At 50.6% G+C, this 142,084-nt stretch overlaps 1 protein-coding gene across 13 annotated transcripts; it reads left to right on the forward strand.

Moving 5' to 3' along the window:
• The first annotated feature begins 2,677 nt into the window (after positions 1-2,677).
• Wnk2 (WNK lysine deficient protein kinase 2) lies at positions 2,678-116,156 on the forward strand. Of its 13 annotated transcripts, none has more exons than XM_028867657.1 (29): positions 2,678-2,827; positions 3,358-4,040; positions 47,250-47,422; positions 48,471-48,691; positions 53,715-53,872; positions 57,111-57,199; positions 58,490-58,709; positions 64,370-64,661; positions 67,734-67,933; positions 70,796-70,951; positions 71,453-71,644; positions 72,779-73,342; positions 76,573-76,866; positions 77,288-77,337; positions 78,198-78,366; positions 78,434-78,550; positions 82,623-82,793; positions 82,904-82,949; positions 83,549-83,668; positions 92,722-93,542; positions 93,969-94,044; positions 95,797-95,885; positions 95,974-96,656; positions 99,126-99,340; positions 100,325-100,495; positions 101,274-101,372; positions 107,432-107,476; positions 108,921-109,159; positions 113,244-113,561. In XM_028867657.1, the coding sequence occupies exons 2-29, from the start codon at positions 3,360-3,362 to the stop codon at positions 113,559-113,561; spliced, it is 6,669 nt and encodes a 2,222-aa protein (XP_028723490.1). In that variant the 5' UTR covers positions 2,678-2,827; positions 3,358-3,359. The 13 variants fall into 13 exon arrangements, with proteins under 13 accessions (XP_028723490.1, XP_028723492.1, XP_028723491.1 ...); XM_028867659.1 differs by lacking the exon at positions 2,678-2,827 and adding an exon at positions 115,957-116,156 and having other exon boundaries at positions 3,360-4,040; positions 113,244-113,355; XM_028867658.2 differs by lacking the exon at positions 2,678-2,827 and adding an exon at positions 114,112-114,824 and having other exon boundaries at positions 3,360-4,040; positions 113,244-113,355.
• Positions 116,157-142,084: the final 25,928 nt, after the last annotated feature.

Consider the following 142,084-nt stretch of genomic DNA (forward strand, 5'->3'; position numbering starts at 1 on the left):
GGATCAGCCTCTGCATCCTCATCTCCAAGTAGAGGGAACCTTGGATACAGTTTTATTGAACACTGAAAGCAGAGGCTATATCTAGGGCCCTGGGTTGATGGTTTTTGCAGGGTGTCCTCATGGCCTTGGCTTGTGAGTCTTAGGAAATCTGGCAATACAGTGGGAAGTGCTTAGGATCAGGGAGACAGAAACTCGGAAATGTCCAGTGACCTTATTAAGAGCACAAAGAGAGTCTCTGGCTTCTAAATGCTATACAAGGGACTCCCTGGTTCTGTATGCTGGCATTCCAGGACTTTTTAGTCACACTAGTCTGAGATTCCTTGCAAAGAGGTCAATGGCTTTATCCAGTAGTTTCATAGCTATGGACTCTGAAGACCGAGGGCTGGCATAGGGAGTGAGTTCTTCATCATAGGAGGTATATAAACAGGGCTGTGTGAAAATACCTTCAGGAGTTAGAAAGCACATGGTGCCCAGTCAGACACAGGTACTCCTTGATCAGTCTCAGCCTGGATTGTGCCCCAGGTTTGTGGGTAGGGTTATAATTCTTCACATACACCTGTAGGTATGGCCAAGGTCTCTCTCCGTAGTCCAGGCTGGCTTCAAACTTGCAGCGATCTTCCTGTCTCTGCCTTCTGAGTGCTAGGGTTATAGACATATACCACCATGCTTTTACTGTGTGCTGTAAATGGCTGGTTGCATTCATTGCTAGTCACTCAGCAGGTACATGCCACAGGCTTTCCCTATGTTGTTTTGGAAGCAGGAGACAGGCAGACAAGTGAGCATTGACCCTGGCATGTGCTGAGCTCTTCTACAATGATTTCCCTTGCATAGTCCTTGCATATACCTTCTATGCACAGGCCAGGACCCAGAGGGCCTTTGCTGGATAAACCCAGTCCAGGAGGAATTGGCCAGTCCATTCTGCAGGCTCAGGTTAGGGGAGGCAATGCTGGGGTCTTTAGCCTCCTTAGGGAAGATGCAAAGGCCCTCACCCACCCTCTGCACCAGCCTGGCAGGTGAAGCTTGGATCTCCATCTCCAGGGACACAGACCTGCAGAGCTTGCACCTGCCGCTCTGCTTCTACTTGGGCTGAGTGGGCTTTGTGTTCATGCCTGACTCCCAAGGTAGATGAGAAAGGAGATAATATAAATTAACAGGCATCTGCCAAATGCCTAGCCTAGTGCCAAGCACACGATTTAACCAGTGGGTCTCTGGGGTATACGTGTGGAGTCCTGACTTTAGATGGCTCTCAGTTTTCATAGTGTAAGTAGTCCCAGTATTCCCCGTTTCAGGAGACAGTGCGCCACCACCCAACTCAGCTAAGAGGAGATTGAACATAAGCCTTTCTAAGTTACTGGATTCAGCACCCACTGCCAGCCCCCAGCAGGGCCCAGGACATCCTGCCTCGGGGGAACAGTACGGTCAGCATTTGCTTCCTTCTAATGGCGAAGGCTGGCGTGGCCTCTGTTGACTTTTATGTCACATGAGTGGTTGGTGTCAAAGGTTCCAGGGCCAGAGCTTTGGGGCATCCCTTCATAGTTGTAACATGCATCTCTGGCAGGGTACCACACCAGCGGGGTGAGGACTTTCTGCTGTCTTCCTTTGTCCTGGCTTCCTCAGGTGAAGTGGGCCCAATGCCTGCGCATCACAGAGAGTGGGCACAGGTGAGCCATGGGTTCAAGCAGGTGGCTGGCATGAGCTCAGAAATCAGATTATTTCTGAGTATAGGGCCCCTATCGTCGTGTTTAGAAGTGCCCAGGAGAGAGGCTTATCCCTGGGAATTGAGTTAGCTCAGGTGGTTGAGAAAGAAGCAGCCCACTCCTCGGGAGAGGTGGCAACCAGCAAGGTAAGTCAAAGGGTTTCTGGAAACCTCTTCACATCTCCATCTGAGGTATCTCAGGACGGTCTCTGAATCTCTGAGATTTAGGACAGAGAAGTTCTTTCTATTTTTATCTATCTATCTATCTACCTATCTATCTTTGAGACAGGTCCTTTGTTGCTCAAGGTGGTACAACTCCCTGATCAAGTATCCTCCTGCCTCCTTTTCCTGGTGTTGAGATTATAGGCTTGGGTCACCATGCTTCTGGTCAGGGCAGAGGACTTCTGTCTTTGGGATCTGGGTTTGCTTAATCGAAAAAAATGGACACAGTGCTTACTGGCACCAACCTCCGTGGGTGATACTTGAGGTTCTCCCATATTCTGGCAGTACAGAAAAGCCGGGAACACACTCCAGTTTTGTGACCGTACTTAGCCGAGGCTTGGCACCTGAGAGTAGGGTACTCTGGAGCCTGGCCGTTCAGTCCTGGTTCTGTTCCAGGGTTCGGAGCTCTAAGTCACGGTGCCTGTGGCCTGACACCTTCGGAGAGAATAGGGATCCTCAAGGCCCACAGTCCTGCGGACCATTTCCAAAGATCTCCAGGGCCAGGCGCCTGCCTGGGGCGGGAGCCGCAGGTGGAGGCCATGGGGAGCATCCCGCAGGTGGCGGCGCACAGCCGCAGCCAGGTGGGCGTGTCAGGCCCCGCCCCGCGCGCTGGTCTTGGGGAGGGTGGGACGGACGGAAGCCCCGCCCTCCCCGCGCTCTTGGTCGGAGCCGGTGCGGGAGCGGAGGCGCGCGGAGCCGGCAGGAGCACGCGGGAGCGCGGCCCCGCAGCGGCCCGGCCCGAGGGAGCAGCACGCAGGAGCAGAGCGGCCTGGCGACCCCCGCCCTAGCGAGGACCCCGCCCCAGCGCAACGCGGCCTCGAGAGCGGACTCCGGCCCCGGAGCGCGGCCTCGCCCGCCTCGCTCGCCCGGATCCCCGGGCTGCGGGCATGGACAGCGCCCGCTCGCCCTGTGAGTATCGAGCCCTCCCGCCCGCCGCCTTTGTGTGCGCGCTGCGCCACCGCAGCCCCCTCCCCGCGCGCCCCGGGCCCGCGTCCTTTGTGGAGTCGGCTCTTATCCGGTGCTTTCCCCCGCCCCGGGCCTCCCGGTCCCCTCCGCAGCGGCCCGCGGGACAGCTCTGCAGGGTCGCTCCCAGGCTGGCCTTGACCCCTTTCTCCAGCCTCGATAGCCCTTCTGTAGCTCCTGTGGGCCCTCAGGGACACCTAGCAGGTCGTCCCCCCTGGAGTCCCCGGGATAGCTCGAAACAGGCCATGTTCGCGGCTCGAGGCTGAGAAGAGCAGGGCATCCCCTTTGCCATCCTCGCCTCGGGGTCCCGTCTGCAGCCCCTCTCCTCGGAGCCCACGGGGGACCGCCCGGCAGGCCACTTCTGCGGCGGGGCTGGGCAGGGCGCAAGCCCAGGGGCGGCGCTGTCTCATCCCGGGGCCCAGGCAGGTGCGGCGGGGCTGGCGCTCACGCGGGGCCCGTGTGTCCTTGGCCCGCAGAGATGGACGGCGATGGCGGCCGCCGAGACGCCCCCGGCGCGCTGATGGAGGCCGGGCGCGGCACGGGGTCGGCCGGCATGGCGGAGCCGCGGGCGAGGGCGGCGCGGCTGGGGCCCCAGCGCTTCCTGCGGCGCAGCGTGGTGGAGTCGGACCAGGAGGAGCCGCCGGGCCTGGAGGCGGCCGAGACGCCGAGCGCGCAGCCCCCACAGCCCCTGCAGCGCCGGGTGCTTCTACTCTGCAAGACGCGCCGCCTCATCGCGGAGCGCGCCCGGGGCCGCCCCGCCGCGGCCGCGCCCGCCGCACCCGCAGCGCCTCCCGGCTCTCCGGGTGCCCCCTCGGACCCCGGTCCGGAGCGAGCTGGCACGCAGGAGCCCAGCCCAGATCCCACCGCCGCCGCAGCCGCAGCCGAGCCGCTCCCCGACGGCGGCCCGCGGCCGGAGGAGGCGCCAGCTCCGACACCGGAGGACGCTGGAGCCACCGAGGCGAAGCCCGAGCCCGGGCGCGCACGCAAGGATGAGCCTGAGGTGGAGGAGGACGATGAGGACGACCTCAAGGCCGTGGCCACCTCCCTGGACGGCCGCTTTCTCAAGTTCGACATCGAGCTGGGCCGAGGCTCCTTCAAGACGGTCTACAAGGGGCTGGACACGGAGACCTGGGTGGAGGTGGCGTGGTGTGAACTGCAGGTGAGGGTCGGTGCCCACAGGTGGGCTGTCGGCAAGTGCGTCCTTGGGTGTGTCCTTGCTCTTGCGCAGGGCTTTAGGCAGCCCTGGGGATGGTGGTGGCTGGGATGTGTCACCCTCTGTGTGGGTGTCCCGCAGGACGCATGCCGTGTGTAGGGATACCCTGTTGGTGCTGTTCCTGGATCTATGCACGGGTTGAGTGAGGCTCGTCATCTTGGAGGTCAAGGCTGGGTATATGCTGTGCCCAGTTGTGCCCACGGTGACAAAGGCACCGGAGTGGGCAGTGTCTGTCAGCCCCTGCTCCTTGTCGGTCCTCAGAACCCACTTTTATCGACTCAGCAGGGACTGGAGGTAGTGAGAGAGAAGGCTGTGTCTGGGCCCTTTTCTGGGTGGCTTGGAAGCTCCGAGCTGTCCTCAAATTAGCATCTTCCTGTGCCCTGTGAGAGGTAGGTGTGATGGCTGCAGATGCCTGCAGGAGCTTCCTCTGACTCAGGAGCGGTGCTTCGTGGGCCCTTGGGGCCCTGCTTGCCAAGGCCTGGAAGCCCTGTCGGCGGCCTCCTTGTGTTCTAAGAGCCCGGTTTGTTCACGAATTAGGTGTGTGAGTGAAAAACCACGGAAAATGCCTGTCTTTTCTCTCTCTCCCCCTCCCCTCCACCCCCCTTTATTCCTTCCGTCTCTATCTCTTTTTCTGCTTCTTTTTTTTCCCCTTTCATTTTGGAGCACAGGCTCAGCATGCATTTTTCATAACCTTGCCCTCACGTTAGCTGTGTCAGCCCTGGCCCTGAAGATTATATAAACCGCAACCCTAGCCGTCCTGGGGCCAGCCTTGGAAGAGGAGGCAGCTCCTGTCACCGGGGTGTTTACAGGCCCTCCCTTGCTGGGAGGGAGGGCAGCTGTCAGGCAGGGCCCAACTGGGAGAGTGCTGGCTGGAGGTGTAAGCCTACCCCGCCGCCGCCCGCCCGCCTGTAAAGTTAGCTGGCCTTCCAGAGCTGATGCATCCTGGGCTGGGTGAACTGGGTGCCAGGGCTCCCATCTACTGCGGGATGCCTGCACTTTTGGGCTCAGAAATGGGATTCAGATGCTGTGTTCTCAGCACCTCCGGGGTGCTCTGCAGTGTGTACCAGCTGGGCTCGTTTCTGAGGTGTTGACCTGTCATCAGCCTTGAGACAAAGAGCTTCAAAGGTCTTGTCTCCTCACTGCCCTTTGGTTCTGTCATGAAAACGTGGCTTTGCAGGAGAGGGACAGTGGTGTCTTTTGGGGACTTTCAACAGGAGTTGAGTTTCTTTCTCCCTCATGGTTCCTATGAGAATTACCCCTGTCTTTTGCCTGGCATGTCCTAGACCTCTCAGAGAGGCAGCCTTGATGGTGCAGAATGGGTGTGGATGGCGAGGAGCAAGGTTTCTGGCCCTGGATCCTGGAGTGTGCCCAGTGCCCCAGCTACCTGAAGAGGCACAGAGGAGAGAGGATCCAGGAAGGGGGGATGATTCTCCATTCTGGAGAACGGCACGATTCTTGGCTCCCCACTTTCCTACGCTTGCCAGATGACCAGTGTGGCTCTCTGAGCACCTGCTGGTACTGCTACTATGGAATGTCACTAAGGGTAGAGGACAGAGCAGGGGTGCTCCAGCAGGCTGGATGGGAGATAGACTTCTGTAGTTTTCAAACCTGTCTATCTGGCTGAGGCATTGCAGAGGCCTGGGACTCTGTTAATTCCCCTTCCCTTTAAGGCAAGACGACAAGTCAGTCTGACCTTGTGGGCGGGGCAGCAGAGGGTGGGACCTGGCACGTGGCCAGGGGTCTTTGGATACTTGGCTCTAGGTAAAAATGGGGTAGCTTCTGGACTTGAGTGCTGTTTCTTGCTTGAGGAGACCTACTTGGGGAACCCCCCAGTAGGCAGAGAAAGTCCTCACACCTCCTTCATTGAAAGATGCCTGTTCATGTTTGGCTCAGGCTGCAATGCATTATATGGGGTTACCTTCCTCTGTCTGGCCCACCCTGGGAAGGTTCACGTGACAGGGGCCTGGACCAGCTTAGAGCCCTCTGGGTGAGCGCCTCCTCCTCATAAGTCATATTGACGATGGGATCATTGAGTGACTGCTTGATACCAACCAGGAGGTGGCTGGATGTCACAGGATCTGGGAGGATGGCAGGAGCCTGACTGGGCCCTGGGAGAAGCCCACCCAGAGGCCCCTGTGTGGTCTCCTGAGCTGAGGAGATAGCGGGTCAGCAGGGATTCTATGGATACCCAGATCAGGGCACAGGCTAGGAGAGGGGAACCAGAGTTCTTGTCCTGGGTAGGGGTGTGACCCCCATCCATTGTATGCCGGGGGCCCCAGCAGGGTATGGGCTGTAGATTTCCTGGCTTTGAACCCAAGAGGGAGCCTTGTTTATCCACCATGACTGGGTTCCCTCGAACCTCTGCAGTCTCCAGTGTTTCCAACTGTTGGGGAGAGCTCCTGGATTCTGGGTGTCATGGTGAAGGGAGGGTCTGTCAGGACTTGGTTTTCCTCTGGGGGAGGTTAGCCTCCACTGCCCTCTCTGGACACCCAGAGAGCTTTGGTCTGTTTACTCAGGTGCCTGTTGAGTGGCTGCTTCCTTTTCTCACCCTCGGTGGTGGGCCTGGTGTGGCCTCCACAGTGGTAAACGGCTTGAAGTCTCTTTCCAGGGTTCTGTGCCAAGGGGCAGAATCAACACAGTCACAGGCCTTGTGAGCAGCGTAGAGGACACTGGGTTCCCTTTAGTGACTCGTGTTGAAAGGGTGTGACAGGGAGAGCGGAATGTGCTGGTTCCACATCAAGGGCAGGAAGATGGCCCACCTTCTCAACTGTAGCCATGCCCAGCCGGAGCTTGGATTATTATTATTTTTTTTAACTGGGGGTGAGGGGGTATTTAAAAATACTTCATCCTGTCCTCTGTCCTTTGAATGACTGTTACTCCTGCTAGCAGAGCTCCGTACAGTGGCAACAGAGGAAGCAAAAGCGTGCCCAGAATCCTCCGTCCTCATCCTTTCTCCCTGCTTTCAGGGGGCTCACTGTCCCCTGCTCTGTGCCTGTCCGCCACAGAAGTTCTGCTGGACGCTGCTATTGCGGGGAGGGAACTGTCTTCAAGGCGGGGCCCTCAGCCAGGCATGGGTCCATCCGAGAGGTGGAGGGGCTTGGTCCTTGATCCTCCGCAAGCCCAGCTTCCCCTAGCAGAATGGTAAGAGGCCTAAGGAGGAAGTGTGGGGGCGGAGGCTTCGTGTCTCAGCCCTGCCCGAGCCTTGCTTGCTAAGCACAGAGGAGACAGCCTCAGGGTCCTCCAGTCACTAAGTGGGTCCTGCTGCTGTGTTGTGGGCAGCAGTGATCTTCTAGAAGAGCTGTGTGTTCCCACCTCATGCTCTAGCCAGATGTACAGTGCCCTGCCAGTGCTGGAAGCAGGTGTCACCCAAGGGGTCATCCTGTGTGACTTGTGCCTTGGAAGACAGCTCAAGTGCCCCTGAGACTTTTCAGAGGGTCCTCTCTGCCTTCATGGCATCTGGGTGAGGTGGAAGTCCCAGGCCCAGGACTGGGAGAGCCCCCGGAGTCATGCTGTGATCACCTTGTGCAGGAAGCCTGGCTGCTACCTTACCTGCTCTCATCCCTGGCTCTGTGGTGTGGGGACAGGAGGCAGTGAGCCACTGTCCCAGCTGGCAATGGTGCTTGTAGGGAGAGGACACTCTGAGACAGCGTGGCCTGATTTGGCTGGCGGTCACCTGGCCTTCTTCCTCTCTTTTTGTTTTTTAATCCCCCGAGTGCCTCATTTCGCTCAAAGAGCTATAATTGACAACTGGTCCGTGTTAGCGCTGAGCTCTCCTCCTCCATGCATGCTGACCACAGTCTTGGTTTGGTTGGTGGGAAAGGTTGGCTCCGGCTGCCTGAATGGCCTGTGGGTATGGCTTTCCCATCAGGTGTAGGAATGTGGGCACCCGCACTTGGGCCCCTCTCCCCATCCTCCCTCCTGAGTGGTGTCATGAGGTGTGTGTGGTGAGCCATGTGGTCGGCTATGGTGAGTAGCAGTCCAGGCTGCGGCTATCACTCCTGGAGTGTGGGGAGGCCAGGCACCTGTAAAGGCAGGTGCTTCTGCAGATGAATGTAAGCCTGAGGGGTGTTCTCACAGGCCCAGGGCTTGGAGGTGCCCAACTAATTCTGATTGAAGGCCAGATCTCCATGTGACTCAGGCACGACGGCCGTTCCTCTTCCCAGTCCCCATTGAGGACCTGTCTCACACATGAGGGTAAAATGCAGTTTGTTTGACCTGCTGTCCTTGAGCTGGTGTTTCTACAGCTCTGGTTCCCCGGATGCCTGTGAGGCAGCTAGATCCACTTCCCATGGCGTTGGCCTGGAACTTTCTGTGAAGATAGCCACATCTCTCTCCATGTTCTATCTGCATGTGCCCTGCAGGGCATTTGCTGAGCACTCGCACCCCGGATTTTCCTCACATTAAACATGGGCAGGGTGTCCAGAGCGTAAGACTGAGGCCCAGGTAACTTAAGGGTAGTGACTGGGGTAGCAGACAGGCCAGATGGGGACTTGGGGAGGGGGCACCGAGGGCTGGAGGAGTTCAATGTGTGTGTGATTGGCTGCGCCCTGGACTGGAGACAGCCAGAGCCAGGGTGGGGGTGTGCTGGTGGTGAGGATCAGGCTGGTGGCTTCAGGGTCAAGAGACATCTTAGGCAAGGATGACTCCTGAGTACTTGGCCGTGTGAGGACTGGGCAGGCTTTGAAGCTCCATGTTTCTAGGGTGCCAGGTAGGGCAGAGCTCTGAGGATGAGTTGCGACCCAGAAGGTAATATCAAGAAAAGGGAAGGTGATGATCAAGAACAGTGGTTCTCAACCTGTGGGTTGTGACCCCCGTCGCATATCAGATATTTATGTTATGATTCATAACAGTAGCAAAATTGCAGTTATGAAATAGCAGTGAAATAATTTTATGGTTGGGGCTCACCATAACTTGAACCTTTAATTGCATTAAAGGGTTGCAGCATTAGGAAGGTTGAGAGCTACTATTCTAAAAGATCTGGATGACCCTGGTCAGCAGTGCAAGTAACCATACGCATTGGTCAGATGGGCTATTGTTCAACGTGGCCCCTGGTTCCAGGCCTGGGAGCACTCCAGCGAACGGATCAGGTTATGAGCCTAGGAGACACAGAGAAATGTCTGCAGATCTGAGAATGCTGTGGTGGGGACTTAGGAGACTTGTGGGAGGGAGTTGAATCATCTGGACTGGACACCTGTGGACAGGCCCTGAGGTTGGAGCCAGAACAGCCTGGAGGAGTCTTCGTATCAATGGTGTGGCGGTTAACTGGGCCTCAAGGGCAGCCTGGAGGTGTGGTCAGGACTTTTATCTGGGGTATTCTGAGCAGACGAGAGGGCAAGAGTACATGGCAGGGAGCCAGCTGGGAGAGAAGGGCGGGAAGGAGGGTCAACTCTGGTGTACTTGATTGTGTTAGAGCGTGCACGATCTGAGGGTGATGAAGAGCATGACAGGAACTTGGGCCCGCGGGACACAGGACAGAGTTTTGCTGGCAGAACTTGCCTTTGGGAAGTTCAGGTGTGGATGCACCCACGGAGTGTGAGGTCGGGGGTCTGAGTTCTAGTGGAGGCCAGGCCAGAGGGGAGGTTCCTAGAGCCCCAGCCTTGCCAGGTGGCTCCCCCGGGTCAGGTGGGGAAACGTTTCCTCTCTTCATGTGCTAAGTCACAATAAGGAAGTAGACTGTGACCTCGCTTGTCATTCTCGTATCTTCTGTTTCGCCAGCCAGCTATCCAAGACGAGTTCACAGTCTGAGCAGTGTTGGGCTGTTTGGCGTGTTCAGAGCTGATTGCTCACCTTCCAGAAGTCTTACTTGTGGTTCCTCTGTGCCCTGTGGGTGTCTCTCAGGACTTGTGGCTGGGACCTGGCTTTGGGCCGAGGCTGCAATGTGTCCAATGTGAGTGCACAGAGCCCAGGTTACTGCAGTAATGGAGGAGAACTTGACCTGGTCCAGTGGAGGTTTCGGCCGTGTGTCTGGTCTCCTTTGTGGTCTGCGCTGGGCCAGCAGCTGTGGTGAAACCCTTGTGTCTGTTTTGCAGAGCTGAGGTGGATTCTAGGGCCTCAGCAAGGGCTGCACTGAACAGTGGTACAAAGGGGTCTTTGGGAAGGTATAGCCAGGTAAGATATGCTGCCAAAGATTCTGGCCCTGTACACATAGATAATGCGTGTGTATGTGGGGGGACCCTGCCATCTGGTGGGTATCTGCTACTGAGAGCCTTAGTGTTTTTACCTTGGGGTAGGGGGATGCCAGCTCTCAGAATTGCATCCCATAGAGCATACGGATAGACCTGAAGTGGCCCTCTTTCCGCCTGCATAGTAAACAATAGTTTGTAGTTGTGGAGAGCGAGTTGATGCTGGTAGGGCTGAGCCCCAGTTCCCACCTTGGAGTAAGGGAGCAGCAGAGCCTGGGGCGCTGGGCTGTACCAGCCTTATCATCCAAGTTGCAGATAAGGGCCAGGGCACGAAGCGCAGCAGCTGGAGTTTGAAAAGGCAAGTCAGGACCTGGATATGGCCACTGATAGCCCAGGGCTGAAGGCTTCTGCCTGAGAGGCGGGGTGGTAGGATTTGATGAGTAGAGGATGGTTGCAAACTCCTGCTTCCCAGTGTTTTGAAGCCCAGTTTTGTTCCTGGTTCCCAGACTATTGGATTACTACTTCCAAGCTAGCATCCATTAAACATATGTAGCAAGTCTTTCTCTGTCCTGCCAGCCAGCTCCCAAATCATGACACAGAGACTTATTATTAATTTTGAAAGCCCGGCCTTAGCTTAGGCTTGTCCCACTAGCTCTTCTAACTTAAATTAACCTGCTTCTATTAATCTATGTTTTACCATGTGGCTTTTTACCTGTCTTTCATTCTGTACGTCCGACTCCCATGTCTCATTGGCGTCTTGCTTGTATAATTCACATGCTTAGATGATTCTTCCCCATTTCTCTCTCTGCCTGGAAGTCCTGCCTATACCTCCTGCCTAGCTATTGACTGTTCAGCTTTTTATTACACCAATCACAGCCATACACCTTCACCCAGTGTGCAAGTATCCCACAACAAATATACATTAGAACCATGGAAAAGAATAAAAGAGAAGTGGTCAAGATAGTGTGGTATTGGGAGAAGGGCAGACAGATTAAAAGAATAGAGGCGAGAGCCCAGAAGACCCCCACAAAGAAAACAAAGAAAGGCGTGGCTCTGGAGAGAGCTCTTTTAGTGGAGGAGTGAGAGGCCTTTCAACAGATGGTGTGGGACAGGTGGACCTTCAGACCCAGGGCCGTGGCTCGGCACAGCGAGTGCTAGGATCCCTCTCCACTGTGCAGAAAGACACAAACCAACAAACAAACAATCAAAAGGTAAAGAACACCCACCTTTCAGACCGACGGCAGACCACGCAGGATGCAGAACACATGCCCTTCAGAAGAATAACCTACAAAGGATCACATCTAAGTCTAAAATGCTCAGAAGCTAGGCAGAACCCCAGGCGACCTTGGTTTTGACGATGACCTTTTAGATGCAGCACCTAAGGCACAGCCCAGGCCAAATAATTGACAAGCCGAGCTTCATTAACATTAAAATCCTGTCTGTGAAAGACAGTCAAGAGGATGAAGAGAGCAGTCAGACTGGAAGAGGACAGTATTGACCAATCTCTCTGATAAAGGAATCCCAAACACACAAAGATGGTTTCAGAACTCCGCAGTAAGAAAATAAACAGATTTTAAAAAGTAATAGCCGGGTGTTGGTGGTGCACTCAGGCGGCAGAGGCAGGCTGGTCTCTGAGTTCAAGGTCAGCTTGGTCTACAGAGTGAGTTCCAGGACAGCCAGGGCTACACAGAGAAACTCTATCTCAAAAAACCAAAATAAATAAATAAATTTAAATAATAAAACTAAGAAAAAGTAGGCTAAAGGCCTAAATAGACTGACACCTTACCTGAGAGGATGTTCATGTAGCCAGTAAGCATGAGATTATGCTTAGCATCATGTGTGGCCAGGGAGATGTAAACTTAAGCCCCAGTGAGAACACACCGAACCCCTATTAGAGCAGCCAAAGCCAGAACAGCTGACGCCACCACATGCTAATGAGGACATGGAGCAGCTGGAGGGCTCCCTCGTCACGACTGGTAATGGAAAGTGGTGGTCAGCAGTCTTTCTCTTAGCATTGACTCTTATCTGGAAGCGTTGACAGTTACATACCCACGTTAAAAACCTGCCCGTGAGTGTTGGTTAAAACATAGAAGCACCCGAGATACCCTCCAGTGGACGAGTGGATTTTATGGTACGTCCAGAAAATGGAGTAACTCCGCACTAAACAGAACAGAGCCATCAAGCCGTGAAAGACAGGGAAGAATCTTGAATGCACATGAGTAATGAAGAAACTGACCTCTGAGGACTACACCACACCAGTGTAGGTGTGGCTGTGCTCAATGAATCAACCGCATGCATGCTCTAAACGGCGAAACCAAGGCTGGCAGGATGGCTCGGCAGGTGAAGGCATCCAAATGTAGGAAGAAAACGGAAACGGACCCCTGAAAGTTCTGACCTCTGAACTCTTCCTGTGTGCCCTCCCACCCCTGCCTACTATATAATTAAAAATATAAACTTAACAAAAAAGGGCAAAGTCATGGAGGATGGAGGTAAAATAAAAATATAAAGCAGGGCTGGGGAGGGACAGCCAGAACACAGGCCATTCCGTGTGAACCTGATGGCTGTGGGTGGCTTTCACTTGGCCGAGCGTCGAGGGTGTGCGGTACCAAGGGAACTGGCAGCCTTGACCATTGTCTCCAGGGAATAATGACATGTCTGTTTTGGCTTGTTGCTTGTAGTAAGTGTACCACACCTGTGAAATTTTCCAGCACAGGGATCTCCATCCTTCTAGAACCCAGAACTTCTCCACAAAACAGGGCTTATGAAGAGAGAGGAGCCTCATTCCACCAAAAAAAGTCCCAGAAATAAAAAGCCATCGACTGTCCAGCCAGCACAGCTGCCTTGATTGTGTGTTTTACCTTCCAGTGCCCTGCGCGCATACAGGGTGTGACAGCTGTGAAGTACCTCTTGATTTGCTGCTGTCGAGGGCTTCTGAGGGTCCATGGTTCCACCTGGCTCAGGGGTGCTGTCCTAGTCCTGAGGAGATGTCTCCAGAGAGGGTAGCTCAGCTCTTCTCTCGGGAGGTAGGGAAGGACAGGATCGGGCCCCTTGGACCAGCAGGGCAGCCCTGGGTCAGGGGTGCTCTCAAGCAGCCGTGGCCCTCACCCCGATATTTGAGGGCCAACTGTGTCCTAGAGGCTCTGGACATCATGTTATGGCCAGGAGCACGGTCCCTAATGGAGGGTGAGAGAAGGTGTGAGAGGCTCAGGGCCCGCAGTCCTGGAAGCTTTGCTCAGGGTAGCTCCAGGGGTTTCTTTAGCAGGGAGCCCTTGGCCCTACAGGACCTGGACATACCATAGTCAGGAAGGAAAGGCTTGGGTTTGGTGGGAACTTCCTCGGGTGCTGAGACCCACCCATGAGCCCATGGATCATGAAAACTCTCTTTTCAGAGATGAGGAAGGCTCAGCTGGAAGGATCCTGTGAAAGGTCATTTGGCAAAGCAGTGTCGGATGGCAAGGCCCGCGGTATCTTTGTTGCCTGAATGTCTTGCGTGTGTTCAAAGTGTGGCTGCAGAGAGAGGCCTGGGAAGTGTTGGGTCGGCCAGGCATGGCTAATGTGGAACTTCTCAGAGCCTTTAAGATGCCTGCTGGGCTCTGAAGTGCTGGGCTGGGTGGGAGAGTGTGGCTTACCTTACCTTTATGGAGAAAGCTTTCCTTTCCCTGTAGGGTGTCTCGTGGCCAGGGTGGGGAGGTCTGCACTGGTGGAGGGGGCTGGTGTTGGAGGTATTCTTGTGATATTTCCCTGCATCTCTGCAAGGGTGGGTCGTCCTGCACAAGCCAGTGGTGCTGTTGACAGCGTGTGAAGCTGGATGTGGAAAGCTGGGTGTCTCAGGCCAGATGTCCTGGAAGGACCACCTCCCTCCACTGTCCCTTCATGCCTGGCTCTCAGTGTGTATGCTTGTGAATGGCTTGGGAAGACTTTCAACTGTGAGCCACCTGTGGTGAGCCGTGCCAATCCGTGGTCATGCTCAGATTCTGAAATCTAGAGACATTAAGAGTCCCGGGGCAGCTCACCAGTGTTGGAAGGGGGATAAGACTTTTTTTTTTTCTCTTTAGCTCTCCTCATCCACTTTGAAAGTTGACCCTATTCTTTTTTTTTGTTTGTTTGTTTGTTTTGTTTTTTGAGACAGGGGTTTTCTGCATAACAGCCCTGGCTGTCCTGGAACTTGATTTGTAGACCAGGCTGGCCTTGAACTTACAGAGCTCCACCTGCCTCTGCTTCCAGAGTGCTGGGGTTTAAGGCGTGCACCACCACACATGCCACTACGCCTGGCTTGTGTTTTAATTCTTAAAAGAAAATATTTATAGGTACTTTCTTTGAGCTTTCTGGCTGCAAGAGGATCTGTAGCCTTCACTGCTACAGGGGTGTCTGGGAAAGGCTTGATTTGCATAACTGCTTTTGATCTCTTACCTGAGACTGAGTACCCTGGATGCTCAGGATGGGGCGGCAGGCTGTGGAGTAATTTCTCCCTCTAGGGGAGTGTTGGTGCTGTGTGCAAAGGAGCCTTCATCTGCCTGGGTAGGTCCCAAACAGAGCAGCCCACCTGCTAGCTTGCCTGTCCGTCCTGATCCACCTCTGGTCTGGGTGGGTATCTGCAGGCTCTGAGGCTGCTGCTCCCTCCCGAATGTCCTGCTCCTTGCTCTTCACCCCCATCTGGGCCCCATTCCAGCTTTTTCCTCCTCCCAGCAGTCCAGGTTCCACTGCCCTCAAACTTTTAGTTTTTGAAAATCCCTTGCTGGTAGCAGGGTGGAGCTAGGAGCTGAGTGCTCGGTCTCCATCACTGCATTTGTGTGCGTTTTAGCTGACCCACTTGGGTTCCTCCCTGAGTACTTCAGCAAGCATCTCCTGACAGGAACAGGGACAGGTCCCCACAGAGCCTCTGCAGGGTCACGCCCAGGGCCCCGGTGGGTGGATCTGTTGGATGTGTCTGGTGTGTGGCTTTGTGATTCCCTTGATTGTTCTCTCTGGGTTCCCTGTTTGCGCCTGGAACCTTGTCAGTGAAGAAACTGTTGCCTTGTTGCTTCTATTTTAATCTAGAGCAGGGGTCCTCAACCTTCCTAATGCTGCGACCCTTCAATACAGTTCCTCGTGGTGTGGCAACCCCAACCATAAAATTATTTTGTTGCTACTTGATAACTGTAATTTTGTCACTGATATGAATTGTAATGTAAATGTTTGATATGCATGATAGCTGATATGTGGCCCCTGTGAAAAGGTGTTTGACCCCCTAAAGGGTCGCGACTCACAGATTGAGAACCACTGGTATAGAACAGCCCTTTGCTCCTTTATTACCAGCAGTTAGCCTTTCAGTGTCGTCTTCCGCACGGTCTGTAGAGAGACTGCGCACGGTGGTCTGTAGAGAGACTGCGCACGGTGGTCTGTAGAGAGACTCCGCACGGTGGTCTGTAGAGAGACTCCGCACGGTTGTCTGTAGAGAGACTCCGCACGGTTGTCTGTAGAGAGACTCCGCACGGTGGTCTGTAGAGAGACTCCGCACGGTGGTCTGGAGAGACTCCGCACAGTCTGTAGAGACTCCGCACGGTGGTCTGTAGAGAGACTCCGCACGGTGGTCTGTAGAGAGACTGCGCACGGTGGTCTGTAGAGAGACTGCGCACGGTGGTCCGGAGAGAGACTCCGCATGGTGGTCTGGAGAGACTCCGCACGGTGGTCTGTAGGTTCTGTCTGGTGTTTCTGCCCTGTGGGATTGGACTGTCGCCTCTGGAGCAGCTGCCACGGGGTGCCACACGTGCAGGTCACAGGGCTGGCCAAGCTGCTGTCCCTGCGGAGACATGAGTACTTCTAGCCCAGAAATAGACTGACACCCCTGGACGCCCTGTTCTCTGGAGACTGAGCAGCTCCCATCAGGGAGGGCTTCCATTTCCCCTTCCGAGGAGGAAGCAGAGGGATATCAGGATGGTTGCTCAGGCTGACTTCAGGCACCTGCCTTGAGCCCAGGACTGTGATGAAGCCTGAAGATACCGGGCAGTAGGCTGCTGCTGTCCCAGGGCCGTTCTGTTCTCAGTTGACTTGGAGCTGCTAGGGACTCCCTGGCCCCCTGCCACTCTGAGCTCCTGGCTGGGAGGCCTGGGTAAGAGATCCACCTGTCCCCGTCCACTGTGACTTCACAGGATGCCTGGCCCGCCTGAGTCAGGGCAGAGTACATCTGAGCTGTTCCTCTTCTGTCATCCCTGGACCTGCTTCGTTGGGATGACGCCCTAACGGAGCGACAACCAAGAGGGGCTCTCTCTAGGGAGGGATATGGTATGGAGCCTACGCCCTCCGCCCCTGCTCTGAGGCGACCGTTTGTCTGATGTCATCCTCCTGGGACGTCTGTCAGGTTCATGCTTACTGCATCGTTGCTGATGTACACGGAGGTCTCACCAACTACCCAGGGCCATCTCCACCCACCCTAGCCCCACCTCCCACCTGAGGTTGGCTGAGCGATGTGAGCACGGGTCCACGGCGTTGTAAATTGTGCCTGCCCCCCCCCCACCTGTCGTCACTTTGCTGGGGGCCAGGGTTGGGCAGAGACTCTGCTTAGCCCTACCTCTGTCCTCCCAGTTGACCCAGACTTCTGTCCTCTTCCAGGCTGGGCCTGGAGCTGCTGCCTTTGTCTGAGTCTGAGACTCTAGGAGGATTTCCTCATGTCCTGGCCTACGGTCTCCACCTGGCTATGCCTCCAAGAAGATGGCTAATGTCTCGAGTTTGGGGTGGGGTGTCTCCCAACTGTTCTCATGCCTTCAGGGTCTCAATGTGCCCCCTGTTCTCCTGTCTGAGCCTAACCCTTGGGCCCCATCACCCCCTTTTGGCAGCAGGGTTTGTGCTTCTAGCAGTGAGGGTATTTGGGGTGACATTCCATCTTGACATTAGGAGACCATCTTGCTGGGCCGGTCAGCAGCGAGCTGCCAGCACCGTTTCAGACAGGCCTGGGTGTTTCTTCTCTTCAGTAGTTCGTTTCAGCAGAGGAGAGAGTTTGGCCTTTTTGGAAGAAGTGTGGAAAACACAAGGCTGTGCAGGGGGTGGGGAGGGGCATATGTCACTGCCCTCCTCACTCTTGGGGTAGGGTTTCAGAAGCCCTGTGATCCCCAAACCTCTGGCACAGTGTCAGGGGCTGGCCAAGTGCCCGAGGGGACAGGTCATTGCTGAGTGAGGTTGCTGCAGCTGCCGAGAGGCTGTTGGGCTAAGAAAGCGTTCTGAGAACTGCTGCCTGCTGGGCCTGTGTGGGCACCTTTGTCTCCAGAAAGCCAGGGTCCACTAACACTGCTTGGAGGTGGGAAGAGGGTCCTCTTTCCGCTTGGTGGCCTGCTGTACTGGCCCAGTGGGTGTGGTAGGTGCTGTGTAGGGGTCTCCACCCAGGAGTGGAGGTGAATACTGCATTTTGTAGGTAGTCTCATGTGGACAAGTTAAGGTAGTAGGGGTAGGTATTGGGAGGTATTATTCACTGTGACACCATCAAGGATTTAAAGTTTGTCCTGGGGTTTCTATACCATTTGCCCATCTTTGTAGAGTTGGGGAGACAGGTGTGGTGGCGGCCCATAACCTATCCCATCTGGAAGTGAAAGTTCATCTTTTTAGAAGTTCAAGGTGAAGCCGGGCGGTGGTAGTGCATGCCTTTAATCCCAGCTCTCGGGAGGCAGAGACAGTTGGATCTCTGTGCGTTCGAGGCCAGCCTGGGCTACCAAGTGAGTTCCAGGAAAGGCGCAAAGCTACACAGAGAAACCCTGTCTCAAAAAACAAAAAACAAAAAACAAAAAACAAAAGAAGTTCAAGGTGAAAGTGAATGGTAGGTGCCGGGGCTATAATTCAGATGATAAAGTGGCTAGCATGTGAGAAGTCCTGGGCTCATTTCCTAGCATGGAATAAACCAGGTGTGGTGTGTATACCTGTAATCCTAGCACCTAAGAGGTGGACAGAAGTTCAAGGTCATTCTTGGCTACATGATGAGTATGAGGCTAACTTGGGATACACAAGACCCTCTCTTCTCTCCTCCCCCCCAAAAAAAAGTGTCCCTAGGGTGGTCCTCCCTAGAAGAGAAAGGGCATCTGTAACAGATTGGAAACAAGCACTGCAGGAACCTTTGGGGGAGGTGCTCCCTCTGAGTGCTCTCTGCAGGTGGCTCATGCCCTTGTCACTTCCGTTCTGTGGCAGAACTCATGTGGGGAGCAGGGCCAGAATACCTGCCCAGCTGGCTGGTAGCCCTGGGTACCTTCTCCTGATAGCTAGGACCTAAGCCCCAGGTGAGATGTTGGCTGAGGCCCGGAGACAGCACCTGCCGGAGTGCCCCCTTCTCCTCCCAGTGGCTGCCCGCATCTCTGTGTTTACTGCGCCCCCTCTCCCCCAGCTCGGTCTCCCCTTGCCCTAGGAAGAGCCCGCGAGGCTCACTTCTGGCCTGTCTGAAATGGCCTGTCAGCCTCTGTAAATATTTGATGACCGCAGTGATAGAAGACAAAGGCCTGCTCTGTTCCCCGCAGGAGAGGGAGATGGTGACATTGGAGCGTTCCAGCTCCACTGGCTGCTGCCCCGATGGCTTGCGGATGGTTTTCAGGCAGGTTCTTTGTGTCTGTTCACCCCAGGCCGCAGGAGAGCCCCTCTGCCTGCCAGGGTGAACGGTGGTGGCTGCCAGCTTCCCACCTGGAGCGCCGACTGGGTGGTGAGGGACTGGGTCTGGCTCGGGGTCTCCTCCCTCTGACTCTCTCTGACCTTGGCCACCAGGCCAGGCCTAGGAGAAGAAGTGGTGACCTGAGCAAGGCCCTTGGCGATAGACAGGGGCCTTGGCGCCTTGCTCTGTGGCCTGGCCTGGCCGCCGGTGCGGCTGTGGGTGTAGACAACCCTGCTTGGGCGCGTGTGCACACATGTACGAATACATCCTCTGCTTAGCTTCCTTGGGAACAGTCCTGCCTTGGGGTGCTTCCGTGGTAATGAGGAGGCTTTATGGAGGGGCTGGCCACCTGTCCCATGGGCCCAGGGGACACTGTGTTTGGGAGGAGCAGGAACTACTTGGGGGCCCTGAGGCTGTATGATGGGAGGGTGAACATTTGCACGGCTGACAGCCTTTAGACAAAAGCCTCTGCGTATTTTCTCTCATCTGGGGGTGGGGCTTTGGCAGGCTTCCTGGTGGAGGCTGAATCACAAGGGTCAAAGCTGTGATTGTGAATGGTCACTGCAGCCGGCCGGCAGGAAGATTTCCTGGGGTTTGGGGAACATCAAGGTGCTTGCAGGCTATTCTTGGCAGACACTCACAGTTGGAGGGGGTGCTGCAGCTCTGTAGGCTGGGCGGTGTTCGGACCTAGGGTAGGGACAGTTCTTGGCCGGTCTGCCCTTGTGGGGTTCCTATGGGGACTATGCCCTTGTCTCCAAGGACCGTTTCTGGTGGTATTTGCCAGGTGTCCAAGCTGGTGTTCAAACGGCGGCTGCCAGGGCCGTGTCCTGGTGCACGGTGCTTGAGTGGGGGCCGAGGCGTGAGTCTTCCCAGCCTGGTCATGGGCAGCAGTATCCCTGGTGGGTAGGTTGGGCACAGGGCTTCCATCTGACTGGGAGTGGGAGCCTAGAGGGGCCTTTGCTGACTTCGCTCCCTGAGGATTCAGGGCTCTACGTAAATGCACACCAAGTCCTGTGTTGCCCATCAAGTATGTGGGAAGCACCAGAGGCCTGGCATGGGAAGCCGCAAGAGCAAGGTAACCTCCCGGAAGGCAGGCAGGCAGGCAGGCACCTTCTCTGAGCCTGAGGCCCGAGTGTAGCCGAGATGATGATGGGTGATGGACGGCATGTGCTCTGTGACATGGGCTGGGAGTGGCAGCATGTCAGGGCCCAGAGAGTGCCGCCAGGAGGGCATGGCATGTGTCCGGTCTGTCTGTCTGGCCAGTGTAGCAGGCCTGCAGGGCTGAGGAGCGGGCTGGCTTAGCCCACCTTCCTTGCAGCTCTCCCGGGGCTGCAGAGCTGTGATCCTGCCTCAGGCTGAGGTCAAATCGGAGCAGGTCAGGACAGGTTAGGCCAGGCTTGGTGGGTAAGGGAGCAGGGCTGTCTGAGAGAAGCCTGACCTGCTGGGCTACAGCCTCAAGTGTGCTGACAGATGAGCATTGTGCTGCTCCCCCAGATCCTTTCTCCCTCCTGCTACTTGGCCGTCGGACTGAGCCAATTCCCCACGGCTTCATTGGCAGATCGTTTATACCAGTGTTTAGGGGGCAGCTACGAGCCATGGCTGAGAGCGCACTGTGAGGACTGCCCTCTCCAGGGTCAGAGGCTCTCAGCATGTTGTGCAGGCTGACCACTGCACCCACTGGCCTTGCCGGGGCTGGGGGTGGGGCAGCTGTGATGAAGATGGGGTGGGCAAAGCCCTCTGTAGGAAGAGAGGACGACTGTGATGGACCCAGGCTGGCAGTCAGGATCTACCTAGAACCCTTGTCACTTGGGGAGACTGCCTGAGGGCCAGCTTCCTGTGCCCTTCAGCTCCCTTTCCATATTGTGCTCCATTGACATCCTCTCTGACCCCCTTCAGCTATGGAGTCCAGGCCTCTCCCACCCCTGTGAGGCCTGCTGACTCCCCCTCCCCCTCTATTCCCTAACTGCTCTGACCAGCCCTTCTCTGTCCCTCCCTAGCCTCTTCTCTGTCCCTCTGGCCCTCCCTTCGGCCTGTCTGGAGCCTGGTCTCCATAGCAACAGTTGCTGCTGTGGAAGCTGGCGCCCGCTGAGTCTCATCCCGTGGGGAGGTATTTTTGGCACTGCTGAGGGATTTTATTTTATCTTTGGTGTTGACTTTTACTCTGAGTGGCACAGAGCTGGGGCAGCGCTGGAGGCATCTTGATTTTGAGGCACCTGGTCTTAGAGTCCTTTTTTGTGGCACCTGTGAAGACCTGGCCTCCAGGGTTGATATGGGTATATTTTAGAGAGCAGGTCTTGGGCCCCAGATATGTCAGAGGACCTGGGTGACACCAGAAATGGGTGCATATTGGTGAAAAGAGGCACCAGGGTGGGGTCTGATCCCTGGAGTAACCAGAGTCTTGGGCCATGGCCCATTTCACAGATAAGGACACAGGTGCTGTGAAGAATGGCATCCTGCAGGGAAGGCAGGTCTCAGAGCTGCTCTGATGCCTCCCTGCTCTTTTGCAGGGCTCCTGTAGGCATGCTCTGTGTGGTGCTGTGTTTGCCTCCTACCAGGAGGTCATTTCTGCAGGGCTGCTCCTTTGAGAGCCTGGTATTGGCAGAAGTTTTGACAGATGGACCAAGAAGAGAAGGGTTGTCATGTGGTGCCTTTGAGCCACCAGCAAGTGACTGAGTGTATGTGGGCCAGTTGACCTGGGGGCCTCCATTCTCCACCAGCAAGTGACTGAGTGTATGTGGGCCAGTGGACCTGGGGACCCTCCATTCTCCACCAGCAAGTGACTGAGTGTATGTGGGCCAGTGGACCTGGGGGCCCTCCAATCTCTATGTGTCCTGGCCTGGGGGACTCAGGGCAAGGTGAGACAACCTTGGTTCTCTCCTCATCCAAGGTGCTAGTGACCACCCAGCTCTGGTTTCTGGTTCATCGTGAGGATGATAGCCTTATGGCTGGTGGGGAGTAGGTGACATGTCTTATAAGGTCCTAAGTGGATGCATGCCTGCCCACCCCGAGAAGCTGGCCCCAATCAGTCCACTATGCTACTATGCCCTGTGGTGAGCCCCTGGATGGAAGGTGTACAAAAGGGCTCTACCTCCTAGAGAGACATGAAGAGACCTCCCTTTGCCCCTTTCTTCCTCATCTCCCTGGGAGATGGATGTGGCAGCAGCTGGCTGTTGTAAAAGCCTGGGAGGAAAGAACTGTGCATCCTAGGGTAGGGTCGGGAGCAGCAGTGAGCTGTGCTATGGCTGTGTCGGACTTAGGAAGGATGAGGTACCTCCTAGGCCTCTCTATCTCTTATTCTGCTGGAATGGAGGCCACAGAGATGTTCACAGTGCCAACTCAACCTTTTCCAGATCCTCATTAGACCTGAGAGGCTGTCCCTATGTGGATTGTCCAAAGCAGGAAGACTAGGCAAATGAGGAGCTGACTGAGGGCCTGGGCAACAAGTTACTGAGGGCTGCCTCAAACAGATCAGAAAATACAAGTATCTAGCAGAGCTCACATTCACCCCTTGTTGGCAACCAGGGCCTGTAGACCTTTATCTGATCCTAAGACCCTTAGCTCAGATAACATCCTGTGGTTGCAGAGTGATGGGTCAGCCTGTCTTTGCCTGCAATTCCTCCGTAGAGAGGGGATTCCAAGCACAGCACCCTCAAGGGGCATGTCCCTTGCCTTTCACAACCCATTCGGTATGAAGCAGGTGCTCAGTCTATGCTCACGGCAAATGAGGCCAGCCCCTCCTTTTCAGCTCCTCCAGGAGTAGCCTGACAGGTGGCGGAAACTTTGGGAGAGGCAGTCACGCTTCACAGAAATGGCAATTCTCTCTCCAGTGAGTATATTGGTACAAACCCGAAGCCATTTATAGAGCAGATGCCAAAGGGAGCACTTGAGGAATTAAACTCCATGGTAACCTTGCCGTGGAAATGAAAATAGTCTCACTGTAAACAGTCCTCTGCTGCCTGGGTCATGGCCCGGGTCCTCACACTCTTGAGGCACTGGAGGACGCCTGCTCCCCCGCTCACCAGGTGCTGTCTTAGATTTCACCAAACTTTGCAGATGGTAGAGGATTGGTGAAACGTGGGAGAGAAACCCCATGCATTCAGGGAAGCTCGGCTGTGACTCTGCTTCTATGTGTGAAGCTGGCATTGCACCTTCATGCTGCCTCCCCATCCAGGGGCATCCTGAGGGTCCCATGATCCTCTTTTAGTTCTCTGCTGGGCCCTCTGGGTGTCTGGTTCAGCCTGCTATTGTAAGTAACACTACAGAGACAATTCCCAGGCAAGACACAGAACAGCAGGGTGCCTAAAGCCCCCCCCCCCTCCATGACCCTGGAGCTGACAGTCCCAGTTGAGTGTATGCTTTGGAGATGTCTTATGTCTTTGCCCAAGCGCCCCCCCCCCCCATGCTAGGATGGGAAGTTTTCTCCTGCAAGTGGCATTTTTGTGTTAATATTAACCCGATAATTTTTAATTTTCTGAGAAATGCTTTTGAAAACAGTAGAGGAAATACATTGTCCTCATGGTCAAAAGCGAGGACTTCTGCCCGTGTCTGGCCACTGAGCCGGTTCCTCTCCCCATGGTGTGTGCTCCGTGTTCTTGTTCACACATGTTTGGTGAGCTGCCCCCACTCACTGAGTCTGCAGTGGTTGTGTTCTGGAGGAGCCTGCTGATGATGGGATGACAGCCTGCTTCTGGAGCGTTCCCAGCTTCACCTACCCCGGGCTGCAGCAGCCTGGCTGCACAATGTGTCCCTTGGAAAGAGCTTTTATTTCTTCCCAGGGGTCTCCAGGGAACAGCTCTAGAGAGCTGACAGGTACGTGGAGGCCTCTGATCTGGGGAGACTGGCCATGAGGCCAGGTCTGCCCCAGGTGGACGGGGCTGAGCAGCTGCAGGACTTGAATTTGTTATCACACTTGTGTTTGCCCAAAGTGGAGGGTGAACCCGAGCCTGGGTCAGGACGTGCTGGTTCTCATGCCCATTGCCCACTTGGAATGTGGACAGAACCTGACTGGGCCCTACTGTACTCTGCTGCCAGTGGCCTGGGCAGTGTGGTGGGTCATGGTGGCCTCAGGGCCACCCTCGGGCTTCTCTCCCTAGAGAAGCCTCTTGGTCTTGGTTTGTTCCTACCAATAGGTTGTGCTTAGGTCAAGGATGACTTGCATTGTGACAGAAGTGGGGGGCTCTGCAGCTAGCCTGGGCAGTGTGTTCTGCCCCTGGACCCCCAGGGGAGGGCGGAGTGGAGTGAGTGCCTATTGTACCAAGTCTTTAAAATGACATTTATACATTTACTTACTTGTGAGTGTGTGTGCACATGCCATAGCATGTGTGAAGAGGTCAGAGGACAATTTACAGGAGTTGATTGTAGAGCTAGGGGATTGAACTCTGGCCACCAGACTTGGCAACAAGTGACTTTACCTCTCCAGCTCTTATTTTTACCAAATCTTACCAAAGATTTGAATTTACCATAAAGGGGAAGCTAACTGTGGTTGAGGAGGTGGTGTTGTAACCTGATGTGTAGTCTGTAACCCAGGACTGCAGCCAGACATGTGCTGTTGTATGCTGGGTGACATGAAATGTGTTGTGATGTTGCCGGGCGGTGGTGGTGCACGCCTTTAAGCCCAGCACTCGGGAGGCAGAGGCAGGCGGATCTCTGTGAGTTCGAGGCCAGCCTGGTCTCCAAAGCGAGTTCCAGGAAAGGCGCAAAGCTACACAAAGAAACCCTGTCTCGGGGAAAAAAAAAAAAAAAAAAGAAAGAAATGTGTTGTGATGTGACACAGAGTGGAAGCATGTGACGTGTGGTATTTGATCGAGCTTCTCAAACTGGGTAGTGGCCTCCTGTAGATGTGACTGACTAGGTTGGGAAAAATTTGGCAACAGTTAAAAGTTTTTGAACACGAAGTGACAAAAAATTTAATTCAAAATCAAACACAGGAGTCCCAGGCGTTTCTGGCGGCCCTCGCCCATGGATCAAGCCGCTTTGCACTGTCCATGCTTTCGTGCTGGGAAACCTGAACAAACCCTGCCTGAAATCCTTTGGTCTTGAGCAGCAGAGCTTCCTGTGGTACAGTCTTCTGTTCTCATAGGGACACAGTGTAGTGCAGGCTACAGGCTACCTTGTCACACGCAAAAACAAAACAAAACAAAACAAAAAAGGGAAAAAAAGCTCTTTGTGTTGCTGATATGAGTTTCATTAAAAAACTGTTCAGTGAATTTTGGCTTCAGACTGGGGTAGAGTTTCTAATAGTTTTCTGAAAGGACTTTATTTTTTTTATTTTATTTTATTTTTTTTTTAGGTTTTTTCGAGACAGGGTTTCTCTGTGTAGCTTTGCGCCTTTCCTGAATCTCACTCTGTAGACCAGGCTGGCCTCGAACTCACAGAGATCCGCCTTCCTCTGCCTCCCGAGTGCTGGGATTAAAGGCGTGCGCCACCATCGCCCGGCTCTGAAAGGACTTTAAACACATTTCTGCCTGTGTTGCACTGTGGAGTTATATGAGCTGGCATTCTCAGCACTGACAGTTATAAAATCGAAATATCTGCTATGAAAGATGCTGAAGATGTTCTGTCCCCTGTAACATCGAATTTTCAGCCAAGATTTAATTATGTATGCAAAAATAAACAAGCACCCATCTCATTAGTATGAAGATTTGCTTTTTTGAATAAATGGTATATGTATATATACACATACATACATACATACACACACACAATATGTATATAGATATACCAACCGAAAAATTTTGGATCTGCATGTTATATATACATGTTCATGTGGGTGTGTGTGCAAGCAATCATGTATGTGTCTGCATGTATATGGGCCAGAGGTCCACATCAGGAGTCTCTCTAGTCATTCTTTACCTTTTTTTTTTTTTTTTTTTTTTTTTTTTTTTTTTTTTTTTTTGGTTTTTCGAGACAGGGTTTCTCTGTGTAGTTTTGCTACCTGTCCTGGGTCTCGCTCTGTAGACCAGGCTGGCCTCAAATTCACAGAGCTCCACCTGGCTCTGCCTCCCGAGGGCTGGGATTAAAGGTGTGTGCCGCCGCCGCCTGGCTCTCCACTTTATTTTTTGAGACAAGGTCACTCACTGAACCTGGAGCTCACTGATTTGGGTAGGCTGGCCCGTGAGCCCCGGGGATTTGCCAGCACTGGGATTGCAGAGATTCACTGCCATGCCTGGCTTTTGCTTGGGTTCTGGGATTTCAAACTCAAGTCCTCTGGACTGTGCAGCAGATACTTTACCAACTGGACCTTCTCTCTGGCATCCAAAGAATTGTTTTAAAATACAGTTTTTATGACTTATTTTCAGTAAATGTAAAAGATTCTTAGATATATTTTATATACCTACATTTCTGGAGTCACATGACAATTTCTCGGGTGGGAGGGGGTTAAGAAGCCCTGGTATATGACACATGCCATGAGGTGTGAGTTGTGATGTGTGTGTAGAATGGAACTCGGAATGCAGGACAGGTAGGAAGCTGTGGAGGCCCCAGACTGTACAGCTGCCTAGTGTTCTAGAACCTTCGTTTGCAGGTCTGGGGTCTAGGTGCTCATTCTGTGCTTGCCCGAGGGTGCTTAGGGAGGGGGCTAGGCTCCATGGCTTCTCTCAGTCACCGCCCACTCTGTTTCTTGTTCTCTGTCACCCACTTACACATTCACTACTCAGTTACTCATTGTCTACTGTTCATTCACTCACTACATTCACTTATTTATCTTTCCATTCATTCATTCACTCACTACATTCATTTATTCATCTCTTCATTCATTCATTCACTACATTCACTTATTCGTCTACCCATTCTTCATTCACTTGCTCACCTGCTTGTTCATGTAGTGAGCATTTGTTCATTCACTCATTTTGTCCGCCATTCCTCAGTTTCATCTGTTCTTCCGTCATCCATCTCCTCATTCTCCATCCACTTACCCAGCCACCTCTTTGGCATTCAGCTACCCATCTCCCTTAAAATCCCTTCTTTCTTCCACCGTGCCTCGGTCTTCACTGGCTCATTCACTCACTGTTTCTCCATTCACTGATTCATGTTTATTCTCATGCCTCAGTTGTGAGAGGCACCCTGAGACCGTGCTGGGAATGAGGAAATGGAACGATCTTGGACTCTTCCTGGGTTCATGGATGCGTCAGCGAGCTGAACAACTAGGATAAGGAAAGGTTCTCTTCATTCATTCATTCTTCATTCATTCATCGGGCTTGGTGTGGCATTGCTGTCCGATGGGTCTTAATGATTGAGGATGGCCCCAGAGGGACTGCACTGTGCTGATAGTGTGCCCTGCATGTAAGGCTGCTGTACTCTTGTTTTTTATACTTGCTGATGATGGCCCCTGGCTGTGACATTCCAGCCAGGAATACCCCTTCAAGCCCCCAAAATGTGGTGCACACAGGGCTCTGGACTGTCTGTGCGGGCAGGTGGGGTGAATTTGCAGGGGCTTAGGTTCTGACCTGACACCTGCTGTTGAGTCTGTCTAAATCTTGTTTCTCAAAGTGGGATCAGCATCAGCTTGCACACACAGCAAACTCCTGAGGGCAGAATTCCTGTCTCCAGGTCACGTAGTGGGCCCAGGACACGCATGTCGGTCCCATCATGCATGACCTTAAGTAACTGACTAAAGTAAGAGAGAAATAAGGCACAGGGGAAGGACATTGAGAAAGAGAGTCCCCAAACCCGGATTTTCCCAACAAGCAGTCATGGCATGTTTAGACAGAGAGTTTGCTCCTGGATATCAGAATGTGAAATGTCCTAGCTGAAGGAGGGGCAGCACTTTGCAGAGTCTCAGATCCGGTTGGAGGTAGAAGTGGGAGGTTTGTCGTCATCACTCAGATACCAACCTCCTTCCAAGAAGGGGGCCTCGGGAGAGCCCGGCTCTACATCATGTGTGCAGTTACTCTGCATCTCAAGGAGGGGATCATGCACCAGCTTTCCAGAGATGTCTGTGTTTCTGCTGTGGGCATGCCCTGGGGAAGGTGAGTGCTAAAGCCGGGCAGTTTAGTACAGCAGGGTAATTGCTGATTTTCATCTGCCGACTCATCTCCTGCACTGTGTCTGTGTGGTTTGGGGGTCATTATTTCATCACATGCTTGCACACGCTCACAGCGGCAGTCTTCACAGCCACTTTGTCTTCACAGGCCTGGACGCCCTGTAATTAAACAAGCAGCTCTTGGGGCCCTGGGCTCCAGGAAGTTCGAGTTTGTTCACACTCAGTTTGTTATGCCTCTGTCTTACATTTTCTTTTTTTCCAGTTACACTGGAGATTACACTGCATTTCCGGAACCTCCTAAGGCTTAGTATAAACTCACACTTTCTAGGCACTCCCAGGCTTTTGGGGATAGTGTTAGGTAATTTAATCCATCATTTTTTTTTAATGTGTGCATTTGTACACACATACAAGTGTGTTCACATGTGTGTGCATATGTGTGGAAGCCAGAAGTCAACCTCAGGTCTCATTCCTGGGTTCCTCAGGAGCCATCTTGGTATGTGTGTTGTATGTGCATGTGTGTGTCATGTGCTGTGTCTGCATGCAGAGGCCCGAGGAGAGAATGTCTGGTGTTCCGCCGTTACTCTTTCTTATTCCCTGTAGATGGGGTCTCTCACTCAGTTTAGAGCTAGGCTGGCAGCCAATGAGCCCCAGTGATCCTCCCGTCTCTGTTCTACATAGCACTAGGTCCAGGCATGTGCATGACCACACATGGCTTTTTACACGGGTACTGGGGAGCCAAGCTCACCTCACAGGCTTGAGTAGCACCTGTTCTTACCTGCTGAGCCCATCTCTACCTTCTCTCTCTCTCTCTCTCTCTCTCTCTCTCTCTCTCCCTCTCTCTCTCTCTCTCTCTCTCTCTCTCTCTCTCTCTCTCTCTCCCTCCCTCCCTCCCTCCCTTCCTTCCTTTCTCTCTCTCTTTCTTTCCCTCCCTCCCTCCCTCCCTCCCTCCCTCCCTCCCTCCCTTCCATCCTCCCTCCCTTTCTTTTCTTTCTTTCTTTTTTTTGGTTTTTTGAGACAGGGTTTCTCTGTGTAGCTTTGGTCCCTGTCCTGGATCTCACTCTGTAGACCAGGCTGGCCTCGAACTCACAGAGATCTGCCTGCCTCTGCCTCCTGAGTGCTGGGATTAAAGGCGTGCACCACCACCGCCCAGCTATCTTATTTTTCCACAGTAGGGTCTCACTAGCTTAGAGCTTGCCATACAGCTGGTGGCTGTAGAGCCTCAGAGAGCCCCCATCTCCACCTGCCCACTGTTGGGGAGGTGCCGTCCATCCGCTCACCTGGCTTTTAAGTTGTGTTTATTATGTTTGTTCTTTGGTAGTTACATACACATATGTAATGCATTCTTATTACTTTCTCCCCACCTTCTCATCTCCTTCCTGTCAAGCCTTCCTTCTCCCATCCTCAGTCCCTTTCCCAGATTTATGACTTTTTCCACTTCAGTTTTTCTTTTTCCTTTTTTAAAATTTATTTTTTACTTTTATTGATTCTTTGTTAATTTCACACAAATGATCCCATTTCTCCCTCTGACTCCTCAAACCTCCCCTCTGCCCTTGCAACCTCCCCACCGAATCAAAGCCAAATTTAAAAGAAAAACCAAAAACCAAACTAAAACAAAAAAGAAGAATCTTGTCATGGAATCTGGAGTGTGGCCTGTTGAGTCACAGTTTACATTTTAGTCCATTCATCTTTACTTGCAAATGTTCATTGCCATGAGTCACTGGTCTGGCTCGTGGCCTCTGTTTCTGCTGTACCACCCATAATGGGCTCTCACTGGGACTCCTCTTAGATACTCTGTTGTCATGGGGATCCTGATGTTTTGGATCTGTAGTTTCATCCCCTTCACCTGCTCCAACAGTTCATAGATTTGGTGGATGTTGGGGCGGGCCAACTCATAGCCCTGGTTCTGCACCTGGGTGGTAGCTGGGTTGGTCAGCTCTTTTTAGCTTTTCCTCATAGGCACTACCTGGCGGGCGAGCTCTCCAGCACTGCCTCTGCTAGCTCTCCCAATGTTGCCTACAGCAAGGAGTTGGGCAGTTCTCCTGCTCTTGGGCCCTCCGATCCCCTTGCTCACATCGCCAGGGCCAGCTCTATTCACCTTGATTTTTCATGTGGGTTCTGGAGATAGAACTCAGACTTTACCAAGTAAGTCACCCCTCCCCCTGCATCTGTCCACACCTGTCTTGTATCTCATGTGACATTATTGTTCTCTTATGTATTCAGTATTAATTGCAAATGACTAATGCGTTTATCCTTCCTATTGCTTTCTAATCTTTTCTACAGTTCCAGCTGAGACTATTTGTTCTTTACCTGAGATCTCTCCTTTGTATTCCACTTAGTATCCGTTTGTCAACGATGTCTGTGTCTAAAAGCATCTTTATTCTTTTTTGTTCACTTTTTGAGACAGTTTCTCTGTGAAGCCCTGGCTGTTCTGGAACTCACTTTGTGGACCAGGCTCGCCTTGAAATCAGAGTTCTGCCTGCTTTTGCCTCCCCAGTGTTGGGATTAAAAGTATGCACCACCACTGCCCAGCCCAAGATTATCTTTTTGGGTCAGAATTTTTTTGAAATTTTAAATGCATTGTACTTGAGTGTGATGTTCTTTTTATTTAATTTGCTTGGGTATATATATATATATATATATATATATATATATATATATATATATATATATATATATATATTCTTTTTTAAAAGTTTATTTATTATGTATACAGTATATAGCATGTTATGTATACAGTATATAGCATGTCTGCATGCCAGAAGACGGCACCAGGTCTCATTGATGGTTGTGAGCCACCATGTGGTTGCTGGGAATTGAACTCAGGTCCTCTGGAAGAGCAGCCATTCCTCTAACCTCTGAGCCATCTCTCTAGGCCCCCCCCCTTTTTTTTAAATCGGAGACCATTGATTCTTACATATTTCTTTGGTTCCATTCTTTATGCTTCCTACTTCCAGAAACCCATTTACAAATAGGCTAGACATTTCCACTGTCTTCTGAGTCACTCATTTTTTTTCTGTATATTTCTGTTCAGATTTTAATCTATGTACTTTTTTTCTCTTTTGCATAGTATATGTGGTCTGTGTATATGTGTATGCAGGTTCATGTGTGTGGATGCGTGTATGGCATGTGTGTGTGAAGGCCTGAGTTGATGTTGGGTGTCTTCCTTGGCTACTCTCCACCTTATGTAGTGAGTCTGGGTTTCTCATTAAACAGAGAATCTCTGTTTCTGGTCTGGTGTCTTAGGGTTTCTATTGCTGTGAAGAGACACCATGACCATGGCAACTCTTAGAATGGAAAACATTTAATTAGGTGGTGGCTTACAGATTTAGAGGTTTAGTCCATTATTGTCATGGTGGGAAGCATGGCAGCAGCAGTCAGACCTGGTGCTGGAAAAGGAGCTGAAAGTTCTACATCTTGGATCTACAGGCAGCAGGCAAAGAGAGACCCTGAAACCTCAAATCCCACTCCCAGTGACACACTTCCTCTAACAAGGCCACACCCACTCCAACAAGGCCACACCCACTCCAACAAGGCCACACCTCCTAACAGTGCCGCTCCCTGTGAGCCCATGGGGGCCATTTGCATTCAAACCACCACATTTGGAAAGCCCGCTTGTTCTGGGGGTTCTCAGTCTCTGCTTCCTGCACTCTGACATTGCAGGCAGATCACCATGCCCACCAGCTCCTACATGGGTTCTGGCAATCCACACTCTGGTCTCCATGCTTGTGGATTGAGCACTTTACCTGCTGAACCGTCGCCTCGGTCCCGGTCTGTGTTTTCTATGGCTCATCTTCCAGTTTGCTGGTTCTGTCCTCACCCATATCTATGTAAAACCCATGTATTGATTTCAGTTTTTATTCTAGATTTTTAGATTTTTTTCTACACGTCTTAGTTCTGATGAAATGATTCATCTTCTATATTTTCTTAACTATACTAATTCTATATATGCAGGCAAAACATATACACACAGAGACACAGACACAGACACAGACACACTCAGTCTCTCTCTCTCTCTCTCTCTCTCTCTCTCTCTCTCTCTTTCTCTCTCTCTCTCTCTCTCTCTCTCTCTCTCTCTCTCTCTCTCTCTCTCTCTCTCTCTCTCTCACTGTGGTATACAGTGCCTGGGGAAGCCAGAAGAGGGTATTGACAGCCTGAAACTGTAGTTAGAGATGGTTGTGAGGCACCATGTGGGTGCTGGGAATCAAACCCCAGTTATTTAGAAGAGCAGCCAGTGCTCTTAACCACTGAGCTATCTGTCCAGCCCCTACTCCTGGTCCTTTTTAAAGTCTGTGTCCATTATTTGGGATTATTATTACTACTTTTTTCTTTTATTTTTGTCAGTTGGTTGTTATTCAAAACCCACAAGAGTCTGTTTAAGGTGTATCAAGGATTTATTAAGATATGAAATGGGGAAAAATACACTCACGGATACAGAACCAAGTGAACAGCCGTTGTCCTTCATTTTGCCCAGGAGTGAATGGATCCAGCTGTCTGGCCTCCGATCACCCCAAGAGAGTGACCATACGCCCCCTCCTCAGATTTTAAGCAGTCATGTAACCCACCAAGAGGTCATGCCCTAAGGCTGGTACCCCAAAGCTGTTGGCAGAATGAATACCTACACAGTTGGTCTTGTTCCTCTGTATGGTCACTTATTATTGATATGTTTAAAAATTGTCGACAAACTAAAGCTCTGGGCGATCGACCCCCAAGCCATCTCTTTGAGATAGGGTCCCATGTGCCCCAGGCTGGCCATGTACTTTTTTGGTAGCCGAGGATGATCTTGAGCTCCTCCTGATGCGTCTCTACTGTTCTGGGATTGCAGGCCTGTCCCACAGGACTGGCTGACTTCATCTTTTTTAGAAATTTCCTTTTGCTTCTAGTGGAGGTTAGACTAAGAAACTGTCTTCTCAATCCAACCTGGAATTGAGCTGTTAAAGACTGCAGCTCAGCCTCTGTGAGGGCTGCTGCATACACTTTCCCGACTGTAGCCCTTTAGGAGGGCAGCTCTGAAAGCCTGCATGTTTACCAAGGCCTCTGTTCTCTGAGAGGTCCTGGGTTCTGGCTTTGTCTTCTCAGCCCCAGCAGGCTGTTCTAAACCCAGCGCCTCAGCTTTCACCTGCTGCCTGTGTTAAAGCTCTGATGTGGCACCATCCTGTGGAACAGGAATATGAGCTGTAAGTGTGATTTTCAGTGTAACGACCACATTAAAGGCATAAAAAGAACATGTAGAATGCTTTTAGTTATGTATACCCCAAATAATCTCTTCTAAACATGTAATCAACATGAAATTATTAAGTGGAGCTAAGAAATTATCCCCTCCCTGCTTTTGTGATGCCGGGCATTGATCATAGGACCCTGTATACTTATGGCAAGTGCTCTACCAGGGAACCATATCTCCAGTCCAAGAAACTCTTTCTGAAACCAGACTATTTCTGTCTACTGCACAGTTCCAATGCCTCTTGGTTTGACTAGCCTCCTTCCAAGTGTTCATGATCCACGTGTATAGGTCTTGTTTTTGGCTCTCCAGCATGTAGAGGATGAGCAGTGCTAAGTGTGGACCATCCTTCATCCAGGAGTCACAGCTATGACATCAGGATGCCTGGACCTGATGGCTTATGTGCACGTGTGCTGTACATGTGCTGGTTGGTTTCTGGACCTCACAGCTCTTACTCACAGAGGCCAACAAGACTGGGGAGCAGGTGTGGGTAGCGGGTCCTTCCCCAGCCCACAAGGGCTCCCTTTGGCCTCTGTTATCCTGATTAATGTTGCTGGAGCCATCTGCCCACATCTCTACCACTCTGCCATCTTAGGGCAATGTCTGGTCTAGAGGGACACCTGGATGTTCATGCCCAAAGCATGGCTACTCAGACATCCAGCTTGAAGCCATTTTCTGGTCTTGAGTCCCTATAGCCTGATCACCAAAGGCCATCTTAAATATTGGTGGGATCACTTAGGAACTTTGGAGAGGGGGGATAGAACACAGTTAACTTCATTCTGGGGGTATTTTTGAGCAGGGTTTATCAACCTTTGTAAATTTGTTACCATGGATGCATAGATATATAAAATGGGTCTATATCAAAATATAATAATTTATAAAGAAATTTCTAGCTGCTGCTGCTGCTGCTGGTGGTGGTGGTGGTGGTGGTGGTGGTGGTGGTGGTGGTGGTGGTGGTGCACACCTTTAATCCCAGCGCTCAGGAGGCAGAGGCAGATGGATCTCTGGGAGCTTGAAGGCCAGCCTGGTCTACAGAGTGAGTTCCAAGACAGCCAGAGCTGTTACACAGAGAAACCCTGTTTCAAAAAACTAAAAAGAAAAAAAAAATCATTCTAAAACAAATCTTTGATATACCTATAATTTTGCCATTTATCAAAGACAAAAATCAAACTTACACACTGAGATGAATGTACTTATTTGTTTTTACATAAATAATTAAATCTTGGTGAATATTTGGTATTGCAAGACACAGAGCACCTTCAACACTTCTCAGACTTGACTGATACTATAATTTTATAATTGTTGATACTGAGAACACCATTTTACAAAAAAAAATGTAGTAAAAAAATTATATGTCTATGGCCTTTTCAGAAATGGTTAGAAATTCTATCTTAAGCCCAAGCCAGAATTCATTGAATGATAGTCCCAATTTTAAGTTTATCATTTCTTTTATTTTTGAGATTATAACATAATAATATCATTTCCCCCTCCTCTTTCCTTCCTCCAAATTCTCCCCTGTACCCATCCTTGCTCTCTTTCAAATTCATAGCCTCTTTTTTCATTGTTACAAGCATATATGTATATATACACATATTCCTAACCACAACCTGCTCAGTCTGTGTCATGTGACTTGTATGTATGTTTTCAGGGCTGACCATTGGGTGTAGGATAACTAATTGGTGGCTCTCTCCGGGGAGACCATTTTCCCCTGTCTCAGCATTCTTTGTTTGCTTGTAGACCTTTGTGTAGGGGTGAGGCCCTGCGGTCTTTCCCCATCAGCTTCGGCGTGTCTCTTGTCCTTGTTCAGCTCATGCTTGGGTGGCCGTGTTGTGAGGCTTTATGGGTGTAGCTTCTGACGTTGCTAGGAGACACACTCTCAGCGCAAACCCCTTTATCCTTGGCTCTTGCAGTCTTGATTTTAAAAAAAGAAAGAAATACAAGTCAGCAACTCAAGCAAAAAATTTAAAGTCAAACATTCAAATACAATGTGATCCAAAGAGATGCTACTTTGATCCTACTTATGCTGAGGAATGGCAGAAAAAAAAACTTAAGTCTCTATTTTCCATAATTAAACCATTGTGTTTTTGTAAGAGCAGAAAATTTTGTATGTACAGTAAAAACATTGCAGTTCAAACGTGCTGTAGTTTATAATCTCTGCACAGAATTCGCTGATGTGACAGAGGCATACCGCATAGTACTTACGTAGTGTGTTCAGGATCAAGGCTGCAGCAAAGTCTTGTGATTTAGCACCAGCAAGTGCTGTCAGAAACACTACAGATTTATTGGGCATTTGGTTTTGAATCAATATATGGCCAGTGCATTTTCACAAGCTCATAAAAATTATTTTCCTATTTTTAAATTGTATTTATTTTTGTTGAGTGTGTGTTAAATGCAGGCACACACGTGCCAGGGCGTGGCTGTGCAGGTCAGAAGACAACTTTGAGGAGTTGTTCATCTTCTTTCACTGCGGGTTCCAGGGATCAAATTTGCTGAGCCATCTCACCAGCCTCATAAACCTCTTATTGTTGCCAGATTTCTGCCTCCTCAGTCTGTCTTCAGCTACCCCATTTGGAGTCATAACGTACAGTTTAAGAAGTGGGGTCTTAGAGGAGTGAGCCAGAGCTGGGCTTGATACAGCAGTGGAATACCACATTTCCCAGCTTTTTAATGCCCAGAGCCTCCCACCTGGGCACCGGCTAGTACAGAATGGTGAGTGTGGTGCTCTGCATTCTAGGGGGGCTCCACAGCTTCCCGTAGAATGTTAAGACCCATTCCACTCACCCTGAGATGCCCTGAAGTTTGGGACCTGCTATAAGGATAGGGCAGCTGCCTGGTAAGGTAGGCTGCCAGATTCCAACCCCAAGGGAGTGGGCAGTCCTGCCAGCCTGGCATCTGAAACTGGCTGAGCAGAATTCCACAGCCTCACCCTGAGGGAGCTGTCCCTGCTGACTGAGCTGTGCTAATCCTGCTGACCCGTGGCCATGATGCTGTCCAAATCTATCTTTAGGTGACCCTGCAGGGAAGAGGCTGTGAGATGGGGCCTACCCTTTCTAGAAATCAGATATGTGGTATGGTCAGCTTGAGGGGGACTGAGCCCCTCAGGTATTCATCAGTGAGGTGCAGTATGGGTCTCAGGAGGGGTTTCCAGGGCAGGAGGCTTCTGTGAGATTTTCCTCTATGGCTTGCGTGTACTCTGAAGTCCCCATCTTTATGACCTTCTGGTCTAGGCAGTGCCCAAGGGTCCCAGGCCGCTTCCTTACACGAAAGTAATATTGATATTCCCTTTCCTCTTCTGTGAGTGACCCTCCTCCATGGTGGCCCTCCTTTACTGTGACTCCCTTTAGAGTGGCCCACATGTATAGTGTCTCTCTGTTGAGCTGCCTGTCCTCAGTGCAGAGGGTCCAGTCAGGGCCAGGGCAATGTATGGCCGACATTGAGGATGGGACAGGCATGCTGGCTTTCAGTCTAGCTTTGGAGACCACTGAGTGTAGCTAGAGTTTTCCTGCCTTGCCCACAGTCAGGACAAATCTCTGTCACCCGCCAGTCCCACAGCCGCTCAGACCCAACCAAGTAAACACAGAGACTTATATTGCTTACAAACTGTATGGCCGTGGCAGGCTTCATGCTAACTGTTCTTATCACTTAAATTATAGATTCCATAAATCTATACCTTGCCACATGGCTTGTGGCTTACCGGTGTCTTCACATGTGGCTTGTCATGGTGGCAGCTGGCAGTTTCTCTCCTCCTTCTTCCTGTTTCCCCAATTCTCCTCTCTCTTTGTCCCGCCTATACTTCCTGCCTGGTCACTGGCCATCAGTGTTTTATTTATATAGAGCAATATCCACAGCACTTCCCCTTTTTTTCTTTTTTTAAAAAGGAAGGTTTTAACTTTAACATAGTAAAATTACATATAACAAAACAATTACCGAGCAAGAATTATAGTTACAATATTAAAGAAGATGTCCTATCTATCTTCTATTTGTGAGTTTAAGGTTTTATATCTAACTTATCTTTTATCATAACTGAGGAAATTACAACTATCTAGTTTTCAACCACATCAAAGACCTGAGAAGGAACATAATGGTACCTGCAAAATGGTAGATGGATGCAAGCAACTTTCGGGCATCTTGCAAAAGTAGACCAAGACAGCTGGCAGCCTGGACAGTCACCTAATGTTTCTCAGCATTGTTGGTGCATTTAAATTGGCTACAGGCCTAGAGTATCTGACAGACCATTTTTAGAAGCAGGAATTCTGAGAGACCATCTTACCCTGTCTTGGCAGAGTACAGTGGTCGCTTTCCTTGTGTCCCGCTTGTCCAGAAAGGACAGCATTGTATTTGTACTGTCAGCCGTCAAGGCAAGGGCAGTTCTTTGCCCAGTAGGCCATTTTGTGCCAAGAAGACAAACTTCCAAATGGAAATGTCTTAGAAGCCCAACATTCTCTCGGATCAAATTGGTGCAGCCAGGAGCAATTGTGTCTCATGTCAACAGAATTTTAAGTTATTTAAATGCCATATTCTCTAGGTCTATGAAGTGTTTGAAGATTACCTATCTATCTGAAATATATCTATGTATACCTAGTAGACTTGACTAACATGGCTACAAATATGATTATCATAGATGACTAATTATTAATCTATTTTTAATTATCCATTACAATTTAAAATGAGTTACATAAACATAATACCTCAAACAAGAATATATATACTGTATAACAAAATTAACTTCAAGTTTGTATCAATAAACTAAAATTTATACCAATGTAAATCATTTTAAACAAGTTGTTCTTTAAAAGTAGATTCATTAATCTACCCTTTTATCTTATCATCTCTATATCCTCCTATATATCTATATCAACTGAGCCTCATATTGGGATCAGGGTGGTGCCAGAGATCAGTGCCCTCCATCCCTCTCTCACAAGATCCTGGACAGGAAGGGTCCCTAGATGTCCCTGAGGGGCTGGGGTATAAGTGTGTGTCCCTTTTATCTGCAGCCAAGAACTCTGGGATAGGTGGTTTCCAGAGAGGTGGTTTCTGCCTCTTAGCTGACCCCTCCAAACATGTCTAGGTTATCTGTTCCCACCAAACATAAATTGCTTATGTCCACCTACACCCTGGTCCCCACTAGTGAGCACACTGCACGTGGGGCTGGCTACCGTCCTGGAGGGCCTGAGGTAGCTCTCTGCAATAGCAGGGCTTAGGTTCTCCTAATCCTCTGTCTCCACAGTAGCACAGGGCACAGTGACCGCTCGGCAACTCTTTGCAAGTACAGCAGTGACGTTTCCTTCTAGAGAGAGGGGCTGTGGATGTTAGAGTCCCCTTCATTTTCCCGAAGTGTTCGCCACTCCTAGGCTTGCTCTGGGCTTTCCGTTTGTGTTCGTCACTGATGAGGCCAGTCCCTGGGAAGGTGGCCAGGTGGCATTGCTCAGGGGCGAAGCGTGGGCTGTGGCTTAAATGCTGTAGGGCCGCCACAGGGTGGAGAGGAGGCCCTTGGGTGCTGTCCTAAGGGGTGGGAGAGGCTGCATGTGAATGCGCTCTACTTTCCCCCCGGAATTGTAGGTTGACTCTGTAAACTGGAACACCTTTACCTGGAAGTGAAACGCCCACGGGCCCCGTCCCCAGCCCCACCTGTTGTTCCTGGCGTGTTCACCTGTTTCTTTGCTCAGCTGCTCTGTTATTTCTGAAGCGCAGGTGCACAGGCTCCCCGCTGGCAGCTGCCTTCCCTCCCCCAAGAGTGGCCCCATCCCAGCCAGCACTGTGCTCTTCCCATGGGTGTCACTGCCCATCTCTTGGCATTGAGGGGACCGGGCTAAAGGGTCATTGTTGCCCCATCTCCCTCCGGACTGCAGGACTGAGGGTCTCCATTGTTTAATGGAGTCGTCAGTAGGGTCAGGTCTCTTGGGTTTCTTTGTTGAGGGAGAAACCTGGTCCAGAGCCCACGGGTTATACCGAGGTGTGTTCTATTGGATGGCGGCTTTGATCTGACCGAGAGGACCCCATGTTGATGTAGGCACACTTGTTTCTAGAGAAGGCTGCGAGTCTCTGGAAGTCCGCTTCACTCTGACTGCTGGGTGCATCGCAGGCTAGCCCCCTTCCCCTTCGCCCCCTTCCCCTCCTTTCACCAGGGCTCTTGTAGCATTTAGGTGTGGGCTTGTAGGCTAGCGTCCGCCGTCTGGTACTCAGAGGACGGAGGATGGCTAGCCTCTCGACCTGCTGTGTCCAGTGTGGACTCAACCACTCACAGGTACCATTTGAGAAGGTCACAGTGAAACGGAAGACAGGCTGTCTCCAGGCATTGTGGCTACCTCTCAGACTCACTGGGAAGCCCAAGTGGGCAGCCTGTATTGGACGTACAGCTAGGTGGTGTCACCCGAGGGCCCTCTGTCCTCCCTCTGTTTTCTCTCCCACAGTCAGTTAGGTAACACCTGACTGTTGCTTCTCCCTTCAGGGGCTGCTTAGGGATCTCTGAAAATGTCCCTCCCTCTCCTGTCCTCCCAAGCACTGGCACTGCAGCCAGCTCTGCCCTGACTCCATAGTGCCTTGAACTGCTTATGAGATGGAGATTGCATGGAGCGGTATAGAGAGGGACTCCCTGTGTAGGTCGGGGTTCCTCCACAGGTGGCATCTGTGGGAAGAAAGGCCTGGTGTCCACAGTGGTCTCTGTGAGGCTCGAGGCCACTAGAGAAGTTTATGGTGTCAGCCATGCCTATGTGTCTCCCATCCACTCCCGCTGTGGTCTGGCGATTGGTCCAGACAGCCCACATCTTCATCACCTGTGCCACATATATGGGCCAGGCCTCAGAGGAGCTGCTGTGTCTAGATCACCGTCTGTGTCACACACCATCCCCTACTGACTTCTGTTCTCCTGGTCTTTATGTGTCCTTCCCTGGACCTTTCGTTCATGTTAGACGGTGACAGGCCTGCTGGTCCCCACAATGGTCCTCTTCAATGTGACATCTTTATTCCAGGAGATGGTCACCTCCTGAAACTCGAGCCCCAGAGTAGGGACAGTAGGGTGCACAGAACCTGCCCTCCAACTGCCCCACTGTGCTCTGGCAAGGATGCGGGCTTCCTGTTTGGTGAGGTGGCTGCTGGTCCTGATGTAGCATGTGGGAATACAGGTTCCAGGTCTCCTAAGTGTTTGTTGGGAAGGAGGGTGAAATGTCCCCTCCATGGCTCACAGACCTCTTCTGTCTTCTTCTGACTGAGTGGAGACGTTCTCAGCGTCCCTGGACATAGGTCAGAAGATGGGCAGACTCATGCCAGACCCTGATTCTCTCCTGAGATAATAAAAATTCCCCAGTAGGTGCCTGGTACTGCTGGGAAGAGCTCTCTGTGGTGCAGAAAAGACACATTTTCAATGAAGTTTGTTTTCTGTTTGGTCACACCTGTGCATTATTAATTCATAATGGCCTGCCATCCAGTTCTGAAGAAGCACCTGGGCCCCAGAATCTTAGGTAGCAAGAGTTTTATTTAAAGAGCTATATCTCAGAATCTACAGTTTTATGCTGGAGAGGGCTAGAAGAGTGATAGAAGAGATTCAGAAACACTGCATTATCAGGTTTTGCAGAAGCGAAACTGGATTCAACCGGAGTGGGAGGCAACCTTGCGAATGGCTAACTTGTGGCTGATGGGGAGCTGACACTCGGATCCCATGGGAGACATTTCAGATTGAGACAGAGTTGATGTTTCCAGAGTGTTGGAAATGGGAGAGGGACCTTGATGAAGCCACTCCTGATACCCAAACTTCTGGATTTATTGCTTGCATGAACCAATAAGTCATTTAAAATAGCAAGCCCTGAGGAGTTGGCATTTCGATGTTTATATTAATTAACATAATAAATTAGATAAATTAATTAGATAAAATTAATCTAAATAACTTGCTCTACAGTGTGGCTTGCTTCCTCTTGGTGAGGGGACCTATCTTTCCGTCAGTGACTGGCTGGAGTCCTAGGATCAGGAGTTTGGCCTAGAGCAAGGCCTTGAGTCACCCGACACCTGTCATCCTCTCTCTGCCCCAGCCCTTCCCTCTGAAGAAAAAAGCATTATTTTCAAAGGCAGCAAGGCACCAGACATTCAAGTACAAGTTTCTGCCTCAGATAACTGAACTTCTTGGTGCTCTTGACAAAGAAGGCTAAGTATGAGGAGGCTTGCTGGTGCCTTTCCTGAATCTTGAGCCCTCGATCTGAGCACATGCTGGACTCACAGGGTGGACAGTGGGACACGGGTCGATGGCTGGAGTCTCTTTCAAAGACCGACTCTAGGTACATATCACCCACTCTCTTGATTTCTGGTCATATCCTGTATCCACTGTTTTTATTGATAGCTGCGAGGAGCTCTTTGACTGTGATGGCGGTGTCCACCCTGGCTCCTCGGTGATACACTTGACTGTTGCCAGGACGAGGCTAAGAGGGCTTGGGCTTCACCCTTGCAGCTGGTATAGGAGGGAACAGAACCAGAAGTTTTCTCCCCTGGCTGTAGGGTACCAGATGTAGACTGAGCCATCCACAGACTGTCACCCACTGCTGTCCAGGGCCAGTCCCCAGCCTCATTTCATTATGTCCTCCCAGAGGTCTCTTTCTGCAGAGATGCTGGCCCTGTCTGTGCCTTGCACAGAGTGGGGATCACAGTTCTCCCAGGCCGCCCGCAGATAGGGTTCTGTCTGGGGGCTGGGTGCCCTGGCTGGCATTGCCCGCTTGTCCTTTCAGCCTTATTTTTGTCTCAGTGGGTAATTGAGTGTTGATTTTCTCGTCTGTGGGCGGCTTTCCCCTAAGGTTTCTTGCTTGCTTAGCTCCTGGCCTGGAGCAGAGCTTGGAGATAGAGTGGCGCACCCTCTCAGACCCTGTGCCCGCTGCACCCATCCAGCCCACAGACTTCGAACTGTGAGAGTGATGTAAGCATGCACTGGCCCCAGCAAGGGGAGTAGACATGGTTCAAACCCTGGGAACCTGAGAGTGGAGGGAGGACCTGTATTCCAGGATGATGTGGAGTGTGCAGGGACACTGAGCCTTCTGGAGTACTGGGGTACCTCAGGAGGTGAGGGGACAGAAGAGACACAGGTGTACAGTTGGAGCTTTGTGCTACCTGACCAGATAGATGCCTGCTGGCCCCAGGATGGTGGCACCACTGGGTGTCACACTTGGTGTGACACATGAGGGAGATGAATCTTTGAGTAGGTCTGAAGCTCTTCCGGGGACCTCCAACCCCATTCTGTCAGACTAGTTGGAGTCCAAACTGGGCCTAGTCTCCTCCCTACATAGGACAGACAGCTCTAGACCCAGACTCCAGAGCCTTTATTTGCTTAAAAAAAGGTTATTGGGAGCTGGAGAGTTGGCAGAGCAGTTAAGAGCACTTGTTCTTACAAAGGACCGGGTCAATTCCTAGTACCCATATGATGGCTCACAACCATTTGTAACTCCAGTTGCAGGGGGTCCAACACCCTCCTTTGACCTCAGCAGGTACCAGGCATGCACATGGTACACAGACAGACATGCAGAGCAAAATACCCATATATGTAAATTTTTAAAATGACTGTACTGGATTAGGTGAGGTCGTTTTCATGGAAGCATGTGATATACTCTGAGCGTATTTCCCCATCCTCCCCTCCCCTTTGGGGCCCCTCCTCTTCCTAGTGGATCCCTTTGTTCTCCTGGACAGTCTCACTTCTCCTCTGTGTCACCTGGATCATATGATTTATGCGTCTGCATGGATTTGAGCACCCACAGACGAGAGCAGACCTGTAATACTGTCCTCTGTGAAGACAGTTCTCTTCTGTGACTGTTCCAGTTACATCAGGGTTCTACAGAGAGCATATCTTCATTCTTCTTTATGACTTAAAAAAATCCTCTCATGTTCCTTTGGTTTGACTCAGACCACAAGCACATCTTCTGGAAAGAGGCTTGCCACCAGTTATACTGTGCCAGTGCTAGCCAGCGCTAGCCAGCCCTACCGCCGAAGCCTGAGCATGGCTCTCCACTTCTCTCAGTCCTCAGAAGCTGTGGTTCTCTTGCCTTGCTACAGAAAGACACTGCACTCTTCCAGGAACAGCAGACATGTCCCTCGTGGGCCTGACTCCCTCTGTCATCACCCACTGGGGCTGTAGTGATGGCGCTGTGGCCCTGGGCTGCTGCTACTGGAGCGGCCCTGCCAACACTGCACTTTCTAGGCAGCAACCTCCGAAACAGGGTTTCTCTGTGTAGCCCTGGCTGTCCTGGAACTTGCTCTGTAGACCAGGCTGGCCTCAAACTCACTTGCAAGTGCTGGGATATTAGTATGCACCACCACTGTCCGGCAACCTCTGACTTTCTTAATACCAAAAGCCCCCTCTGATGTGTGTCTCCAGGTTGACCTGAACCATGGGTTAAGCCAATCAGAAACAGGCCATCTGATCACCTGGGTTGTCAGACCTGAGCACCCCTGAATGGCCCTCTCCCCACCTTGGAGGCTGCCGCTTTGATACTCCTTTGCATGGCCAACCAGTGGTGGAGTTATGGGTGAGGATGACTTGCATAACCCAGTGAGAGTGGGCCGTGCTCAGAAGAGCTCGTGAGATCCAATCTTAAATGACCAAGGGGCATGGCACCTTGGTAAAACATCCTGGTGGCATGGAACCTATAATAAGGTCTCTGCCCCACTTCCTGTCCCTCTCCTAGAGGCAGCATGCATGGCTAACGACCTTTGACTCGGATGTCTTTATCACTTCTAGCTATCTGGCATCAGTAATGGTGTGCCAGGCCCTGGGTTCTGTAAATGCATGCACACCCATACATTGCACACCCATACATGCGTGGACGCACACTCACATGGGGAGGACAGCGATGGACTGTAGCCTATGCAAGGCGCCGTCTCCCGCTTCCTATTTGTGTTAGTTTTGTTACTTACAACTTGGGCATTGCACTTTGAGCCATATGCTGCTGCTGGTCGATGATGGGTACCGTAAAATAACGTAGACTTTAATGGTGCTCTGAGGCTTCTCTCAAGTCACTAACTAGACCCATGGGAAGGGAACCGGAGACAGACTGTTGCTGCCTTGAGAAGGCTTTGTGGGGATGCCGAGCCTGCCCAGGATTCATCGTCTTCTCAGCTGCCTCATCAGTGACACCAAAGGTCAATTCAGCTAGATTCCTTTGTGTGTGTGTGCATAGGTGTGAGTGGGTGTGCTTTCTGCGCATGTGTCTGCGTGAAGGGGCTGGAGGAGGATGTTGGGGGTCCTGCTCTGTCACTCTCCTTGTTCGCTTGAGATAGGTTTCCTCACTGAACCTGGAGCTGGGCTGGTGGACAAACAAGCTTTCCAATCCTCCCATAGCTCCCATAGCACTGTGTGTAGGGGGCCTGGATGCACACAGTATATGGTTATACCTGGGGATTTGGACTCACGCTTGCACAACAAGCTCCTTTGTCTGATGAGCTGTTTCCCCAACTCGGACACATCCACTTCTGTGGGCACGGGAAGTCACCTTTGAGTTCTCACATGTGGGAAAAAGAGTCTGGTCAGCCTAGATAGGTGTGCATTTGGCTGGGTATAGAATTCCTAGTCGGCACTTTGAAGAGGCTGCTGCCCTCCCCACAACCAGTATCACTGATTCCACTCACTGTTGCCTGGGCCATTTCTTCACAGATAGGAAATTTTTTCGGGCCTTGGGATTCTGAAGTTTCACTGGGACAGAGCTGGAGGGCGGGTCAGTTTTCATTTACTGACCTGACCTCAGTAGGCCCTTTCGTCCTAAATCATCCTCCTTTTAATTCGGGGAAATGCTATTCTGCTGTGCATATTTCAGGATGGATGTCTCTCCTCAGAGCCAAAGTTCCATAGTTGTCTTCCAGGTATTTCTTTCATGTCTCTTAATATTTCTTCTTCTTTCTTTTTTTCCTTTTAAACTTACTTTCTCATTTGGTCTTTGGATAGTTTTAACTTTTTATTTATTTTTTGTTACATTTTAAGAATTGAGGTGTAATTTATAATCAGTGAAATATGCATATTTAAAAAATTTCCTTCCAGTTGCTGAGGTGTACTGCTTTTGTGGGAGTGCCACCGAAGTGTGTCTATTTACCTGGTGGGAGGCTTCAGCCGAGTCTAGGTGGGGCTGTGGTGGGGCTGCCCACCTGCCCGTCTTTCAAGGACTTGTGTTTCCTTTCTCTCCTGTGGGTCTTCTCCAGGAGGGGAGTGATGGAACCCAGAGCTGGTAGGAAGCTGCTGAGGGATCTTGGCCATTTTTGTAGGTTATTTGGTGAGGCATCTGTCTGTCTACATCAGTTACAGAAGCTCTTTCTCCATTCAGGATTGAGGCCTTTGTCGGATGTGTGTATTGGGAATGGTTTCTCCCCATGTGTAGCTTTTCTCTCATTATCTTAGATAAATAGTAATTTTAATGAGCGGAACGTGTTACCATTTTATTGTCTAGATTAGAGATTAACTTTCTTTGTACTTACTATTTCATTGGATTATGGAATATTTTATATATTAAAAAAGGCCAGCCCAGCTTTCAAAATTTGTAAGAACTCTCTTCTGGGTGGTTCCTTTTAAAATACAAGTTTGCTCTTGTATAAGCAGGTCCAAATTCTGGGTGTTCATGAGAAGAACATTAATTAGCTATTTTTGAAGTCTGTGAATGACTGTCTTTCTGGTGCTGGCTGCACTGATCATTTCTCTTGGCTGTTTGGCTTTGTTGATGATGGCTGCTGTCTAGTCCCACTGATGAGGGTCTGTGCTATGGGGCAGTGGTCTGGCCTGATGGGTACAGCTACCATGTGGGGAGTAATTTCTTAACACAGTGACCTTTGTCATGACCCTATGGGCCCACTGCTTCTATTGGACTCTGGCTTGACATTATATGAGGCTTCCCAAAGGATCCTGGGGATCTTTGCTTATATTTCCTTTCAGCTCTGATCTTCCCTGGTCTATCTTAAACCACCTGCTTCCTGTCTCCTGGAATTCCTCCAAGTTTCTGTGCTCTGTGTTTGGTTGTGTTAACAGTTTCCTTTGGAAATATAGACGCCTCTCTTCTCACACACTTGTGGCCCTGGGGTGTGTGGCCAGGGAGACGGGACTAGAAGGTGACTTTGGGCACCACTTAGGTGGAGTTGAGAAGGTCTCACTGTGCTTATAGAGTGCAGAGAGGTCACCCTAAGGCCCATGACTGGTGGCATCTTATGAGATGAGCTTGGAAGCACAGAGCAGCACTTGGGGACATGTGAGCTCTTTGGGTTTGTTTTGAGTGCTCCAGGGTGAGAATCCATTTGGATTTGGGGAAGGGAAGGGCCAGGGTCTAGGTAGGCTACAGGGGTTAATGAGGCAGGAGCTAAGGCAGAGGGCAGAGGGTGGAGCTCACATACCTGATGAAAAGTTCCAAGATAGCAATGAAGTTTGTTTTTGGCGTTTGTTTTTTTTTTCCATTTGAGACAGGCTTTCATGTAGCCCAGGCTAACCTCTAATTCGATATATAGCTGAAGATAACCTTGAACTTCTGATCCTCCTGTCTCTACCTCCCAAGTACTGTGTGGGCCACCAGGCCTTGTTCATTGAGTGCTGAGGGTTGAACAACAGGGCTTTGTGCGTGGTAGGTAAGCATTGTGTGCACTGAACTATGTGCCTAGACCTACAATGATAGGTGTTTACTGCTCTGTTGTAAACTTTGGGACAGCAGATTAGTTCTGCTGCCTTGGCCAGGCATCGTGGCACAAGGCCAGGTGAAGCATGTTTCTTCCTGCTCCAAGGGCCGGGCTGCCTGCTCTCAGGACTGGCTTTGCCAAGTCAGTCCTTCATCATCTCGGTGCTGGTCTCTGGCATGTGTCATCTCCCCTCCGCTGAGGTCTCCTGGGTCTTGAGCACCTCCCCGCTCTGTGTATACTTAGAAGCAAACGGACATTTCATCCCTGTAACAAGTACTCTGAGAGTGAGTGATCACTGGAGAGAGCAGAGGCCTCTGAGGTGTTTGAAATGAAAAAGTGCAAAAGCTTGGCAGCATAGCTCGTGAGCTGCTTCTGGCTTCCTGGAGCAGTTTCTAACAGAGGGGCCCCAGGCAGGGGCTGTATCTGGGGTTGTGGGGCCCAGGGGGCTGGCTGTGGTGTGCCACTTGTCACTGTGAAAGGGTAGATCCTGCTACATGTCACTGCTGGGGAATGGCATGCCTCTGAGGCTTCTCCTGCCGCCCCTACACCGGCTGCACTCTCCTGGAGGAAGGGAGCGTGGCAGACAAGGCCCAGAGCACAGCCCACCCAGTGCACCTGTCTTTGGCTCTAGGACCGGAAGCTCACCAAGCTTGAACGGCAGCGGTTCAAAGAGGAGGCGGAGATGCTGAAAGGCCTGCAGCACCCCAACATCGTGCGCTTCTACGACTTCTGGGAGTCCAGCGCCAAGGGCAAGCGATGTATCGTGCTGGTAACGGAGCTGATGACCTCGGGGACACTGAAGACGTAAGTGCTGCACACGAGTGGGCTGGGGTAGCCTTGGGCGCAGGGCTGTGATAGCTACCGTAACAGAGGTGTTGGAATGCTTGGGCCAATCTGACAGGTGTCTGTGATTCAGAATCTCTTTTGAGTGATATTCTTTCTCTAGGCCATGGGAAGCCCATTCCCCGAGTGAGAAGAATCAAACCTAGTCCTGGCATTTGGCTCCCTCTGGCTTCTTGTGACAAATGAGACTGGTTCTCATGACCATATGACTGTTCCCACTCTCCCTTCCTGTGTGGGACACTGGAAGGCTGTTTTACTTCCCAGTGATATGGTTCCTTATTTCTGGCCAATGTCTGTTTGCCTAGAGGCCGGCCTGGCATGTTCTAGTGTCCTGGAGGCACAATGCAGATGTTAAGGGCCAAACATAACACAGTAGGGGGTTGAGAGCTAGGTGACCATGGCGGTTTGTCCCTGTTCCCCGAGGTCTGTACTATGGGGGGAGGGGATGTCCCCTCTGAGTGGCCATAGCTTGGGTTCCTCTGAACCATTTTAACCCTGAGGACCTAAGGAGGACTTTGATGTCCTCTGCCTCTGGGCAGCTTCGCTCTCATGTGAAGATTTGGTGAGAAAAATCCTAATTCTCATCCTCACCTCTCGCTTCCTCCTGGGTGAAGCCAGGGCTCATCACGTGGGTGGCTTGTTGCATGGATGGCCTGGCCTTCTTGACCTTTGACTGGAGGTGTTCCTCTGTCACTCATACTGTAGTCTGGGACCCTGCCCCATTTGGTGCCTCCTTATTACATCTAGGAGATTAAGGCTGTGCTTGCCATGGTTTGGTAGTAAGGTCTCCAGGGCAAAGAGCCGTGAAGGCTGTGGTCCTGGGTCAACGTCTGCTCCAGGCCTGGATCCAGCTGAGCTGCCCTGGGTAGGGGAAGAGCTGTTGGCATTTCCCCTTCCCTTCACTGCCTGCCACGTAGCTGCCAAATGCATGTGGCTAGGCTTTGCCAGATGGGGGCTTCCCAGGGACAGCAGCAGGTGAGCTGCTTGGTGAGCTCTGCCCTTCCTCCAGGTACCTGAAGCGGTTCAAGGTGATGAAGCCCAAGGTACTGAGAAGCTGGTGCCGGCAGATCCTGAAAGGCCTGCTGTTCCTGCATACAAGGACACCCCCCATCATTCACCGAGACCTCAAGTGCGACAACATCTTCATCACGGGACCCACCGGCTCTGTGAAGATTGGTGACTTGGGCCTGGCCACCCTTAAAAGAGCATCATTTGCCAAAAGTGTGATAGGTGAGCCTGTTTCTTCCCCCTAAGCCCATCGGGGAACCACATGGCATTCAAGGAGCCACCGTCACCTGGTTTTGCTCAGACCTGGTACAGAGCATCCAAACAGTCCCAGGATTCTGGTGACTCGGCCAGAGGACCTGCCTAGTAGGTTGCCTGGAGATACTGGCTTTGTTTCTCACTGAGACCCCTTCTGTCAGACTCAGGGATGTGGTGGTCTCTGCATCAGATCCCTAGCTGTGTTAGGTACCACCTGTGATTGTCTGCCGAGGGTGGTGGGCTAGATGCCAGCTTCAGAGCCTTGGTGGACACTGCGGCTGCTCAGGAGGAGGAATTAGTATTGCCAGAGAGGAATTACGCTGCTTGTAGTAGGTGGCATTGGAGCTGTTCCCAGCAGTCAGGGACACAAAGAAATGACAACTTGGAGTGTCTGAGCAGGAAGATGGATCAGAGGTCCAGCATGGTATTTACATGATGTTGGGAGGTGGTGCTGGGGGGTTGGGTCCTTTCTTGTCCTCAGGCCTTGGCTCCAGGCCTCTCCTCCTCTGAGATAGGTCCATGGCCAACTTTTGGGAGATGATGCTCTGGGTCCTGAGGACAATAGCCTGCAGCTGTGTGTAAGGATAAGGGGGGTCTGGATCGTGTGTGCCCAACCTCGAAGGGACTAGCCTGTCTCTACGTGTCCACCAGATACTGGGAAGGATTTTGTGGGCTTTGGAAAAAACCTGTAGAGGGCTGCAGTGACAATTGCTTGGGGGCTCATAGCTGTCTTGAAGTCAGGTGTGCCCCTCCATCGAGGCTGATTACCCCCATGAACAGGACAAGGGGTGGTTGGCCTCAGGTCCCCATGAATTGCTTGGGGAACAAAGATGGCCTGTTGGGTAATCTTGGGGACTGCTTTATTTGCAATAGTATTAAGGATAGCTGTCTGGCCTTTTGGAGTCTAGATCCCTGGTCTCCTTATCCTGGTAGAATAGGGTGGTGGGGAGCTGGGACCAACCTAAGCCTCGGTTTCCTGTCTGTGAAAGTAGGTGGGACTAGGCTGGGAAGATAGCTAGTAAGAGCACTTGCAGGATAACCACAAGGGCCCGAGTTCAAATCCACAGAACCTAGATTTAAAAAGCGAGGCACTGGGGCTGGAGAGATGGCTCAGCAGTTTAACAGTGTGTATTGCTCTTTTAGAGGACCCAAGTTTAATTTCCAGCACCCATGTTAGGTGGCTCCAGAGGATTTGGCTTCTGTTAGCACCCCCACATACGTGGTGCATGTGTGCATGTGTGTGCACAGAGAGACACAGACACAGACACACATACCTTTTAAAAATAATATATATTTTAAACAAGACATGGTTACATGTACGTTTATAACTCCAGCACTGCAGGGATGTGAGAGGATTGCTGGGACTTTCTGGCCACCAGCCTAGTTCCAGGTTCAGAGAGAGATCCTGTCTCAAGGGAGTAGGTGGAGACGGATAGGGCAGGACACCAGACATCATCTGACTTTTGTGTGTGTACATGTATGCATACACCACACACACACACACACACACACACACACACACACACACACACACACGATACCTCTTTACATAAAATGAAGAGAAATGGGTGGGGTTCAGGGCTGTGGAGGTGTTGTACCCTGGCTCTGAGCTCTGGGAAGTTTCTAGTCAGGTTTTGTTTTTCAGACCTTGGACTCCGACAGGTGACAGGAAGGCCCCTCAGGGTCACACACCTCAGAAATAAGTGTTCAGAGCAAGGTTCCTTCCACTTAAGGAACCCGTGTTCCACAGCTGTGAGCTGTGGAAATAAGGCTTCACGTTTCTGGCTTGGGTGATAAGAGTGAGTGGAGATGAAGGCTGGGTGTTTCTGGCAGGCCCAGGAAGGCGCTGTAAACCCAACACTGCAGGCTACACGGCCTCACATCCTCCTAGTGCGTTTCTTGCTGCTTTAGTGGGGCTGGAGATCCCTGTGGCCCCTTCGCATGAAGCAGATACAGTAGTGCCTGTTGTGGCCAAGGCAGAGCCCTGGGGCTGTGGACGGGCCTGACCCACGGGGGCCTCCTTGGAAGCATAGGGAGCAGGCACTAACCGAGACCTGGCTTTACTGATCTCTGAAGCCAGGTGAAGGCCTGTGTGTTCCATCCTGGCGACCAAGGCTCTGGCCTCTGTGGGGAGCACACCCTGGTCCTGAGCTCTGGGCAGTTTCCAAGCAAGTTTTATAAATTTGCCCTTGAAGAGTGAAATGGGAAAAAGGCCAAGGTGAACTGAGGATAGCTATTCTAGCAAGAGCTATAGGTCAGCCCTGGATGGGCTTGGCATGCCAGGTAGAGTAGGAGGAGGCCGGGGCTGTTGGGTCTCCTGTGGATGTAACAGGTGAGCACTTAGCAGTTCTAGGCAGGATATGGTCCGTCTAGGAGATGAGAGATGGATTCTGCCTCCCCAGTGAGGAAATGAGCAAGGGCCAATTGTTAATTTGTTCTTGTTTTAACAAAAATCAGGGAGATCAGGGAAATCTAGGAAATAGAGCTTTCAAGTCCCATGAAGTAAATAATTTGTCTTTCATTACAGACTCGGTGCAATTCTCATGGGCTGTAGGGTTGTTATAGTGTTAGCCTACTCCACTCCTGCCAGGCTTCAGCACACGTTCTCCTGTTCATCAGGGGGCGGAGATGCCTTGTAGCCACAGCTGAAGTGACTTCTCCATTAGAAAGCCAAAGGTGGCCAGGGCTGTACCCACAGAGGTCTGCCTGACTCTGGCATGAGGAGCTTGGAGAGCAGCGGTGTGAGGAACGTTCCCTAGCACCCGGCAAAACATCTGGGCCTAGGGTGGGGGTGGGCCACTGCCACTTTTACTGTCATGCAGACTCATGTGCAGGGACCTGGGGATGCCTGGCAGATGTACAAGGCAGCCTTGGGCTCAGGGACCCCGTGGCTGATGGCAGAACATGAAATGGGTCAATGGGTAGACAGACACCTAGACAGTTACGTGTGTGTGCGCGCGCATGCGCGCGCGCGAGCACATGTACGTGTGATTTCTAAAATTCAGATTTAATTAGTAAGATGAAAAGGAAAAATGAGTCAAGTGCATCCATGCTCAGGAATTATTAGGGCCTCCACTCCTGGAGCAAAGCTAGTTCCAGCTCAACCCGTTTCCCAGAGCTGGGCTGTCTGGGATACTTTTTGCAGAGCAGCATCCTTTCTTCTTGCTGATACCAACAGAGTCCAAAACCAGGGATAATACTGTCTGTTCACTCTAATGCCATGTGGCCAGCTAGTGAGTAGAGTTTCTGCCAGAAGAGTTGGGGTCCCTGTATGTGCTAAGGAGTGACTGGCCCAGCTCCAAGTCCTGGGAGTCCGCTTTTGTCACAGTCCTCTCTAGGGCCCAGGACTCACCCTGGAGTCTCTTTGTTGGCTCCTCTAGCAGGAAAGGGCTTTGTGGTTTCTCCTTGTTATCACAGGACAACTTGTCCCACACAGTCCCTGGCAGAGGCATCATGGGATGGCATTATGGGCAATAGAGGTGGCCCTGGGGAGGGAGCCCTTCCATCCTGCAACTTGGGGTTTCCAGCCAAGTCAGCTGCCCTGTTCACTGTGTTCCAGCTGCCACCGTGGTGGGCCCACCTGAGTGGCCGCTGTGCTCTAGGCCCGTGTAACCCCTCCAGATATGCTGGGGTCCCTAGGATATATGACGGGGTGGGAAGGGCCTGGGCTCTGATCCACTTGTAGGCTACCCCTGCCTGGGACCTCTCTCTCATGCATTCTGTGGCCTAAGAAGTATATTCATACTCTCTGACAGGGGATGGGATGGCACTTAAAAATATTAAAAATCAGCAGTGCCAAAGAATTTCAAGAGCACAAAAGGATGAAAGTTCTCAGAATGAGCACTCTTCTTGGTCTCTGTCCTTTCTGATAGACTTTTTCTACAGTTCTGTGTTCTTTATATTACATAAACCCAAACGTGCATTTTTATATTTCTTCAGTTTTTGTTAGACTCACAATGCATATTAAAATGAATAATGGGCAAGAGACCCCAACACAGGGGCAAGAGACCCTAACACGGGGCTGCTTAGAGGTTAAAGTGTTTGCTACCTAAGCCTGAGGACTGGAATTTAGGTCCCCAGCACTAACTTGAAAGTGACAGCCAGGTAGAGTGGCAGCCGGCCTGCAATCCTGTTAGTTATCGGGCAGAGACTGGGTCCTCAGAGCAAGCAGACTAGCTGAATTTTAATACAAAGATGGTTTTTATTGTTGTTGTTTTGTTTTTCTTCTTGTTGTTGTTTGTTTTTTTGGCTTTTGAAACCGAAGCTTGGTTACTACCCATCCCTGGGTCTACTGGCTAGCTAGCCTAGCGTACTCAGCTCCAGGGGAGGGACAGACCCTGACTCAGAGGAAAAGGAGAAAAACAGATGCAGGGACAGCACCTGAGGAACGGTGCCTTGAGATTATCCTCTGGGCTCCACACGCAAGAGGGAGCATACATGTTCATGCACATAGTGGCCACGTGGAGCAAGCATCATTTCACTTTTTTTTGTATTTGATGTATCTTAACATCTCTGTAGGATGTGTCAGGTGGATGCCATTTTCTCAGCCCCTCCCCCCAAAGTGATAATTGCATGTCATATTCATCATGAGTTATACCCAGAAAATCTAGTCATTCCCCTCTCTGGGGACACTCAGGGCTTTCCTGGGTTTTTGCAGTTAGAGGCAGCTTTGGGGTAACCAAAGGTACAGTATCCACACACAACCAGGGTGTACTCAGAGAATAGGTATGCCCCTCCCCCAGCCCCCTGGACACTGTGTTTTCCAACCTTGTGGCTTGAAATGGCACTGAAAACTGGTGGCTAGCCCTGGAGCCATAAGGTGAGGTTTTAGATACTTCAGTGTGTAGAGAACGTCTGCTTGAATCCTGGGATCTGTTGACCTTACTGGTGTCCTGAATGTGCCACGGGACAGATATGGAGGCAGTTGGGGGCATCTATGGGGCCGAGGGGCCATGATCAGTAACAGCTGTGTCTGCTGCTCCTGGTGCAGGTACCCCTGAGTTCATGGCGCCTGAAATGTATGAGGAGCACTACGATGAGTCAGTCGATGTCTACGCCTTCGGGATGTGTATGCTGGAGATGGCCACCTCAGAGTACCCCTATTCGGAGTGCCAGAACGCCGCCCAGATCTATCGCAAGGTCACCTGTGTGAGTCCACTCAGCCACCTTGTTAGTAAGGACACAGCCTTGGTTAGTCCCTTGGGCAGTTGGGTAAGAAAAAGAGTGAGCATGGGCACCCTACCGTGGGGACCCCGAGGCTTGCCTGGGTGAGAAGTCTAGCAAAAGTAATGGTGCCGTGGGTGGTGGTTAGCCCTGGGGGCTGTTCCCTGCCTGGAACCAGGAGACCCTGGAAGAAGGAACCTGAAGCTGGAGAGGCTGAAGCTCTGCTGAGGCCTCCTTTCAGGAAGTGAGCCCCATCTTCTTTATCTTAGAATCCCAGTTTGTTTTCCCTTTTGCCAAACCATCGCCTCAGCCGAGCGTGTCTCTGGGCAGCGGTCGGCACCGGGCAGCCTGGGAACCTCTACCCTGTTTTGCTGTCACTGTGATTTTTGAGTTGACTCTAAGGCTTCAGCTGTGCAAACAGATTGGGCTGTCCTTTCTCTCTCTGTGGTGGCCCTTCTGCTATCAGAACAAACACAGCCTCTGAGGTGGAGCCGCTGGGCCAGGGCTCTTCTCTGTGGTCCTCACGGTGTGTTGTCTTTGCTCTCGTGGAGAGGCCGGCAGCCCCTTGGGGTGTTCTCTGACCTGGGTTGTCGTGATCCCCAGAGTCCTTCCTGCATCCTCCTCGGGCAGCCACTGGGACCCTGTGCTTTGTCTGTCCGTCTCTGCTCCAGGTGCCTGTGCGGCAGAGGTTCTCTCTGCAGGTGTGTGTGGAGCCGTGCATGGCCTGGGCACCCATGTAGCTCCACCCTGGGCCCAGCCACCCTAATGAGCCCTCTTGCAGATGGTATGCAACTCTTTCCTTTTGCTGTTAGATCCAAATTATGTCACTTGGTTAGTTGCCTTGGGCCTTTCCTGTGCGCACTGAGGCTAGGTGGTGACAGGCAAGAGTTCTTGACTGGTGCCCTGGCCCGGAAGCCCACACAGGTGTAAAGTTACTCCAGGGAGTCAGGGGCTGCCTGCCAAGCAGGTTGTTGAAGGCCTGAGAGATCTTGGTGGTATCGGTGTGGCATATGGGAAAGGAACCGTGGGCTTCAGGCTTGTCCTATACAAGATAGGTGGTGGTTTGTAATCTGGGCTGGGGGCAGGAGGGGGTGATTTTAGGCAGAAGACTGGGCATGCCCCTCATTCTGGATAGCAGACAGCATAAGGATGGGGACCTTCTGAGGTTCTTTACTCTTGTCTGCCCCACGTGGGGCTTCAACAGCCAGGCTCAGCAGGTATATTTCTCTCCTTCCCTCCTCATCCCCTTCTTCCTCCCCCTTCCTTCCATTCCTCCCTTCCTTCTTTATATTCTTCAGAAAGGAAAAGGGCAGGGGTTTTAAAGGCTGAATCTTGCTGAAGGATGATGCTTGGGAGGGCTGATGTCTTCAGGGTATTTTATTTTATTTTTTGTAATTAGTTGCTTCCTCCCCCCTGTAACTGAGCAGATTGTAAATGAACCCTGGCAGCTCCTGCTTCTGATAGGGGAGATTAACTGTGCTCTCAGAGTGGCCAGTGGTTCCCTCTCCCTCGCAAGTCTCTTCCTGGCCTGTGGCCAGAAGCAGTGACCACAGACAGTGCTCTTGACTTCCTGGGGAAGGAGCCCAGGCGTGGGCTGAAAGGCCTGACTCTGGGAGGTGTGGAACCCACTGTGGCTGAAGCTCTTCACCAGGATGAGGGCAGCTTGTATGGGAAGTCCTGGGGCCTCTGCTCTGGAGGCTCTGCAGCCAAGCGCAGGGACAGCTTTGTAGATGCTCACTGCTGGATCTGAAGCATCAGCCGCAGCATCAGCGTCTACTGCATAGGTGGAGGCCATGCTGCATGTTTTTGTCACATGGTGATCCTTGTGACAACATGCATGAGGACCTTGGCCTGAGTTTGAGCTGGGGATGCTTTACACAGCCAGGATGTCCTCTATTCAGACCTGAGTGGGGAGGAACGTTGGCAACTGGCCTTATGCTGAAAGGAAGAGCTTAGAGGGTCATAAGGCTTCCTGTCACCCGTCTGCTTCTTCCCCATTCTGCTTTCAAGCCTGGGGCTTGCATGTGATGCATCCATAGGCCTGGAGTTTTCATTCAAGTTGGAAACATCTTGACCATCAGTTCTCTAGTATGTGTGTTCTCTCTCTTCTCTCTCTCTCTCTCTCTCTCTCTCTCTCTCTCTCTCTCTCTCTCTCTCTCTGTGTGTGTGTGTGTGTGTGTGTGTGTGTGTGTGTGTGTGTGTGTGTGTGTGTGTGTATTCACCCATGCAGGCATGTGTGGGACCCAGAAATTATCAAGGTGTCTTCTTCAGTTGACTCTCCACATTACTTTTGAGACAGGGTCTTTTACTGAACCTAGCGCTGTAGATTGGTTGGCCCATGAGTCCCCAAGATCTGCCTGTCTCTACCTCTCCCAGTGCCAACAAGCCTGACTTTACTTGAGTGCTGGGCATCTGAACTCAGGTCCATGTGCTTACATAGAAATCATTTCCTGCCTAAACCGTCATCTGTCTTCAAGTATGACTCCTTTTTCTTCACTGCTCCCCATCCTGTCCCTCTGGGGGTCTGCTTTTATGTGTATTATGTGCCAAGCTGCACCTCGTTAGTGTCACAGATTCTGAAGTAAAGGGCACAGAGCCGTGTGTCCGTTTGTGTCTCAGCTCCATGCCCAACAGCTCCTGTTACCCTGTCTTCTGTCAAGTTCCCATCTCTAGTCAGTTTTTTGTATCTATAATTTCTGCTCGTCACCAGAAGTATTTTTTTTCAACTCCTGAACAGCTGCTGTGAGTTTTACCCCTGCCCCTTGCCTCCGACTTGCAGCACGTTCTCATTTCTGTAGACTGGTTTTTCTTTTGGGTGAGTTGTGTCTTCTTGCCTCCTAGCATTTCTCGTAGTTTTTATTTGATCATCACACACTGTACCATTACCGCATCCCTTCAGGCTCAGCCTGAAGGTCCTTGATGTTTCTTTGCTAAGATCTGTGGTGCTGACTAGGTACTTACCTTGGTTTTAAGCAAAGGCTTGAGGGGATGTAGACATAGGGGCTCTTTATCACTCTTTCTTTTCCAGAGCTCTGCCTCATAGCCACTTCAGCTTCCTTGCCCACAGCTCCACCCTCAACTCAATGAGGCCCCAGGCTCTGCTGGGTCCCAGGACTCAGGCTGGGAAGTGCCCTGGGTAGCAAGCTGAGCCATGGGAAACACTGGGGGTATCGCTGGTGCTTCCAGCTCTGGGTAGTGCTGGATAACTCTACTCTGTTCTCAGGGCATCAAGCCGGCCAGCTTTGAGAAGGTGCATGATCCTGAGATCAAGGAGATCATCGGAGAGTGCATCTGCAAGAACAAAGAAGAAAGGTGAGCTCCAGCGCTGCGGGCTGTGGTGTGGTCCAGCTGATGTTGGTCCAGCTGGCATCCCGGGCTACATTCTCCATGCAGACTTCCCAGGTCAGGCAGACTGGCTCAAGCTATGCAACACCAGGCTAGTGAGCTGCTGTGAGCAGTGTAGCACACACATCCTCTCCTGCCGCCTGATAGGCTCCCAACCCAGCCTGAAGTGCTGGGCACCCAAACCTTTAATCTGTCCTTTGCTATCTAGTCGTCCCCATTTCCATGACCTTAAGGAACATCATGCCCAGGCTCCTCATGTGCCTCAGCCCTGTCAGCTCTTCTGAACAGCAGCCTGTACATAGGAGTACTTGTTCCAGCCATCTCTCAGGCCGCAGAGTTCACCTCTGGACCTCCCAGTTGTTCTACAAAGCCAGTTCCTCTTCAAAACAGGACTAGCCTTCCCAGCTGGACAGCCAGAAAACTAGGGGTGCCTTTGAGGCCTCCTAGCCCTGAAACTGGAGTATACTCACCCATCCACGTGACATTCTCAGGAGTAGAGAGGGATAGGTAGCTGGTGTTCATTGCCATCAGCATGATGCCCAGAGGATGCTGCATGGTTAATGGATTTGTACTAGAGAACAGACTGGACATAGTGGTTAGGGCTGTGTGTTTGGGAGGCATGACTTCTTGGAACTGGGAGTGATCATATAGCAACAGCTAGCTGCCGGATGACCTGGGCCCCTGGTGGAGCCTCCTGTCCATGGCTGGGTTCTGGCTCCAAACCCCTAGGCCTAACAAGTCCTTAATTGCCTCTGACTGTCTGCTTCTATCTGTTCTTCCATACCCCTGCCTCCTGAGAAAGGCTCCCTACTAACCTCGCTGCTGCAGTGAGGCCCAGGGACCCTGGGTTCCTTGTGTATTTAGGATTCTAATTCCTCTCATTCACCCTGAGCCAGGAGTCTCTGATGAGGATTGAACACTCACCTGAACCTCAGCAGGGTCTGTTTCTATCTGCCTAGCAGGTGGCCTGGTACAGGGTGTGATTTCTTTTTATAATGGGGTGGGGGTGGTCTTGAAACATTGCAACAAGAAACAAGAGCATATCAGATCATAAATTCTCAGCATCTCCTGGGGATTAAGGAATGCTCACGTGCACACCTGTGTCCTACCCCTGGGGCAGAGCCTGCTCACCAGGAATGAAGTGGGAGAACTTTGTAGAAGAGCCTCGGTGTGCTGGGTGGTGACCTCATAGTACGTGTAGATGGGTATGGAGGCCCCTTGTCCCTGAGCCCTGCCTGGGAGCCACTCACCCTCCAGGTATGAGATCAAGGACCTGCTGAGTCATGCCTTCTTCGCGGAAGACACGGGCGTCCGGGTGGAACTTGCAGAGGAGGACCATGGCAGGAAGTCTACCATAGCCCTGCGGCTTTGGGTGGAAGACCCCAAGAAGCTGAAGGGCAAGCCCAAAGACAATGGAGCCATAGAATTTACCTTTGACTTGGAGAAGGAGACCCCCGACGAGGTGGCCCAGGAAATGGTAATGTGCATGTAAAGGGGCTCAGACTACCCATGGGTGAGTTTGGGTTAAAAAAAATCATAAATCAATTGCTTTTCCAGAAGGGCATGTGCCCCTAGGGAAATGACCAGCATGCATGCGAGGGTTGGGGGAAGTGCTGAGGAAGGGTTTGGGGTCCCTGCTGTGTGGTCAGGGGTGTTCAGTGACAGCAGAACTAAGGATCTCCACTGCGTGGGACCTGGGAGACAAGATGAGCACCTGGGATATAGTTCAGGGAAGGAGGCTGATAGAAGGGGGAGAGTCTGAAGGGCCCTGCTTGCCTTAACCAAACTCTGGCCACTTTGCCACAGGGCTGTGGCTTTGAACATGGGATCTGTCCCTCCTGCTTTGGAGACACTCTTGTGGTGTTTTGGGTTCTGGTACTTTAACCCCTTGAGGGGTGATGGAAGAGCTCAGGTGGATCCCACTGCCTGTCTGTGGGTGAGGAGAGGAGCCCCCTCTCTGCTTGGGATGTCAGACTGAGCCACAGGAGGGGACACTGAATCTGGTGGGGTACCAGGGTAGGAGGAGCAGAGCAGCCCTTACAGGACAAGGAGTGGCCCAGGCCCAGGCTCTGCAGCGCCACTGTGGTGTCCTAACACCTACAAGAGGTGAATGGCCAGGGCATAGGAGTTTCTAGAGCCTGGGTGCCAGACTAGACTATTCTACTCAGTTCTCTATGCCAACACCATCCAAAATGGTGACTCTTGAACCACATGGAACATTTCATTATAAACTTGTTGTACTGACATGCTCCTCTGGGACCAAGGGAAGTCAGGGGGGGGGGGCGGCAGAGGGAGAGAGAATGAATCTGTCTGTGTGCACCCTGCTGTGCCGCTGGTTACGAAGGATGAGTCAACTTAGATGAGAGTAGAAGGATGCAGCCATGCAGATCTCCATGGGGACCGTGTAAGCAGCAGAACCACAGGGGACAAGAGTCCGGCAAGGCCTCTGTGTTAAAGGGAAGGAGGTGGCAGGTAGGACTCAGGATGCCACTGGCCAGTAGTAACTATATATGGTCCGCTGTGTATTTTCAATTCAGTCATCAAGAGTGACTGTATACATTCAGCTGGTTGCCAGCACACATTTCCATTCACTGATGTTCACAGCCGTCTCCCCATGATTTTTATTGAGAACAGTGTGAGGTGGCATGCCTGCTGCAGACAGTGTGGCAGCTGGAGTTTGGTGTCCACCACTTCCTGAGAGCATACTGTGGTCACTGTGCTGGTCATTGGTACTGGCCTGGGGAATGATAGATGTGGGAAGCGGGATTGGAGGGAGAGTCTCCTATGTGTATCAGATGAAGGAATCATGGGGAAACCACACTGCTCTGACCTTGCAAGGGGTAAGAATGGGGATCGTGATTGGTCATTGTGGTTTCAACATGGCGGTCTCTTCAGATAACGTAACATTCTTGCCTTCATGAACGAAGGCCAGGGCTGCATTACAAATGTGATTCTGCCTGGCTCTGCACTGGGCCAGGCAGGGCATGGGGTTCTGGGTGCTAAGCCTTGGGAGCAGGGGCCACATGACGGCTACCATGTGATAAGGGGGTTCAGTTGGGGCTCAGTGTGAGCGATTACAGCGAGGGTAGTGACTCCAGGATGATGCCCGGGATCCCTGACAGGTAGATTCTGAGTGTCTGCGCTCCACCCAGACATCAGCTTCCCAGTTTGTCTTCAGTTCCCTGAAAGACACAGTGTCCTAAACCCAAGTGTACCCTGTGCACTGTTCCTGGATGCTGCTTAACTGCTTCTGAAGCAGTTGACACCCAAGGCTTTACCCTATCTCTGCTTGTCATACGGTAGAGGACAGGGCTTCCCACAGGGTAGGGCCATTGTGGGTGAGTTACCTCAGCTGGTCTCTGCCATCTGGCTGCACTCCCAGCCTGTGTCCCTGCATCAGTTCCAGGGAAGGCCCTGGGCCCAGCACCCTCTCCTGAGTGACACACACACACACACACACACACACACACACACACCCCTTATCTTTGCCTCCCCTCTTCTGCCTCAGACTGCATTTTCTTTCCATTATAAGTAAGCATGCCATCTATCAAAAGGGCATCCATGTAGAAAGGACATGTATCAGCTTAAAGAATAATGATAAATGCCAAGTGGTGGTGGCACATACCTTTAATCTTAGTGCTCGGGAGGCTGAGTCCAATGGATCTCTGAGTTTGAGGCCAGCCTGGTCTACAGAGTGGGTTCCAGAAGAGCTGGGGCTACATAGAGAAGCCCTGTCTCAAAGAACCAAAATGATAATAATTTAAAAAACAATAAAAACAATGTAATCCCCACTCTGCCAAGCCTGGTTGCCACACGTGACAATTGAAAGCCCTACATTCTCCCAGTAAGGGCTCTGTTTTGTGAACAGCCACACATGGGCCCATCTCACAGCTCTGCCATGTTCTTGCTGGGCCTCAGGGTGGTTTCTGGACCCCAGGAAGCTTGTTAGGGTTCTAGCTTTGCCCTTCTTCATCCTGTACATTTGAGACTCCAGGGTCATTACTGTCCAGGCCACCAGCCCCTCCCTGGGCCTAGGCTGCAGAGGGAGTCACCATCTAGGAACACGTGAATCTGGCAAAGATCCTGGGCTCCTGAGGCTTCACAGGTGTGAGGTGCCACAGGCACCCTAGAATCCAGATGAGACCTCCTGGAGCCACCTGGAGGGGGATGAAGATGGGGTATAGGGTGAGGATGTAGATCAGCATGGCAGAAATGAGGTTAAGTGTGGCAGGTTCTGTCGGGTACTGAGCTACAGGCAGTTAGGCCCATCCTGGGGACGGCTGAAGTATTGCAGAAAATGGAAGTGACTGGCAGCTCTGGCCAGGTGGCCTTGCGCAACAGGGGCGTAGAGCCTCAGAGCAAGAATCCCACAGAAGGGCAGACAGCGCCCGCCAACTGTCTTCAATGTGAACTGGGGTTACCTGGGACTTTACGGATGGCATGCATCATGCTCTGGCCACCTTTGAGACCTGTTCCATGGATCAGTGACACTACCTGCCTTGGGCCACTCACTCTAGGTCACAACTGACTTGGGTTATTCTGGCCTGTTCAGTCTCAGCTGCCTCACAAAGGTCCCTGTGGCTAGACGTGGATGTCCCCAAAAAGAGGCTGCTGCTGGTTCTAAGGACAGAAAAAGACCCCTCACTTTGTCTTGTTTCCTCTGGGGGTGTAGACTGGCCTGTTGTCCGGAAGTTCCCCACAAGATGGTTGCTGAACCACAGGCCCTCAGTGTAGGTGGATCCCACAGAGGATTCTGTGTCCTCCGGCTTCTCTTCTTTTGACCCTTTCCTTGGCCACATACCCAGCCTGCTTATGCCTCTGCTGGGATCAGTGAGGCCTTCATCTGGGGCATTTTCATGGGGGATCTCTGTGACAAGCAGAATTGTCTTTCAAAATAAACTGCTTTGAAGTGACCTGGACAAACTCCCTGGGAGGTTGACGAGCGTTAAACAGAGGACGACTCCCAACTCCACCATGTATTATTTGAAAGTGAGCAGCTGCCTAGCGCCCACCACCCTGAGTACATTCCTGTCTATTATCTTCTGTGAAGCAGGGGGTTTCCTGAATTCAGAATCAAACTGCCATCAGCATGCCACCATCATCCCTTCCCTGGGCTGCTGGGATCCTTGATGTCCAAGCATTGGGCCACTATCACGGGGATCTTCCATCCTCTGCATTCTGTGCCCTGACACTTGGGAAGAGCTCAGATGCCCCTCTAGGCTAGGTGATACATCCTAGGAGTCTCAGAGAAGGAGCCACTTTGTCACTGTGGCCTGCCTGGGGCAAATGCTTCTGATCACCCCATTGTATGGGATACTTGCTCTGAGGGGACACAGTACAGTTCTGTTTAGATGTTGGTAGCTTCACAGCAGATTACCCCAACCACAGCGCTCTGGCCTGTTCAGTGCTCAGGCTGGGGAAAAGGGTGGCTTAGGGCCTCTCATGAGGCACAGGCAGGTGTCAGGCAGGGTTGGTGGCCCATGTAGTGGGGGCCCCGAGTTCCCTGCTGGTGGGCCTCTTCAGATAGCTCCTGATGTGGCTTCATCCAGAGCAGTAATGCCTGAGGAAAAAAGGGGTGTGGGGGGATAGGGACATGCACAGAGACAGTCATGGGAAGAAAGAAATAGAAAGGGCAGGTGAGACCCTCCACACCGCCCTATCTTAGTCCAGTAGGATCACTGTCTCTTTCCCCGACAGGTGATCTGCAAAATGTGTGCTAGGATTTGTGGGAATGCCCTTTAAAGCATCGCTGTGTTGCTGCTCATTCTGATGTTCAGATGTCCTGGATTTGCCCCAGTACCAGCTCCCATGTCGGTTTGCACGTCCCTGTCCTTCCCTGAGCGTGTCCAGGCAGTTGGCTCATTCTCCTTGTTCTCCTGTCCAGCCCCGAGCTACTGAGCCAGCGGCAGCTCTGGTTTCCTGTGGCCTCTCAGGACTGTGGTCGTTGTTTCTGAGCCCTCAGGGTAGACACAGTTCATGAGGACATGCCATCTACACATTCATACACAAGTGCCATCCATGTGCCTTTGGGTTCGTGATTGTTCCACTGATAGCACAGGGACCCAGCAGTGCCCTGGGTCTATTCCACATTCCTGCCTTTCAGTGTGGGAGGAGCCTGGCTGGCCTACACAGTCCCCACCCTCTAGCTGTGCTGTCCATCACATATATTCCACTGTTTCCCAGTTCCCACACTAGGACCCCCTGTATCCCTACCCTGCAGTGTTCCAGTCAAGAGCCCACCTAGTCTCTTTTAAAATTTATTTTTCTTGTTGGGCATGGGGGTGCACACCTTTAGAATCCTAGATCTCAGGAAGCAGAGGCAGGCGGATCTCTGAGTTCAAGGTCAGCCTGGTCTACATAGCTAGGGATACACTGCGAAACCCTGTATTTAAAAAAAATGTATGTTTTTCTTTCTTTTAAAAAATATTTATTTTTAGTTTATGTGTATAGGAAGGGGGTGGGGTGGGTGGTAGTGGTAATGCACACATGTGTGCAGGGCCCCCAGAGTCCAGAAAGAGGGTGTTGGATGCCCTGGAGCTGGAATTACTGGTGGTTGTGAGCCACCTGGCATGGGTGCTGGGAACAGAACTCTGCTCTTCTCGACTGAGCTCTCTCTCCAGCACCCCAACTCAGTCTCTCCAGAACCGAGGTCTTCATGAAGGAAGGAACCCAACCCTGACTTTTCAGTAGTCCCCATTAGCCCTGGAGTCCAGCTAGAACAGAGCCTTAGTAGGGACCTCTGTCCCAGAAAGTGACTTTGTCACAGATATTCCCAGTGAGCTCACTGTGTTTCCTGGAGATTGTGGAATACTCTGCTGGTGAAGGGAGTTTAGGATTTTGCCAGGCTCAAATGTTCCCCATACTGAGGACCAAATGGGTCTCCTCCTTCCAGGCTGGTCAGGGTTTATGAGGTCAGTGAATATTTGCTGGGCATGAACTGCCACCCCACAGCCGGAGCCTGTAAGCTTCAAAGGCGGGTGTTGGGACTCATCACTCATGAGGGGACTGAGGAGTCTTGAGAACTACGGTAGATGGGAGAGGTAGGCCTAAGCAGTAGGATGTGTGTATATTACATGTAAGTGGTGCATGCAGGATAGCTACTCCCCAAGATGCTTGACTGTGTGTCTGCCTTCGCAGATTGATTCTGGATTCTTCCATGAGAGTGATGTGAAGATTGTGGCCAAGTCCATCCGTGACCGGGTAGCACTAATCCAGTGGCGGCGTGAGAGGATCTGGCCTGCACTACAGTCTCAGGAGCCAAAGGACTCGGGCAGCCCTGACAAGGCCAAGGGTCTGCCAGCACCCCTGCAGGTCCAGGTGACCTACCATGCACAGAGTGGGCAGCCTGGACTGCCAGAACCCGAGGAGCCTGAGGCTGACCAGCATCTCCTGCCCCCTACGTTGCCAGCGAGCGTTACCTCCTTAGCCTGTGAGTACCTGGAATGGGCTCACCATGGCCAACTGTGTCCTTCCTCCCACTGCCACCAGCCTAACCAGCTTCAGGGCAAAGCAAGACAGAGTTCTTATCTTGTATAACAACATTGTGTGAGCTCAAAGCTGTCCTCAGGTAGCTGGGTCATTGCTTCCAGCTGTACGCAGCTCCCTGAAGCTTTGGATAGGCTTTGGTCTCCTGTTCCAAGGTCACTTCCTGCTAGCCATCTTGGTGCCAGAACACATGGTGATCTTTTAAGGGGCATGTCCTGGGGTAGTAGGGCTAACGGATGGCCCCCAAGTGCTAGGACACGTGGGCCCTGGTTCGTTGGCCAGCCCAGGCTTGTTCCCACTGCCTGCCCTGTAGGGTGTGGATGATTGTTTGGGGAAAAGGATTGGGTTTTCCCTACATTCCTCAGTGACTCTGGGGGCTAAGGCTCACTAGAATCTCGTTTCTCAGGTCAGATGTCCATGACTTAGTAGGGTCTTGAGGGGACCAGTTCTACCTCGGCTCCACATTGTGAATCTGTGGTCTGGCAACTGGTTCTTTATTCTTTCTGAGAGGAGCAGTCCTAGCCTCATGGAGGGATACAAAGGCCAAGTGAGGTACTGGTACATAGTCTTTGGAGGGGATGACTGTGCCGAGTGGTGGCTGTCTTGGCTAGGAGTGTTGATCTCTGGGATTGTCCATCTCTGTTACTATTCTCCATAGAAACCTCTGAGACCATTTGTCCCTTTTCAAGGTGTTGATTCTCTTGAGGTGGATTGGATGCAGGCTTCATCAGAGACCAACCTGAGAGGATCCAGTACTTTTTCAGGATAGGCAGTCAGTATCCTGTTTGCCATCCATGTTTGAAAATTCAGCAATGAGCTGTGAGACAGGACACATAGTTTTGCCCACTCTGAACCAGCCTGGAACAGATCAGCAGAGGCCAGGCCAATATTTGAGACTGTTCATGTGGAAAGACTGAAACCCTGTTTATTTAATATGCAGCCCCCTTCATTCATGACTCAAATAGCTTCCAAGAAGACTACTTAAATGCAAATGGGCGGCCCTCACTTTGAAGTACTTTGCTCCAAGCTGAGCTCTGCATTTTGTACTTTGAAGAGACCCAGTTTGGGACCTCTGAACAATGTCCCTCTTGTGGTCAGATGCTGAAGGCCAGGGTGACCCAATATGAGAAAATCCATGGAGAGTAGGATGAGTTCGTGTTAAGTGTAGGACTTCTCTGCCAACAGAACCCTTTTCTGCGTGACTCGGAACTCCATGGGCTAAGCACAGAAGCCATGGCTGGCCTTCTCAAAGGGCTTTTGCTCACTCGCTATATTTACTTTAAAGTAGGTGGATGGTACAGTCATATCTTTCCGAATTTTAAACCCCTCAGGGTTTGCAGGCAAGTCACTTACCCTCCTAGAGGCAACAGATGCTGCAGATCTTTTAACTGCCTTCCAGAGAAGATCTACATGTATTATCCACATATGGACACACACACAGGCAGACACATAGCGTATGTGTACAGATGCACACTCAGTGCGCATAGCCTTATATACAGAGAATCCACGCATATAAAGACACACATACATCACACATCATACTGACACCTGTACACACATGGATCTAGGTGTACAGGTAATCATACACACAGCTGAGAACATGTGTGCACCTCCACACATGGGAATACACATGTGGACATACGTGAATATACTCGTGAGGTGGTGGTTGTGCACACCCTTAATCCCAGCATTCAGGAGGCAGAGGCAGGCAGATCTCAGTTCAAAGCCAGCCGGGGCTACAGAGCAAGTTCTGGGACAGCCAGGGCTACACAGAGAAACCCTGCCTCAGACAACAGACAACCAAACCAAACCAAAAAAAGATGAGTGTACTCATCTGTGCTTGCGTATGTGATGTGAGGAACACATACAAGCACGCCTCCATCCCCTTTCTTCAGCACGCACAGCACCCTTACGCTGCTCCAGACTTTTTGTCTTCGTTTTCTCACCTGGCGGCAAGAGTTGAACAGTGGCCGACCATTCTGTGCTTTGTAGCTGCTAAGGATGAAAGATAACCCATTGTCTGAGCAGGCCCTGCACTTAACAGGATCACAGGCACACACACACCTGTTGTGTTGGGCGATACACTGCCACATCAGCTTTCGGTCCTCTTCCCCCAGCAGCCCCGACTCGGCTGAGCGGGCGACTTCTACTGCCGCCACACTCCTGCTGAGGACCATGACGGCACAGATAATGCCGGGGAGGTGGGGGGAGGGCGGTAACCATCTCCAAATGAAATTCCGATTATACAAGTAATCTATACAAATCACTTGCGATATTTAAAGTGTTGCACACACGGCTGGAGGTGGTGCCTCTGGAATCCTGTTAGCCTGAGGGCCACCTTCCTTTCTTCCCCACCTCCCTCTCCCGCTCCATTCTCTCCTCGCTCTCTTCCTGTCTGTCTAGTAGAAATGGTCACTCTAATGAGCAGTTGGCTCATTAAAAACTAGAGCTGCTTGTCTAATTGGTTTTGCCCAATTAAACCTCAGCATTATGTCTTCCTAGGTTAAAATCACTCTTCGGAAAAATTGTTAGTGCAGAGCCAGCGAGACTTACCCCTCACTTGGCTTAAATTATCAGTGGACAGAGTACTCACTCTGAAATGCAGCCCCCTTGTGAAAACAGCCTGGTGGTTTGGTGGCAGATTGTAAAGCCTGTGGCTTTTGGAATCCGGAAGCTCAACCTCAAAGTGCTGTTTCCGGTTTTCATTCCTCATTGGCTGTCTGTGTGGGCAGGCTGCCTTGCCAAGTACCATCAGAGAAGGGCAGCCTCTGCACCTGCACACCAGAGTGGGCAGGGAATGGCAGGGTTTGCCCACCCCAGCATCGGGCCAGGGGCACAGGAGGCCTGAGACCACATGCTGCTGTGTGGCGGGTGACGGTTTAAACATCGTTCATGAAAACAACCCAGGCTCAGTCTTGCAGAATGAACCCAGGAACAAGCCACCACGCTTGTCTGCGGTGCCAGGGAGGTGGCATTTAGAGGTGTGCACACTAAGTTCTACCTTTGTCCTCCCCAGCGGACAGCACTTTCGACAGTGGCCAGGGCTCCACTGTGTACTCCGACTCCCAGAGCAGCCAGCAGAGCATGGTGCTCAGCTCCCTCGTGGATACAACTCCGACCCCAGCCTCATGTGTGTGCAGCCCCCCTGTGGCTGAGGGGCCTGGCCTGACCCACAGCCTGCCTGCGCTAGGGGCCTTCCAGCAGCCGGCCACTGTGGTAAGTTCGAGAGCTACCCCTGCTCTGTCCTCTTTGCCTCTTGTCTAGGCTGTGCTAAGTATGGTCGGGGTTCGAGTGGCCTGTAGTCGGCTCCCAGCCACATTTTCCTTGGGAGACTGGAGGATGCAGTCCGTGGAGCTCCTTTGCTGGGAGCTGCAGAACTATAGATGTGAAGAAGTCTTGTGGGAACACACCTTAGGGTGGGTACCCATGGCTTGGGGAACCAGCCAGCCTTATCCTGAGGTTGTCACCGGTACCACCCAGGTGTATGATGCCGGCACATTGGGGTCTTTCCCAGTCTGTCCCAGAGATGACAGAAATGGTTCATTTGTGATAATGGAGCTTTGGATTTTTATCCAAGACCCCCTGGCATGTCTCCCTCAGGTAGTGGTAGCTGTCGAAAGTCAGGGGGATGAAAATGGGGCTGAAGCAGGGAGGCATTTTCAGTATTTGTAGAAGGCAAGAAAGGCTCAGGCTTTGAGGATGCCTGAGAGGCGGTGTGTGAGATCTGGGAAGTAGATGGTGAAGGGGGTCAAGCAGGGCATTCATTTTATTTTCTTTGTGTCTGTGGTATATACAGGTACACACACCCTTGCATGTACACATGGAGGCCTGAGACCCATGTCAGGAGTTTTTCAGACAGGGTCTCTCACTAAGTTTGGAACTCACTGCCTGGCCAGCAAGTCCCTAGGATCTTCCTGTCTCCTTCCTCCCAGCACTGAGAGCACTGGTGTGCTCTGCCACCTGCCTTTTACCTAAGTGCTGAGGGTCCAAACTCACGTCCTTGTGTTCCCATGGCAGGCCCCGTGATTTTTGCCTTTTTTCCTAAACATTGAAGAAAAATGCTTGTTTCTTAGTCCTAAGAGCTCAGTTTGAGAATTTGCCTGTGACCTGGGTGGTGGAGCTGAGTCTTCAGAGGGTGATGTAGACCCCATGGGTGGGCTCTTGCTTCCCCTGTCATTTGGGAGCCCCAGCTGGTAAGCTGGTCTTGGACTGTGGTGGCTTCTTGGCAGTGGCTGAACGCTAGTGCTGTGACTTGTACTCTGCATACACAGGCTCGCTCTCTTCTTCCCTGTGCCCACATAGCATTGAGCAGTTGGAAGGGCCCAGCAGGCCTTTTGGAATAGCAGTTGACACAGTGGACTGTGTCTGCCGCTGCTTCCCTGAGCCCCAGGATTCGCTGTGATGCGCACCTTTGCAATTCTGTTCATTTCACAAAATGAAGTGAGGTTTGAGTTTAAATGGCCAGAAGACCTCGTGCAAGAGGACTTGCTGCTCCAGAGGCTGCTCATCTGGGGCTGAGCCAGAATGTCCTGCCTGTCTCTCATACCTCAGCCATGCTTAGGGCTACCTTGGGCCGGGGGATGGACTAGCTGCCCTGGTCCTCACCAGGTCCCTGCTGTCCTATGCCTCCTCATTGATCCAGCCAATCTCACCATCCACATGCAAATCAGGAGACTGAGCAGAGAGCTGCAGGTGCAGACCCGGGGCCAGGGCTCTTGGTCCTCTTTCCCTGCCTCCTGACCTAAAGACAACTTAGACAGGATGGCCTCTGGAGGGTACATCCTGACCTCTTTGTATTTCCCAGAGAAGGTTGCTGTGGCATTGCACCTCTGGGGTCCGGTGGGGTAAGCAGACAGGGGTGATGAGAAGGAGGAAATGGAAGACCATCAGATGGGAGGGGTCACTAGGCCCTGCCTGAGCTCCTGAGCTTATGAGTGGACAGTCTGCCCTGGCCTGGTCTAGTGGGCAACTCATCTGTCTGTGGTTTTAGATAAACCCAGCTCTGAGACTTGATCCCACATGTGCCTGCTCCCCACATTCTTGCACAAAGCACCAGGAAAGGGGAAGTGAGAGTGTGTTTGAGAAATCCCTGCCCCTGTGCCACACAACACATTCCTGAGAAGTCAGCTGGAGAGCAGCGGACGGATACGTTCCCTACAGCCCACTACTGCCAGTGTCCTCATTGTTGTGAAGTAAATCCTGGACAACCAGAGATTTTCCCATAAATACTACAGGCTCTGTCTCTGCATAGTGAATATGCTTAGAGAGCTAACCATGGGACTGCAGAGGACATGGGTTTGGTTCCTGGCACCCACATGGTGGCTCACAACCATCTGTAGCTCTAGTACCCTGGGATCTGATGCCTGATTCTGGCCTCCTCAGGTACCAGGCATGTACATAGTGCACAGACATATATGCAGGCAAAATATCATACACATAAAATTAAAAAACAAAAACCAACGCGCTCCCCCCCCCCCCCATGCACAGAATATTGACAAAGTAGCAGCTATTCCTTAACCTTGGCATCCTTGGGCTAATTTCCCATTCTTTTGCTAGCTGCACAGACCAGTGCCCTCCCTATGTGCGGCCCTGTTTCTGTCCCCTTGTGGCTAAGTCTCAGAGGGCCTCTCCTTGCCAAGGGCCTTCCTGTTCTAGTTTTGTTCCCATGCCTATGTGTCCTGGTACCTTTCCAGCAGCTGCAAACTCTATGTCCCATCACTCCATAGTCTGAATTATCCACATTGGTTCATCCTTTGTAGTTGGAATCGTCTCTGTAAATAAGCTGCCCACAGTTTATGTCTGAAGGAGTCTTTCTCCATGGTGCTGAAAAGCCTCTGTGATGATCTTTTTACATGGTTGCATAATACTCCACTGGGCTTATGTTCTAGAACATTCCCTGGCTGGGAGCTGTGGCCATATGTGGCTTTTCAGTATTGTTGATGGCGTTGTAGGGACGCCACACCTGGCTTCTGCTGAGTCACCTTCCTGGGAACAAGGTTCTTGGTGGAGAGGGGGTTGGGCACGGGAATAACAAGGGCCAAGGGCAGCTGCTGAATACAGCCTTCACATTCTCTGCAGCCTGGCCTGTCAGTGGGCCCTGTGCCTCCCCCTGCCCGCCCTCCACTCATCCAGCAGCATTTTCCAGAACCTTCCATGAGCTTCACTCCTGTGCTACCACCACCCAGCACCCCTGTGCCCACGGGCCCAAGCCAGCCAGCACCCCCAGTCCAGCAGGTGAGTGTGACACTCCATTTTATCCACTTAAATTGTCCCCTTGTGGGGGATAGTTCTGTAGCCAACACCTGTGGCTTGGGTGAAGTATGGAGCCTGTGTGAGCATTAGTGTGTGTGTGTGTGTGTGTGTGTGTGTGTGTGTTTCGGATCTGTAGTTTGTAATGCAAGGCCTGCACATGGAAAAGTCTACTTACTTCGAATGTTTTAATAAGCTGGCTCCAAATTAGCAGGGGCTTGGTGGTCTCTGTGTGTTTGTGTGACTGGTATGTGGATGTATGTTATGAATGTAGTTCACTGTGTGTATATGAGTGTTGTGTGTGAAAATATGCAGTTGTAAAGTTATGAAGATGTATATATGCAAGTGATGTGGCTGTGTGTGAATCTGAGTGTGTATGTGGGAGTGTATATGCAGATGAGTGAGTGTGAGCATGTGTGTGTGTGTGGGGGGGTCATTGTGGATTTCTTTTGTGTCTGAGCACAAGACTCCCTTTTCTTCCACCAGCCTCTTCCAATGGCCCAACCACCTACCCTGCCACAGGTCCTGGCCCCGCAGCCCGTGGGCACTGTCCAGCCAGTGCCCTCTCATTTGCCTCCATACCTGGCTCCAACCTCCCAGGTGGTGGCCCCTGCTCAGCTGAAGCCTCTCCAGATGCCGCAGCCACCTCTGCAACCTCTTGCTCAAGTCCCTCCGCAGGTACATCTGGCCCGTAGCCTGCTCACCCTGCTCAGGACATGGGTTGCAGGTTCATGCATTCACCAGGGGCTACTGGCTAGGGAGGTGGGCCTGGGGCATGGTGCCATACCCTGTGTATTACACGTCTAGTGCTTCATGACTGCTCCTGGGACCCTGGGGACAGTCCTTTGTCTGGTTTCCCTCTCCCTCTGGCTTCGCCTCTGGGATGAGAGTGGTGTAAATAAGGTTCCTCAAGGAATGGGTGAGGCAGCTGTCATCCAGTTATCTCCTCAATTGCCATCCAGGGTGGGAAAAGGGTTAGTCCAGCCAAGGACAGAACTCTCCTTGTGACCACTGAGTGGGCATAGAAGGCTCTCTGCTTGCTTCAGATGGTCGTCCTGCAGAGCTCTGAGTAGTCACTAGGGACAACTCCTTCCAGGGGCATTTGTAACCACGGATGTCGTTTAGCTGTCTGTCACATGCGTCACAGTGGACCTGTACATTCTTGTGCCCTCATATTGGTACAGAGCTGTAGTGAACATGATGCTTGTGAGCAAGCAGGAAAAGAGCACTGCTTTAGGGGGTAGCTGTCGGGTCCACAGTGTTTAACCCACCACGTCAGGTACCCCTGACACTAGGAGAACAAATAGAAGGTTTTGGACTGTCTGCTGTTGAGAGGCCGGGTGCCACAGGGAGTGGCATTGCCTCATCTCTCAAAGAAGGTTTATACTGAGAACCCCACAAGGGGTTGGCTTCCATGGAGTTCACAGGATGAGACTTGAGGCTGATGAGACGCTAGGTGACCGGGCTAGCCTGGTACCTTGGATAGCCTCAAGCCTTTCCAAAGGAAAGGGCTCCGAAGCTCCAGAGCCCCGCGGTCATTCTCTGGGTTCCTCTTATCTGAGCGCCCCTGACTCCCTCAGAGCCACCAGCCAGCCCCTTGGAGATTTGGACACACGGGTCCCTCCATGCTGGTGCCCAGGGAGAATCCAGCAGGCGGGTCTCCTGCTTGAACGTGTTTATAATGCTTTCCAGTGACTTGCTGGGAATCATCTCAGCAGCAGCAGCAGCTGTTTGGGAGACTGGGCCGCTTGCCGCTGATGTTGCAGGTCCCAGGATGGCAGCCTGACTAACATGCCACTACACCTTTTTCAGATGCCTCAAATGCCTGTGGTTCCCCCCATCACCCCCTTGGCAGGACTCGACGGCCTCCCTCAGACCCTCACTGATCTGCCAGCTGCAAACGTGGCCCCTGTGCCGCCGCCTCAGTATTTCCCACCCGCTGTGATCTTGCCAAGCCTCACAACGCCCCTGCCCACATCACCGGCCCTGCCTCTGCAGGCTGTCAAGCTGCCTCATCCCCCTGGAGCACCCCTGGCTGTGCCCTGCCAGACCATCGTGCCAAATGCACCAGCTGCTATCCCCCTGCTGGCCGTGGCCTCGCAGGGTGTGGCCGCACTGTCCATCCATCCAGCAGTGGCCCAGATCCCGGCCCAGATCCCAGCCCAGATCCCGGCCCAGATCCCAGCCCAGCCTGTGTACCCAGCAGCCTTCCCACAGATGGCACCTGGAGACATCCCGCCCTCACCCCACCACACGGTGCAGAGCTTACGGGCCACCCCTCCACAACTGGCCTCACCTGTGCCTCCTCAGCCTGTCCAGCCCAGTGTCGTCCATCTACCTGAGCAGGCTGCTCCAACCGCTGCCTCAGGGACCCAGGTAAACCACCTGTGGGAGTGGATCCACCTCTCACTGCTGGAGACCCTCGGGGCCAGGCTCAAGAGACTAGAACCATTCCCTTCACAGGGCCATGGCTGCTGTTAGTACCTGGACTCAAGGGGGCGTAGCACTGTCAGGGGGCAGTTCTGTCCTGTATGTGTATGGATGGTTTGCCTCCATGTGTGTGTTTGTACTGTCTGTGTGCCTGTCTGGTGTTGGCAGAGGTCAGAAGAGGGTGTCAGACTGCCTGGAACTGGAGTTATTGATGGTTGTGGTCACCATGTAGGTGCTAGGGAATCAAACCCAGGTCTTCTACAAGAGCAGCAAGTGCTCTTAACCTCTAAGCCATCTCTCCAGCCCCTGGTTGACTTGCTTATGAAGAGAACATTGGAGACAGAGGCCTGAGCCAGTGCGGGGCACCTGCTGCCTTCTCAGGAGCTGGAGCATCAGGATGGCTGAGGGGTTCCACATCCCTTCCCTGCCTCCGCTTTGTGGTGGAGGACTCCCCCACCCTCACGCTGGTGCTGGCAGTCTTATTGGCCTGAAGTGGCTCCTCTGTGGAGACCAGGACTTGCAGGTAGCCCAGGCTGACTCAGAGGACAAAGCAAGGCAGAATGGGCATTCCTATTTGAACCGAGAGACAAAGCAGAGACTAGCAAGGGGGTCTGTGTGCTGCTGGGCTGCGGCCGAAAGAGGATTCTTGTGGGACAGGTAACCGCCCTGGTGTCAGGTGATGGTGCATACAGTGTGCCAAATTGACAATGAAGGGATGCTGTGGTGCGTAGGGATATGTGCCTTGTGGCAGGAACCTGCACAGGACATTCATGTTTGGAGTTCCTGTCTATTCTGTTTAAACCCAAATGAGGGGAAGGAAGAGCAGACCTGATGCTTCCCACTTGAGTCCCCTCATCAGAGGCCTTTTTTACTTGGGTGTCTTCCACTGGGGTCCTGATGAAGATACTCTCTCCACCTGGCAGCCCCCGCCCCCAACACACACACTTCAGCACCTCCCCATCTGACATTTTCACCTGGGGGGGGGTTCTCCAACCCTGACCTCACCCCAGCTCTGAGCCCTGACAGCTCTGAAGCTGAGGCATGCCCCTGCCATTTGAACCTCGGGTTCCTCTGATGTGGACCAGCACCTCCTGGCTTTGCCGTGAAGAGTGAAGAGTCCAGGGGGAGCACTCTGGTGCCGGGTGCCACATGGCTCAGTTTTGTGCTGCTCACTCAGTGTGTATACAACCCCTTCCATATGATTTCTCACTATCTCATTTCTGGAGGCATTTGTCTTTGGAGATGGGTGGGAGTAGTATTTATTGGCCAGCGGAAAGCATTTGTCTAAAAAGCCGGTGGGAAGAACCACATCAGTCTTGTGTTCTCATTGAGTGAACGGCTAGAATGAGAAGGTGTCAAAGGTTACTAAGCAGCAGGAGAGCAGGGTATTGCACCATCTGTGTGTTCTGGGCCTTGTTTTCTGCTTGGGTTCTGGGGTTGCTACAGACGGGTGGGTTCTTCAACTGGCTGGCTGGTAGAGCTTCTAAAAGTTTATTCTTAATTTTAAAAAAATTATTTTTGTTTTTAATTATGTGTGTGTCTGTGTTTAGGTATGTTCATATATATGAGTGGAGTTGCCACAGAAGCCAGAGGCATTGGATCCCTATAGAGCTAGAGTTACAGGCTATTGTGAGCTGCCCAACTTGGATGCTAGGAACCATACTTGGGTCTTTTGCAAGAGCAGTATGTGCTCAACTACTGAGCCACCTCTCCAGGCCTGGTTTTTTACTTTTAAGTGCATTTTTTTGTCTATGTTATAGGGGGTGCTGCTCGTGTGTGCCACAAAGACAACTTGCAGAAGTTGATTTTTTTCCTTCTACCATATGAGTCCTAGGACTCAAACTTAGGTCATCAAGTTTGGTGGCAAGGCCTTCCCCCACTGAGCCATCTTGCTGACTGTCTTAGTCAGGTTGCTATTGCTGTGATAAGACACGATGACCAAAAGCAACTTGGGGAGGAAAGGGTTTATTCTGCTTACACTTCCATATCACAGTTCATCATAGAAGGAAGCCAGGGCAGGAACCCAAACAAGGCAGGCTCGTGGAGGCAGGAGCTGATGCAGAGACCATGGAAGGGATGAAGGGATGCTGCGTACTGGCTTGCTCCCCATGGCTTGCTCAGCCTGCTTTCTTTCATTCTTTCTTTTTTTGGTTTTTCGAGACAGGGTTTCTCTGTAGTTTTGGAGCCTGTCCTAGATCTCGTTCTGTAGCCCAGGCTGGGCCTCAAACTCACAGAGATCTGCCTGGCTCTGCCTCCAGAGTGCTGGGATTAAAGGCATGCGCCACCACCGCCCGGCTCAGCCTGCTTTCTTATAGAACCCAGGACCACCAGCCCAGGGATGGCCCCACTCACAATGGCTGGGCCCTTCCCCACCAGTCACTCATTAAGAAAATGCCCTACAGGCTTGCCTACATCCTGAATTTATGAAGGCATTTTCTCAACTGAGCCTACCTCCTTTCTAATGTGTCAGGTTGACAGAAAACTAACCAGGACACTGACCCTCTTCTAAAAAGAATTTTTAATTACATTAAGCTTCTAGAAGTTTATTGATGAGCTCAACTGGCTGCCCCACAGGCATCCCTTCCAGCAAAGTGTTCTGAGAGACAAGGTGACAGAATTTCCAGCCTCTTAGCCCACCTGGGGCCATGGATGGTGTGTTCTTGCACTGAAATCTATGGACCCTGTTTTCTCTTTATCTTACTTTTTACCCCCAAAGAACTGTTGAAGAGAAACACCCACAGGGGAAAGTCAGCCAGAATTCCACGTCACCTTGTGAGAGCTGGCAGGGGTTGAGCACTCGCAGGGTGCACCTGTGACTGGAAACAGCTACCCCAGGCTCTGAACTGCATAAGAGGCCAGGGGAGCCGGAGGTTGATGTCCCGAGGAGACAGCCGGAGCCCAGCCTACATGCTAAGTGTGTGTTGCATTCTGACTCTTCTTCTGAGTCCCTAGGAGTCTAGGTCTGTGCATTCCCACACGGAAGTGTGTCAGGAGGCAGGCTCATGTCTGCATTCCAGTTGTGCTCTAAGACAAGGATTGCCTTGGGGGAACATGTGGACCACAGAGAGAGACGTTCCTTATCCTCCCAAACCTGTGTGCTCACTGATGTGCCTGGGCATGGCCTCTACCACTGCTCTCCGGTACCCAGCCTGCGTTCTCCTCCCTTGTGCCCCCAGGTCCTGCTGGGCCACCCTCCTCCGTACACGGCGGATGTCGCTGCTCCAGTGTCTGCTGTGTCCCTGCCGCCTGCTGTCCTTTCCCCTCCTCTGCCAGAGGCTCTGCTGCCCGCTGCCCCCGAGCTCCTGCCCAAGCTCCCCAGCTCCCTGGCCCCCACAGTGGCCGCAGCCTCTCAGAGCGTGCCCACCCAGACCTCTACGCTCCTCCCGCCAACAAACCCACCTCTGCCCACGGGGCCTGCGGTCGCGGGTCCCTGCCCTGCTGTCCAGCTCACGGTGGAAGTGGCTCCAGAGGTGTGTGCCCTTGTTCCCCGCTCAAGCCACCTGGGGGCTCAGCTCTAGGGGTGAAGGGGGGGCACAGCGTGCTCTGGGACTGCTACTCCAAGCCACTCTGCCTCTCAGTCTCCACGGGCCCACATCAGGAGGGAGAGCATGGGTTTTCCTCAGAGAGTATGTACAGGGCACTCACAAACCCTGTGTGTCCTTTTGGAGCAATGATCCAAGTAGGTTAGCAATTTGTGGAAAGAAGCAAGCCTGGGTTTCAAGAATCTGCTCACCTCTAAGCCTTTCAAGATCACCCCGCCACACACGGGGCCCTGTGTGGAGAGAGCCTCAGAGGAGGTGGGGAGGCAGGTGCATGCTGTGTCTGGCCTCACCAAGGGGAGGTAGGTCAGCACAATGTAACCCTGTTCTTTTACTCCGGTTTTTATTTTAGGAGCAGGCCTCACAAGACAAGCCCCCTGGCCCCCCACAGAGCTCTGAGAGGTACTGCTCTGCTTTGCCCTCAGGAGGGGTGGGGGGCGCAGGCTTGGGAGCCAGCTTGGCCCAGCCCGGCACTGCTTGGCGCTTTTGTTCAGATCCTGCCCCAGTTTGCCAGGACGCTACCAGGACTTTTAACAGGCGTTGCCCCCCTTTTCCAAATCAGACCCAGTAGTGGCTCAGGGCCCATCTTTCTAGAAGGTCTTTGTTAATCCAGGATGAATCTTGGTTGTTGTCAGCCCCGGCTGGGCAATGGATTCTGGCACTAGTCCTTGTCAGTCCAGGTAGAGTTCTGGTTGTTATTGGTCCCTGCTGAGCTGTGGGTCCTGGCACTAATCCTTGTGCTGAGGACATTCCAGAAGGGAAAAGCATTAGGCAGAGTCTCAGTGGCCTCAGGTATGCCTAGACCCAGGTGTTCAGGTTTCTCCTCCTGTGATCTGGGATGGTAGTATCCTCCTTATTGAGGTGGGTGTGGGAGGTAGCTGTGGATCCCATCATCCCAGAAGACTGGATGTTGTATATGCAGGAAGCTCAGCAGACCCCACAGTCCTCACAGCAGCTTAGAGTTCCTGGTGTCTTGTTTGCTCAGATGGGGAAAATGAGGCATGCAGACCCATTTCAGAGGCAAAAGGCCTAGAGAACCATGATCATACAGCCCACCACTGGGAAGCTGGCACTTCCCTTGGGCCCATGGATGGTTCAGGATGGGTACTGGAGGAAGAGAGCTCTCAGGATCCCCTCGCAAGCTGGGTGCTATCTCTGTAGGTCACAACTTTAGCCACTTAAAGAAGCCCCAAGGCTGGACTGATTAGAGTGGATTTTCTGCTGATCCAGGTATGCTGTTAACATTCTCGGTTTTCCCTCAGCCTTGGAGGTTCCGATGTTACCTCTGGAAGAGACCTGAGTGACGGCTGTGAAGGCACCTTTGGAGGGGGCAGGCTGGAGGGTAGGGCTGCCCGGAAACACCACCGTAGGTCCACTCGTGCGCGCTCCCGGCAGGAAAGGGCCAGCCGGCCTCGGCTCACTATTCTGAATGTGAGTGGCTGTGGTTTGGGGCACATGGGTGTGAAGTCCTCTGCAATCTGATCATGACTTCCTGCAGGTGTGTAACACGGGGGACAAGATGGTGGAATGTCAGCTGGAAACGCATAACCATAAGATGGTGACCTTCAAGTTTGACCTTGATGGGGACGCTCCTGATGAGATTGCCACATACATGGTAAGGCTGGGTCAGGGCATGAGGCCACCTCCTTGAGGTCCTTAGACTCTTGTAGGAGTTAACATGTTGAGTTCGATGGAGGTGTTTGGGGGCCTCTGGGTTAGGCCTAGAGCCTAACAGCTGTCCCCAGAGCTGTGGGTATCCAAGTAGAAGAATATCAGCTTCCTGCAGGTGGTTTCTGTATGAGGACAATTCAGGGATGTTAGCCATACCTCTTCCTGTCCTTTAGAAGAATAGGAGGAATTTGCCGGGTGACCTGGATAAGCAAATGGAAACCGTCCCAGCATTCAAGGTCCTGCAGTCCCTGCTTAGAGTTATCTGTCAGCCTCCCTGGCTTCTGAAAGTACAGACCCAAGCCCTGTACTCCTTCCCTGGTCGCTGTACCTTTGCCAGCACCTCCACCTGCAGCCAACCCTCCCTGCCGGACTCTCCGGGAGCCCCTTTTTACCCGCAGACTTCTTTAAATTCCTAGCCTATGTTACCAGAAAATCCTGCTCTGTCCCCGGCACTTAGCCCTACTAGAAGTGGAGAACTTGGATCTCAAACTGTCTATGAAAGTGCAGAAGACATTGGCAGGATGGACTCACCCATCTTACAGGCCGAAAGAATATATTATAGAGATTGCGCTGTATATTAAAGCTATACCTAGAAATTTCAAGGTATTTTTCTAGAGGAAGCCATCTATCGTGGAATATTTGGTGTTATTTAGCTTTTAATATTTCAGCTGTCTTCTGCTATGAAATTCTTGTGGACCCATACACTGCTAGACCATATTGGCAAACAGTGTAAGCTTCTCAGACTAATCCTCTAGGTAACTAACTTCCACAGAGCCTAGGAGACAAGCAGGCTGTAGATGCATAGCTTTGTTTCTTGTGCAAATGAAGCTCAGACCATCCCTTGCCTTCAGGCCTAGGGGCACTGCGGAACCACTGACTGAGGACAGTAGGATATTTTGCCTTCCAAACATGTGGGATGTGCACTGGCCTGGTCTGATTGAGAGGCGTATGTGGGAAGTCTCGGCTGTTCTTGTTAAGATGTTACGTTATGTGATTGTTATGCTTGGAGGAAAGCATTCCACAACATATGTACCTTGTGTTATTTATGCATGTGTGCACGTTGGGTGTATAGACTGTGAGACAACTTTAGGTGCCGTTCCTTAGGCACCTCCTCAAGAGTGGAATTACAAGGATGCCACCACATACGATTTTTTTTTTCCTTTTTCTTTTTCTGTGTGAGTCCTGGGTATCAAATTCAAGTCTTTGTACTTGCAGGGCAAAAACATTTCTAGACTGAGCTATAGAAGCACAATAATAATGCAAAAAACGCCCATGACGTGGTCCCCCAGCCCCTGTCTGCCATGCTGCCCACTTACCCGGTTTCTGCAGTTCCCCTTCTTCCTCTCACAGCACAGTGATCAGGAATTCTGTGTCCACACGTTCCTGTCCACTTGTTTTCAGTAGCTTGTTGTCTCTGTCTCTGTCTCTGTCTCTGTGTGTGTGTGTGTGTGTGTGTGTGTGTGTGTGTGTGTGTGTGTGTGTTCATCTTCTCCAGCACCACACATGAAAGGCCCCTGCACAGTTTCTTGGTCAGTTGTTATCTTGTTGAGCTTTGTAAACTTGCATCTTTTTAGTCTTAGGTCCCCGGATGCCCTGACCCTCCCTCCTCTCATTCTGTTGTGTTTTTTCTTGTGAACTGTGGAGAGGATTGAATCACACATTTTAAAGCCAAGTTATCTGAAAGCTTTTCCCCAACTATGCAGGATGTAAGTGCACAGACAGCCATGTGCAGTCCCTGCTTCCTGATGGCCTCTGCCTTGTTCCCTGTTCCTGCGTCGGGGTGGGAGGCATCAGGAGGCACCAGGGAAGCGCAGGTGTAGATGGTGGATAGGGTGCTGTGTTAGGTACTTGTCTCCAGGGAAGCACAGGTGTAGATGGTGGGTGGGGTGCTGTGTTAGGTACTTGTCTCCAGGGAAGCACAGGTGTAGATGGTGGATGGGGTGCTGTGTTAGGTACTTGTCTCACTGCTGTGACAGATGCCTGACAACAGCGAGGAAGGTGTGTTTAGCTCACGGCATGGTGTTGAAGGCCATGCAACAGGAGCTGCTCACACTGCATCACAGTCAGGAAGCAGAGAGAGAGGAAAGCTGGTGCCCAGCCACCTTTTTCCTTTGCATTCAGTCTGGGACTCTAGTTCACAAACGTGCCTCCCACATTTATGATGAATCTTCCCACCTCAGTAAGCCTAAGGTAGGAACTCTATCATAACCGTGCCCAGAGGTTTGTCTCCTAGGTGATTCCAAGTCCTTTGATTTTGGTAATATTAATATTCACAGGTGTTATTCAGACAAGCATTGCCCCATCTGGGACCATCTTACCGCTTGAGGGATGCTCCATTGCTTGGGTCGTGGGCTCATTACCCTGGTAGACCGTTGTAAAGAGGAAACCAGATGTTTGAATTAACTTGGCTTTGATTTAAATTTATATTTGAACCCTGAAATTTTAGGTTTTTTCTGTTTTATTTTTAAATTTATTTTTGATCTCTTTAATTTCTTTTGAAAAAGAAGAAACATACACCTATCAGGAAGCTGTAGGAGCTTTTGTTTCATTTTGCACAGATTTAGAACACTCCATATGCTCTTGCATGCCTCTGCCTGTGTCACACACCTCGGTGCTCTGTCTCCTCTGCACTCTGCCCGAGGCTGCCCTTGGGCAGCCTCAGCCTCGCCTGGGAGAGTGGCCGTGCTCCGGGGGTGTTGCCTAGGTGGCTGGGAGAATTCTGCACTTCAGCTATCTCGTTGTAGGAGCTACAGGGCCACCCACCGAGGAAGGATGGTCCAGGCATGTGTGAAGCTACACATTTGTATGGATGGGAAGAAATGCTGTGGTTAGAAAGGGCAGAGATACTGGGGACCCCTGGGAAAGAGGAAGCTGACTTCTCTTCTGGAGCTCTTTGTACAGGGAGGGGCAAATCATGCTGAATCTGTCTGAGGTAGCCAAGACACAGTGGGCCAAGGCCACCCATAGGAACATTAAGGACAGTGGCCGTATTCTGGTGAGCCCAGCCCAGAGGCCCTGATATCTAGGCTATGGTGCCTTCCAGTCTCCTCCACATCCCAGGCCTGGGCTGCTTTTGTCCCCACTGCTGGGTGAGGGGTGGAAGACAGTCATTCCACAAGAGCTCCTTGGCCATGAGGAGCCAGCCAATGAGGCAATATAGAACGTGGGTTCCTGCCAGGAGGACACCTTCTGACATGAGTGGATGCTGCACAGCCTTGTGCTTGGCTGCCAAGACTCACAACTGTTATCTGGATAGATGGAGGCGCTGTTCTTAGTGGGACAGCAGCAAGGCAGGACCAGACATCTACCCAGAGCGTCGGTTCAGCTGAGCCCAGCTTGGCCATCTTGGAAAGAGCTGCCTGGACTTAGCATTTAGAAGAGCCGTGTGGCTATAGGGCAAGAGCTCTGTGAAGATGACTTGTGAAGAAGGTCAGTCAGAAAGGTTTCTGGGGAAGCAGTCACAGTGGTGCTTCCCTTTAATCTCAGCACTTGGGAGACAGAGGCAGGGTATCTATGTGAGTTAGAGGCTAGCCTGGTGTATGTTGTGAGTTCCAGGACAGCCAAGGCTACTCAGTGAGACCCTGTCTTAAATAATTAATAATAATAATAATAATTGTTATTATTATTCTAGGGAAAATAGGTGTGGCTCTTTGTCTAGTGCTGTGTCCCAATTAGGCCCTCTCCACTAGAACCAGGACTAGGGCACCTATCTTTCTTGGAGATTGTTGGGCTAGCCTGGGGTTCCATGATCAGCTCTTGCTCTAGGAAAGCAGTGCCACATGGGACTGTCTGGTTGTGTGGGGTAGCGTTTTCAGTCTCACCTGCGTTCCTGTGTCTCTGGGGCCGTCAACTTTCTCCCTCGGCTGTTCCGCTCTGACCAGGGGACACAACACAGCCTTTGTCATGCCTTCCCTTGGGACCTAGGGCAGGTTAGAGGTATGTATATCCCCGATAGAGCCCCCATGCAGTCATGGTCTATGGAAGGCTGTCACCAGCAGTCCCGTGTCCCTTTGCAGGTAGAGCATGACTTCATCCTGCCCGCCGAGCGAGAGACATTCATCGAACAGATGAAGGATGTCATGGACAAGGCGGAAGACATGCTCAGTGAGGACACAGATGCTGACCATGGCTCTGACACAGGGACCAGCCCTCCACACCTGGGTACCTGTGGTCTGGCCACGGGGGAGGTGAGAGCCCAGGTCCCCAGGGCATGCTGGTAGATGCAGCAGGCAGGAGGCTCAGAAATAAGCTCTCCATGGGCATGGCTGCTGACCTGCAATCCATTTCCCTCATGCAGGAGAACGGACAGTCCCAAGCCAACGCCCCTGTCTATCAGCAGAACGGTAAGCCTGTCTCGGCAGCTGTCCTGGCAGAGTAGGCAGCCTTAGGGAAGAACCATTTCCCCGCACCCTCTGTGCCCTAAAGCAGGCACTTGACTGAAGGCCTCTGTTGAGCATAGCAGCAAAGACTTTGGCCACCGCACCGGAAGGATTGTGGGAGTGGTGATGAGGCGCTCTCAGCTGGTAATGGCCACCCTGTCCCAGCAGCCACTAACTACTAGCTGCCATCACTCCCTTCCAGGCTGGTGCTACAGGCACCCCAAGAACTGAAAGAACTGAACCAGGCTCTTCTGAGAGTCTGCAGCTGCCAGTGAGGCTCCCCGAGCTGAGTTCCCACCCTATGCCCTTCTGGTTGAGAGGAGCAGATGGAAGCCCTTCCCTAAGGCCTCCTTATCAAGGGGCCTGGAGGGCCACCTGAGTCATAGAGTGAAGCTGTTCAGGATTATAAGTGAGAGCTGAATCCCCTGCCCACTCCTTCTGGAGGAGCCTCCAGAGGTGGAATGCACTTCCTAGAGCTTGTCGTGGGGTCTGGTACAGTAGCAGGGTCCCTGGCCTAGAGGTACTGGCTCCCTCTCAGCACCTCTTTATGCTCTGTTTCTCAGTCTTGCACACGGGGAAGAGGTGGTTTATCATCTGTCCAGTGGCTGAACATCCAGCGACAGACACTTCCGAGTCGTCACCCCCACTTCCTCTAAGCTCCTTACAGCCAGAAGCCAGCCAAGGTAGGCGTGCGTACACAGAGCCCAGACCCCCTTCTGTGGCAACCTAGGGGCTCCCGTCCATGCAGGCCTGTCCTAGGATGTGGTGGGTACCCGGCATCGTTCCAGGGGCTGCTGCCACTCCATACTGTCCCTCCAAAGGGCAGCTGACTGGGCCATGTTACCCTTTCTCCCTGTTTTCTCCTGGATCAGCCACCAGACAGCATGGGCTTGAGCTGGCGTATTATCTTCACCGCTCAGGTGATTGTGTGCTGATGGGCTCCGGCCCTTCCTACGCAGTACTACCTAGTGATCCTCCTGCCTGTTTCTGTCACCTTACAGTACACCCACAGTGAACAGGCTCTCTGAACCCTGCTTCGCATGGGGAGGTGGGATTCTGAGACGACCTAATTCTCAGTTGTCACGTGGATAATGGTGCTATTCATCTGCTCCTGAGGCTGCTTGCACCTATCCCCACAGATGTCTGTAAACTTGCCCTTCAGCACTGTTGGTTATGTCTTGATTTTTATGATACTTAGAAATCATTGGAACAAACTTAGGTTTAAATCTTCATCACTTGGCAAGAAAGAGCTGATTATTAAATAACTTGGGTTTCCATCATGCTACATTCATAAAAGGATATGTAAATTAGCCTTTTCTCCTTATCATACGTTTCCAGTGAATTCCTTTCCACTGGGAAAAGGTCATCTTAATAGTAAAACCCAGTGAGCTGTACACGGAGAGGAGTTGTATTCTAGCCAGGGGCATGGGCTCAGCCTAGCCTGAGAAGCCAGGGGCCAGCAACCTTCCCTGGAAGACTTACTTTCAAAACGAGGATCTCTTCACACATTCCATCTTCCTTTTCTTACACATGGATGCTCCATGGTCCAAGGAAAGCCCTGTCACAAGGCGGATAAATTTCAGTGTGTCATGGGGTAGGACTGTGGAGTGCCACAGTGTGGTATGTCATTAATGAATAGAGATGTGGGGCTAAGAGTACAGAGTTAAATCCTCACCCTTAGCTACATGCTGTGATCCTGGAAACTATTCATAGCAAGTTTGTATATGGTGGGGGTCTCGAATGGAGAAGTGGGTGACAGGTGTGTTCATTTGAATTAACTATCCACAGAGGAGGACCAAAAAACTTGATGAATTATGAAAATTACACTTTAGCCAGGCAGTGGTGCCGCACGCCTTTAATCCCAGCACTCGGGAGGCAGAGGCAGGCGGATCTCTGTGAGTTCGAGGCCAGCCTGATCTACAGAGCGAGATCCAGAACAGGGACCAAAACTACACAGAGAAACCCTGTCTTGAAAAACCAAAAAAGAAAAGAGAGAGAGAGAGAGAGAGAGAAAGAAAGAGAAAATTACACTTTAAAGGCACTGGAAATCTGAAGACAGTGGAAATGTATCAGACCCTAGTTAGTAGGGAACAGAAGCCAGATACAAGACCAGTCTTGGTCCCTTTTCCATTGAGAGCATCTCCCATCCTACAGGAGTGTCTGAATAAGGCTACAGCTGTCACACTGTAGAGAGAAGAGGTCTAAAGTGCAGGCACTCTGTGTGGCCCTGCTGCAGCTGTGTCCCAGTGAGGGCAAGGCCTGCTGAAAGAGGCAGGCCTGCAGAGAGGAACTCTGGTGCCTAGGGAACTCTATGGGGCAGCAGCAAGTTATGGGGGCCTGCATTCAGCTGAACCTCGAGAGCTCTAGAGCTACAGGAGCACACACCTGAAACCCACTGATTTTCTTATGTTCTCTGCTGCCTGGCCCTCTTGGCACAGTCATAACATTGGCTGGTTTCTGACCCGTGGTTCAGAGCAGGAAGTCCAAGGGAACAAGAATATCACAAAGGCACAAAATGGGAGAAACTTGGAATGTAGTCTCACTAAGCTGAACTCTTTGATGCACCCTCAGCTAGTGTGTGTATGTGTACGGGTGGCACCCCAATTAGCATATAAAACTGGGAACTAAGCTAAGGGATAAACCCTACCTAGTTTCCTGACTGGCCTCTAAGTGACTGTACCAGTTTCAAATAGATTAGTCCTGCATAAGTGTTGAAAATTGAACCACTTGTAACCATGACCCGTGGAAAGCAGTCTGCCATTTGCAGGTTGCTACTCCTGGTCATGTTGGCCATCTGCTAAAGCAAAAAATACCAGCATTCACCATAGCAGCCAAAAATCTTTAAGGTTTCATATGTTATTCAAAATATTGAGAATAGAAACAAAATTACTTGGCGAGTAGAAACCTAGGAAATGTCAGTCAGCTTCATGGAAAAAGCCAACCTAACCACTGACAAGGTGACACAGATACTGGATGACCCAGAAGCCCAAAGCAGCCATTATAAATGTGTCTGAACAATCACATTCTTGACATAAATCTTAAGAAGGTGTCAGTGAAAAACAGATACAGAGAAGAAACAAATGCATGCAAGTTTTAGAGCTAAAAATTAAAATATCCAAATTATCTGACTGGAACACAGGGAAGAAAAGTAAAGTAGCAGAGTTTCCAAGACCTGCCGAAGCCTCTGACATGCCAGGGTTCAGGAGAGGAAAACATACAGAAAAAAGATGTAGAGAAATTAATGCTGAAGCACCTCTGCGATTGGCCAGGGGCAGAACCTGGGTCCTCAGGAAGCTTAAGCAAACTCCAAGCAGGCGAGACTGGAGAACACCGTGCCTGAACACGGCAATAGTCTACTGGAAACTAAAAATGAAAAGGTGAAGGCAGCCAGCAGAATGATGTGTCCCCTAAAAGAAGGGGATATCCACGTGGCTGCAGATTTCTCAGCAGTAGCCATGATGTCCAGAAGCACGCCGATAGCATTTGAAAGGTGGTGAATGGAAAGACTGATGACCAAGCTCTGTCTTCAGAGAAAATGCCCCTTAGAAACAGAGATACACTGTTGCCATTCTCTAATAAGCTGGCTAAGAGAATTTGCCTTCAGTGCACCTACTTTGCAAGATTCAAGATCTTCAGACAGAAGGGAGACAATCCTAGGTAGTACCATCAGGACAAAGGAAGAACAACTAGTGTGTGTGTGTGTGTGTGTGTGTGTGTGTGTGTGTGTGTGTGTGTGTGTGTGTGTGTGTGTGTGTGTGTAACAGACCATTCTCCTCTTGAGTCCTTTGAAAGGTGGCGGTTGAAACTTCAGACCCGTAACAGCAGATGAGCTGTCCACGTATGCAGACGTGCAACACAGCTGCAGGAAGGCAGGCGAAGTGAGCTCGTGTTCGTAAGGCTTCCGCCTTCCAACTGAAGGGCTCTGAGTGAGTGTGTGTTCCAACCCAGTCTAAGAAGATTGCAGAGTTGAAGATGTGCTTTGGAATTCCTAGCATAACCATTAAAAGAATTGTTCAAAAAGATATACTCAAAATTCTAATAGATAAAATCAAATAGCCTAAAAGAAACAGAGGAAAGAGAAAATGAAGATAAAAAAAGTAATCTTAAAAAACAGAGGGAAGGAAATCCCTAGGAAACAACAGAATGATAGACTTTACGCAGGTAAAATACCATGTCTCGATGACATGGCACAGATGATGAAAATGGAGTGAGAAACCCACAACTTGATTAAGCAGATGTGTCTACGAGAAACTCCAGTAGTGTATTAGGTACACAGATGGGTGAGGGCTGGAGAGGTGGTTAGGAGTGGTGAAGAGCACTTGCTCTTGCAGAGGACCTAGGCTTAGTCCCCAACACCATGCAGTGGCTCACGACTGCCTGTAACTTCACTTCCAGGAGATCCACACCCTTGTTTGGCCTTCACAGACACCAGGCACACGTCGAGGTTCACATCTATGTTACATGTGGGCAAACACTCATATACATAAACTTTTTTTTAAAAGAAAGTGTGTAAGCCAGGTGGCTGTGGCACACGCCTTTAATCCCAGCACTCAGGAGGCAGAGCCAGGTGGATCTCTATGAGTTTGAGGCCAGCCTGATCTACAGAGCAAGATCCAGAACAGGCACCAAATCTACACAGAGAAACCCTGTCTTGAAAAACAAAACAACAACAAACAAACAAACAAAAAGGTCATGTTAAACATTCACTAAAGAATCGCTTTCCAAAAGCACATTGAGAGCCCTAAACATGAGTGCATCTAGTCACAGAACTTCAAACCTAACAGAACTAAGTCTGGTGTGGTGGCACAAGCCTGCTGCATTCCTAGCTCTGGGAGTCTGAGGCAGGAGACCACCAGTTTGAAGCCAGCAACCCTACTTCAAAAGAATAAAAATCAAAATAATAAAATCTTACAGGGAAAAAAATCCACCAGAACTAAAAGCAGAAGCAGACGATTTGCAACTTTGTCGAGGCCTTCACACCTCTCTCAGGAAGAGAACAACCAGCCATGTTAGCCAGCTTGACCTACTTGACGTTTGTAGATCATTCTGCATGGACGGAATGCACTCTTTCTCAGACATGTAGAGCAATTACCCTGAGTTACAAAAAGAAACCCAACATGAAAAAAGTGGACATTATACTGATTACAATCTCTGATAGAATATAACTAAGAGTTGAGTGACAGGTCATGGTATCTACAGTGGAAAAAAAAAATAGTCCTAGGAGAGTCAGGACATTTTTGAATGAACGCAAGAATATAGCATTAAATTTTGTGAGATGTAGCTAAAGTTATAAGGAAATATTATAGCACTAAAAAGTTAATAACACAACCTTCTACCTTGAAAAATGAGGACAGTGAACACAGAATAAATCCAAAGACAGCAAAACCAGGAGAATAAAGAGCAGAAGTCAATGACATTTAAAATGAACAAATAAGTAAAACAGATAAAACCAATGAAGCCAGAAACTGGTTCTTTGGGGAAAAATAAAACCAGTAAAGTTTTAAACCTCTAGTAAAACTGACATAAAAAGACATAAAATATCAATCTCAGGACTGAAAGAAACATAAAGGATAAAGGGCGCTGTTGGAGACAATGAGCAAGCCTACAGATGGAGACCAGATAGCTTAAATGAGAAGGACTAGTTAATTCTGCAGAATCCACCAACTGCTAAAACTTACCTACTATGGAAAAGATATACACCCCAGATCTGTTAGAAAGAGAGAATCAATAGGTCAAATTTCCCTCAAAGGATTCTCAAGCCCAGGCAAACTCCCACACACACTAACAAGATCTAACACCAGTTTTGTAAAATCTCTTCAAGAAATGCAAAAGGGAATAATAACCCTAGGTCACTGAGCAGGCCAGAGTCACCCTAATTTCTTTTATAAACTTGAGAAATAATTCCTGCTTTCAGCCTAGGTAGTCTTTTCAATGAGGATGTTGATTAATGGCTTATTCATAGTATAAAAAGTAAACCTTACATCATACACACAAAAAAATATTAATAAATCAAATATAAAATACTTGATTTTTATGTTCAGTATTTTTACTTGCAAGTGTCTTATTTAATTTAAAATTTAAAAAATCTATAAAGTGCAAAATTGTGTAATTTTTAGAAGAAAGCAGAGGAAATCTGTTTCTCCAGAATTTCTTAGCTCAGTGCTTACCTAGCATGCAAACAGCCCTGGGTTCAAACTCCAGGACTACATGTACCAGGCAGGTGTGGGGATGCTTCCTATAATCCTCAGGAAGTTAATGAGGAAACACACAAACCAGAGAGAAGATACCAGCAGCCCATACAACCAGCAATGATTCCCACCCAGCAGACATGAGGAGCTCTTATAGAGGAAAAGGCAAACCAGAGCAGCTCAGTTGATGGGCAGATATGTCATAGGAGATGCCTCATGGCTCGTGTTGAGAAGGCAATCACATTAGTCACATGAAAATACAGTTCAAAACTACACAAAGGGCCGGGCGGTGGTAGCGCACGCCTTTAATCTCAGCACTTGGGAGCCGGAGCCAGAGCCAGGTGGATCTCTGTGAGTTTGAGGCCAGCCTGGTCTACAAAGCAAGATCCAGAACAGGCACCAAAACTACACGGAGAAAACCTGTCTTGAGGGGGGAAATAACCTACACAAAGGATGTTGTTAACAAAAGACAAGACCAGTGCGATGACTCAGTGTGTAACGTGCTTGACATCAAGCCCAGTGACCCCAGTTAGATCCTGGACCTGGAAGGAGAAAACTGACTTCTGTAAGTTTCCTCTGACTTCCATGCTCCATCCAGCCTTGGCATGTGTGTGTGCTTGCATACAAATATAAAAACAAAACATAAAGACAAAGTTTTGGCAAGGATGTGGAGAAATGGGAAGCCATCTGTACAACTGGCAAGAATGTAAATTGGTACAGATATTATAGGAAGCAGCATGTGTAGTAGAATATTTTAAGGTGTATTACTTTTGTTCATATTGCATTTGTTTATCTTTGTGAAGCTGTGTTGCTGTGCCTGTCTAAAGCACCTTGATGGTCTAATAAAGAGTGGAATGGCCAATAGCAAAGCAGGAGAAAGGGTAGGTGCGGCTGACAGGCAGAGAAAATAAATAGAAAGAGAACTCTGGGAAGAGGGATTGGAGATCTAAGATCAAGGAGCCAGAGGAGGAGGATGACTCCAGGGGCCAGCCACCCAGCTACACTGCAAGCCAGGAAGTAAGAGTAAGATTTACAGAAGTTAAGAGAACAGGAAAAGCCCAGAGGCAAAAGATAAATTGGATAGTTTAAGATAAGGAAAGCTGACTAGAAACTAAGCCAAGCTAAGGCCAGGCACTCATAATTAAGAATAAGCCTCCATGTGTGAATTTATTTGGGAAATGGGTAGCGGGCTCCCAAAAAAGAGCCAAAAAGAGTAAAAATCTCCAACAACAAGCATACAGGTTCCTCAAGAAGTCAAAAGCAGAACTGTTCCATGATGTAGCAGCCCCATATCTGGGCGTGTTTCAAGTGAATTGAAAGCAAATTCTGGAGGAAATGCCTGCTTTTCCATGTTCATGCAACATCATTTGCGGTGGTCTAAGACGTGGAAACAAATGGAATGTCAGCAGATGACTGGATAAAGAGAAATGTGTATACCTAGTAGACTGCCGTTGAGACATTAAAAAGGAAATCCTGCCATTGGCAGCAGCATGAATGTGCCTGGGGGTGTTATATTGAATGAAACAAGCCATTCACAGAAGCACAAGGACCATGTAACTCTACTTATGGGAGGTGTCTGTATAGTCAGAATCAGAGCAGAGTGGAGATTGACAGGACAAACCGTGCCTGTGCAGCAGGTCTGAGGTTTCATTCAGTTATGCAAGCTAGTACCGTGCTGTGTATTGGAGCCTTTAAGAGGGTTTGTTTCATGTTAAATGTTACCATAATCGGAAGTAAGGCCTTTACCACTCTCCCAGGGAGGAGAGGAGGAAGGCTCATGAGCATTCACAAATTGCCCTAGGAGGGACACCATCCCCCACCTTGGAGGTGGCTTACCAGCCTCAACTGAAGCCAGAGGTTCTCTGTGGCCAGCCACATCTCTGGTGTGCACCTATGGCACCTCTGTACCACCATCTATGGATAGAAGAACATCCCAAACCTTTAGAAGACTCGCCAGTGCCATCAAGACAACAGGAGGGAGAACTTGTCAGTTATTGACCTGTGGTGAGGCAGGGATGGAGTATCTGCATGGGTCTGGGCACAGGAGAAGGGCTTTGGATGCTGGTAACCAGCCCACTCCTACTGCTTTTTTATGGTTTTCGGGGTGTGTGTGTGTGTGTGTGTGTGTGTGTGTGTGTGTGTGTGTGTGTGTGTATGTGTATGTATGTGTGTATAAGAGACTCTGTGTAGGTATGGAGTTTGCATGTGTCCATGTGGGAGTCTACATGTGTCCATGTGTGGAGGCTGGAGGTTGATGCTCGGAGTCTTCCTAGGGTGCTTTTTTTCTTTTTTAAGGCATCCATCTTATTTTTTGAGAAAAGGTCTCTTATAGAACCTGGAACTTACCAGTTTGGCTAGGCTGGTTGTCCAGTGAGCTCCAGAAATCTACCTGTTCCCCCCCCCCACACACACACACCCAGTGCTGGGATTATAGGCACATGCCACCATGATTGGCTTCTGGGTAGATGCTGGGGGTCTAAACTCAGGTCTTTATGCTTGCATGGCCGGCACTTGACCCATGCAGCCAGCTCCTCAGCCTTAGTGTTGCATAGTGTGTCCCTGTCTGTAAAAGAGCACAGGGCTTCTGTTTAGAAAGCGAGAAATGGCGAGCTCCAACCCATATGGGTTTGAGACATACCACACCCTGTGCCCTCCCTTCGATTCCCAACACAGTCCCTGTGACTGCCTTTAGGGCCTTGGGTGCTCTAGCAGGACACTATTGGACTTTGTCTTCATGTGATCCCCCGTAGGCAGAGTTTTTGTCAGGACCACTGGCTCCAAAATAAACACACAGAGACTTAATATTAATGATAAATGCTCAGCCCATAGCTCAGGCTTATTACTAAGTAGCTCTTACCACTTAAATTAACCCATTTCTACTAATCTATGTGCTGCCCCGTGGCTCGTGGCTTTACCTGTTCTCCAGCATGTCTTGCTCCTCCTGCGTCTCCTAGAGACTTCCCAGACCCTGCCCTCTTTCTTCCCAGCATTCTCTCTGCCCTGAAAATGCTGCCTGCTTATTGGCCAATCAGCTTTTTATTAACAATGAGAGCAATACTTACTTACAGTGTACAAAGATTGTTCCACAGCATTTCCCCAGCTCCTTCACTCCCAGGGTTCTTTGCCAACTCTGGGCATCTGATGGATTGGAAGATTCTGGGTTCCTCCTTGCTCTGGGGCAAGGATGTAAATATAACTCACTGCTTCACTCAGCGCTTTGTAAATTCATGTTCAAGTTTTGTCCAGCATGGACAAACAGTGTGGACAGATAGGTGGAAGAGAGAAGGCCATGCCTGACAAGATCTGCAGCCAGATGGTAGGAAAGGGATGGTATAGACACCATAGCTTACTCTGCAGGAGCAGAGAGCCGTAGGTGAGAGCTGGTGGCAGTGCTCAGCACGGGACTGGGTGGCAGACTGGAACGTGGCCTCTTGGAGGAATAAAGATGAGTTTGTGGGAGCCCCAGCCAGGTCGTCAGTGCGGCCAGGGAAGGACTGGTTGAAGAGGGTCAGGGTAAGTGATGCCAACCATTCCTTTTTCTCTTCTAGACCCAGCGCCCTATCCAGACCAGCCGTCCTTGAAGGACAAACCTAGTTTCCCAGCTGCCCAGCAGCTCCTGAGCCAGGCAGGCTCCAGCAACCCTCCTGGTGGAGTCTCAGCCCCCTTGGCCCCGTCTTCCCCTCCTGTGACTACTGTAACCCCGGCAGCACCAGCCACCAGCACCGTGCCAGAGTCAGCATCAGGGACTGCCGTGCCGGCAGGGGCCCCAGGGACCCATCAAGGACCAGCCAGTATCCATGAGACCCACCAGCCACTGGTCGAGACTCACCATACCCAGTGTGCTACCCAGCCCCTCAGCACTGGCCAAGGACCTTGCACCCCAGCTCCAGAAGCCTCTCGCTGCTCCACGGGTCTGGGGGAGCCCATCTCAACCAGGGAGGTCAGCACTCTAGGGGAGCCCCCGCCTGCCTCAGTGCCAGAGCCCAGCCCCCCCATCGGGGCCACACAGCCCGTGCCGGGTCAGCCACCACCCCCGCTGCCCAGCACAGTGGGAGCTATCAGCCTGGCAACTCCCCAGCTCCCCAGTCCCCCCCTGGGGCCTACTGCTCCCCCACCACCCCCCTCAGCCTTGGAATCAGATGGGGAAGGGCCACCCCCTAGGGTAGGCTTCGTGGACAACACCATCAAGAGCCTGGATGAGAAACTGCGGACTCTGCTCTATCAGGAGCACGTGCCCACCTCCTCAGCCTCGGCTGGGACTCCCATGGAGGCAAGCGATAGAGACTTCACCTTGGAGCCCCTGCGAGGAGACCTGCCCTCAGCTTTGAGTGACAGGACCCCAAGCCTCACCCAGCAGGCCCAGCCCTCAGTGAGTAGCTTGACTCACCCCAATACACCCTCACTGGCTATGGCTGGAGGTGGGCAGGCATCATAGCTATGCAGGTCCTGGTTGGCTCTTGGTGGCGCACCTGTGGTGTGTGGTGCCGGGCGGCTCAGATCAGTTGTTCATATGGAGGAGGCAGGGCAGGCTAGGGACAGTTTCACCCATAGCAGGGTCACAGATTAGCAGTTTAGGGTTTAGTTTCTAAGATGTTGATAAGCCAACCGGGCGGTGTTGGCACACGCCTTTAATCCCAGCACTCGGGAGGCAGAGCCAGGCAGATCTCTGTGAGTTCGAGGCCAGCCTGGTCTACAGAGCGAGATCCAGGACAGGTACCAAAACTACACAGAGAAACCCTGTCTCGAAAAAAAAGATATTGATAAGTCAATTCTTCCGTTTTTTTTCTTCTTCCAGTTGGAAAAGTCAGAAACGGCCCCTGCAGGATGGGCCCTGACCCAGCGGGAACAGGGTGCGTCTTCTCCAATGACAGGTAACACCTCAAGGTCAAGGTAGTAGTGCAGGCTACACTCTGCAGGTGCCACAGTACTCCTGGAGCCCAGAGCCTTTGCACATTCATGCTTTCGAAGATGAAACAGCCCACAGACAGAACTGCTCTCACATTCAAAGAGGCCTGTCTGGGAACGTGAAGGGTCGAACAAGGGAATGGGTAGAGAGTGGTCTCAGACCCCACTGCTTTCCTCGGTTGCCCCTAGCAGCTTTGTACCTCAGGAGGACTCTTGCTTAGGTTCATGGGTTCCTGTGGTCTATGCAGAGGTCAGAGGTTAACTTGCAGCAACTGGTTCCCTCCTTCCATCGTGAGGATCTTGGGGATTAAACTTAAGTCATCAACTTGGTGGCAAGTATCTTAACCCAATGAACTATCTCGCCAGCCCTTTCTTCTTTTGAGATAGCTGTGTAGCCCAGGCTAGCCTTGAACTTACATTGATCCCTGCCTCAGCCTTCCGAGTTGCTGAGATCACGTGGTTCTTGGATTGTTACCAAACATTTGAGTCTTCACCCTAGGGGTCTGGTCTACCTTCTAAGGTGCCAGGCTTCCTCAGCTGGACTTCTTAAGGGTTGGCAAGGTAAGAGTTACTCTCAGTAACAGGTGGCTCTCAGGGCTAAGCTGCAGTCAGGGAGAAGTCCAGTTCCACCTGGTGGACCCACGAGGCTGCTGAGTTGGTTCCTGGGACAGTGCTTCAAGAGGTCAGAGGCAGCTTCTGTTACCCTTAACCCCGTGCCAGCCTGGAGCTGAGGTCAGCGTTCCAAATCCCATAGAAGAGGTGATGGAGCCTCTGTGTCCTGTAAGGGGTGTTACCTGCAATCACAAATCCACACGTGTCTCGGAGTTCAGAAGTCATGGTAGGCAGTAGAGGGCTTGTTCCAGCAGGCTGACTCATGATCCAGGTCCAAACAGGTAAACTTTGTAACGGGCACAGAACTAGAAGGATGGAGTTGGTGGTGAGCCCTGACACTGGAGTACGCAAAGTGAGGAAGGGGATTAAGTGTTGCTTATAAGTTGGGGACATGTAATAGAGACTGGAATCAGGTCTCCCCAGGAAGGTGAGGTTCCTATATAGAGGATTCAAAGCACACTTGTGTGAGTCCATGTGTCCATTTGTGTTCTATCTTGCTGTGTGGTGGCTCCCTAGTCTCCCCGGAGGCTTGGTCAGCATCTTTGCACCCCCACCCCCACCCCCACCCCCACAGCATATGGCCTAACTCTGGCCCCATCCTGCCTGCGAATTGACTATGAAGGGATCTCTGCTCACACACACTTCTCCCTGGGCTTTTCTCCATGGCTCTTCATAGCAACCCAAGGAAGCTTGCCGGAAACATTGTGCTGTCCCACTCTGAAAACAGAGCACCAGAGGAGTGGTGTGTGTGTGTGTGTGTGTGTGTGTACACACAGGTAGCAGGCATTCCCTAGGCCCACAGACGTAGGCCTGGGATCTGTTTACTGTGTCCTCTGAGATCTGGAAACGGTTTCAGCCACCAAAGTACAGAGTGCCCAAAGCAAGAGTGTTCCTTCCCACACCCCTGCCCTTCCCCAGGATTGTGGATGTCTTCCAGGGTGTGATGTCCCCGAGATAGGGCACCACAGTGCCTTCTCAGTCTCCAGAGCCCCTGGAATGTCACCCCTCCCTGCCCCGCAGCCACTCCCACCTCGTGGGCCTCTGGGCTTGGCCCTCCTTTACTGTTCTCTCTCTGCAGCCTCAGTAATGCTGTCATGTTCCTACAGCAGAGTCATCTTCCAGCAACACCCTGGGCTGTGACAGTGACACAGGGCAGGTGGCCTCAGACTCCCCCCCAGCACCCGGTGTCCCCCAGGTAAAGGTGACTTGACGCGCTAGCCAGAGGCGGCAGGGGGTTCTAACCACAGCTGGTTCTCATAGACTTCGCTTCATCCTTCCCTCAGGATGCCCCTGTCTCTTCCATCCCTACTCCACACGTGGATCCCAAAGATCAGAACAGCAGTGTTCCCAGAGAAGCCTTGGCTGCACCCGGGCAGAGTTGCCCAGGGACCTTCACAGAGGGTAGCCCAGCCCAGATGCGTGGCGCTCGGGTCTCCGGGTCCCCTCATAAGCGGCCGGGGCAGCAGGACGGCAGTTCTCCAGCCAAAACCGTGGGCCGCTTCTCTGTGGTCAGCACACAAGACGAGTGGACTCTGGCGTCGCCCCACAGCCTGCGGTACTCGGCCCCCCCTGATGTCTACCTGGACGAGATCCCCTCCAGCCCTGATGTGAAGCTGGTGGTGCGGCGGGTCCAGACAGCCTCCTCCATCGAGGTTGGCGTGGAGGAGCCTGCCTCCAGTGACTCTGGGGAGGAGTGCCCGAGGAGGAGGCCTCAGGTGCAGAAGCAATCCTCTCTGCCGGGCAGTGGCGGTGTGGCAAGCGACTTCGTGAAGAAGGCCACTGCCTTCCTGCACAGGTCTTCAAGGGCGGGCTCGCTGGGCCCTGAGACTCCCAGCAGGGCAGGCGTGAAGGTCCCCACCATCAGCATCACCTCCTTCCACTCCCAGTCATCCTACATCAGCAGCGACAATGACTCAGAGTTTGAGGACGCAGACATAAGGAAGGAACTGCGAAGTCTGCGGGAAAAGTACGTAGTGGGGGCATGGCTCACCTGGTCAGGTGTGTGTGGGGGGGCTGACCTGGATAGCGTGAGGGGTGCAGCTCACTTGACCAGTATGTAATGATGAGGCTCGCCATTATCGGGGGCAAGGCCCGTCTGGCCAGAGTGGAACTCACCCCACCAGCATCTGGAGGGGTTGGCGGCCACAGGCCAACATGGTTGGGGCCTAGCTGCGCCTGGTGAGAAATGTTGGATGGAGTTTAGGTTCTGGCCGTGAAGTGCCCACTGGTGGCTGTTAATCCGAGCAATGGGACAGTGAAGAGACCTTTTTACTTCTACCCTCCAAACTGAGGAAAGAGGCCCCATCTAGGATATCTTTGCATCGGGCCAACCACTCTCTGCCACCTGCATGATTTCTGGCTCCCCTGGGTGGCATATCACCCCTCCTTCCTCTGTCACCTCTGGGAGGACACGCTAGGGGTCAGGAGATCTGTACCTTCTTCAGCCTTTCCTTCCTGCCCTCCTTCCCTCACTATTGATCTGCCTGTCTCTCCCTGTCCCAGGATGACTCTGACACTGTTTCTCTCTGCTCGCCTCTCACCCAGAAAGTACTCATTCTGCCCCTCTGTGGTCAGGGATCACTATCGCCATAAGCTGCCCTTTGGGGCGGGAGGGTGGAGTTTAATGGGGAGCTTCCGTGGTGTGGCCCATGAGACCCCACCCGTGGCTGAGGAGCAGAGGTTTGTTGCAACTGTCTGAATGAGCTCGGGAACTACAGGTACCCTGAGAGGAGGAGACAGTTAGACTGCAACGTTTCTGCAAGATTGTGTGGAGGCCAGGGCATGAAGACTGCCAGTCTTGGGGCTCTTGGCAAGGTAGTCCCAAGTGACCATAGTGGAACTTCTGTGGAAGTGAGAAAGTGGAGGAATGGACACCACCTGAGCCCTCAGAACAGATCCGTGCTCAGAATCCTGAAGAAGGGGTCACGTCCACTGACACAAGCAACCCCACAGGCAGCCAGCATCCCCTGGAAACACTGCTGGCTGGCTGTGCATTTGCAGGGAGAAAATCACTTCCACTTGGTGTCTATTGATTGGTTTGTGTGTGGTAATTAATGTTCGTGTGTGTGTGTGCGCGCGCACACTAGTATGTGTCAGTGTGCAGGTTTGCACACACACCTTTCTTTGTGTATGCAAAGGAAGAGCTCAGAGAGGTCAAAATCAGGTGTCTCGATCACTTCCCACCTTAGCATTTCACTGAACCCGGGGTTCACAAATTTGTTTGAACTGCCTGGCCAGCAAGCCATGGGAATCCTCCTGCCTCTGCCTCCCCAGTGCTGGGATTACAGGTGTGCCAGCCACCCAAACACATGTCTTCATGTTTGCATGGTAGGCATTTTACTGACTGCGTCTCTGATATTTTATTTTTATTTGTGCGTGGGGTGTTTTGTTGTTGTTTGTTTGTTTGTTTTAGCTAAAGTCTTTTTTAAAACATTAGAGAGCTCAGTTTAGAACCTCTCCTACAATTCCAGTGCTCTGGAAGCGGAGCTAGGAGGATGGCTGCGAGTTTAAGCCTAGCCTAGGCTGCATGTTGAGCCCCAGGCCAGCCAGGAGTACACAGAAAAACCCTGTCTTAAAACACAAGATTGAGCATCACTGAAGATGTAGGAGAGAGGTTAGAACTTCTCATTTTCAACTGTGAAAACCACCTGTGTCCCCAACACAAGAGGTGGAAGAAATAGTCTAGGTCCTGTGTTGGGGTGGTAACCAGGCCTCCTAAGAGCAGTGAAGTTCAGCACCTACCACTGCAGAAGAATAGCAGCGAGGTGGCAAGTGAGACCATCGGGCCCAGCGGGGGCCACTGCATCCTTCCCTCGAGCTGTCCTAGAGACTGCTCACACCAGCAGTCTCCCTGCCTTCACCTGCATCCTAGCCAGCACTGCAGCCCTCCAGGCTGGCCCCAGTGGAACTATACGCCAACCGCAAGTCTCACATGCTACCGTCCCTTCTCTACCTCTCCTCAGTTGCCTTGCATGGAGGAAATAACACACCTAGCCCTAATAACAGAGGTAGGCCAGCTGTGCATGGTGCCACACACCTATAATCCAAGCGCCTAGGAGGGAGAGGCAGGAGAATCAGGAGTCCAAGCTTGTCTTTGGTTACATAGCACATTTGAGGCCAGCCTTGGGTACAGGAGACTAAGAAAGAAAGAGAGAAAGGAAGGTAGTTTTGGTTCCAGGCATCTACTAGTTTACTCTGTCTGCTCTGAAACCTAGGGTTTCAATTGCAAGCAGAAGTATGGGTGAGGAATAATGTTTGCTTCCTTGGCTATTGAGACAATTTAGTAGTCATGATTCCAGATGTCTGAAAACTATGTCCTTCACCTGGTTCTCACCTGGCTTAGATAGTGCCATTGAAAGCCTGCAGACAGGTAGCATCCCCTGACCCACACAGCCCAGCCTTGCCCACCCACCCTGCCTCCTCTCTTCTGCTCCAGGCACCTGAAGGAAATCTCTGAGCTACAGAGCCAACAGAAGCAGGAGATTGAAGCCCTGTACCGCCGCTTGGGCAAGCCACTCCCCCCCAGCGTGGGGTTCTTCCACACGGCACCTCCCATGGGCCGCAGGAGAAAAACCAGCAAGAGCAAATTGAAGGCTGGCAAGCTGCTGAACCCTCTGGTGCAACAGCTCAAGGTCGTGGCCTCCAGCACAGGTCTGCTGCTTCTAGGGGAGGGCTGTACCTGGGCTGAGGAGGGAGGGTACTGGGGGGGACCCCAAGTTAGCCTGAGAGGCTAGCTCTGACTTGCTGCAACATCTCCAAACCTGCATGAGTGTGTGGGGTTTTCTTTTTCCTGGACCTCCTTTTGCTGGCGCTGAGAGTCTCTGCAAGCCCAGAGAAACCTCAGGCCTCCACACTAGTGCCAGACAGAAAGGCCTGTGTGAGAATAAGGGCTGCTCGGAGCCAGGCCTTAGCCCCATGTGGAAGGAAGGAGCCACTCCTGGGCCACATTGCACCTAGGAAGCCCCAGGGCACTGGGATGGATAGAAGTAACGGCTTCCTCTGGCCCTGTCACCCAGGCACGCAGTAGCTCCTGCTCACTGGGTGTCAGGTGGCTGGCTGCCTTTGTGGGCGGCAGGGAGAGCATGGGTTATTCTCCAGGCCTGGCAGTCGTGGTACCCAGTCCCTGGTGCTGCAGGGGCCAGGCACCAGTCAGCACTCTTTGCATGCCGGGGTACCTTTGAGGCTTAGAGCTGTGCTGCAGGGTGTGCTCTGAGCGGGGAGCAGCTAACCCCAGTCTCCAAATGTGACCGATGGGGAGGCATTAGTGAATTACCTGCTCAGGCACTCCCTAACTGTCAGCCACCTGCACAAGTGGTGGAAACCCAGTGCCGATGCTAAAGCTAAGGGAGGCTCCACAGTGACTCCTCACAGAAAGGCTGCTCTGAGCCCACGTCCATACCTGCCACTTACTTGCACAGCATAGGTCTGGCATGCCACTGGGATTTAGTAAAGGGGGACACTTTCTTTGATTGGCCCCAGCACTGTAGACCAGAATCTTGTCTGTACTGGTTTTCTTAAGGAGACTCAACTTCCTCAAGGTCAGCCAGCAGAGAGTAGGAGGCCAACCCAGCCACACCCTTCCCTGCCCATTGGCGCCTCATGGTGCCTGTCACCTCTTCTCCCCCCCTCGCCCAGGTCATTTGTCTGACTCCAGCAGAGGCCCTCCCACTAAGGACCCTGCCCACGCCAGCACGCCCCCGGGCACCAAGGCAGTTCAGACCCAGCAGCCCTGCTCCGTCCGGGCCTCCCTGTCCACAGACATCTGCTCCGGTTTAGCCAGTGATGGAGGCGGAGCGCGTGGCCAAGGTGATTTCCAGCTTGCCTGTCTCCAAGCATGTGCCAGCCACATAGGGCCTCAGTGGTGTCCCGGGAGCACGCCTGTGTGTGTAGAGGGGGCCAGAGCTACAGCCAAGGCTGCTAAGCAGCTTTATAAAAACAAACAAAAAAAGGACAAGAACGTAAAGGTGTAGTCTTTGGATACAAAGAATGGAATTGTCCCGCCATGTAAGCGGCTCAGAGGCAGGTGATGGGTTTGCTAAGGTGGACCTCGGGAAGTGGCCGGGACCAGGAGGGATCAGCCCGATGACTGGGGAGGGAACGGGGCCTGGCATCTTGCTGTGTTCTGCGATGCCCGTTCCTAGGCCCTGGCTACCCTGCCCTGCCCGCTTCCCACAGCAGAGCCAGACGGTGGTAAACACCGGGTCCTTCCAAAGTCCACGGGACGGCTAGGGGACAAGGGCTCAGCTCTCAGGCTGGGATGTCTGCTCATCACTGCCATGGACGGCAGCAGCTGCTCGATAAGGCGCTTTCCTGTCCTCACCATCTCTGTCCAGAGAAATCATGGTGACTAATAAAGGTGCCCCACCTGCCCCACCCATCCTCCTCCGGGCCGCTTCTCTTCTGCTCCTACTGTTGCCTCCTCCCATTCTGTGGTCAGTGGCTTTGGTGCTTGGGCTGGGCTAGATGGAGCCGTGGATGTTAAGTTACGAGGCTGGTGTGGCTGTTGGTGTGGAGGAGGAGGAATCGCAGCAACCTGTACTTGATAAGTGTCTCTCTGTTTTCTTCCCTTTATATTCATTTGCAGGCTGGACGGTTTACCACCCAACGTCTGAGAGAGGGGCCTATAAGTCTAGTAGCAAGCCTCGTGCTCGATTCCTCAGTGGACCCGTATCTGTGTCCATCTGTCTGTATTTGTTCTTTTGTATTTTCCCACCTCCTGGTCCTTGGTTTCTCCCCTCCCTGCCCTGTCTTCATTACCTCTCATACATTTCATAGGATGCCACTCCAACCCCTTGAAGTCACCTCCTCCATGTCAAAAGGTGGACCCCACAAGCCTTTCCCACTGCACACAGTGTCCATAGTCACCCAGCTACAGACAGCTGTGTGCATGCTCTTGGCTGTGCCCAGGCACCAAAATCATGCGCAACAGCATCCCTACCTCTTCCATGGCCCCTCCACCCCACGTATGCCAGGGCATTCTGCACCCTTACCATCACCTCATTTCTTTTCTTTTCTTTGGATGTTGGACGTAGTTTTCTTTTCTGTTGCAATTGTGGCCAGTATACATGTCTGCTGTCTCCCAGTTTCAATGACAACAAAAAGACAACCCCAACCTTCTCCAGATACCCAGTGTGTTACACACGTACCTGGACTCCCACAACATGCATGTAGCAGACTGATAACAGCCCTAACATCCCTGGAGGGTGTGACTTCTGTGTAGGGCCAAAGCCAAGCACCCAGCCCCATCTCCACCCTCTCTCCCATTCCCTGCATGTGGAGATGCTAAGAATATGCTTCAAGGGTGTCGGGGGTATACATCAGTGGCACAGCACTTGCCTAGCATGCAAAAGAAAGGCCCCAAGTCCCATCCCCTGAACTTCAAAACAAAGAGCTTGCTCCAGCTAGGGCTTCCTGGCCCTCTACCCCACCATGCAGGGAGGGCTAGTCCCCTCTGCCATCTCTCCTTCCCCTCCTTACCTCCTTACTCACTCAAAACGATGACTAGATACGTGCCCCATTCCTCGTAGCTCTTGCACAGGAGCCTGCTTCCTGCCTGGGTCCCTGTTCTTTCCCACCCAGCTGGGGCACTCTGCTCCATAAGTCTTGAGCTGACTCATGTGACGTGAGGGAAGAAGCCAGTGGGGCAGTTCCTCCAACTTCTACCAGACTCAGCCCCAGTGCCAGCCTCCCTCACACACCCTGGGACATGTTTCTAGTGCCCACGAATGCTCACCTGCTGGGACCAACTCACCCTGGTGTGATTTGTTTTTAATCCTCACAATGATTGGCAAATCAATCCAAAGTTGTGGAGCTTTTAGGTTTTTGTCTTTTTAACTGAAAAAAAAAAATAGAGTTTTTTGACAATTGGATTGGAGATGCTGGTTTGGGGCACATGACTTTTTGCTTGTACAATAAAGATACATTGTGCTTGTGGGGACCCAGAGACCATGTCTGTGGTAGGTGACCATTGCCATTCCCTACTCCCTGCATCAGAGGCCCATGGTGGGTCATCTTCTCCAGGTGGATGGATCAAGGGCACATGGCTAGGTGGAAGTGCCAGGGGCTTCCCAGCATCTTCTTGTCTGTTCAGTAGTCTGCCCACTTGGGGCACAGTGACATCTGGCTTGCATTGCGTCTCTCTAGCTTCTGGTCAGTTACTGAGTTGGGTATGAGAAGGGCTAGGAGGGCCCCCTTTGTGCGACCTTCATATCTTTGTAGTGAGCAGAGACTGTTCCCATCCACCAGCCTCCTTCTGGCCCCTGCTTGCCTGATGCCTCTCCTGGCTGTGCCTGGTGGGCACACAACTCACATGATCACTAGGTGTGACAGCACTTGGAACTCTGGGTATGTCCTGTCCCCAGGCCAGAGTGCATGGCAGTTTGTCACAGTGATCACAGTCATGTCTCTGAGATGCAACTTCTCTATTTCAGGTCTTGTTCATAACGGTGTCTGTTGGTTTTGCTGTGAGTTACTGGCCTGAGATTTAAAACAAACAAACAAACAAAAAACAGTGGGGAGAGGGGGCCAGAAGGAAGGACCATCTGAGCAGGCTTGGCCAAGTAGTTTGAGGTGTGGTACTGCTTGCACATGGATTGCTTGCTGGTCCACAGCCTGACCTATCAAGGCAGGCTGGACTGGCTCAGCATTCTGTGACCCCTACATGTTTTCAAGTAGCTGCCGGGCAGAGCTTAGGTGAACCCTACTCTGGCTCCTCTCACTGTGGTATAGAGTAGGTAGGGAGAGTCTTGGGCCAGCTCACTATGGGGAAATGAAGCCCCAAAAGGCCCTTTTATCCTGCATGCTGCTGGTCTCTGAGCTTTAGGGATCTAGGCTTCTCATTGAGACGTCCATTTGTATGTCTGTGTGCTGGTTTCTGTGTAAACTGCGTCCTCAAGAGAAGATGTGAGGCCTGTGAGAACTGAGCATTGGGGGTGGGGGGTGGGGGATCAGTGCTTCCTGAGCGTGAAAGGACAAATGATAGAAGGACGAGCCTGGTCAAGAGGCTGAGAGGAGAGAAGGGCTTTGGGGGCGGAGCGTGCAGAGTGTGCAGAGTGTGCAGAGTGTGCAGAGCGTGCAGAGTGTGCAGGTGGCTACAAGATGCTGGAGTATGCCTGCCTCTGTGAAGTTGTGTGATCAGGGGTGACCTTGATCAAGCTTAGTATCAGTTCATGTCTTTGGTGTGTGACACCCCTACTTCCTAGAGACAGAAGGCTGTGAGAAAATATTCTTTAAACTTTGAGTATAAAAATATCTGGGCTTCCATGAAGCCCAGCGAAGGGGAAAAAAAGCCCCAGAAGGGCAGGTTGAGCTTGAGTCACTGGGTGGGCTGGAGGACCGTCTCTGGTGGAGCCAGGCAGAGCATCAGAGATCTCCAGACACAGAGCTGGACATGAGACAAGCGACAGGTGGAGATGGGCTGTGGGTGGAAAAGCCTTGTCTTAGAGTTCTATTGCTGGGAAGAGACACCATTAACCACAGCGACTCTTATAAAAGAAAGCATTTAATTGAGGGCTTGCTTATAGTTTCAGAGGTTTAGTCTGTTATCATCATGGTGGGGAGCATGGCGGCATGCAGGCAGACATGGTGCTGGAGAAGGAGCTGAGAGTTCTGTATCTGGATCCACAGGCAGCAGGAAGAGATTGAGACACTGGGCCCGGCTTGGGCTTTTGAAATTTCAAAACCCATTCCCAGTGACACACTTCCTCCAACAAGTCCACACCTCCTAATCCTTCTCAAGTAGTGCCATTCCCTGATGACTAAGCATTCAAATATATGATCCTATAGGGGCCATTCTTATTCATACTACCATAGGCCTCCTGTGAGTGTGAACCCTATATAAGTTCCCTTCTCCTAGCCTGGGCAGGGTCCTGGCACAGACCCAACAACTCACTTGCATGTCCCTCTCTGGCAGACAGTGGCATTCAGTCCACCATACTTATCCTAAAATACAGTGGCCATGGAACTGAGGAGGAGAGGTCCAAGTCAGAACCCAAGGCTGTACGTGGGTGTCTGTTGGTGACAAACTATGGGTACAACCTACTGAGACACTTCTTTTGTGTCCTTCCTGTGCTCAGGCTGGCATGGGCACCTCTTGTTTCTCGCTGTGCCACAGGAAGCGTGAGGTCTCACAGTGTGTTGTCACTTCATCCTGTTCTCAGTCGCCTCAGATCTGGTGCAAGGACCCTCAGAAGCCTTCCCAGCCCTCTTCTCTGTCAGTGTTCGTATCTCGTGCTGGTGGTGAGAGAGTCCAGTGAGGCCCCCCAGCAAGGCACACAGGAGACCCCTTACACACTCGAGGCTTACCCTTGAGGATTGCGTTAGCTCCAGGCTCTGTAAGACCCAGGGCTATACAGCTCAAGGCCCAAGTAAAAATGTCCCTACCACATCGGGCTGAACCAAGATACCTTGTTTCTGAACGGATGCTTCATGGGTAGTTTGTAGTTTGTAGTTATTGTCTCCACTTGAGAATAGGGTTGTTCAATATAGAAACAGCTCTGGGGGTATTTTGGCCTTTGACATCAGGATTGGGTAGAGGTAGGGATGGGTGGGGCTAGTGGTCTGTAGTTAGAGCTGGCCTATGGGAGGTTGGGATGGGGATGAAGCTGAGCTACCTGGGCTGACTACAGGGGACACTGGGCGGGTGCTACCTGGTACGAGGAGGGCTGACTCCCTGAGGAGGTCTGTTCCTGTGAACCTCATCAATATTTGAGTGCTGAGATGCGGAGAACAGATGTGAGGATCTGCTCCAGGCTAGAGCCCCTCCTTTAAGTGTATGTCCTAGTCTTTCCTCCTGAGCTTTACGTCTGCCATGCTTGAGAAGTCCTTGTTGCCAGTCACAGTCTGAGGGTGGTGGCTGTGGAATTCTGAAGAGGATGTGCTGTCAGCCCACAAGTGGTTCGTGATTTGAACCAAAGCGTTATGCAGAGACCTCACCTCACTGCAGGGACAAGTGGAATATCCAAGGAGACCTGGCTGGGACTGGTTGAAACCATCCTGCCTCTGGCTGGCTTGATCTACTCACCTAGTACTATCCTGAGTAGCAGGAGCTTTGTAAGAACCTCTCCTGGCACGGTAGAGATCGGGGCCGAGCCTGTTCATCAGATGCCCCAGGTAGAGACCTGTTCATGGTATATTGGGAGCCATCTAGGGAAATGCAGGACTGTCAACATGGAGTCCTGGATGCTCCCCTGAGACTTTGCACCGTGTCCTGCCAGAGAGCAATGTAGCCCTAGTGTTGACATAAAATGACTAACACTGGCTCATTTGTCCAGAAGCTGGCACTCTCTACTCTGGTCATCTGTAGCCAATCCAGGAGGGACATGGAAGATGGGAGCTGATGCATGGTCACCTGAGTCTAGAATCCAGGAAGGCCAGCCACACTAGTCCATCTGGCATTTTACCCAGTGTGACAATAGCCAGGACTGAGTCCCAAATCCCTAGCCCCTTTTCCTCCAAAAGTAGACTGAGATTTCCTCCCCCAACACACAGTATCTTCCAGATCCCTCCTGTTTATCTCCCCCTTTCCATTTGAAAATTGAATTGCTCAACAAACACCCCATTTCCCCATGTAGCCTTAGAAACCATACAGAATGAACTAAAATTAGGAGGTCCATTGCAGCTGTGCTTGAGGTCCAGTACACCCCGCCTGGCCTGAGCTCTGGCCAGGGTGTGGCCAGCATTTATGCACTATCCTATCCCTCGGGCCAGAGTACCAGCCCTTCTAGAAAAGTTGTGAGTGTTCAGATTTCCCAGACCTCTAGACTAGCTAGTTCATGAGCCAGTGCTGTATGTGAGAGCACCCCTTCGTGGAGCATGTGTTTAGGACACAGGGAGCTAGGGCTGAAAATACAGACCTGCTGTGCTAGCGTGGCTTTGACCTTGGGGAAGTCTGAGCTCTTCCTCGCCAGTTGTAGCTCCCAGAGTGGCCATAGGTTAAGATAGAATAGCAGCACACACTGTAGCCCAGGCTGGTCCTGGGTTAGGGTTACTCCACCCTTCTGTACTCTGCCAGATGTCACATTCTGTAAGTTGCCCACCTGACCCCAGACAGACTCAAGACAATGGGGCTAAAGCTGCCTTGGTAGTGGTCTAGTAAGGATGTTTCCCATTCTCCTGGGGAAAGTGAACTGGTAGAAAAGAGGCATGGTGTCTCCCCAAATCCCTATAAACCCCAAGACAGACTCTCATATCCCTGCTAGATGCCCTTGTCTGACCTGGTCCAAGGCAGCCATCTGGGATCCAGATTTGGCCTCGGACCTGCAAAACAATGTATCTTTTTGCACTTGGAAAACCTCTGGTAGCCTTGGTGGCCAGCCCAGGCTGAGCCTGGCTCCATTCAGGGACCCCGTGGCTGACTCTCAGTGGGTTTCCCTGCCTCAACCAGTGGGGCTCCCAAAGGCCTGGTGTTCGAAACCCAAGCAGTGTGCTTTGTCAATTTTTGGTTTATTTTTCTGTTTTTTCTTTTTTTTTCTGGAATATGCTTTTAGAGACAAAACACTTCTCCCTGAATCTTGGAGGCTTGCCCTGGCACCTCTACCTCCTCAGCAAAGGCCATGAGAGCCTGCACACGAACTCTGGGGAAGCCACCCCGTTCTCCCAGGCCAGGCTGGCCTCCCTCTCCGACTGCTGCCTGTGTCTGTCCCTCCCTGCACACTGATGACTTTTGCTTACATGTGGTAGTGTGACCGGCGTGTGCTGTTCTGCCTAACCCTGTGGTCTTGTGTCCTTTGTTCTTCCTTACAGGGTCAGCCCTGAAGCGTCTCTGCCTAGGCAAAGAACACAGCAGTAGTAATTATCCGGGTTTTTTGTTTTAACCCCTTTGTCCCTCTCACCGCATGGGCTTTGTCATGGCTAGTGCGCATCAGGGCCTCCCACAGAAGTGTGGCCTGCTCTGCCCCTGACCCGCAGGGCTCTGTTTCGCTTCTGCCTGTCTGGATAGCTGCTCCCTCCCAGCTCCTCTTTGTGTCTCCATGGTTCCTCGAGTTTGTGCCGTCTGTCCAGCCACCTCTCAATAGGCCCATCCTTCTCCACAGTGTCCACATATGACCACCGTTTATTAATTGGGTTCCTTTCCAAAACCTTAGGCATCAGTGTTTCTCGGAAGTGTTGACGATGAGTGCTTCCTGAGGAGAGATACCAAGACTGGATGGGTGTTAGTTACCTGGGCCACTCACACACACCCCTTTGCTCTTTCTTGTCTTTTTAATTTTTTAATCCCCTTCCTCTTTTTTTTTTGTTTCTGGCTGAGAACCTCATGTAGCAATAGCTGTGTGTTGAGTCTCATCATTAACGTGTAATCCTTTGTTTCTGCTTTCCCATTGCTGGCCACTAAAGTTCACCACATTCTGGAACAGCTTGTTTGAAGAGATGGTCATTAGCTGTTTGGGGTTTTTGGTGAGGTGTATGCACATTTTAAATTGGCTTATTCAAAATTGCTAGGTGGGATTCCGTGCATGGGAAAGGGAGGAGCAGAGGAGGCAATTCAGTAAGACTTCTGTTGGCCGTAAAAACAGCCTCTCACAGAAGCAGCCAAGCTCTCTAGTCTGCAGAGCGACTCCTGGCTCCCTGCCTCCCAGTATCACCGAGCTGTAGAGTGCAGGGTGTGGAGCCCACCCGAGGGACTCTAGGTGTGGTGTCTTTTATGACCACCTTTCCAAATGCTTGCCTAAGGAAAGGCACCATTTCCTTGTCTTGAGTTCCAAACTACTAAGCAACTAAAATACACAGGAACACAGTGAACAGTCTGCCCAGGGGGTGCCGGAAGGCTGGTGGTGGCACACTCGTGCTGAGCATTCTGCAAAGTAGGCCAGGGAGTGCCCTGAGACTCTGACCCTGTCCCTGGGATGCCAGTGCCCACGTGTATCTGGCTGTGCCATGAATTCCCAGTGCTCTCACATGTGTGAGTCTGGCGGAGTATGCAGTGGGGGGCCTGTGCTGGACTCTGAATGGAGACTGCTGGATGCTCAAGGTCTTTTTCCCCCGGCCTGGCTTAAGAAACAAGTGAGGCTGCCTGGTACAGCTCAGCCACCCGTAGCCTGCACAGTGCCTCATGGCGTCTAACGCTGGGCAGCAAGGCCCACTGATGCAGACCACCTCTTGAAGCAAGGTGTTGCTTGGCCAGAGTGAGGCCATTGATTGTCCCAGCCATTGTGTGAGAATGACTGCAGCCAGCCTGTCAGTGGTGCTGAGTGAGTGTGTGGCGTCACCAATCCTGGCCTATATGACTCCCTAGGGTCTTCCACCAGCAGCCTGGCCCCAGGCCCTGAGCCAGGTCCCCAGCCCACCCTGCACGTCCAGGCACAGGTGAACAACAGCAACAATAAGAAAGGCACCTTCACGGATGACCTGCACAAGCTGGTGGACGAGTGGACAACCAAGACGGTGGGCGCCGCGCAACTGAAGCCCACACTCAACCAGCTGAAGCAGACGCAGAAGCTGCATGACATGGAGGCCTCTGGCGAGGCGCGGGCTGTGAGTGAACATGGGCACAGGCTCTACTGGGAGGGGTACGGTAGGCACAGTGGCTGTGGCTGTGAGCTATTGCCGGAATCCCGTGTGCCAGATGGCCATCATGCTAAGTACTTGGCTTTCGTGATTCAAGGTCCTTCTTCTCCAAAAGAATTAGGTCTTGCTGGGTGGTGGTGGCACACATCCTTAATCCCAGCACTCGTGAGGCAGAAGCAGGCAGATCGCTGAGTTCGAGGTCAGCCTGGTCTACAGAGTGAGTTTCAGGACAACTGGGGCTATGCAGAGAAACCCTGTCTCAAAAAACAACCAAAATAACAACAAAATATTAGGCCTTGGTCCCTGTGATGACTGGGAGGTAAAAGTGACTTCCTATGGTCCTTGTGGCCAGCAGGGGACAGGCTGAGCCTGTGACTCCAGAACTCAGATACAGCAGAATCCTTGAGTTAGACAGCCCCCAAGTAGGAAACACACCCTCATTGTGGACAGACGCACCTCCGTCTGCATTACATCCATTTGTCTCCAGGCTGTGGAAAGGGCAGGTGTACTCCTCACTCCTGAGTGGCAGCTGTGTCCAACTGGGACCAACATGGGGCTGGGCCAGTAGCCACCCTCGAAGGTCTTGGCACACGATTTTGGAGAGCTAGTTGGCGGAGTGTCCCCACTTTTCCAGCTTTCTGGAGAAATTGTGGAAGATGGCTGTTACTTCTACTTTAAATGATTCATGAAGTTCATGGGTGAATCCATCTGGGCTGAACATCTTGTGGGTGTTGTTTTTGTGTGGAAAACATCCCTCTGTGAACTTAGGCTTTGGGTCTTTCCAAACACACAGGGCAATTGGAAGCCTGTGGTGAGCATCGCATGCCACCGCCTACAGTAGGTGACGCTGTCAGAACTCAACACACAGCTATCCATCTCTCGGGGAAGGTTTCTTCTCCAGTCCTGACACCGTTTGGGTGTTCTGTCTTGACAGTCTTGTTAAATTCTGCTTCCATGGTAATTGCTACTTTTTCCCTAAATTTGCCTCAACTTTCCAGTCAGTTGCCATTTGATACTGTGATGCCTCTTGTTTCTTCTGCATGATCCCAAGTCGTGTGTGGTTCCTGGTGTTGGTGATGTATGCCTCCCCACTTCTCTCTGTGTGTCTGTCCTTCCTTCCCTTCCTGCCTTTTAAGGCTTTGGTAATTTTATGAGCCATTTTAAAAACCTATATATTATCTTTGATATCCTTTGTTATCTATTTCATTCATTTTTTAACTCTTACTATTTCTCTTTCTGGCTTAGCGTTCTCTAGAAAGATTCTTAGGTTTGACTGTGAGTGGGTGGTGGAGTGTTTGCCAAGTGTTAGTGAGGACCCCGGGTTGGCCCCCAGCACTAAAGGAAAGAAAAACTTCTTACGTTGACTAGGCCACCAGTTCCAGCCTTTCTAACTCCTGCAGAGCACTCAAGCTGAGTTCCCAGCACCTGTGTCTCAAGGCTCACTACTGCTGCAGCTCCAGCTCCAGCAGAACATCCAGGGCCTCTTCTCCCTCATAGACACCTGCACAGACACACACACATGCCCATAAATAAAATTCAATAATTACAAAAAGTTTACAGTTCTCAGCCAAATGTCTCAGTGGTGCATCCTATTTCCACAGTACTTCCTGTTTTCCTGGTTTCTTTTCCCCACAGCTTGGCTCCTTAGTTCCTTGTCTCTCCTTGTGAGGTTTTAATATTATGTGAAGGACATTGTGTTGGAAAAAATTGTTTGTAAAAATAATTTGAGATCTAGACTCTTTATTGTCTTGATTTGCCTTTGAGCACATGTTCTTTTTTATTTTTATTTATTTATTTATTTATTTATTTTGGTTTTTCAAGACAGGGTTTCTCTGTGTAGCTTTGGAGCCTGTCCTGGAACTTGCTCTGTAGACCAGGCTGGTCTTGAACTCACAGAGATCTGTCTGCCCCTGCCTCCCGAGTGCTGAGATTAAAGGCATGTGCCACCACTGACCAGCGCATGTTCTTATTTTTAACAGGCATCTTCTATAGAGTGCCTGGTCAAGATTATTAACCATTTAAAAACTGAGTCATCTATCTTTTTACTATTGATTTATGGAAGTCTGTTATATCTGTTTTGTCTTATATTACATATATATTCTACCAAAGTGTGCCCCCTCTGTCTCTGTGTATGTATGTATGTGTGTGTGTGTAGTATAATATAGTGTAGTGTATGTGTGCACACGTTTATGTGTGGGCATGTTTATGAAGCCAAACATCAACATCTCATGTCTTCTCTGTCCCTCCCTCCCTCCCTTCCCTTTTTTGAGGCAGGGTTTTTCTGTCACTGAGCCTGGTGCTCACCAAACAGCCAGACTGCCTAGCCAGTGAGCTCCAGGCCTCTACCCGTCTCCGCCCCTCCCCAGTGCTGTGGTTACAGACACATGCCATCATGCCAGGCTGCAGGTGCTGGGAGTCTGAGCTCAGGAGGCTCCTCACGGGAACTCTTTTTTTTTTTTTTTTTTTTTTTATGTGCATTGGTGTAAGCATGTCAGATCCCCTGGAACTGGAGTTACAGACAGCTGTGAGCCACCATGTGGGTGCTGGGAATTGAACCTGGGTCCTCTGGAAGAACAGCCAGTGCTCTTAACTGCTGAGCCATCTCTCCAGCCCCCTCACAGGAACTCTTACAGATCCCCAGCCCTCTCCATTACTTTCTTAGTGGTGAGCATAAAATGGAAGGCATTTAGTTTGTTTTTTCTGAAAGTTTTGCTGCTTTAGCTGTTGTATACACCATAGCTTATCTACTCACTGCAGTGATACCTTCCTTTCCAGTCTGAACTGCATGAAACAGCACTCTCCTCATCACCTCGTGCAGCTTCGTCGTAAAATTATCTATTATTCATCCGCTGTTGAACTTCAAGAATCTCTTGGTTTTTCTGGGTCCTAAATGTTGGCAGGTCCTAGATGGCCCACTGGAGTTTCTCTTGGCAGTGGATTACATCTGTCAGTGAACTGGACAGGCTTACTGTATGACCAGTCTTGAGTGTTCCATGAACTTGGAGTCTGTTTCTTTACATCTTTGTAGGGTGTTCATGTCACTCATCAAATCCATCCCAAGGTGGTTGATGATTGGGAGTGCTGTTATAAACTGTGCAGTCCTGAAATTTTCTGGTGTGTGGAAATGTGACCAATTCTGGTGCCTAGAAGCCTGTGGTCCTGCAAAGTCCTTTCCTGTGGGTTTCTCTACATACAGTGTTGTCATCTGCAGATAGTCAGTTTTTCTTTTCTTGTCTCACCTTGACTGGGTCCCCTCACAGTGTTGACCGGAAGCATGAAGGAGCCTTGGGGGAGCACCTGACGTTGCTCCCTCTGCAGGTGTGGCTGCTGGCTCCATGGAGACCTTCACTGCCGAGTGTGCCTTCTGTAAATGGTGTGGGGGTTGGCGAGTCTCCATCCTGCCCTGTGTGTGTTTATGGTCCAGAGGCTAGAAGCCAGGGCCTCGTATGTGCTAGGCAAGTGCTCACCTGGGGACCCCAGCCCAGCCCTTCCAGTGGTCCTTCTCCTGGAGTGAGGTGGGTTGTCTCTGAGGCACCAAAGCCCACTGGACTGTGATGTTAAACCTTTTATGGTCACTGTCTTCGGTTTCCCAGCTGTTTTGTTTGGATGCTGCAGGCTGCCGGTCCTTGATCTCTCACTGTAGTCATGTCCAGTCCTGTCATCAGAGGTGCTGGCTCTGGAAGCCGTCAGCTGCTCCTTTCCCTGCCTCTGAGGCCACTGTGCTTGGCTCCCACAGGCCTCCTGGGCCTCCTGTAGGTGCAAACTGTGACTAGGCCACCAAACCAGATGCCGTGGTGTCGGCTGGGTGGAAGTGTGTGAATCACTCATGTACCCTTCCACACCCCGCAGGTTCTGCGCCAAGCCCGCTCTGGCTTTGGACCGCTGGAGCTTAGGGCCCACAGACAGGTGCTTAGACCTCAGCGTAGCGAGCCAGGGAGGGAGGGAGGGAGGGCGGGCAGCTGCTTCCCATACCAGCACTTGGACTACACGAGGAGACCGACTGACTGCGGCCCCCTGTGCCTTCCTTCCTCTTTGTCTCTGTGTCTCACAGACAACTGTGCCTCCAGCAGGAGTGAGGACACCGTGTTTGGCCCCGGCACCCGGCCCTCTGTCCACCACAGCCATTCCTGGAGCCACCCCAGCCCTGCCTGTGCCCATACCAGGTACTGTCCACTCCAGCCTCTCAGGCCCTCCCTGTGCACTGCCTCTGAGTCAGTATGGAGGCCTGCTCCCTGTTCCTGTGTCCTGGGGGCCCTGGGTGGCCTCAGAGGACCCACAGGGGTCTTGGGGCAGTCAGGTCCCTGTGCTGCCAGTGTTCCTGCGGCCACCTGTTATCAGCACGCCAGGCCCCCGGCTGCACATCACGTAGCCCTCTGCCCTGCCCTGGCCAGATGGAGCACTCTGAATCGTGTGGAAGAACCCGGTTGTGGTGTGGCCTCCTCGTGGCTCCTCCACATGGGCCCAGGGCACAGAGCCCCAGCCAAGGGGGCAGGAGAGGGCAGCAAGACGCTTTCCCTGCTGCCTCAGACCCCATCGCTCTTAGGTCCCTACAGTCTTACACAGGCAGGCTTCATATCCACTGCCTGTCCTTGGTTGAGGATTAGAACCTCGTCATCCCCCTGCAGCAGCCCAGTGCCTTGAATTCCAGCTTTTCTGTTTCCTGTTGGAAAGACATGTTTTAAAAGGCCATTGATCAGCCAAGGTGGATTTCATTACGGTTAACATGTCCATTGCTGTCTCCACTGTCCGATGTTGCAGAGATGGGAATGGGGTGCTGATATGAAGCTGATAGTTGTAGTGTAAACGCCTTCTTACAAACAAAAACGAAAGCGAACACTAACAATGTGACCTGCCAATGCTGGATGAGCCTATCTCAGCCCTTGATAGAGTGAGGTCACCCTGGTCATGTTCAATAACAGAGCCACAGGACCCGCCTGAAGCTGTTCTCCCTGTGAGGAATGTCAGCAGCTTTGTTGAGCCGTGAGGATCCTGCCAAGAAACACACGGGTGAATGCCCTGGTAGCCAGCAGGCTGTTATGAGCACCATACAGACAAACACCACCATTCAGCTCAGGGGTCCCCACTCTCTTCCTTTTCCATGGTTTCCACAGAGGCCTGTGCTCTGCCCACCCTACCCTGCAAATTCCTCTCCAGGCTATCCTCAGGCCTGCCTACTGAGGGGTGGAGTATTTCTGGAGGTTTCCATGACACTTGTCCTGGGGGCCGATGAAAGCCCCCTGACTCCCTCTGGGCAAATGTTTTATGCCTCCAGTTGGAGGGTGGGCTGCCTGGGGTGACCCTGCTGTGAACTGTACAGTTAAGCTGTACTCATGAGAACCAGCTAAATTGTTTTGGTTTAAATACACTATTCCATCAATTCCGTTAGAATTGAATTTTCAGGGGGCTGAGCAGAGTCTTCTGCCAGACCACAACAATGCAATAAGAGATTTCTGTTCTCTGCGTCTGGTCCGAAAACCACCCGGGCCCGCTTCTTAGTGAAGGGAGCCTGACTTCTCTCACTCTTCTTGCTCCCGAGTCCTTTCCTACTATGACAACACTAGTGGCATGGGATCCCCAAGAGACTGTATGTGCGAAGGAGAAAAATAAACGTTTGCTTGAAAATACTGTGAAATGACAGCTTTTTTTCTTGCCCTCTATTCATATCAAAGCCAAACTGACTGGCCTTGTAAAAGATAGGTCTGGGTCGCCCAGGTGGGCCTGGCCTGGCCTCTGCTTGGAGCCAGCAGCCTTGTGTGCTGTTCCCTGGAGGGTGGAGCTCATAGGGCTGAGAGAGAGGAGTCAAGCCTCTGGTGGGGCTACCCGTCTCCCCACACTGTGCCCGCTGCTGTGGCCCAGGCCCGATGTCACCAGGCTGTTACCTCTAGCCTGGCAGTGCAGGCTAGTGGCTGGGCTGCAAGTCAGGCTGCATCTGCATCGCTTTCGGAAGTGCAGGTAGAAAGGGTGCATCCCTCAGAAGGCAGACTGCATTTCCAGTCCCATCACAGCGGGTACTAGGTCCTAGAAAACCCAGTTTGTATGAGTCACAGGAACTCCTGGTTACCCCTTCTTCGTGGTTGGTGGGGCTTCTCTTTCAGGCTCTTGGGCTTGTTGAGTAGAATTGGTCAAGGGCCAACCTAGGGCGTGTGAGAGGCACTGGCCTTCCAGGAGCCCAGGGCATTATGAAAGTTGATAGTTTCGGGACAAGACTTGCGCTACGGTGGTGCAGCAAACTCTTCATGGGCAGCCTTGTGTGTGCGCACTGTAGACCTGGCCCTGGCAACATGGGGTCCATTGTGCCAGAGGCGGCTGTCTCAAGATACAGCACTAGACTTCACGCCTCTGCTCAGACCCCTGCAGCTGTATCATTGTGCCTTATCTTGGCACTGGCCCTATTCAGAAGCAAAAACTGAAGGTTACTGTTGTCTCCCAGGACTTCAAGGCCAGCTCAGTCCAGGATGGCCCAGCGGAACAGGGGTGAGGCCTTGTCTTTCTGGGCTTAGGTGGTCATTGCTGAGTGTCTAACTTAGAAGAAGATACCCAGGTGACAGTCAGCCAAGCTCTGTGCAGAGAACAGGACTCTGTACAATGCACAGTCTCGTCCTGGCCTGGCTCTGACTCCGCCATTCTGCCTTTGTTTTAGTAGCTCCTGGGAAAGGGGCCAGGTGCCTAGGCAGGGCTGTGTGCACAGGCATCAGAGCCCAGCCTTGGGTGAGAGGCCAGTGCCTCAGAGGCCTGTAGTGAGCTGTGGCCATTTTGTTTTCTAGATCCTGAGAGTGAAAAACCCGACTGAGCCGGCCTCTCCGCCAGGCCCACACTGCATCATCCAGGCGAAGAAGTGACAGACTCCAGGGCACTCCTCTAGTCCACCCACGCTGTTTTGTAACCACTTTCTAACCATTTTTTTATTCACAATTGGAAACACAAATGTAATGCAAGAATAAAACATATTTTGGGGGAGACAGGACTTTGGTATTTCAAACTTGCTCCTTTCCAGTGGTCCCCTGGACAGGCAGGAGCTAGGTGAGAAGGGTGGGGGAGGGTGCAGCCCATTCTCTGCAAGGCCCTGGAGGCTCATCACCCAGTGCCCCTTCTCGGGCACAGACTCAAGGTCCCTTTTGTTGCTCAGCTCCATGTCACATGGTCTTTTCTCTGGCCTAAGGAGACCAGAGTCATCTGTCCCCACCAAAGGAAGAGCATCATGGAGGTCTGAAAGTGAGCCTCCTTTCCCCAGAACTCATGGGAACCATCAGCAAAGGAAGCAGCCAACATGGGAGCTGAAGCCTCCTGGGGGTGGAGGACAGGACCACCAGCTCCAGGAAGAGCTCTACCCGCCCCCATGGTGGGGTATGTTAAAAGCTCATGTGAAAAGCAGGAAAACAGGCTGGGACGGGGGCTTCGGTCAGTCAAATACTTGACCTGAGTTCAGTCTTCAGAACCTACATACAGAAGGTCGGGTATGGTGGCCCACACTTGGAATCCCAGTGCTGTGGAAGCAAAACAGAAGGATCCTGGATCTCACTGGATAGCCAGTCTAGTCTACTTGGAGAGTTCCCAGCCAGGGGGAGCCCCTGCCTTGGACAGATAAGCAGGCCTAGGGAAATGGCCCAGTGGGTAACATGCTTGCTTATACAAGCTTTACATGAGTACAGATCCCTGGTGCTTGCTGATCATCCAGCCAACCTAAAATGCTGAAGTGTAGGTTCAGAGATCTGTCAGAACAAATAAAGTGGAGAGCCATAGAGACGGATAATCCCGAATTGGCCTCTAACCCCACAAGTGCACCATCACACAGCTGCACACACACAAATACACCATCTACACAAGAGAGGTGGAGAGCATTTGAGGACTCACACCTGACGTTGGCCTCCGGCCTTCACACACATAAATTCATGTGCACCCTCAAATGCCGACAACCTCTGAGTTGCCTTGACAAGAAAACATGGGAATAATTGATAGTGGCCTGTCCCTGTCCACAAGAATGGGTCTGGGACAGAGCTCCTAGGGTTTTGAACATCAACACATGCCAAAACTGGGTCTGGGTATTGTGAGTCTCTAGCTGCAGTTCAGGGTGTGCTGCAGCCGTGCATGGGAGCAAGTGTCAGCAGCTGCAGTTCAGTGCATCCTCCAGCCAAGCATGGGAGCAGATGTTCTCAATACCCGGACTTTGCTACCACAACAGGCCACAGGTAGTGCTATGACATTAAGGAGGTTTCTGACATCTCTAGATGTCACATCCATCATGACCAAGTGCTCAGCCCCTGAGGTTTAAAGTATGCCTTGTTGGATGTCTAGTAGATTCTCTAGGACCTAGGCAAAACTAGACATACAGAGCTTCACATTGCCCCCAAGATCCCCAGCAGTCAAGTCATGAGGTCATGAGACTATATCTGTCTCAAGCACACAAGTGCCCTAGACTGGGAACTTGGCCTTGACTTGTAGGAAACAAAAGCAAATGGTGCCTTAGTCATTCAGGGTTGCCATGTAAAACACCATAGACTGGCTAGCTCACTTGTGTATCGCTCACAGTTCCGGAGGCTAGGACGTCCAAGATCAAGTGCCTACACAGTAGCTAGATTGTAGAGCTGCTCTCTTAGTTGGTACCCAGAACCCAGCGTACTCTGTGTACCTGTGACCTCTCACACAGAAGGACTGCATTTGTGCCCCCTATAGTAGTATTAGCAGGTGAGGGCCCCACTTTTTTTTTTTAAGATTTCAAGATTTTCATTTTATTAAAAATGTAGCAACATGGAGCTGGAGAGATGGCTCAGAGGTTAAGAGCACCAACTGTCCTTCCAGAGGTCCTGAGTTCAATTCCCAGCACCCACATGGTGGCTCACAGCCATCCGTAATGAGATCTGGCGCCCTCTTCTGTGTACATAATAAATAAATAAACAAATAAAAATTTTTAAAAAATGTAGCAACATAATAGCATCATTTGATCACTCTTTACTAGTGCCATGTAAGAGTAGTTCAAGGATCCCACTCTTATGATTGCATTGGATCTTCAAAAAGCCCCCATCTCCCCATACATTTACATGGTAATTGGGTCTTCAGTGTAGGAATTTAGAAGGATATAACACTCAGTCCTTTATAAGGTGGAGACTATCTGTACTTACTGGTCTCTACTCGTACCTTGGAGCTAACAAGTGAATACCAATTCCATAAAGAGAACGAGAGGAAGGAGGGGAGAAAGCCAAAGGCAGAAAACTCATAGCAAGGAACAACCTTTCCTGAGCCCCACATAGGCTCAGGAGATGGAGCCCATGCAGCTCCTCCTTGTAGAATCATAGACTACACAGGACAATGGACAGTGGTCACCCACCAGGCCAGCTGCACAAGGGTCAATTGGCCGGACAGGCACCAAGGGCTATAGAAGTTGTTTTAGAACTCAAGGCCACAGGACCACAGGAAAGGGGACCAAAGAGTAGGCAAGATCAAAATTAAATAGCAAGGTGATAGGTTAGACCTAACTATAGTGATGACCACATGTTGTAATTATATATATATATATATATATATATATATATATATATAATTTATGTGTATATATATATTTTAAAAAATATTGTCAGATTTTAAAAAATTGTCAGATTTAATGAACAGCAGGATTCAGCCTGGCAATGGTGGTGGTGCATGCCTTTATCCCAGCACTCAGGAGGCAGAGGCAGGTGGATCTTTGTGAGTTCAAGGGCAGCCTCATCTACTGAGCAAGTTCCAGGACAGCCATGGCTATACAGAGAAACTCTGTCTCAAGAAACTAAAAAACAACAGGATTCAAAATGTTGTCTACAATTTTTCTGATAAGGTAAAGGTGGACATGGGTATACCATCCCTACAGTTTTTCTGATAAGGTAAAGGTGGACATGGGTACACCATCCCTACAGTTTTTCTGATAAGGTAAAGGTGGACATGGGTACACCATCCCAATGAAAGGAGGTGGAAGTGGCGCTAATAGATGACTTTAAAGACACAGAAGAGTAAAAGGCGGTCATGGGTGTATTTTCCTAACACTAATCAAAAGGAGGAGGCATGAGTGGTTCTCATCACATCAGTGCGGTTTTGATAGTAACACCTATTGCCAATTGAAAGACCCATTCCACAATGACAAAAGGGTCAACTCACTAAGTTCCAAATGTTCGTGTGCCTAATGACAGTGCTTTGAAATATGTGAGCAAAACTGACAAACTGCAAAGAGAAATTCATGGTAGTCATTTCAGTATCCACCTTAATAATGAGCAGGACAAGATGAGAGCCACACCAGATCAAGACTCAGCCCACTGTGTGATGCCTCACCTCTCCTTTCCTTCTGCGCCCTCATCTGGGAAGGCTGGGAGGAGGACAGCATGGCTGTTTCTCCCATTGGTAGCAGTAAAGGATCACATCAAACATGGCCCCCACCTACGTGCCTTCAGCTTGCCCTGCCCTGACCACTATGAAAGGCCCTGGCCTGTCTATTCTCCCTGTCCTGTCCATTTTGGACCTACTTAGAAGGCATCCTGTACCCCCTAGAAAGACCCGGTTATATGGGTAAACAAGCCTCTTTGTGTCTTCCTGGGTGTGCATGTGTACATGTGGTCACCACTCTCAATATCCAGACAGCATTTGGGTCTGGGGAGTGACCACAGCAGTCTCTGAGAATATAGAAGACTTGAGCACAGCTACTGACCTTAAATATAAAAGCCTTATTGGTATTTCTAGAATGTTCCATCTGCAGACACACTTCCCCTCCTTCCTTTTTTCCTTCCTTCCTCATCCTTTCCCTCTTCCCTGCTTTTGTTGTTGTTGTTGTTAGAGACTGAACCCAGAGCCTCACACAGGTGCTCAGTCACAGGTGTACACACCCAGCTGGGCTCAGTGTTTTTTATGTTTACATGACCTATGTATGAAGATAGATCATACTCTGGGGCACACAAGTGAGTGGCACATTAAATATTCCTGATCATACATTTTAAGGGATTCAAGTCACATGAATAAATGTCCTCTGACCAATATAGAATTAAGTTGGAAAACAGCCGGGCGGTGGTGGCGCACGCCTTTAATCCCAGCACTCGGGAGGCAGAGCCAGGCGGATCTCTGTGAGTTCGAGGCCAGCCTGGTCTCCAAAGCGAGTTCCAGGAAAGGCGCAAAGCTACACAGAGAAACCCTGTCTCGAAAAACCAAAAAAAAAAAAAAAAAAAAAAAAAAAAAGGGCTGGAGAGATGGCTCAGCCGTTAAAGGCTAGGCTCACAACCAAAAATATAAGAATTAAGTTGGAAAACAATAATGGTTCACTATAAAATACCCAAATATTTGGAAATGAAATAACACACTTCCAAATAGCCTATAAATTGAAGAAATCAGAAGTGAAAAGAGAAACAAACTTCCGGATATTTCAGCTACCCTTGTTCTACTACTTGAGGCAAGGTGTAAAAGGGCCTAGAGCCCACCATGCCTCCCAAACGTAAATACAAAACTATAAACCAAAGAGCAAACGGGACACAGCAGGCATGGGGAACACAAGGCCTTGTCTTGGAATTCGTGTCAGGAACTTGTGGAAGGTTCAAAAATCAGTATTAACTGGTTATAACACCAAAGGATAGGAAACGTTTAGGGACACATGCCTGGGCACGTAAATGCCTTTTACATTTTTAAAAGACTAATGAATTGTAGTTCACTAAAACGAAAAACTTCATACACATCATCACATTCATGATAACAAAGTTTAAAGACGAAAGTGCCGACAGATTGGCTTAGTGCGTAAATAAAGGGCCTTGCTGCCGAGTCTGACGACCTGAGTTCCAACCTGTGGTAGGAGAGGACCAACTCTTAGAATTGTCCTCAGACCTCCACATATACTCTGTGGCACATGCCTGCCAATACTACTACTAATAATAATAATACAAAATGAAAGCTTAAAATGAAAACTTTCTACTCAAAAATCAGTGCTAGCTTGCAGTGGGAGTGGTTAATGCAGAGACTTCGAACTGGTCAAAACCCTGAGATACTGAAAATAAGTGACTGTTAAGTGCTTGGCCCTAAAAAAGACATCCAAATCATCCCCACCAAAGAGGGCAGAGAGAGCGGTAGGAGCTGGAGAGCGGGAGGAAAGCTGGGAAACTGTCCGTGGACGTGACATGAACTCACGGCAGCTCTGGTTTAACCCACACAAGACCTAATCAGTCAGGAAGGATGCTCACGTCCCCCCGACTCCTAGCTAAGAAGCTGTGAGAAGTTAATGGCTGCTTAGAGAAACAGTCATTTTTCTTCAGGGTTCTAAGCACTGCTAAATTGTTCCTGATCCAGTAAATAGCCGCACACCCCACCCCCACCACTCCCACCCCCACTAAGTCTGGTGGAGTAGCCTAGTGGTAAAATCTTTGTTTAGCATGTGGAAGGACCTAGGTTCACTTCTCAGCACTGCAAAAGTAAACTAAAATAATAAAATAGAACCCCTACCCATGCACGCAGGTAAGCAAGCCTAATTATGCGCAGCGGGCTATTAACATTGGAAGAGACAGAATTAGGAGGAAGAATGTTGGGAAAAAGAGGGCTTCAAAGGGTGTGGGGGAGGGACAAGAGAAGATGATGGGGTGAATATGGTCAAAACACACTATATGCGTAAGTGAAACTGAAATTGTCAAAAAAAAAAAAAAGCAAAAACTTTTTGCTAAAAATCAGAGTTAGGAGAATGAAAAGAAAAGCCACAGGCTGATGACAGTTGACTTGTGTTTCGAACATAATGAACTCTAACAGTGGTGTTGTGATTGTGCCAATTTTCTTAATGGGCGAAGGATTTAAAGGAACACTCCACCAAAGGAAAGATGATGTGTGACAAATGAACCTTCAGAAGCCTCTCAGCTTCGTCAGATACCAGGACAATGCAGCCTAAAGCCACCGTGAGATACTGCTGCACACCTCTTAAAACTGTGAAAACTATTCAGACTGGCTATGGCACCTACCGAGTAGGCTGGGGAGGGCCTGGCTGTCCTCCACTACTGCTCCAAGTGGGGAACAGTGCAAGGTTGCAGATGTGATTTGTCTGAACAACAGAGAAGTTGAACATAAATGGTCCATGTGCCCTGGCCTTTCCACTTACAGGTGCTTACCTCAGAGAGCTGAATATTTGCATATTGTAAGAAATAAAGTAGTCCATTTTCAAGACAGAAGAACTTTAAGTCAATTTAGGATCAGTTCCTGGGAAACAGGAAACAATGGGCCCCTGTGGTACCTGCTAGTCTGTGTACCTCTGCTCAAACTAGAAGTTTAAAGTAATAATAATTATAGTTATAATTATTATTAATATTTATTATTATTATTATTATTATTAGACAATCTCTATGTAGAATAGGCTGGCCTTGAACTCACAGAGATCCCCGTGCCTCTGCCTCCTGAGAGCTGGGATTAAAGGTGTGACCCGCCCAGCTTTAGAGTAGAATGTCATTAGCAGCCAAGCTTGTCTAATGGCTGTGACAAAGTTCATGGCCCTAAACAGCATTAAAACAGACAGGGTGTGAAACACAGAGATAAACCCACAAGTGATCTTTGTTGAGAAGTAGACAGATGTACGTGGCAGTTGACATGTAAGACTGTGCCCTGAGTGCTCAACCAATGAGGAAGGGAGGGAGGGGCCTGCATCCAGGGCCATAAATGTTTCCGTTTGTCTGCATTGATGCCCACGTCATAAGATCATAAAATACGCTGCCTTGCTTTTGCTGCTCTGAGTCTTTAGTGCTCACCATTCAAAACAGGGATCCTCATCCCCATGAAATGAACGTTCTCATGAGCCGTGATGACCGTGAACTGGAAACAATCCGACTTTACCGATGGTTGGCAGACAAAGCTGTAAGCACACTGGGGTGGAGGGGGGGGCCTTACATTCCTATGCTGTGCAGCAATGGGGAAGAATGAGCTTCTGATCTGTGTGACAGGCGACACAGTCGATCGATCTCAAGAGAATTATATCCAAGTGAAGGAGGCACCACCCAAAAGGATCCCATGCCTCAAACCCATGCATGTCCAGTGAGAGAAAATACAAACTGATCTGTGCTGATGGGAGCCGATCAGAAATTGTCTGGGAGGGGCTGGGGGATGACAGGGCGTGAGGACGCATTTGGAAGTGAAGGGAGAAAGTTCACCAACTTGGTCATGGTGAGACTGATTTCCCCAGTGCATATACATGTCAACACTTACAGAATGGTGCATGTTGGGTGTTACAGCTTGTATATGCTACACCTCAATAAAACTGTCACCCTTCAGCATCCCACCCGTACCTTCAGGGTTGAGTCCGGAGCTTGCTTTCTTCTGTTTCTTCACTTGGTTGTTCTGTGTGCATGTCTGGCTCTAATTTCTTCCTATGAAGATGCCAGCCAGATGAGATGGGGCTCACGGTAGTGGCCTCATTTTAGCTTGGTTCTTCAAAGCCTGTCTCCAAATACTTTGTCTATGACCACATCACCCTGAATGCACCTGATCTTGTCCAAATATTTCACATTCTGAGGGCCTAGGGGCTTGGGACTCCAATGTATGGATTGCAAAAGCACAGATCAGGTCATGCAGATGACAAAGGAACCATGTAATAAGCACGAAAGCCCTGGGGAAATCAACTTAGAAGGGAGGGGGCTTAGTGTGACTCCTAGCTCTAGATGGTCCGTTTATGACAGAGGGTCCAGGCTTTGGTACCTGAAGCAAGGCAGATGAGGAGCATATTGAGAAGCAAACTGTCTTATCCCGGAGCAGCTGAGAAGTGTCCAAAGTCTCCTTCAAGAGTATGCCCCCACTGACCTTAAAATTCCCACTGGGGATGGAAAATTGGCTCAGTGGGCAGCATGCTCACCATCCAAGCATGAGGAGCTGAATTTGATTCTCAGCACCCATGTTTTAAAAAAAAAAGAAAAAGCTTGATGTGGTATGCACCTGTGATCCCAGCACTGGGAAAGCAGAGACAGGAGGACCCTACTGATCACTGGCCGGCCAGTCTAGCAGAATTAGTGAGTTCCAGGTTCAGTGAGAGACCCTCTCTCAGAAAGTAAGGTGCAAAGCAACTGAAAGACACCCCAAATTGACCTCTGACCTCTAATACACACATGCATGCATGCATGCACACACATACACACATACTTCTACTAGGCCTTGCCTCCTAAGGGCTCCATCATCTCCCAGAGGTACCTTGGAGGTGTAGCAGTTACTTTTGTGGTGGTAGAACCCTAGACTGGAGCTACTTAGAAAGGGACGTGACTGTTTTAAGTGGCAGCTTCCCGGCAGGAAGGGTGTGTGGCTAAAGCAGCTTGGTCTGTGTCAGCGGGCATTTCATCAGGATGGCTTGCTCACGACATGGCAGACAGGACCTGGAGAGCTCGGGCTGGAATTAGAAGTAGGCAAATGACACTCTTCCCCAAGTGAGGCCACAGTCCCAATGGTTCCACAGCATATCGAGAAGCAAATGTTCAAACACCCAGCCTGTGGGGGACATTTCACATTCCAACCATATCAGCAAGGACTGCATCTATGAGGGGCCATTAGCTGGCCATTGCCAGAGCTTGTCCCTGAGTGCGCAGGATTCATCGTTCCATGATATTCTCCAGATTGTATATATTTGAACATTGCCCCGACAAAGCAGGACACTGATGGAACCATATCATATCTGTTTACAGACTGGCTCTGGCTCACAAGGCCTCTGTGTGTGGCCCCAGGGAAGGCAGCCCAGCCTGCAACTCTGGCTGCACCCTTCAAGGACTTCGTGAGCTTCTGCCACGTGCTTTCTTTGGCCAAAGAGACACCGCTTATTCTTATACAGAATCCTTTGCTCTCTTCGTGTGCTGCAGAGTCCAAACTGTTATAATTCTGAGAGCTCAAAGGTGAGGGCACCCCAAAGGTCATCCTCGTGAATCCCACGGAGGAGCTGCTGATCAGGGCCCGCGACAAAACATCCCTCTGGGACTGATGTCATTCCTCTCCAGAGGTGTTTGGAAAGGTCTAAAAATAATTGCAGAGTGTATTTTGGAAACTTCTCTGAAAGTGCAGGAGTGGGCCTATAATTATCTTGTTCTTACAAGCTGTTGCTCTTTTTTGTGCAATTATGTGGTCAGTAGTCAGCAGGAGAAAATGATGTGTTCGTGCTCTGTGCTGTGGAGCCGTCATCAAAACCCCCTACCCCCACCAGGAAGAGTCAATGCAGATCGAGTAAAACAGTAATTGGACTCTGTTTCTTGTCAGAGGTGGGAGCTGGGCTGTTAAACACCCAGAATCCCAACACTGAAGGTTCCTGGGAACATCTATGGGTCGGATTCTGTCAGTCTGTCTGGCTCATGGGCGGGAAAGTGAGGTTCAGAGACCTCCAGTTCACACATGTACAGGCTTCAGGACATTGTCTTGGTCTGGCTGAACTTTTAAAGGAAGCAGGAGCTATCTCGGCAGAACTGGGTGACTGTGGTGTTCAGGAAGAACGGCAGGTTGGGGAGGTGTGTGGCTGCTGGGGTTCTCTATGCCTGTGGCTTTGGGGACACCCCCACAAGAAGCTCTGGTCTCCATGAAGGTCTCAATGTGGCCTCTGAACCCAGACTCTCAGAAAGGGGTCTTCTGAGACAGACCCCTGCTGGGAATCTTCAGTGCCTGGTTGTCCCTTAGCATGCAGGTCGTTTCAAAGCTGATTACTATGAAAGAGGAAGTCCCATCAGCCTTCAGAGCCAGAGCAGGCAGCTCACCAGGTTGGCCTGCTACAGAGCATGTGAGGGAGGGTCAAAGTGAGGTATTCTCTTAGTTCTTTGTGCTGCTCCAAGAAAATACCTGTCCCTGGGTAATTTTCTATGGACCTGTATGTGTATGTTATGTGTGTATATGTGATATATGTATGTATGATGTGTGTGTGTAGTATATGTGCATATACATGTAGGAATATGTGTGCTACAGTTCATGTGTGGAGGTCAGAGGTCAACCTTTGGGTGTAGGGGCTCACTTTCCACCTGAGGCTCTGTTGCTCATGGTTAGTTGGCCCACAAGCTTTTAGGGATCCTCCAGTCTCCACTTCCCATTTTGCCTTAGGCATGCTGTGTTTAACAGATGTGTGCACCTGCATCTGGCTTTATCTTGGGATCCAGATAAAGATATCTACTGATATCTAGATCCAGATATCTACTGAGCCATTTCCAAGATTGGATAATTTGTAAAGAGTAGAAATGTCCTTCTTAAAATCCCAGAGGCTGAGTCTCCCCTGACATTAAGGCACTGGCATTGATGTCTGGAGAGGGCTTTCCACTGCTTCAGAAATGGCGCCAAGAGTTACGGACATCACTCCGTGTTTGGAATGCTTGCCTAGCACGCGCCAAGCCCTGGTTGCCCTGCACTGAGTATGAACTAGGGGTGATGGCACATGCCTATAGTCCCAACACTCAGGAGACAGAGGCAAGAGGATCAGAAAGTCAAGCTCATTCTCGGCTGTTTAGTGAGTTCAAGGCCAGTTTGGGCTACACAAGACTCTGTCTTCAAAGCAAAAGAAGGTGGTGCCTGGTTGCTGTGTTCTCACTCGGCAGAAGGCAGGTTTGTTGGTCATTTTTGTAGAGCAGTGACCAAGACATATAAAAGCAACAGCTTGAGAGAGGAAAGGTTTCCTTGGCTCAGAGTTTCAGGGGATCTCAGTCTACTTTAATGGAGAGCGCACGGCAGCACAGCTCCATCCAGGACAGTGAGAGTGTGAGGGGGTGGCTCCTCACATTCTGTCAGACCAGGAAGCAGGCTGGAACTAAGACTAGAGCTGTGGCCTCCAGAAGCTTGCCCTTTCTGACCCACTTCTGCCCCCTAGGCCTCACTTCCAACCAGGGTGCAAGTGTCAAAACATGAGCCGGCGGGGACATTTATATTGAAACCATGGTAGAGAGTGAATATTGAGGCTCTGTTAGTTCCCCCAGCCCTTTTGGGGAGCACTGACCCATCCGTGGGGTCATTTGCTTGTTTCCCATGTCCTAACATCACCACAGCTGGGATTAAGTTTCAACAAATCAGTTTTGGAGAAGGCATGTTGAAACCACTGCAAGGGACAAGGTTGTGGGATAAGTTTTCCTGCTTTTGTTTGGTTTCACTTTTGAGACAGGCCTTTTCTGTGTAACAGCTCTCCCTATCCTGGAACTCGCTTTGTAGATCAGGCTGGCCTTGAACTCACAGAGATCCTCCTGCCTCTGCCTCCCGAGTGCCGGCATTAAAGGTGTGCACCACCACCACCACCACCCTGCTAGTTTTTCTACTTTCCAAACATCAACCAGTCCATGAGGCCCAGCAGAACAAAGGTCTTCATGTTCAGTAGCTCTGGGTCTCTTGCTGGGGCATCCTCTGGTTAAACTGTCACTCTCTGAAAACAGCACCAGTTAAGAAATGCTGTCCTTCTCTGTGTCCCAGGCTTGGGTGACCTGGAGGACCCTCATTGTCCATGTATCTGTGACCCTTCTTTAGTCACCGTTCCAAACAGTGCTTCGGGAATGCATCACTGAGGCAAGAACTCTTAGAAAGGGCAGAGAGAAGCACTTCCTGTGACCTGGGCTGACTGAAAGGCTTCCTCTACACAGAAGGCACCAAAAGCCTCTGCCAGCTTTCTGCTGCTCCGGTCTAAGCCAGGCTGGGGTCAGCTGACAGTACTCCAATGGGACAGGTCAATTGTGCCTACCCCAGATCATCCACCCCCACCCCAGCTCATCCACCCCCACCCCAGATCATCCACCCCACCCCAGCTCATCCACCCCCACCCTGCTTATCCACCCCCACCCCAGCTCATCCACCCCCACCCCAGCCCATCCACCCCACCTCCCACTCATTCACACCCACTCTCATCCCCAACCCCACACCCCTTCACCTCCCCCACTCCTCACTCATGATAGGACTGAGGGAGACGTCCATGAGAGCAACTCTTAAAGCCTGGTCCCCAGGTTGGGTCCCTGGCGACTGCTGCTTAGATCAGAGAGCAACTCATTTCTTGCAACGCCTCTGCATCTCCAAGTAATTGCTTTTACCATATTAAAAGATGTTTGAAAAGGTTAAATCTTTTTGTTTAAAAAGAAAAGCTGGTCTGTCCTGTAATCTGCTGTATTATGCTACACTGAGAACGCTTTCTTTTAAATATCTGTAGAGCTTTTCATTACGGATTTTCAGAGTAATTCATAAACATGAATTAAGTGACTGCCAACTGCTGTGTGGTCCAAGAGGACAAACACAATCTACAGAGAGGACTTAGAAAGCAGAGGGCTGGTCTGTGGCTTCTAGCAATGGGTCCAGCACGTGGGACAGCAAAGTGTGGCTGGTGCGGTGACTCTGAGGTGACTCTGCAGGTGTCAGCTTGAGATGGTGGCTTCTCAACTCCCACACAGACTCCTAATAAAATGCTGCTTTCAAAGGGAAAGTCACTGAGTGGATAACCCCAGTGGGAGAGGTACGCCTGAGGCCTTAACGATTCTAGGAGTGAGTTCACTGCTGTGGGCAGAGCCCAGGCACCCGTCCCTGCATCAGAAGAGAGAGCTCCTGAGTTCAGCAGGCTGCTGAGGGAGGCTTGGATGTGGCATTCTCTGGCTGCCAAACACCAGCCCCCACATAATTCTGATTTCCCTTGCCTCCATCCCCCCAGAAGACTAACAAAACAATGCCCCATTCAACTGTTTCTGTGGAAAATATGAACTTTGTTCATTACAATACTGCTTGGAGCTGGTTAGATCCGTGATTGGGGTGTAGCTCAGTGGCAAAATGCTCACCTAACGCGCAAGGTTCAACTTGAATCCTTAGCACTCCCAAGAGAAAAAACATGGTGCGTAGCTCACACCTCACTCTGCATCTGACCTGGAGAGAAAGATGAGAAGTAAACACAGTCGTAGCCCTTATCCTGAGGGTGTTCAGTTCAACAGCTGTGAATGTCAGGAGTCACAGCCAACAGCACACCCTATACACATGGTTTTTCCCTAAACAGACATGAGAAACTTTCATTTATAAATTAGACACAATACGAACTTAATAACTATAGTAAAACAGAATGGTTTTAATATATGCATGGTAAGGGCGGAGGACGTAGCTCAGTTAATAGAGTGCTTGCCTAGCACGCACAAGGCCCTGGGTTCAATACTAGCACTAAACAACCAACATGGCGGCACATGCCTGGAATCCCAGCACTTGGGAGGTAGAGGCAGGAGGATCAAGAGTTGAAGAAACTAAGGCCGGGCAGTGGTGGCGCACGCCTTTAATCCCAGCACTCGGGAGGCAGAGCCAGGCGGATCTCTGTGAGTTCGAGGCCAGCCTGGTCTCCAAAGCGAGTTCCAGGAAAGGCGCAAAGCTACACAGAGAAACCCTGTCTTGAAAAACCAAAAAAAAAAAAAAAGAGTTGAAGAAACTGGGCCTATGAGCTGGTTCGGTGGGTAAAAATGCTTGTCCCACAAGCCTGACAACCTGAGTTTGGTCCATGAGAGGAAGGGAGCAAGATTCCTGGTGGAAAGGATCAATTCTTTTTTTTAATAATTTATTCAATTTTATTTTATAGGCATTGGTGTTTTGCATGTATGTTTGTCTGTGTGAGGGTTTCAGATTCCCTGGAACTGGAGTTACAGACAGTTGGGAGCTGCTCAATTTTATTTTATAGGCATTGGTGTTTTGCATGTATGTTTGTCTGTGTGAGGGTTTCAGATTCCCTGGAACTGGAGTTACAGACAGTTGGGAGCTGCCATGTGGGTGCTGGGAATTGAACCCGGGTCCTCTGGAAGAGCATCCAGTGTTCTTAATCCCTGAGCCATCCTTCCAACCTGGAAAGGACCAATTCTACAAGCTGTCCACATGGCTGCCCCTACATACATATCATGTACCTACACAATAATAGTAAATAAAAATGAAAAGCATTCAAGGTCATATTTAGCTATGTAATAGGTTCAAGGCTGGCTGGGCTACAGGAGACCTTGTCTCAAAGAAAAAAATATGGATAACTTGAACATAACCATGTTGCCACAACAATCAATCTGATTGCACAAATGCCTATTAAGTGACTAATGGGCAGGTACTGTATACAGCATGGGTACACTACACAAAAGAATGGTTAATCCTAAATGGGACAGTGTGAAACGTCATCATACCACCCAGAATGATGTACAATTTAAAGCTTACAAATTATTAGCGTCTGGAATTTTCCATGTAATATTTTCTGACCAGAGTTGACCACAGGTAACAGAAACCATGGAAACCATGGATAACTGGGGAGGCTATTAGCAAAGACAAATCTAGAGGCAGCGTGGGAGAGGGAGGGCTCTGAGTGACATGAAAACCCTGAAGGAAAGAGGGTAGACCGAGTCAAAGGCAGATGCTTTGAGAAGATGCCTGGGTCTGGAGACAGGAGCATGTGCTGTTTGAGACGGGTGCTGATGCAGCTATTCAGCAGAAGCCCCTCCAATGACCTCCCTATCATACGCCTCCCAGAGCCAAACAATAACCACAGTGTGACAACCTCTCCGGGGAGCACAGCTAGCTGGTCACGAGCGGTCAGTAGCTGTCAACAGGAAAGGCACAGGGGGCTGTCATGTCAGAAAAACAGCTCAGAAGAGCCCCCGCTCCTATCCCTTCTGTAAACAGTAGGTGCAGAACCACTCACCACGCATCCCGCCAGCTCAGTGGCCAACAGGTGTTCCATGCTCCGGAGCCGCACAGGGGCCAGTGGGAAACCTGGACCAAGCAGAAGACAGACAAGGAGAAAACGGACTAATGAGGGAGAAACCAATGAGGGAGCCTGACTAGTGAGGAGAGACTAATGAGGAACACGAACAATTCGGAAGAGAGGCCAAGAGAAGGCACAATGAGGGAGGAAGAGGAAAGAAGGGGGAGAGGGAGGGGAAGAGGGAGGGGGAGACAGAGATGGGCAGAGAGCAAGACTCAAAATGAGAGACTGGCCAATGAAAGCCACCGAGCCCCCTCTGGCCCCTGCACGGTGTCTGGCTGTGATTCTTCTCTGAATCTTAGGTTCTCTTGTCACGCGTGGGTCAGGGTGTCATCTGGAGCAAGGTGCAGCCACCCTTCTCTTCAGAGCCAGCTGTAGGCGGAACGTGTCCACCTTGCATGAGTGCAGCTCACCCTGTGGGACCGAGTAAGAAGCCATATGGGTTTCCTGCATCCAGACAACTGACTTGGACCTCACCCTATGGACCAGCACCACCCCGACCTGTGTGTGTGTGTGTGTGTGTGTGTGCATGCTTCACTCCATCTGGCAAAGAGACAATCAATCAGATTCTCCTAGGAGACCAGTGACGGACAGCAAGAGAAGGAGCCAGCAGCTCCCTGGAAAGTCCATTGCCTGGTGAGGACTCGGGTCAGTAGCAAAGAACAGCTCGGGTCGCTCACTGGCTCCTGCCTGCGAAGCAAGCTTTGCGAGCGTCAGTGTCTCGGGTCACTAGGAGCCGCCCCAGGCAGCAGCGCCCCAGATGGTGAGCTTGTTTTCTTCCCAGATTATTGATACGTGTTTGGATAGTTCTGGGCGTTTCCTGGAAACCAAAACGTGAATCGAAGAAGGCGCTCTTCTGCTGAGCAGTCAGCAGAGCAGACAATCTGAGGGAAGATAGTGGCCAGTCTGGCCATAGCGATGGACACGCACTGAGCCAGGCACAAGGAGGCCATCTTGTTATGGTAGTGGGGCGTGTCTGTGTGCATCCGTGACTGTGTGGTAGTGGGAGGGTGTAGATCTGTGTGTCTATGTACATCTGTGTATGTTTGTCTGCTTGTAGTGAGGTTGTGTTCCCGTGTGTGTGCTGGTGTGGGGGGTGGGAGTCTCTGTGTGTCCATCTCTGTGTGTCTATTACGCTAATGTAATATTACATTATAGCTCTTCTACTGTCAAAGTAGAGCACACAGAGATGTGTGTGGCTGTGTCAAGAACAGAATGTGTAGGAACAGCAGTTCTCAGCCTGTGGGTCTTGACCCCTTTGTGGGTTCAAACAACCTTTTCACAGGGGTTGCCTAAGACCATTGGAAAAACCAGACATTTACATTGTAATTCATATCAGTAGCAAAATTATTGTTATGAAGTAGCAACAAAAATAGTTTTATGGTTGGGGTCACCACAACATGAGGAACTGTATTAAAGGGTTGAAGCACTAGGAAGGCTGGGAACCACTGTGCTAGAAGTTCAAACTTGCACTTTTTAATTTTTAAAGGTTTTTTTATGTGTATGGGCATTTTACCTCTATGTATGTTTATGTGCCATGTGAGTACAGTGCCCATAAAGGCCAGAAGAGGGAGTTGGATCCCTTGGTTGTGAGCTGCTGGGAACCAAACCCGGGTCCTCTGAAAGAACAATTAGTGCTCTTAAGCTCTGAGTGGTCTCTCCAGCCCCAAAATTTGCATTTTAAAGAGTCAACAATTTATGATACACAGATAGGTATGGAACCAGGTCTCCAGGTAAATGCAAATGTTAGATGTTTCTTTGTTTTGATTCACATACTTAAACATGAATTACTTTATTTTAAGAATTTTTATTCTAGAAAATAGCAAGCACACATAAAAATAGATAATAAAATGAATCCTGTGTCTTGTCATTATCATTATTACCTTCCCCCAGCTGAATTCTGTCCATCCCGCCTCAACTTCTTTTTTTGGTTTGGTTTTTTGAGACAGGGTTTCTCTGTATAGCTTTGGAGCTTGTCCTGGATCTTGCTCTGTAGACCAGGCTGGCCTCGAACTCACAGAGTGTGCCACCACTGCCCTGCTCAGTTTTCCTTTTTATTTGCGATGGATTTTAACAGCAAACATCAGAAGTTACAGCATCCAACTTAGAACATAAGTGCTGGAGTGTGGATTCAGGACAAACAATGTTCACTGCTTAGGGTCTGATCGCCAGTTTATGGTCAGATCTCCTGGTTCTCTCAACATTCCACTGTGCATTGCTTTGTTCCAATCCAATAGAAAATAGATTCACAGCTACTGCATTCACATGGCACATAAACGTACATGCAAGAAAAACACACACACACATAAAATAAACTTTTAAAAATTAAAAAGTGCAAGTTTGAGCTTCTAGCACAGTGAATTTGTCTCAGTCTCTCTTCTCTGAAGGAGTTTTTCCCTATATTTTTTCTTTCCCAATCCTGTAGGTTGAGAAAACCAGGACATTTGTCCTGTGTAAAGACCCCCATTCTGGAATAAGCTGACTGCTTATACCCAATGTCACTTATCATGTCCCTCTGTCTCCACATTATCTTTGTGTCTTAGGGTTTCTATTGCTGTGAAGAGACATTATGACCACAGCAATTCTTATAAAGAAAACAGGTTTTTAAAGATTAATTTATTCATTTTGTTGTTGTTGTTTTTTGAGATGGGGTTTCTCTGTGTAGCTTTTGGAGCTTGTCTAGAACTTGTTCTGTAGACCAGGCTGGCCTCAGACTCACAGAGATCCACCTGCCTCTGCCTCCTGAGTGCTAGGATTAAAGATGTCCACCACCACCGCCCAGCTATTCATGTATTTTATGTATATGAGTGCTCTGTCTTCATGCACACCAGAAGAAGGAATCTGATTCCATTACAGATGGTGGTGAGCCACCATGTGGTTGCTGGGAATTGAACTCAGGACCTCTGGAAAAGCAGTCAAGTGCTCTTAACTGCTGAGCCATCTCACCAGCCCTAAAGAAAACATTGGGTTAATTGGGTTGGCTTGCTTACAGTTTCAGAGGTTCAGTTCATTATCATCATGATGGGGAGCTTGGCAGCATGCAGGCAGACATGGTGCTGGAGAGGTAGCTGGGAGTCCTATATCTTGCAGGCAACAGGAAGTTGACTGACACACTTGATGATATCCCGAGCATAGGAACCTCAAAGCCTGCCCCCACAGTGACACACTCTGCTGTGGGATGGTCTGTATGTCAAATCTGTTGCTCTGATTGGTCAATAAATAAAATACTGATTGGCCAGTGGCCAGGCAGGAGGAATATAGGCGGGACAAGGAGGAGAAGAATTCTGGGAAGTAGAAGGCAGAGAGAGAGAAACTGCCAGCTGCCACCATGACAAGCCTCATGTGAAGACGCCGGTAAGCCACAAGCCATGTGGCAAGGTATAGATTTATGGAAATGGATTAATTTAAGCTATAAAAACAGTTAGCAAGAAGCCTGCCATGGCCATTACAGTTTGTAAGCAATGTAAGTCTCTGTGTTTACTTGGTTGGGTCTGAGCGGCTGTGGGACTGGCCGGTGACAAAGATTTGTCCTGACTGTGGGCAAGGCAGGAAAACTCTAGTTACACACTTCCTCCAACAAAGCCACACCTCCTAATAGTGCCACTCCCTATGAGATTGTGGGGGCCAATGACATTTAAACTACTACTCTCGGCCAGCACTATGAGACCCCGTGTGGCATAGCATCTATAACCACCTCTCAGGAATATGCCCATGTGCTAGGAGTTTGGATCACAGACCCACATCAAACCATAAAAATCTAGGCATGTTGACTCACATCTGTAACCCCAGTCTTGGGTGGGCAGAAAGAGGAGGCCCAGGAAGTTCATCAGCCAGCCCATCTAACTGAATTGATGAGATTCAGTGAGCAACTCTGTCTCAAAATACAAAGGTTGACGAGGGGCTCATGAGGCCCCACCCTTAACCCAGGAGCTATTGACAGTTGAAGGCTGCAAGAGGAGAGAGTCAATTTTCTCTAAGGCCATTGTGCTTGATAGGTTGATCATCCTCTAGTGGATGGCCCACACCCATGGGTATGTGGGAAGTACAAATTGGATTATTTAAAAAAAAAAAAAAAAAAAAAAGAGGACATGAAGTTGGGGGAATAAAAGTCTTAGGGGAAGAACATGAGTGGATATGATCAAAGTACGTTGTATACATGCATGAAAGTCTCAAAATATTTAATAGAAATATTATATTAAAAATAAAATAGGGTTTGGAGAGATGGACCAGTGGTTAAGAGCACTCTGCTCTTGTAGGGGATCCGGGCTTAGCTCCCAGCAGGCCACAATCATCTGTAACTACAGTTCCAAGAGATCTGACACCTCCATGGGCACTGGGCACACATTGTGAACAGACATACTATTATAAAAAATAAATCTTTAAAAAATTAATAAAATAAAGGTTGAGAGTATGATGAAGGTGAAACACCTAACTTTGACCTTGACCTTCATAGGCATACATGTGCACGCTACACAAATATACTGCACATGTACAACAACACATAGACATACAGATTTTAAAAGAAGATAAAATAGGGGCTGGTGAGATGGCTCAGTAGTTTAAAGCACTTATTGCTCTTGCAGAGGACCTGGGTTCAATTCCCAGAACCCACATGGTTGTTCATAACTGTCTGTAACTTCAGTTCCAAGAGCTCTGACATCCTCTTCTATCCTCCAAGGACACTAGGCATGCATGAAGTGCACACACAATATGTAGGCAAAACATTCATACACATAAAAAAATCTAAAATTAAAATTAAACAGTAAGAAGGATTAAGGAATAGCAGAAGGATTAACAATAGACTGTTCTTTCACTGGCCTTTGCTTTCAATGACTTTGATATATATTTGTGTGAATTTGGTCAGGGTACAAAATATATTTCTTCTATTTAATAAAGACCATGGCAAAACAAACAAAAACAAAAACCTCTTAGACCGCCCCCCCCCCCAAGAGCTCTAATCTGTGTTTATAAGTAACCCTGAGGGAAGGGTGGGGTGGGAGACTTGCGGTTTGGAAATATATCAGAATGTTTGGAGTGGCAGCTGTCACTCAGAATAATCTCCAAGTCACAAGCTTCTGGGCAGCTGCAGAGTGTGGGGCTTAGGCAGCCAAGTCCCAGCTGTCCCCAGCAGCTGCCTTGTTCAGCAGTGGAGAAAGGACAGCCACATGTCTCTGGGGCTTAGCACACTCCTGCCCCTCATGATGCCCCCTGGCCAGCTTGCCATAGGCTGTATTTGGGTCCAGGACTTGCAGAGTCATTGCTGAGATCTGATACAGAGCTACTGACTGCCAAGGACATTAATAGGACAATTGGCAAAATGTGAATGGATTCTGAGAACTAGGTGTTTGTGACTTAGCACTGTGAATCTCTTGACTGTTTTAAATAGTAGAAGAAAATGTCCTTGTGTGTGGGAAAGAGGTATTAAAAATTCAGGGTCGGGGAGGAGTGTCATGTTGACAAGTTATTTTCAAGTGACCCAGGACAAGCTTTTTAAAAACCTGCTTCTGCCTATCCTGCAACTTCATAATTGTTTGAAATAAAAAAAAAAAATGACCCTATACATGTCATATATGCAAGTGCATATTCATATATTCAAACCTGGTTGTATTATCCCATTGAGACAATAATGTGCATGGATATTGGTGCAGAGATGTTGTAACACCAAAAATGAAAAATCAACCTATAAAATCTTATCTCTTTTAAAATTTCCTTTCCATATTAGTTGTTTTTTTCATTGCTGTGGCCAAATACTTGACAAACAAATGAGAGGAGGAAGGTTTTCTTTTCCTCTCTCTCTCTCTCTCTCTCTCTCTCTCTCTCTCTCTCTCTCTATCTCTCTCTCTCTGTTTGTTTACAGTCTGAGGATCTAGAGCCCCTCCTGGAGGGTAAGTCACAGCAAGCAGTGGCACCATGGTGGCAAGAGAGTAAATCTGGGGGCTGGAGAGATGGCTTAGCAGTTAAGAGCACTGACTGCTCTTCCAGGGGACCCGGGTTCAATTCCCAGCACCCACATGGTAGCTCAAAACTGTCTCTAACTCCTTTCAGGGGACCTGACACCCATGGCAAAACACCAATGCACATTAAATAAAAAATTTTTAAAAAAAAGAGAGAGTAAATCTGAGGCCTCACATATTGGTTCAGGAAGCAGAGAGCAGACAGAAAAGAAAACTTAAGGCCCACCCCAGTGGCTACTTCCTTAAGAGGCTTCACCTCCTAAAGATTCTACAATCTTCGAGAACAGAGCCATCTGCTGGGGACCAAGTGTTCAGGTACCTGGGCCTGTGAGGGAAATCCCACATTCAAACCACCACACTTGTATACAAGTAAAGGAAAAACTTATGAAGAAATCTACAGGAATGTCAATGGCTAATGTTAGTCAGGGAGACCTTGTTTTGTGAAGCTCCTTGATTTTGGTTGAACAATTGTAGCAGGCTTTCTTTTGGGCCATCAACCAGCTCCCAAATCATAACACAGAGACTTATTAGTTACAAGCTCGGCCTTATCTTTTGCCTGTCCCACTAGCTCTTACAACTTAATTTAACCTGTTTCTTTTCATCTACATTTTGCCTCGGGGCTTTTTACCTTTCTTCCATTCTGCATGTCTTACTCCATGTCTGTCTGTCTGGCAGCTGCCTGGCTGACTGGCCCTGGGTGTCTCCCTCTTTTTCTCCCTCATTCTTTCTGCTCTCCTTGGACTTATTCTCTCTGCCCGCCAGCCCTGCCCATCCCTCTACTGCCTAGCTACTGACCATTCAGCTTTCTATTAGACCAATCAGGTGCCTCAGGCAGGCAAAGCAACACATCTTTACATCTTTAAACAAATACAGCATAAGCAAATGTAACACACTTTACATAGTTAAAGCAATATTCTGCAACATAAACAAATGTCACACATCTTTGCCTAGTTAAACAAACATTCCACAACAAACAATAACAATTCCTGAAGCTAGAGTAACTTGTTTCTCTAGATCCCTGCCTTCCTCACTCTGCCTACCCCAGCAATGGCTACAGGAGAGATGCTCAGGATCATCTGACATTCTTTCATCCACCACTCACTTTATTTCCTTGATTCCCCCTAACAACCACAGGTCAAAAACCATTCCATTCCCACTTCCCTTCCCTTTTCTGCTCTATAACTCCCCCAGCCTATAAGCAGATGGCAGGTTCTGGGGCTCTTGGACTAGAGAGTGCGTCTCCATGGTCTTTCCCTGAATGAACCCCGGGCTCCAGCACAGTAGCCCTTGCTCATGTCTCTTCTAGCTAGCCCTACAGTTATTGTTTCTGATCTTGAGATTATGGGTGCTCGGTTTTTTTTTTCTCTTGATTATTGGTATTTCCTAAATTTTCTTTTTTTGCATATTTAAAAAATACTTTTTAAAATGTATATGGTTGTTTTGCCTGCATGTATGTCTGTGCACTGTGTGTGTGCCTGGTGCCTGCAGAGGCCAGAAGAGAGTATCAGATCCCCAGATCTGGAGTTACAGTCAGCTGTGAGCTACCATGTGGGTGCTGGCAATTGATCCCAGGTCCTCTGGAAGAGCAGTCACTGCTCTTAACCATGGGGCCATCTCTCCAACACTCTCCAGAATTTTCACAGTGAACAAATATCTGGCTAATTTATTTACTTGAGTGTGTGTGTGTGCATGTGTCAAATGCATGCAAGCCCCTGTGCACACATGTATGTGCATGCTTTTGTGAATGTTGGGAATCAAACCCAGGACTTTAGTGAAAAGACACCATGACCAAAACAACTTTTTTTTTTTTTTTTTGGTTTTTCGAGACAGGGTTTCTCTGTGTAGCTTTGCGCCTTTCCTGGATCTCGCTCTATAGCCCAGGCTGGCCTCGAACTCAAAGAGATCTGCCTGCCTCTGCCTCCCAAGTGCTGGGATTAAAGGCGTGCGCCACCACCGCCCAGCCCCAAAACAACTTATAAAATGAAGTATTTAATTGGGGGGGGGGGGTTGCTTATAGTTTCAGAGGTTTAGTCCGTGATCATCATGGCAGGGAGCATGGCAGCAGGCAGGCAGGTATGGTGCTGGAGCAGTAGCTGAGAGCCTACATCCAGATCCATAGGCAGCAGGCAAAGAGTGAGCCAGACTAGGCCTGGTGTGGGTTTTGAAACCTCAAACCCACACCCAGTGACACACCTCCTTCAACAAGGCCATACCACCTAATCCTTCCCAAATAGTTCCACCAACTGGGGACCAACTATTCAAACACATGAGCCAATGGAGGCCATTCTTATTGAAATCACCACAGGAAGTGTTACCCCTCTGATATACCCAGGATCATATTAAAAAGCAATTTTATCTATTGACATTAAATTTTCAGGCCAATTTTGAATCCCAAAACATTTTTTTCTGATGGGAGGAAAAAATAAATCTATGCTTAAAAAATATAATTTAGCTAAACATATGTATGCTTTTAATTCCAGCTCTCAGGAGGCAGAAGAAGGCAGATCTCTGTGAGTCCAAAGCCAGTCAAGGCTACACAGTAAGACTCTGTCTCAAAAAAAAAAAGGAAAAAAAGAAGAAAATTTAGAACGTAGGTTTTTAGAGTTGAACTAAATGCTTATTTATTCATTTCAATGTATACAAGAAGATTTATGAGTTAGCCCCCACTCCCTCCAATATTTAACTCTTATTTGTTGCCCTAAATGCAAGCTGTGAGCTGAGTGTGTGACTTCACAGTTGGTGGCACTTGTAAAAATAAGTCAAGCCTGCTGAGCGACCTAGGCATGACAGATACAAGCTGTAAGCCATGTACATCCCAGACACAGGAGAGCCAGGGCTGCCTCGGGCTCTGAGCCTGCTGAGTGCCTGGCCCTCGAAGGTGGTGGGCAGGGAGGGCACTCACTGATCGAGGCTGTGGGCCTCACTAATGCAGTGGCTGGCGCCGCCCCAGGAGCGGGGCAGGGGAGGGGGCGGGAGCAGGGACGGGGTGGAGGGGTGGAGGGGTGCTGGGCGGGCACCAAGGCTGAGCTGGTCTGGAAACTGGCCCACCAGATGGAAAGCGCGCGTCACACCGCGCCTCTCCTGGACTAAAGGCTCTTTATGCACAAGCCAGCCTGGCACTAGGAACACTGTATTCATTTTCTTGTCGCTGCCTAGCTGCCCCATCACACGTGCCAAGAGAGAATTAATGTCGCACAGCACGCAGACTGCCATGTCTTCGTGTTTTATTGTCTCCCAAACTCCCTCTCTTCCTGTATTAGGGCTGCCCAGGGGCTGCTGGAGGCCATGCCTTAAGAACTTGTACTTGATGAAGAGACACATTTCCCTTTCACTGACAGAGGTAGAGTACTTTCGGTCCTTCCTCTTCAAAGCTGAGATCAATTTCTAGGGTGTGCTGTGCCAGCAAAAACCGCGCCTTAGTGCAGCGAATGAAATCCCTCCCTCCTCCCACCACTCAGAGCTCTACAGAAAGGGAGTGCTGTGTGTGGCGAAACAGGAATCTGCCACCAGTGAGCCACACAGGCACCGTGTGTTTCACGCTGAAGGCTCCAAGGCCAACAGCACAAGTGCCACCTCGTTAGGTGTTTCCAGTTAAGGACTCCAGCCCTAGGGGCCTCATATGCAAAAAAGCAAATGTCTGAGCTGGAGATATGGTTCATCTGTTAAGAATGCTTTCTGTCCCGGCAGAAGATCTGGGTTAGGTTCCCAGCACCCACATCTGTATGCTCACAACTGTCTGTAACACACACACACACACACACACACACACACACACACACACACAAACACACACACACACACACACACAAACTCAGGAACATGTACAGACAAAAGAATTTTTAAAATGAATAGCATATGAATAAGCAGTGAGGAAATTTCAGGCAGAATAATTTGCATGTAATTCACAGCTGCTATGAGGAAAACCTGGTCCTTCCCAGGCCCTGGAACCTGCAGGTGGCAGGTGGGCGGGGGTGGGGTGGGGTGAGGGGGTGTTAGGAGGAGGAAGCTAGGTGGTTGAGGGGTGGGCCCTTGAAGGGGAGATAGGGACACTCCTACACTCCCCACTCTCTGCTCGGGTGTCAGGAGGTGAACAGGCCTCTTCTACCATTGTCATTTAGGGGTCTTGATCAGGTTCATTTTCTCTATCAGTTAAAGAATTAAGGCAGGGAAAAAAATCTCAAGTGCAGCAGATAGCAGTGTGGGAAATCTCAGACACAGCAGGCAGAACCAGCTGGTAAAGAAAGGCTTTTATTAGTGGCGAGGAAACACACACAAGCTGAGACACACAGAGAAAAAGACACCCTGAAAGTGGGAATGGGGGCGGCGGCGCTCTTGGGAAGCTGAGGCCTGGTCTTCCTGGGAGGAATAGGGTTTTACAGGTCTTCCTCCCCCAGTTTAGGGTTGGTCAGGTTGAACAAAGGCAGGAGGCTGATGGGTCCAGTCCATGGGCAGGAGGCCCTGTGTTTGAAGCTGTCAGGCTTCTGTCTGAGGTCAAGAGGGTGAAGAAGGAGTCAACCGTCTTAGAAGCACAGCATCTTATTAGCTAGTCACGGTCCCTCTTCTTGCCTATCAGGGAATCTAACTCCTAGTTCCTCATTACCACATACTCCCTGTCAGTGATCAGCCCTCACACAGCCCCCAAAACAGCAAAGCCATGAGTTGAATCCCTAAAAACACAAGCCTGAATTATTTTTTTTCTTTCAAGTTGTTTAATCTCATGTATAACGTCACAGCAACAGAAAGCAACTAAAAGTTAACACAGTAGTCCCAAAGAGTTAGGGGAACGTGAGAAATACTTGAAAATAATCAAAATTGAAATTAATTTTTTAATTTTTAAATTTTTGATAAAAAAGTTGTAAACCCACAAAATTTAAAAGTCGGACACACCCTAATCACAAGAAAAAGACAGAAAACTGCACCAATACACAGCATAATCAAGTTTCTCAAAATTAGGTATAAAGAGAATATGTGAAACATGCCTCTGAGTAAGAGTTCACGCCAGCAGGATCATACATAACAGATAGATAAACTGTATGTAAACAGGGACGGGGACAGCACCTCAGAGCACTGAAACAAGTCAACACTGAGTGAACGTGCCTTTCAGAAACTGTGAGCCTGCCCTGGTGGCACAGGCCGGTTATCCACAGGACCAGCTGTTCCCGCCAGCCTGGCCTCCTCAGGAAACCAAGGGCTGAGGCTGGCTGTAGCTCAGAGGCAGAGCATATGTCTAGCCCCAAACTGGATCCTCCAGCACATCAAGAAAGAAACAAAGTAACAAAACAACGAAGATAGGACTTCCTG

Source organism: Peromyscus leucopus, chromosome 5 (assembly GCF_004664715.2).
Source record: "Peromyscus leucopus breed LL Stock chromosome 5, UCI_PerLeu_2.1, whole genome shotgun sequence".
NCBI lineage: Eukaryota > Metazoa > Chordata > Mammalia > Rodentia > Cricetidae > Peromyscus > Peromyscus leucopus.

What these genes read in the sequence shown, in the direction of transcription:
- Wnk2 (XM_028867657.1), top strand. Translation starts at nt 3,360, where the DNA reads ATGGACGGCGATGGCGGCCGCCGAGACGCCCCCGGCGCGCTGATGGAG. An exon ending in ACGAGGTGGCCCAGGAAATG is followed by an intron (nt 58,710 to 64,369) that starts GTAATGTGCATG and finishes CTGCCTTCGCAG; the next exon opens with ATTGATTCTGGATTCTTCCA. An exon ending in GGTCGTGGCCTCCAGCACAG is followed by an intron (nt 99,341 to 100,324) that starts GTCTGCTGCTTC and finishes CCCCTCGCCCAG; the next exon opens with GTCATTTGTCTGACTCCAGC.